This window comes from Bombyx mandarina, chromosome 24 (genome assembly GCF_030267445.1).
Source record: "Bombyx mandarina strain Sakado chromosome 24, ASM3026744v2".
Taxonomy (NCBI): domain Eukaryota; kingdom Metazoa; phylum Arthropoda; class Insecta; order Lepidoptera; family Bombycidae; genus Bombyx; species Bombyx mandarina.
The window spans coordinates 9,067,199-9,189,094 of NC_143230.1; the positions used below are offsets into that span (position 1 = coordinate 9,067,199).

The window sequence follows — 121,896 nt, forward strand, 5'->3', positions numbered from 1 at the left end:
AGAGGGATGACATTCCGTCCCCATATAAAAACGGTACGCGACCGCGCCGCGTTTATACTAGGACGACTCTATCCAATGCTTTGTAGTCGAAGCAAACTGTCCCTCCGCAATAAGGTAACTCTCTACAAAACTTGTATACGCCCCGTCATGTCGTATGCAAGCGTAGTGTTCGCTCACTCAGCCCGCACCCACTTGAAATCCCTTCAGGTTATTCAATCACGATTTTGCAGGATAGCCGTCGGAGCGCCATGGTTCCTTAGGAATGTGGATCTCCACGATGACCTGGAGCTCGACTCATTTAGTAAGTATCTACAGTCGGCATCGCTGCGCCATTTTGAGAAGGCGGCACGACATGAGAACCCTCTCATCGTAGCCGCTGGAAATTACATACCCGACCCAGTAGACCGAATGGTAAACCGTCGACGTCGCCCAAAGCACGTCATTACGGATCCTCCTGATCCATTAACGGTGCTTTTAGACACCACAAGCACCGGTCACCGTCCTCGTCGAACCCGTCGCTTGCGACGAAGGGCTCGACGAGCGAACTAACCCAAAGACACAGCCCACTGAGTTTCTCGCCGGATCTTCTCAGTGGGTCGCGTTCCGATCCGGTGGTAGATTCTGCGAAGCACTGCTCTTGCTAGGGTCAGTGTTAGCAACTCTCCGGTTGAGCCCCGCGAGCTCACCTACTAACGTTAGGGTGAAGCTGAAATAGCCTCTCAAGGCTATCAGCATAGGTTTAAAAAAAAAAAAAAAAAAAAAATAGGCATTCTCTAATAGTCTACCTTAGGGGAGTGCAGAGATGAAGCTTGGTAGGTGTAGTCTGAAGGTGATATTACCTAAATATATGTGTATATGTAACATACATAATATTTATAGATACAAATACTCGTACTTAAATAAATACATATACATAAATATATATATATACATATAAATATATACATATACATATCATAAATATATACATATAAAATATATGAGTCGTCTATTATCAAAGGTGGCAATCTGTGCATTTGGACCAAAAAATGTTATTGATATGTCAATACAGATTGATTTGAATATAATCGTCTCCTTCAAAGAATACGGTTCAAAACCTGCATTAAATAAAGGTTAATAGTTAACCTGTTATTTATCTAATATGTCGTTCCGAAGAGTTTTGTGACTGCCAATGGAATTCAAAGTCAATAATTCGTTTTCCTGATTTACCAATAATTGTCCAAAAGTCAGATTGCCAGCTTTGATAATAGTCGACTAATATATAAACAAATATTATCCTTTTCTTCATCTCCTTTTTACCGTCGCACCTCCCGCCATCGGAGCAGAGTTCATCCATATTATCTGGAACCGCTGCGTTAATCGACAGTGCGTTTCCAGAGATATTTTCTGCCAAATACCATCCGGCTTTGGAATGAGCTCCCCTCCACGGTGTTTCCCGAGCGCTATGACATGTCCTTTTTCAAACGAGGCTTGCGGAGAGTATTAAGCGGTAGGCAGCGGCTTGGCTCTGCCCCTGGCATTGCTGACGTCCATGAGCGACGGTGACCACATACCGTCAGGTGGGCCGGGGGTCATGGGTTCGATTTTCACTTCGGGCGAACATTGGGTGATGAATAAGTTTTTTTTTTTATTGCCCTTGTAGGCAGACGAGCATACGGCCCACCTGATGGTGAGTGGTTACCGTCGCCCATGGACTTCAGCAATGCCAGGGGCAGAGCCAAGCCGCTGCCTACCAATATTATATAGTAGATATGTTTATTCTTTGTCTGGGTGTTTGTTATCTTTATATCGAGGGGTGAAAGGTTATTCGGTTTAAGTGACATTTCGCTTAATAGATACGCAACATTTATATTTATAACTAGCAGCTTGAAGGGTGGGGCAGCCGTTGTAACTATACTGAGACCTTAGAACTGATATCTCAAGGTGGGTGGCGCATTTACGTTGTAAATGTCTATGGGCTCCAGTAACCACTTAACACCAGGCGGGCTGTGAGCTCGTCCACCCATCTAAGAAATAAAGAAAAAAAAAAAAATTTGAAAAACTTTCAGATTTTTTTCTAAGATAAGCTTAAGTTACTCCTTATATCATCAGCTACTTGTCAGTGAAAATCTCGTCAAAATCGGTCCAGCCGTTCCAGAGATTAGCCGGAACAAACAGACAGCAACGCATCGAAGTCTTGTCTTTAAAATTATATCTATATGTACAACTGGCGACCCGCCCTCGCTTCGCTTCGGAAACATTAAATTATATTATTATTGACAGCTGAGTCCCGCGATGTTCGCGGGTGACGCCGCGGGGCGAAGCTAGTCTAAAAAAAGCAGCCTAAGTTACTTCTTATACCATCAGCTACCTATCTGTGAAAGTCTCGTCAAAATCGGTCCAGCCGTTCCAGAGATTAGCCGGAACAAACAGACAGACAGACAAAAATTGTTAAAAATGTTGTTTTGGTGTATGTACCGTATGCCAATGCCAAGGGCAGAGCCAAGCCTGCCTACCGTTGTGAAAGATTTTTGCGCCATTTTTTAAGTGAAACTTTGTTACCGGTGTGTAGTATTGTAGTTTTCTTCATTTTCAAATATTTTTTCTTGAGGCACACGCAGTTGCTCTTAAAGCATCAACGGATGGCGTGGATCGAGGAAAGAATTGGGAAAATCAAGTTAAGATAATTACTACTGGCTTTTGCAAGCAAGGTTGGTAATGTTTACGTTGCAATGCCTATATTTGGTCACAGCTCAACACCAGTCCGGTCCTGAGTTCGCCAATCATTTAAAGCAGTGGCTCTCAACTATAGGGCCGCAAAATTTTTGCGTGCCGCCATAGTTAAAAATTGTCCTCATTATTGAGTCGCATTCCCCAAGTCTGAGGGTCGTGACCATCCCTCCCATTATTTTTCTCTGGATGATGTTTCGCCATCTTGGTATCCTTGCCGTGGTATCCAGAGTGGTACGGATTTTATCGAGCCATTGGATTATTTATTAAATGAAGCATGGGATTAAAGATTGTATAAAGTAATTTTTATTTTTTATTTTTTTATTGCTTAGTTGAATGGACGAGCTCACAGCCCACCTGATGTTAAGTGGTTACTGGAGCCCATAGACATCTACAACGTAAATGTGCCACCCACCTCGAGATATAAGTTCCAAGGTCTCAGTACAGTTACAACGGCTACCCCACCCTTCGAACCGAAACGCATTACTGCTTCACGGCGGAAATAGGCGGGGCGGTGGTACCTACCCGTGCGATACAATGAAGACTCTAGTGTAGATGACAGGTCAAGAAGTGATCGCCCTCGGTCTGTTAGGACTCCAGCAGCGATAAAAGCTGTGAAGGCGCGAATTCAAAGAAATCCCAAACGTAAGCAGAAACTGTTGGCCCTTCAGATGGGGTTAAGCAGAACCACGGTGAAAAGGGTGTTAAATGAAGACTAAGGGCTTCGGGCATATCGAAGAAAAACAGGACATCGTTTGAATGCTCGTCTAATGGACCTGAGACTGAAGAGATGCCGCGCTGTGTTGAAGCGGTACGCGGGAAAAAATATCGGGAAATTCATTTTTCAGATGAAAAAATTTTTACCGTAGAAGAGAGCTACAACAAACAAAATGATAAGGTGTACGCACACAGTAGTGAAGAAGCGAGCAACCGTATTCCGCTTGTCCAACGAGGTCATTTTCCATCCTCGCTCATGGTATGGTTGGGAGTTTCTTATTGGGGCTTAACAGAGGAACATTTTTGTGAGAAAGGTGTAAAAACGAATGCAGTTGTGTATCAAAATGCAGTCCTGACGAACCTTGTGGAACCTGTTTCTCATATCATGTTCAATAACAGGCACTGGGTATTCCAACAAGATTCGGCGCCAGCCCATAGAGCGAAGAGCACACAAGACTGGCTGGCGGCGCGTGAAATCGACTTCATCCGGCACGAAGACTGGCCCTCCTCCAGTCCAGATTTGAATCCGTTAGATTACAAGATATGGCAACACTTGGAGGAAAAGGCGTGCTCAAAGCCTCATCCCAATTTGGAGTCACTCAAGACATCCTTGATTAAGGCAGCCGCCGATATTGACATGGACCTCGTTCGTGCTGCGATAGACGACTGGCCGCGCAGATTGAAGGCCTGTATTCAAAATCACGGAGGTCATTTTGAATAAACTTTAGTGTCATAAGAATCTATGTTTTGTTAAGTTCATTTTGGTATATGAATGGTTACATAATGAATAAACTTGTTTCAATTATTTTACATTAAACGTGTGACAGAATTTATGACCTGACTAGGTATATTAGTATAGATGATCAGTATGACAATGACATTAAGGATTTGCTTTTTAATTTGAATACTCACCCGTCACTTCCAACATAAGTCTCTTTTGCGGTAATGCCGTTATAATGGACCCGATTCTCGATTTCACCGTCGACTAAGTAATCAGTCATCACGAAATTAACAATTTCTTTATTTAAATGCCGCCTCAAATATTTTATATCACTTAGTTTATTCTTTACTGTCTCGTTCACGTTAGGCTGTATGTGGTTGTGCTTGTGCCTAAGATGGCTCGGCTCGGACACGTCAATGTCGCTGTCATCGTGACAGTTGGTCGTGCCGAGCAAGAACAGAATGAGCAAAGGGGTCCGAAACATTCTGCCCCAAGATATGAGTTTAGCTAAGTTGGATTTTTTCTTCGCCTTCGGTGTTTTGAGCTCCATATCGTTCCTGCAACAAAAGAAAGGTACGTGATCATTTTTTTTTTTAACAAATCTATTCCCGTTAGAGACTATAGTTTTGGTTTTCTAAGTTCTAAGGTCTCAGTATAGTTCCAACGGCTGCCCCACCTTTCGAACCGAAACGCATTACTGTTTTACGGCGGAAATAGGCATGACGGTGGTACTTACCCGTGCGGACTCATAAGAGGTCCTACCACCAGTATTACAAGCAATATCTCACAGTCGAACTCTACGTAGAGAATCTGAAGTTCACAGTTTTCGTAACCCACAGACACAGCCCACTGAGTTTCTCGCCGGATTTTCTCAGTGGGTCGCAACGTCTTCTGGTCAGAGCCCCGTGAGCTCACCTACTCGCTGTGGTTAGGCTGGCATAGCCCTTTAGTTTACCAGATTAGACGGGAAAACAATAAGAAACAGAGTTAAGTTAATTTGACCACAGACTTTAAACAATAACAAAAGTTTGACAATTGACAGTAAACAAAGAGTATATTTATATGTACGTGTTGTATCAAATACATGATAGTGTGTATGTTTTTTTGTTATTGATTTTATGTATTTTTTATGGATACTAAAAAAATATTAGCATTCTGCACTCCTTCTCTCTATTCTCTATAAGTTTGGGAAATTTCATACTCCTCCGTCTGGGGTCTCTAAAGGGGTACAAAGTTTTTGCTTCACGTATTAATTTAAAGATACTTATAAATATACTATATATATAATAATATGTTTATGTGTATGTGTGCATATATTTCAAACGATAGATACGCCGCGTGTAATTTGTGTCCTAAAATATTTCTTATCCACCTGATGGTTGTCTGGAAGAGATCGCTATTAGCGATAAGACCACCCATTCTACTTATTTTTTTGTATTCAATGTTTTGCATTTTTATTTCTTTTGGATAGAACCTCTCTCTTTCTCTCTCTAAATAAAAAAAATCTAACTTCGCAGTAAAAAATGGCGCCTAGAAAAACGCTGATTCGTCACTTAAAAAAGCTCGTATTACGAAAGCTAAAACGTAACGGCTCATGTACGTCTCGTATTTGAAGCGTAAACATCTTTAATCCTTCACAATAAGGGCTAAACTCCCGTAATGTTAACACAAGCGTTATGACAAGAATGATTTCTTTGTAATTCAAAACTGTAGGCGCATTGAAAAATGAGATACCAAAGGATTTAGAATGTTCTTGGTGTTTTGAGCCGATTTGGCTTGGACCTATAGCCCAGACTTGTTTACAAGCAATAGGCCGTACTTTGGGCCCACACGAGTAGGTACCACGTTCCTACCTATTTTGGAGTGTAGGGTATATGCTTCGAAAGGTCAGCCTATTGGTATTTCGAGATTTTTTTCCCCACCTAACTTGGTAACTAGGGTTATAAGAGCATAAAATAGTCATAAATTGACATTTGGACTATTTTTAAATATCAAAAGTGAAATTGATGATGAGTGTATGAAGTAAAAGTTAAGCTTTAGGTTATGGTGGTAAGACCTCTTGTGAGTCCGCACGGGAAGGTACAACCGCCCAGCCTATTTTTGCCGTGAAGCAGTAATGCGTTTCGGTTTGAAGGGTGGGGCAGGTGTTGTAACTATACTTGAGACCTTAGAACTTATATCTCAAGGTGGGTGGCGCATTTACGTCGTAGTTGTCTAAGGGCTCCAGTAACCACTTAACACCAGGTGGGCTGTGAGCTCGTCCACTCATCAAAGCCAAAAATAAAGAGAATATTTTATAATAAAGATTTTTTAATTGTCTATACCTAACGAGCTCTAAGTCTTATTTAATACAAAAGACATATTCAAAATAATCTCTATTAATAGTGGATCGGATTGATTGCAGGAGTGCATGGACGTCTGAATGTGAACGCCACTGCCCAGATTGAGAGGTGGCGTCGGAATTTAACTCACAGACACAGCCCATAGACATCTACAACGTAAATGCCGCCACCCACCTTGAAATACGACTACTAAGGTCTCAGTTTTTACAGTACAACGGCTGCTGCACCCTTCAAACCGAAACGCATTACTGCTTCACCTCAGAAATAGGCAGGGTGATGGTACCTACCCGCGCGGACTCACAAGAAGTCTTACCACTAGTATCTTTCTAATTGTGTGTTGATTCTCAATAGTGTAATTGGTGGTAGACCCGAAAATTCTAAATCAAAACCTCTTACCGAAATCGCTAATGGCATGACGCTAAAAAACAATTGAAACACAATGTCTGTTATATATACGGTGACCATTAATGCTCTTTTTGGGAGGACAACACTGTTTTATAAAATGCCTTAATTTTTTATTTATTGCTTAGATGGGAGGACGAGCTCACGGCCCACCTGATGTTAAGTGGTTACCGGAGCACATAGACATCTACAAGGTAAATGTCGCCACCCACCTTAAGATATGAGTTCTAAGGTCTCATTTGTTCTGTATTTGTATACTGTTATTTAATAAAATTTAAATTATACTAAAATTTTAATTTCTCAAATGTAATTCTATGGCTATTTGGTTTAAGCGACATTCCGCTTAATACGCGACATTTAACTTTGTGCCTAAATAAAGGTCCTGTTTATTTGCTATTAGCATCAACAATTCAATGTTTTTAATTGAACTTCAATTAAGTTTACTCAATGGAGCAGAAATGTCGTAACAAAAAAACCTTCTTCAACTATTTGCAGTCAAAATGTTTTTCCAAATTTTAAACTTTAAATATCTCTCGGGTAAAGCTGCAAAAATGTCGCTTAAGCCAATAAATATGATAGGCCATTTTGTTTTTATTTTTGGTCTTTACCCTGTAGTATTGATAAAAAATAAATTATGGTCACTGTAATGATAGCCGAATAAATACACCGACCTATTTAGGTGTACTACATTGTAATGTTGAAACAATTACATATTATGAATCATGACTCTTGTAATTTAAAATTCAGGGGTTCCCAAACTTATTTTGTCCTCAGCCCACTTTGAGAATAAATTATTTTTCAGCGCCCCCAATTATTTCACCTACTTAAAAACCACTATAGTGAGAGCTCAGTCGGTGTCTAAGAGTATTTCTAGATGAAATTACAAATCGCCTCTCAAGTCTCTACACAACGCCCCAATTTTTTTTCTGGGCCTTTTACCGCCCCCTTTAAGCCTGAAGCGCCCCAAGGGGGCGTTATCGCCCACTTTGGGAAAGGCTGATTTAAACAGATAGAAAATTTGCGACGTTGTCGCTAATTCTAATACACTTGAGGGCATTAATACACAACTTAATTCACAACTTAACATTCACAATTTAATTATTAAAATCACTTTTACGGTTTAGCTGCGTGTCTTTTTTAATTATAATATTACTATATTGAGGGGTGAAAAGCTATTAGGCTTAAGCGAGAGCGTTGTAACTATACTGAGACCTTAGAACTCATATCTCAAGGTGGGTGACGGCATTTACGTTGTAGATGTCTATGGGCTCCGGTAATCACGTAACATTAGGTGGGCCGTGAGCTCGTTCACCCATCAATGCAATACAGTTCTAAGGTCTCAGTATAGTTGCAACGGCTGCTCCGCCCTTCAAGCCGAAACTCATTACTGCTTCACGGCAGAAATAGGTAGGGTGATGGTACCTGCCCGTGCGGACTCATAATAGAGTCTATCATCATGAGTTCCGAACAACATTGGGGTCGTCGGTCTGGCAGTAATATCCACCACCCGCTCGATGGAAGGTCTTTTCTTTGTTGTCATTCCCACACTGGTGACCCCGGTTCTGATTCTTGACGTCTGTTGTCAAATTGAGAATTGATTAAATATTGTTTGTCTTTGTTAATATTTTTATACTGTAATATTGGCGAAATTTGTGATTATAGAACTATAAAATACAATCATAATAGTGTACAAACTTACAATTCCAATTAATTATAGTCGAATTTATAAGGTTGTACACTATTATGATTTTATTGTTAATGACTATTATACTTCTGTAATCACAGATTTCGCCAAGACTATGTACACCTTAGACAAATATTAATTAATAAAGACAAACAATATTTAATCTATTCTCAATTTGACCACAGACTATAAGTGATAAGAAAAGTTTGACAATAAAGAAATAGTGTGCATGTGAGTGTATGTCAAATACATGGTAGTGTGTGTAATGTTTTTTTTATTATTGATTTAACGTAATTTCAATGCATAATTGGCAAAAAAAATTAACATTTTTTTTTTATTTTTTATTGCCTTTGTAGGCAGACGGGCATACGGCCCAGCTGATGGTGAGTGGTTACCGTCGCCCATGGACTTCAGCAATGCCAGGAGCAGAGCCAAGCCGCTGCCTACTGCTTAATACTCTCCACAAGCCTCGTTTGAAGAAGGACATGTCATAGCGTTCGGGAAACACCGTGGAGGGGAGCTCATTCCATAGCCGGATGGTACGTGGCAAAAAAGACCTCTGGAAACGCACTGTGGATGACCGCAGTGGCTCCAGGTAGTATGGATGAACTCCACTCCGGTGGCGGGCAGTGCGATGGTAAAAACGAGACGTTGGTATCATCTCGAACAATTCCTCAGAGCACTCCCCATGGAACATGCGGTACAAAATACAGAGGGACCCGAAGTCCCTCCGCAGACCCAGAGGCTCCAAGCGATCCGTGAGAATGGGATTATCGACAATCCGAACGGCTCTCTTCTGTATGGAGTCAAATGGAAGAAGCTGGTATTTGGGAGCCCCGGCCCAGAGATGGGAGCAGTACTCCACGCGAGGCCGGACTTGTGCTTTATAGAGCAAAAGTCTTTGTCCAGGCGTGAAGTACCGCTTCGCTCTGTTGAGGACTCCCAGCATTTTGGACGCCAACTTGGCTTTGCCTTCCAAATGACTCCGAAATTGGACATCGCTCGAAATGTCGACCCCAAGTATCCCGATACTCCCGGAAGCTTGCAGGGATACTCCTTGGAATTGCGGCGCCATGACAAAGGGGTCCTTCTTCGCAGTGAACGCGCAAACTTGTGTCTTTAGCATTCATTCAACACTCCTTCATCCACAACATTCAGCACTCCTTCTATATATTCTCTATAAGTGTGGGAAATTTCATACTCCTCCGTCCGCGCAATTTTCGTAAAAAGGGGTACAAAGTTTTTGCTTCAGGTTTTAATACGAGGGCGGGATGATAAGTAACTAGCCTCTACTATTTAAAAAGTTAAAATTTATAAAATACTAGTGGACCCAGCGAACTTTGTTCCGCCACACGGTTTGTTTCAAACACATCAACCGGTCAACTTCAAAATTCTACTATAATTAACCATAGAATATATTATGTTTAGGTGTCAGTTGCGTTTTGTTATTCCATATCAGTTGCGTTTTGCTATGCCACGTTTTATGTCACGTCCCATGGGAACGTGATAAAAAGTATCCTATGTCCTTCTCCTGGTTCTAAGCTACCTCCTCACCAATTTTCAGCCAAATCAGTTCAGCCGTTCTTGAGTTATAAATAGTGTAACTAACACGACTTTCTTTTATATATATATATATAAATAATAGATAATAGATATATGTCATTTTTAAATTCGTATCTCTGGCCACCTGTGTTCTAAATTTGAACTTGGTGGCGTTTTAAAATTTTATTGATTTTTTGTCATTTGAAAATATATTTTCACAGACGGACAGAAATTTGCCACAAACGATGAAGTCATGGCTGCTGTAGAGGAGTATTTTGCAGGCCTCGAAAGATATAATTTTATGGAAGGCATTACAGCTTTAGAACGAAGATGGAATAAGTGCGTAGAGGTTCACGGAGACTATGTCGAAAAATAAAATTTATTTTATCACGAATAGTTAAGTGTTTTATTGTTAGGCTAGTTACTTATAATCCCGCCCTTGTATATATAGTAAAATTTTGGTAGCGAACAAACTTTTATGTCGGCACGTTTCACGCATTCCGCTAAGTACTGAAACTTTAAGGATTCTTCATCAAGCCACGCCTACAGACTCCGCCCAGCGCGAGCGGTAAGGTGCTGCCAATTTTTTTTTTTTCATAAAAAATACACTCTGTATATAGTTACAGCTAAGTGTAAAGTACAGTTTAAAGTATTATACAGAGTGATCAAAATTGGATTTTAATCGTTGAGCATAAATGAGTCACGGAAGCGTATTTTGAATCGGTTTTTTTTTTGCCCGGCATGGCAAAGGAGTTAGCGGCTCGTCATGCGTTAAGCGGTAACTAGTGAGTCTTGGCATAAAAGCTGCCACGATAAATAAATAAATAATAAATAAATATTTACTAACAATCACGCCATGTTGTAACTATACTTGAGACCTTAGAACTAATATCTCAAGGTGGGTGGCGCATTTACGTTGTAGATGTCTATGGGCTCCAGTAACCACTTAACACCAGGTGGTGGAAATTGGAACAAAAAAAAAACTAGTGAGGAGTCACTCTGCAGAGTGGGGAGAGGATATGCTGCGCCGACCAGGTAATGTAGGATTAGGGCAAGAAGATGTGTCATTACCTTATATGTATCTATGTATGTATGTATATATATGTGTGTGTATGTATGTATGTATGTATGTATGTATGTATGTATGTATGTACACTTTTTATAACTTAACATAAATTTCATTGCAGCCACCACTATCCACTCTGCACTACCTTTGGTTGACTGGTAGAGAAAGCCTTAGGCATTAAGTCCGCCAATGTAAATTTTTCTTCCTATTCGTACACACTTTACAGAGTGGTCGTGGTCATGCATCAGTCGGATCCTGCGATATCGATGCTCTCGCGATGCGACGCCATGTGGCACGATGTTTCGCAGAGTGAGAGCAAGCATTTACGTTGGAGTGAGTCACAGATTTTATGAGGTCGGTCCATCGTGTTGGAGATCGTCCGCGAGATCTTTTGCCCTCGACTTTCCCTTGCACCTGGTGTTAAATGGTTACTGGGGCCCATAGACATCTACAACGCAAATGCGCCACACACCTTGAGATATAAGTTCTAAAGTCTCAAGTATAGTTATAACGGCTGCCCCGACCTTCAAACCGAAACGCGTTATTGCTTCACAGCAGAAATAGGCGGGCTCGTGCTACGTATCCGCGCGGACTCACAAGAGGTCCTACCACCAGTAAAAAATGGCTTTAAATGGCTCTTCGGTAAAGCTGCAAAAAGGTCGCTTAAGCACAATAAATAGCCTTTCACGGTTCTACTAAAGCCATTTTTTTTTATTATAGTATTTATATCACATTTATTTCTTTCGATTTCAAAAATGAATCTTCAGTATTTCGTATTTCTCTGTACGATTTATTGATAGCTCTATCTTAACGCAAATCGCCCTTTCACGAAAAAAAAAACAATTACAGACAATCTAAACGACTTTTGGAAACACATTAGCTTAATTTATGTAAACGCATTTAATTTTATGAATGAATAAGTTTTACTTATTGGCAATGTGACTTGCTTGATGACTTCTATGAACGACAAATTTAAAATAAATCGCTCGTATTTATGAAGAAGAAAAAATATACCGAGAAACTATTTAGATATCTGGTACTTAGGTACTGAAAAAAAATTGCGAATATTTTTTTTATATATTAAAACACACAAAAAAAACAACCAACCTGAATTTTGAATTCTTCAAACACTATTCATATCCATATTTTTGTACGTAATCACGATCAAAACTCATTCACAGATATTCTAATAATTATTTTTCACAAAATTCAGACAAAGTTAAACACTGACGTGTAGTTTTAGCGGTTTCACGGCGCGCGTAAAATCCCCCACACGTCCACTAGAGCCGGCGATTCGGCTGATACTAAAACTGATTTTCGAAACTGTCAAGAATGACCACAGCTTCTCTGTGGCCGCACGAAGCGATTGTCGCCTTTATTTCAATTATAAATAAAGGTTAAAACTTCATAAAAAATGTACGGCTGTTACGATTTTCGCAATTAATGAGTAGACGGGATAATATCTCGCCAGGTGCATGAATGCGAGACATAGTAACGTGCAAAATTATTCTTCATAGACCAATGGTCGGACGATATATAAATAATTAAATATTAATTAAGTAAAAGTGCATTATTTCATCGTAACAATATTAAACTGAGTTTTTTTTCTGTTTTTCTCTCGTTAATGCATAATGGAGTGTGGCGGTAAGAAGCACCTTCTTGTATGGGAGACAAGTTAAGAAAGGTATTTACAGGTAGACCTTTTTTTTATTGCTTAGATGGGTGGACGAGCTCACAGCCCACTTGGTGTTAAGTGGTTACTGGAGCCCATAGACATCTACGACGTAAATGCGCCACCCACCTTGCGATATAAGTTCTAAGGTCTCAGTATAGTTACGACGGCTGTCCCACCCTTCAAACCGAAACGCATTACTGCTTCACAGCAGAAATAGGGGGGGTGGTGGTACCTACCCGTGCGGCTCACAAGAGGTCCTACAGCCAGTAAAAAACCACCATCTCCTCGCAACAAGAATTTATTCCGGATCATTCCACGCCATTTGCCTCTATCTGCCGCCGAGTGTAGAGCTTATTGAAGGGCTGGGCAGCCGTTGTAACTATACTGGGATTTTAGAACTTATATCTCAAGGTGGGTAGCGCATTTACGTTGTAGATGCCTATGGGCTCCAGTAACCACTTAGCACCAGGTGGGCTGTGAGCTCGTCCACCCATCTAAGTAATAAAAAAAAAGCATCGTGAACCGAGGTGTCAAGGATAGTGCGGATCTGGTCAGTCCAACGTGTCGGGCCTCTACCTCGTGGTCTTCTTCCGTTAACCTTGCCAGTCACCATTAGATTATCCAAGCCGCCGTTATCCTTTCTTTCAATGTGGTCAAAGTATTATTGGTGATAGGACCTTGTGTGAGTCCGCACGGGTACGTATCACCACCCCGCCTATTTCTGCCGTGAAGCAGTAATGCGTTTCGGTTTGTAGGGCGGGGCAGCCGTTGTAACTATACTTGAGACGTTCGAACTTATATCTCAAGGTGGGTGGCGCATTTACGTTGTAGATGTCTATGGGCTCCACTAAGCAATTAACACCAGGTGGACTGTGAGCTCGTCCACCCATCTAAGCAATAAATAAATAAAACTCAACGTAGGCATATAGTAGAACGCCTCGTCTTTATCTGGAGTTCTTGGAGGATTGACACGTTGGTGCGATCTGCTGTCCAGGGAATTCCTAGAATCTACCACCGGATCGGAATCGTGACCCATTGAAAAGATCCGGCGAGAAACTCAGTGGGCTGTGTTAGTTCGGATTTCGAATTCTTGAAGAGCTTAAAAGCACCGAATGATCGTTTTCAATTTTGCGGCCAAAAAAGTAACGATTTCATGAATTTAAACTTTCTCTAATTTTCCATTTTTTTTTTGTATTTAGGCATGTTCAGAATAAAAAATGCTTCATCACAATAAAGCTAATCACTCATTTAGTGATAACTAGAGGTCCCGCAGTAGTCGAAATTCGACTATAATTAATTGGAATTGTAAGTTTGTACACTATTATGATTGTATTTTCAAAGACTATACTTCTATAATCACAAATTTCGCCAAGAATACATTATAAAAAATATTAACAAAGACAAACAATATTTAATCTATTCTCAATTTGACAACAGACGTCAAGAACAAAAGTTTGACAATAAATAAATAGTATGCATGCGTGTGTACGTCAAATACATGGTAGTGTGTGTAATGTTTTCTTTATTGATTTAATGTATCTTTTATGCATTATTTAAAAAAAATTTTAGCATTGTGCACTTCTTCTCTATATTCTCTATAAGTGTGGAAAATTTTATACTCCTACGTCCGCCCAATTTTCGTAAAGAGGGATACAAAGTTTTTGCTTCACGTATTAATATATAGATGAGTGTTGAAATTCCTCTCAAGGCTATCAGCCTTGAGAGGCTATTTCAGCTTCGCCCTAACGTTTGTAGGTGAGCTCGCGGGGCTCAACCGGAGAGTTGCTAACACTGACCCTAGCAAGAGCAGTGCTTCGCAGAATCTACCACCGGATCGGAAACGCGACCCACTGAGAAGATCCGGCGAGAAACTTAGTGGGCTGTGGCTATGGGTTAGTTCGCTCGTCGAGCCCTTCGTCGCAAGCGACGGGTTCGACGAGGACGGTGACCGGTAAGAACCTCGCCATGCGAAGCGCCAAAAACTTCTAAGTAATACGTACTTAACACATTTGTGTTCACGAATGTAAGGGCCCAGTTCCTCCATTACACTATAAAGGACAAACCCGAAATCCATACAAACTTGGGCCTGGCGTTACAGTGCTAGAATTTGGGCATAAGTTACAATACCTAAGAAGGTTTCATGAGCCCAATTTTCAGGTCTCCCAGCAATGGCCAAATTGGTAAAATCAGACAATGTTTACATTTTAGGTTATGTTTATTGTTCGAGATATTTTAATAAAAACGATATTTTTGAGGCTATTTCCTACTAAAGATGAGTAATTTTTTACGAAACCTGTTGCAGCAACAGGTTGCTTTAAAATAAAAATGGAACCTGTTACGAGAAATTGCGCGTTAGGTTGTTTACGAAAACGAACGAAAGCCAAAAATTAAAAACAACGTAATGCGAAACGCGCTGCGCACGAAATGATTTTTTTAAGGGATTTTATGACCTGGTAACTAAGACCTTTAGGTCAGTCTTATTTTAATTTTAATGAAAACTTTTTATATGAAAAACTATATTTATATGATAACTTTTTTATATAAAATATAAATCATTACGTGCTCCCATATTATCTCATCACATTTCATTTCATTTTAGTTCATGCCTTTTTTATTTTTATTTTTTATTGCTTAGATACCCATCGACGAGCTCACAGCCCACCTGATGTTAAGTGGTTACTGGAGCTCATAGACATCTACGACGTAAATGCGCCACCCACCTTGAGATATAAGTTCTAAGGTCTCAGTATAGTTACAACGGCTGCCCCGCCCTTCAAACTGAAACGCATTACTCTTTACGGCAAAATCCAAAATATCTTCAGTTGGCAACATTAAAGATAACATAACACGATTTGATACATTTGTGTTTTTCTATGGCATAGTCACATTAATATAAAAATGCAAAACTACCCTTTCATGCTATATTTAATGTTGTCAGTTGTAGATATTTTGAATTGCCGCCATTGTAAGTAGTTGTGTCACGATTCGATGGCCATACTCTATTTACATTGATTAAAATACCTATAAAAACAGTCATTTATCCTAAAGCAAAAGAGTATTAATTATTTTTTACACTTGATTTCCACTAAATCGATCCTATTTTATGGATAATTCTAATCCGAACGTTTGTGGAGCTAGTTACGTATATTGAAATAAGTGTTGCAGATGTTTACAAAGATTGTTTAAAACAAAAAATTGAATTCATTTTATTTTCTACACTTGGCCATTGTCAATGAAGCTAAGATTTTAATAGGTTAATCAAGCTAAATAGACGAATTTTTTGGTACATATCCCATTCGTGTAACGCTTAGGCCCAAAATGGGGTTTCTCCTTTCAAGTATAAACACTTATAGGTATTTGATAAGCTGATTTTTATTTTGGCCGGTTATTCTCATTTTAACGTCCTATAGAATATCATGGTAACGTATTGAATATTATTTTCATCTTTCTCTTCAAAGCGACTAAATTATATTTTAATTAATATCTTACGACCATGGGATGGAATCCAGTATCTGGTACATTCAATAAGGAATCACTAAAACCACAAATAGTTAAGAGTGATGATACTTAATTAACGATAATTATTTTAATTCTGTTTGCTTTAGATTAACTGCGGTAGGTTGTGCAGTGAGTCCGCACGGGTAGGTACCACCGTCCAACCTATTTCTGCCGTGAAGCAGTAATGCGTTTCGGTTTGAAGGGTGGATTTAGGTTTTAACTTATTTTACTTTAGAACTTATATCTAGGTGGGTGGCGCATTTACGTTGTAGATGTCTATGGGCTCCAGTACACTCCTTGCTCCTTAACACCAAGTGGGCTGTGAGCTCGTTAGTCCGTCTAAGCAATAAATAAATAAAGTTTATAAATTTGGAAAAAATATTAAAAATATCAAGAGCAGGACAGTCAACGTAAAAAAATGAAATAAGTAAAATACGCGGTCATTAAAAGCGAACGCATTACTTCCCGGCCTATGTTACCAGTTAAAGTGAGCTTAATATATTATTAGCTTAGAATGCGGCGTGGTTGTTTAACGCAGAATACCGTCCAGACTTTTTGGTGTCGACTCGAGTCCGAGACGTAACGAGAATAGACTTTACGAATAGCGTACAGTGCCGGACGATAAATGCTGCCCGTCGTCTTTTAGAAGGAGACAAACGACTTCGTATACGGTTGTCTCTGTCGCACACTACCTATCTGACGTTTGTCAGTCGCTGTACATAAATAAATAAGCCTTTATTGCTGTCAGACCTTAACTTATTTAACTAAACATAAAATGATAACAATAGAGGTTAAGAAAACTATAAATTAACTTAATCTAAAATATATTGTTACGCCGGTAAGAGTAACGCCATCTATCGGTGAATAGTCGAACGAATATCAAAGGATCTAAGCATCTAAAACGCTCGAGAAGTACAACGCCATCTATTGTCAGATAGCGGAAACACAATACTCGACTTTTGTGGAATATTCTCGACTATACTAGGGATTTCGTCTCGACTATCAAAAACCGTTGCAAGGATGGCACGCAGTCAGTTAGTAATCGGAACTACTCGAAGCGAAACAGGGAACGGATCACCTGAAGCGAAGCGGAAGAAGCAAATTGAGACTGTTAAAGTATTTGTGAAGTGTTTTAAGTTATAAATACAGTTTTAAGTTGTACTTTGCTGGAACATTTATTTATCCCGAACCCAAGCGCTTAAGAATATTCGGCTTATCTCATCTCTAAACAGCTTGTGTTTCGACAAAGACATCCTCTAAGGATTTCCATTTGTTTCTGTCCTTTGCTGTACGTAATCATCCTTGCCCAGCTACCTCTACTTCGTCTGCTTTCTCTAGGGTACCATTCCGTTATTATTCTGGTCCATTACTTTTCTCTCAATATAATATGTTTTGTCCAGCGCCATCGTGATTAGTCTGATCTATTTCTCTTTCTTTTCTCTCGGCATATGTCCTGCCATTTAAATTTTCTGCATATTGATTAAATTTTACCAAAAGTCTTTCCATTGGTCTTTGTTAAATGTATGTTATCCCTTCTTCTTAGCTGTATATATGCGGTCCTAATTACCACTTCAAGCCCTTCCCGTATTAGGCGCGGTAACGCCTTCCCTGCGAACGCCAGCCAGCCTACACCCACGGTGAAACTCAAGTACCTAAGGGTCACACTCGATAGAGGGTTCACATTCTGTTCCCCATCAAGATATTCTGCAACATTGTCGCGTCATACTCGGTCGATTCTACCCCGTGATCTGCAAGCGAAGTAAATTGTTTTTTTTTTCTTGTTTTTTTTTATTGCTTAGATGGGTGGACGAGCTCACAACCCTCTGGTGTTAAGTAGTTACTGGAGCCCATAGACATTTACAACGCAAATGCGCCACCCACCTTGAGATATAAGTTCTAAGGTCTCAATATAGCTACAACGGCTGCCCCACCCTTCAAACCGAAACGCATTACTGCTTCACGGCAGAAATAGGCAGGGCGGTGGTACCTACCCGTGCGGACTCACAACAGGTCCTACCACCAGTAAATGTTCCCCATTCTGTTCCCCATCAAGATATTCCGCAAAATTGTCGCGTCACACTCGGTCGACTTTACCCCGTGATCTGCAAGCGAAGTAAATGGTCTTTGAGTTATAAAGTGACATTCTACAAAGCTTGCATATGTAGTTTTATGATTCAGGCAAGTTTAATGTTCGCTCACGCGGCCCGTACTCATATAAACAGTCTCCAGAGTAATACAATCCCGTTTCTGCAGCATAGCTGACGGAGATCCGTGGTATGTGAGGAATGTAGAACTTTATGACGATTTTTTTTTAATCCTACCTATGCTGATAGCCTTGAGAGGCTATTTCAGCTTCGCCCTAACGTTAGTAGGTGAGCTCGCGGGGCTCAACCGGAGAGTTGCTAACACTGACCCTAGCAAGAGCAGTGCTTCGCAGAATCTACCACCGGATCGGAAACGCGACCCACTGAGAAGATCCGGCGAGAAACTCAGTGGGCTGTGTCTATGGGTTAGTTCACTCGTCGAACCCTTCGTCGCAAGCGACGGGTTCGACGAGGACGGTGACCGGTGCTTGTGGTGCCTAAAAGCACCGTTAATGGATCAGGAGGATCCGTAATGACGTGCTTTGGGCGACGTCGACGGTTTACCATTCGGTCTACTGGGTCGGGTATGTAATTTCCAGCGGCTACGATGAGAGGGTTCTCATGTCGTGCCGCCTTCTCAAAATGGCGCAGCGATGCCGACTGTAGATACTTACTAAGGGAGTCGAGCTCCAGGTCGTCGTGGAGATCCACATTCCTAAGGAACCAAGGCGCTCCGACGGCTATCCTGCAGAATCGTGATTGAATAACCTGAAGGGATTTCAAGTTGGTGCGGGCTGCGTGAGCGAACACTACGCTTGCATACGTCATGACGGGGCGTATACAAGTTTTGTAGAGAGTTACCTTATTACGGAGGGACAGTTTGCTTCGACTACAAAGCATTGGATAGAGTCGTCCTAGAATAAACGCGGCGCGGTCGCGTACCGTTTTTATATGGGGACGGAATGTCATCCCTCTGTCGAGGGTGACGCCTAGATATTTGACCTTCGAGACCCACGGAATGGGCTGGCCAAAGAGAGTGATGGGACTAACGGCGGAGGTGTTTGCGCGCCTACTACGGAGTGGGATGCTCGAAGTGATGTTCGGAGGGCGACCCCTTTTGAAGAGCACCGCTGCGCTTTTCGTGGGGTTGATGTCTATTCGCCACTTCCGGAACCACTGTCCCAGGGTGGCTACTGCGATCTGGAGTCGCCGATGAAGCAGCGACATCTTCCTACACGAGTAGTAGATAGCCGTGTCATCGGCGAAGAGCGCTAGATGGGTCTCCGGAGACCGGGGTATATCATTGATATACAAACTAAATAATAACGGGGAGAGCGCGGAGCCTTGCGGGACTCCGGCGGTCAGTTGACGGGGACGAGAACGAGTTCCCTCTACTCGATATCGAAACGAACGGTTCGACAAGAAGTCTCGTATGATGAGCACGAGTCTGTCTGGCACTCCCATGTTGTACAGTTTATAAATTAAACCGTTGTGCCAGACTTTGTCGAACGCCTTCGCGATGTCGAAGAAGAGGGCGCCGGTCGGGATTTGTTTACGCCTATTTAGTCCTATCAGAATGTGCTCCGTGAGGCGGTGCACTTGTTGTACGCACGAGTGTTTTGAGCGGAATCCGAACTGTTCGTCAATGAGAATTTTGTTCGCGGTAACAAAATCCCAGAGGCGTTTCCTAAGGAGCCGTTCGTAAATTTTTCCTATCGTCGAGAGGAGACTAATCGGACGGTAACTAGAAGTTTCGTTTGTCGGTTTGCCCGGCTTATGTATACCGATAACGTCCGCTTCTTTCCACACCGCGGGAAAGATGCAGTGCGTCATAGCGGCATTTAAAATTGTAGCCAACATTGCTATCAGTTGGACTGGCAAAAATTTTAGCGCGCGGTTGTGGATGCCGTCGGAGCCGGGTGCCTTCCTAGGTTGTAGGTTGTGGATCGCGTCTCTAACTTCGTCAGTGGTAATGGGGGGTAACGCGTCCGAGGGCGGCAGGGAAGCTCTGCGCTCGACCTCCCTGACGACTAACTCGGTGTGTTCGGGGTCCGCGTGTTGAGTGCTGGTGGTGCACTGCTCTTGCAGTGCATCGGCCAGCAGCTCAGCCTTGTCACCGTCATCGAATGCCGGTGGTTGGCCTGAAGGGCGTACGAGGGGAGGCATAGTAGCGGTAGTTTCGGATTTGAGAGTCCTAGCTAGTCGCCAGTATGCTTGGTGGGAGGGCGCGAGTTGTTCTAAATAACTATGCCAATTATCGTTACGCGCGTCGCTTAAGCGGGAGTGGACTTCGCGTTGTAGACGACGCATCCGAATCCGGTTTGAATGCGTGGGAAGACGATCGTAGGCCCGGATTGCCGCGTTCCTAACTCTTAAGAGATTCCTAAGATCGGGGGACAGTCTGATGCGGTGGAAGCTGTCCTCCACATCGACTTCTTTAGAAGATCTAATAATCGCGGAAGATATGTGATCGGTAATGATGTTTATGGATTCGACGGTGTCCTCGGGGGATAGATTCGAATCCGGGCCGTAAGGGAGGATTGGCGGAGCGGTGTCGGCTAGGCACGTGCCCAGCTTATTCCAATCCACCATGGTCCTCGTAACAGTGACTGGGTTGTGGGGGCGACCGAGCTGCATAACGACAGGTCGGTGGTCTGAGTCGAGCTCTGACATTGCTTCGATGGAACGCAAGCGCAGAGTTACGTTCCTAAGCAATGCCAGGTCTATAGTGCTCGGACGGAGCGCGATGTTATACGGATAACATGTTGGAGTTGGGGGACCGACTATTTCAAAGGTGAGGTCGTCTATAAACGCGTCGAGACGCCTACCGTTAACGTTAGTATGATGGCAGTTCCACCTAGTGTGGTGGCAATTTAAATCGCCTGCCAGGATGACGGAGTCTCCCATGCCGAACAGTGACTCGATGTCACTGCTCAGAAGGGGCTTGTCCGGGGGGAGATAAACGGATGCGATGACGATCGGCTGGTGTCCCGTCAGCGAGATACGGCACACTGACGCCTCGATATGTGAGAGCGAGGGAGTATCGAGAGGGACAACGTGCAGGGCCCGCCTATAGTAAATGGCAGTCCCGCCTTTGGAGGCGGTGAGTCTGTCATTCCTAACCATGACGTAATTCGCGACTTTCGGGTCGCGACGCGAGGGCTTCAGACAGGTTTCCTGCACTAATAGAATATCTACAAGATTATCGCGGAGGAATTCGAAAATTTGATCGCGTTGCCGCGCGAGTCCGTTAGCATTGTAGAATGCTAACGTAAGGGAATACGGTTTTTCTCTACCTTTTTGCGCCATTGGTTACCGGTAAAGATTTTATAACGTACGCGACACGGACTCGTAAACGTCCATGTGATCGAAAGCGGCCGCGAGCCGCTGTTCGGGGGTTACCGACCTACGGATAGCGTCAGCGAACGATCGCAGACGGTCGAAGTTGACCGCGGTGACGAAGTCACGCACGAGCGCGAAGTCGTTGGCGGCAGAGGGTTGCGGGGGACGGAACGCGGGCGCGGGGCGAGGTGCGAGCAGGGGCTGGGGCGCGGGGCGTGTCACGAGCGGGGGCGGGGGTGCGGTTTCCGTTCCCGCCTTCGTATACGGCAGCGGTTTTTTCCACGCCGACACCGTGGGAACTGCAGCCGGCACGAAGGCGGGTTTCGGCACTGAAGGCGCCGCAGTCTTTGGGCCGACGGTTCGGGGGGCTGGGTGGGTCGGACGTTTTCGCGGAGCCCTAGGACATCCACGGTAGTTCGCGGGGTGCCCTTGCTTAAGGCATAGGACACAGCTTGGAGGTTCGGTCGCGGTTTCCCTAACACGCGAGCAATCTACTGTGGCGTGGTCGCCGAGGCACTTTACGCAGCGGGGGCGCGCGTGGCAATTACGAGCCGAGTGGCCGTAAAGCTGACATCGGTAGCACTGCCCGGGAGTGCCACGCTTATGGGGGGCTTCGATCGAGATCCCGGATAGGCCGCAAATTGTCGTGAGACATGCGATCTTCTTTTTGGCCTCCGGGGTGGGTTCTAACGCCATGAGTATCATATTATAGGGCTGTTTGCCCCGCCCGCTGTGCATCCGGTGCACACTAACTATCGGGAGGGCCTGAGCGGTCAGATCCTCCTTAACATAGTCTATGTCCAACTCCTTGGGGACTCCGCGTACTACTACGCGGAGCTCGCGGTCCTCCTGAAGAGCATAGGTGTGGAAACCTATGTTCTCCTTTCGGAGGTATGCTGAGAGGGCCCTATGGTCGCCCGGCGTTGCGACCTTAATCTGAATCCCATGCGCGACGTTACGCGCATGGGTGTAATTAATTTTATTTGCCTGAAGGGCCTGGGACACGCGATTCCACGCTGTCTTCTCTTGAAGTATCAGCGGGGGCGGGGCAGCTACTTTGGGAGCGGGCGCGGGCTTGGGACGCGGCGGCGGGGTTACGCGGCGAGCGGAGTCCGACTCCGGTGTCACGACTACCTGCGGGCGGGAGGCGGTCGCGGATTTAGTTTGCTTCGTCGTGGAGCTCCGGGACTCCACGGCGCGAGTACGCTTTTTTCCGCGCGTTACGGTTTGGAACCCATCCGAAGTTCCAGGCTGAGGGCTTGACGCGGATTCGAAATCCATCTCCGATTCGGTATCGGAGCCTGAACTCGAAACGATCGAGGTCGCGACGGATGAAGCGCGCGATGACGTAAACGACGCGGGCGCGGGGGTGGGGGTAGCGTTAGGCGCTACGTGAGCTGCATCGTGGGAACGTGCGCTCGAACTTGACGCGGCGGCGGGGGGCGCGCGGCGTGCCTCCGAGGCACGTTTGAGATACGCGGCGACGGACGCGGGGGGGGAGGGATTGCCACGGGCGGCCCTAAACTCTAGGTACTCGGCCCTAATTGACGGGTACCTATCCCGGAGGAACCCGACAATATCACTAACGTCTTCTTTCTCCATTCTTCGGTCTTCTTGCCCGGGGGGGGCGGCCCCGGGACTTTTGTTGAACTCGCCGAAAGGCGAGGCCCCGGATAGGATTTGTAACCCCCCTGTGCTGCAGGACAGCAAGGAGCAGGGGGGGGGAATGCCTATGCCGTGAAAACGGCAATCGGCGGGGAAAAGGAAAGGAACCCGCTCGGGCTGTATAGTGCTACAGCAGGCAGAATCGCGAGCGGGGGTCTAGTCTTGAAAAAGACTGTTGTTTTTGGGAAGGGTTAGGAAATCGCTAGCCTGTGAGTGCCACAGGAAGCTGAACGTAGCGATTGGTTTTGCCTTGAAAAAGGCAGTTGGTAAGGGTGGGTTCGCGGTTACAAAACTTTAGCGCACAAAAATGGACCTCGATACGCAGATCGCAAGCGACCAACGGATCGGCACGTCCGCACTACTGAATTGTACGCACGATGTATTCACGGTCACTACACTGTCGAGCACAACTGTGAGTTCAGAGACGCAGCTCGCAAGCGGGCCACGGATCGGAAAGCACGTCCGCGCACGACCGAGTCGTGAGCGAGAATGTTTATGACGATTTAGAACTACAATTGATAAGTACGCATTTGAAGACAGCGTCAAAATCCTTCTTCAGGCGTGACAATACCCAGCATATGACGCAGCAACCCACAGCCCAAAACATGTCATGACCGATCCTCCCGATCCACTCTCAGTCTTTTTAGACTCACCAAGAACCGGTCATCGTTCTCGTCGGACTCTTCGTCGCATTTGATGAGTGCGACGTAGCCCACAGAAACAACTCACAGAGTTCCTCGTTGGATCTCCTCAGTGGGTCGCGATTCCGATCCGGTGGTAGATACAGCGAAGCACTGCTCTTAGTAGGACAGATTTTAGGAAACCCCATGGAGTTCGCCCACCAGTTAAGGCAAAAACTGGCGGTTAAATAGGCCTAAAAAAGTTTTTAAATAATACCGGATTGTTAGTATTTTTAACCGACTTCAAAAAACGAGGAGATTCTCAATTCGATTGTATGTTTTTTTTTTATGTTTGGTACCTCATAACTTTTGACTGGGTGAATCGATTTTAATGATAATTTTTTTATTAGTCCAGCTCTGATAATGGTATCCACGAGAAAACCATATAAGTCTTAAATATGCATTAAGTACGTGCGCGACAAATATATGAATAACTCAATAACTCAATATCACACCAACCGATTTCGATGATTATTGTTTTTAGTGTATATTAATTTGTTTTGGAATATCTTTTTTTTTTCTATTTGAAGTCGGTTTTTGTTACAGCATGTCTATTTGCAATTATGTGCGATAAAAATACAGTCTATTAGGTCGATCTCTCTTCTTAGTCGAATACTTCATTGCTGAAGGTCGTGTCCTTGAAAGCCCTTCGTGGCTCTTTGTGTCCTCGGCTTCCATTTGCTTCGGTTTTCGGCTTATCTCAGGGCGTTCGCAACAGAGAGTCCAGTGAGCGCACTGATCCGACCAACGGTTTGGTGCCGGCCGGTGGGTCTTTTCCCTTCTACCTTGCCGATATGCAATACTTATTGCCGGGTACTGTACAGTCTGATATTTATAAAATTTTCAAATTTCCCACCGATGTAGATTAGGCGACCAAGGATAAAAATCTATCTATATATATAAAAATGAATTGCTGTTCGTTAGTCTCGCTAAAACTCGAGAACGGCTGGACCGATTTGGATAATTTTGATCTTGAATTATTTGTCGAAGCCCAGAGAAGGTTTAAAGGGTAGTTAGATATGAAAATTATCGGAATTAAATAAAGTTTAGGTCTTTTATTTATCGATTGAGGCACTACGAAGTTTGCCGGGTCAGCTAGTACTAATATATAAATCTACAGTGGTTTTTACGGAAGTTCCGTTATAACTACTGAACCATGCATCCGATTGACTTGAAACTTGGTATCCATCTAGAAAATACATGTACTTAATGGATAGGCTAATATTTATATGAGTGTTGGACTCCTTAATGATAATGACAATAAATAATAATGTTAATTTTAAATGCCCAGCGAAGCGGGCGAGTACGGCTAGCTATTAATAAAATCGATAGCTTTTGGCGGGAGCGCTAGGAATGCGCTTTCTTCAAGTTTCAACATGTGATAATGGTGGCTTATTAGTCGTTTAGCATCTATGAAGGTGGCCGCAAGAATCTGGTAAAGTTAAACGCACGTTAGTCGCTAGACGTGACTCTCTTGTTCCTCCAAAACCTCCGCTAAAGTTTCATCGAATTCCCATCGTCCTACTGGGAAGCTATCTGGCTTCATTTCATCATTCAGTTTCATAATAATGCGGTAGTATATTAAATAAATCAACTTCATTTAGTTATGTGGTGAATTCAATTAACGTTAACTATACAATGGCGGGTAGTGTGAACTTTTGTTGCCAAGCAGGTCGTTTTTCATGGTCGATAACGGAAATATTCTTCAGTATGCTTTCTTCGGGATTATTTAAAACGACTAGTGTTCCCGCAGTAGTCGAAATTCGACTATAATTAATTAAAATTATAAGTTTGGACATTATTATGGTTCTATTGTCAAAGACATATTTTTATAGTCACAGATTTCGCCAAGATTATAGACAAATACTCGTAATTATAAGATAAAGAATATTAACCTATTCTCAATTTGACTACAGACTTTAGTTTGACAATAATCAAAGAGAATTGTTGTGTGTGTCAAATACATGGTAGTGTGTGTAAAATTATCTTTATTGATTTAATGTATTTTTAGGCATAATTTTAAAAAAATATTTGCATTCTGGACTCTTTCTCTATATTCTCTATAAGTGTGGGAAATCTGATACTCCTCCGTCCGCGCAATTTTCATAAAAAAGGGATACAAAGTTTTTGCTTCACGTATTAATAAAATATGTAGATAAATCAACTTAATTTAGTTATGTGAATTCATTTAACGTTAACTATACAATGGCGGGTAGTGTGAGTTTTTTTTGTCGATTAGGTCGTTGTCCATGGTCGATTATGGAAATATTCTTCAGTATGCACTCTTCGGGAGTATATAAAACGATTTAATAAATAAACAAATCTAAATCAACACGCATCAATCGGATGGAAACAGATTACTATTGGAACGCCGTGAGGCCGGAGCGATGTCAGCACGTCCGTTCCGTTTGGTATTCAGAATAAAAGTGAGCGTTTTTTTCCTATTTCAGCTACGCGCGGACGGGTGGGTGAGCTCACGGGCTCAACCTGAGAGAATTTGTCAACAATAGCCGTAGCAAGTGCTTCGTTGACTCTATCGCCGGATCGCAATCACGACTTAACTGACATTGACATCTTATGTAATATTGAAATAACCGCTTTTTACCACACGGTACATACACCAAAATATTTTTTTTTACAATTTTTGTCTGTCTGTTTGTTCCGGCTAATCTCTGGAAGGGCTGGACCGATTTTGACGGGACTTTCACTGATAAGTAGCTGATGATATAAGGAGTAACTTAGGCTACTTTTTTTAGACTAGCTTCGCCCCGTAGCGTCACCCGCGGTACGACATTAACCGCGGGTAAGATCACGGGACTCATCTAGTTATGTGTAATATAATAATAGAATCATTTTCTGAGCTCGACACTGGCCACAATGGCATTGCAAGAAGCAGTTTGTCATATCGAAAAATAGAAAAATAAATTTATAGTTTCCAGAGTCTCGAAGCCCAGAGAAATGTACAGAATACACGCTTACGCAGAGATGATTTATTGAAACGTATTTACGAGACGCACTTACGAAAGAAAAAAAAAGTTTTGACATCTAATTTTACAAAATAGTTTAAATGCTATGATCAGATTGATATTCGGTTTTGTGTTCATCGTTCGCGATGTGCTAACGGACTTACAGTTTCCGGTATCAAGTAAGCAATGTAGCCTCCATCACGACAATCCTTCCAGCATTAAATAGAGAGAGAGAGAGAGAGAGAGAGAGAGAGAGTATTCTTTATTGTACACCAAAAAATGAAAAAAAAAATGCTATACATTAAATACAACAAACAACCATCAGGTGCACAAGAATCATTTGGAAACGAATTACGCGCCGTGTACCTGAAACACCTCATAGTAGGTAAGGTTACGCTGAAATAGCCTCTCAAGGCTATCAGCTTAGGTAGGATAAAAAAAAAAAAAAAATGTGTGCAATTCACACGTGATAGAGGTGAAACCTTCCAAAATTAAAATACAATTATCCTAAACGTCTTAAGTATATGTAAAATTTTGTCATTAGTAAATAATTGTAACGTAGCGCCCTCTGTGAATTGATATTTTAATTTCACGTATAATCCTAAATTAAAATTCACTACAAGAGCTTTCATACACACGTTAGTATTAAAAAATCTCACAGATGGCGCTGTATTAAATAGTATGTATATTTCTGTCTCATTCTTTGCTGGCTTCATCCTACACATTTTTGTATTTGTGTCTCTTACCTGTCGTTTTTTCCGTTGCATCCGGTTTGAAATCACAACGATTCTAAAGAAGTTTTCCCTTCAAAAGGCTAGTGTTAGCAACGTCCTCAGGTTAGAGCCCCGTGAGTTCACCTACTCGCTTGGTTAGGCTGGCGTAGCCCTCTAAGGCTAGGATAGGTAGGATGAAAAAAAAAAAACAATATCTGAAATTTAAAATATTTAGTTAAAGTCGTTTTTGACGTGACGACGTCTTAAAAATCGATAAACACCGGCTGCCCGCACGAAAAAGTGTCACGTTCCGCCTGAGCGTGCAAGCGAGAGCGCGAAACAAGCGATACAGAGACCGGCCCAAGCGTTGGCTTGTGACACATTTATCTCTCTTCTCGCGTGACGTCAGAGCTAGCCCTTCGAATAGTTCTGCTACTGACTTTAGCACTTAAAAATATCGTCCGTAAAATTAATCACTCAATTTTTGCTAGACTCGATCTACATATATTATTTTCTATTGTTTCAATTGAGCTAGGTACAAAATTGTGTGTTTTTCTTCCTCTGAACTGTCACTTAATTTTGTTTTCACTTCAAATACTGAACCCTGATTCGCCCACGGTTCGCACTTGCCCGTTTTTTTTTACATAGAACACTCTAGATTACGTCATTAATAAAACAATTGAAGCTATCAACTGTGATTTAATTTTTTTTTTTTTGAATCGAAGGCCATTCTAATAATGTTAATAGTTTTGTAATGAACTTCAATGGAAGCGATTTAGGACTGTCTCCAATCTTCTAGATGACAAAGTGGCGGGATTTTTTTAATTCAGACCTATTCGCTGGTAGCCTTTTTTTATGATTTAATGATTACTGGTGGCCCGGAGGCCTTTCCAGTTTCACCAGGACAGGTGGGCGAGCAAAGGCTCAGCCAGGAGGGGTGGGATTTGCTAACAGCTACCCGAGCGCCTCCGAAGGAGATCTAACAGCTCAAGAGTAGCTGCTTTGCGAATGAATCTACTACCGGATCGGAATCGCGACCCGCTGAGAAGATCCGGCGAGAAACTCAGCGAGCTGATTCATGGGTTAGGTATACTGGTAGCCTAAGAGGCTATTTCAACTACGCCCGTGAGAGAATTTGGTAACACTAGCCCTAGCAAGAGCAGTGCTTCGCTGAATCTACTACCGCATCGGAAACGCGACCCACTGAGAAGATTTGGCGAGGAGCTCAGTGGGCTGTGTCTGTGGGTTAAGTTGTACGTCGAACTCACGCGAACAGTGGTAGATTAATACGGTCAAAAACAATGATTATTATCGTCATCATTATAGTCGGTTTCTCTTGGCAGAGCAGTCGTGGTTATATGGAAACATACGCCACCCACCTTGAGATATAAGTTCTAAGATCTCAAGTATAGTTACAACGGCTGCCCCACCCTTCAAACCGAAACGCATTACTGCTTCACGGCAGGAATAGGCAGGGTGATGGTACCTACCCGCGTGGACTCACAAGAGGTCCTACCACCATTAATTACGCAAACTAAAATTTGCGGGTTAGACTTTAATTAAACGATGTTATTATTCCTTCACCGTGGAAGTCAATAGTGAACATTTGTTGAGTACCTATTTCATTAGAAAAATTGATACCCGCCTGGGATTCGAACACCGGTGCATCGCTCAACACGAATGCACCGGACGTCTTATCCTTTAGGCCACGACGACTTCAAAAGCCTTGACAGCTGTTCTTCACACTTCGCAAACTAAGGTTATAACGGTAGGCAGCGGCTTGACTGTGCCCCTGGCATTGCTGACGTTCATGAGCTACGGTAACCACTCACCATCAGGTGAGCCGTATGCTCGTCTGCCTATACGGCAATAAAAAAAAGACGCACGTACTCGTTATTTGAGGTTTTCATAAGGATTTTCACTTGATCAGTCCAGCACATGGGACTTCGTCCACGAGATCTTTTACCATTGACCTTACCCTGAATAACAAGTTTCTCGATAGATACCTAATAATATGTAATAAACATTTACTGTCGCTTCATAAAAACTAGCAAAAATCAACGTCAAGTTAAAGAAACAAACACAGCGCATGATGTCTTATTTGAGTATTAAAATGTGATTCATTGTTAGCTTGTGCTTTCTTTTGGCCACAAATGACGTCACACACAATGAAACACCAATCGTTTAATATATGCATATCAATCGCGTTCTCATATTAGTCATTCTTCGAACATTAATTCGTTCATAAGCGTTTGTACAATTTGTGCTTAAAAAATTCACTCTATTACCCCGCGGCCCAAATCTGACATTAACTGCAATAAATCAAGATGGAGGCGTTAAAAAAAAGCGCCAAAATAAAATTCCCGCCATCGGAGAGGTGTCAATGAAATAATTCGCATTCTCGTTATTAATACAACAATAACAGAAAAAAACAACAAAGCTGACAATTATTGTTCGTCCGTTGAAAGATGTTCATCTCCCCTCGAGGTATCAATGGCGTTCCACTTGACTGCGCGCGCCATTTTGTTGTCGTGACGTGTTTTTTCGTTTTTTTTTTCTTCTTTTTTCTTGTGACGACGGCTGCCCTCTTTTAACTGGCCGCGGCTTTAGGATTCGTTTTACGAATTTCGTATTCTTTTAAGTTGAAATAAATTTCATACTTATACGTAAATGGTATTTCGAGTACCTACTTAAATTGCCACAATGCCATTGCCATGACGATAACGTCGGTGGTACGTGTCAAGATGTCATCTAAAGTGATAATTAATTTAACGGGATATAAATACCGCTTAAGCACAAATTGCAGTGAATGAAAATGCTTGAGTAGGTGTTTGCCTCGGAATTGAAATAATATTTTCTCTGACGCTAAAAGACTTTTTAGCGGGAACGCATTAGTCCTTGAATTTCACAAGTTTGTTAATTCAGTGTTTCTTTAGGTTCAAACGCGTGATAATGATTGCTTATTTATGCATTTAGCGTTATTGCTTATTTATGCATTTGCGAAAGGACCCGAAACGGATTCGCCAGACATGGCTTTTGGATACTGCCATACATGGCTCTTGGATACCGCCATAATTCCCTTTTTTTCCCTACCTATGCTGATAGCCTTAAGAGGCTATTTTAGCTTCTCCTTGACGTGTAAGTGAGCTCACGGGGCTCAAACCGGGAGTGTTACGAACACTGGCCCTCGTTAGAGCAGTGCTTCGCAGAATCTACTACCGGATCGGAAACGCGACCCACTGAGAAGATCCGGCGAGAAACTCAGTGGGCTGTGTCTGTGGGTTAATTCAGCCGTCGAGCTCTTCGTCGCAAGCGACGGCGCCAAAATTCCCACTGAAGTTTCAATAAATTCCTGCCGATTTACTTGGTACGTTGTTCCATTTCATCACAACTCATCTACTTTTATTTCATTTAAATAGTTTATAAAATTTCGAATAAATCAAATTAATTAAATACTAAGGGTATTTTAATCGGTTTTCGTGAGACGTGGCCATACTTAATCAATGTTTATTCACACTTTGTTTTATCTTCATTAAATTACTTCAGATGTTTCGGATGGTTGATAGCGTGGGTCGACGCTTGTGCGTTGTGCTCGCTGACGATTTGATAAAAAAGCGCGAAATTAAATAAACCGTAAAAAGCTACTTTAATTGTGTATTTTTAACGGCTTCTATACTCAATCAACACGAACACTGAAGCGTCACGTCGATTACCTAACTTACACCGCCATCTGTTGAAAATTCACAGAACTAACAGATATTAACCCTTTGTCATTGTATTAAACAAATAATTAGCAATAAATAAAAATGAATTGCTATTCAGTCTCGCTACAACTCGAGAACGGCTGGACCGATTTAGCTAATTTTGGTCTTGGATTATTTGTTGAAGTCCAGAGAAGGTTTAAAAGGTAGATAAATATGAAAATGCTCCGAATGAAATAAAAATTACAATTTTGTTTTTCCTTTGATGTGTCCCCCGTTGGACGGATACCTTTTGTTTGTTTTAAGTTTATTTTATACAAAAGTTTAGGTATTTTATTTATCGATTGAGGCACTACGAAGTCTGCCGGTTCAGCTAGTTAGCAGTAAAAAAATGTCGTTGTAAATTGAGACAAAAACTCAATCCTGCCTCTCGAGTTGAATCGAACTGTCTGGAGTGTGCGAAATTTCATTACAATAATAAGTTCATTAGTTCAGAAAGTTATCGCGGACAAAAACACAACACAAAATTTATATTATTACTAGCTTTTGCCCGCGACTTCGTCCGCGTGGAATAGTTACTTTGGCATAACGCTAAATTTTACCCCCCACTTCATTTACAGTACTCAGGATTTGAACTTCATTACTGAACCGGTAGATGGCGTTGAAGAAGCTAGATTTTGAGATTTTTTAATTTTTCGTAAAAAAAATATATATTTTTTTCTTAATAAAAAGTATCCTTTGTTACTTCTAATACCTCCAATAATATGTGTACAAAGTTCCATGATGATCGGTTGAGCAGTTTTCGCGTGAAAGCGTAACAAACAAACTTACATTGACATTTATATATTAGTAGGGATGTACATATAAACATTTGTTTTTGACGTGAAATATCTATAGGCATAAGCGAGACAATTAAAACGGATTGCTGGAGTGGTAACGCATGCCATGGCGACACGTCGCCATGCGCAAGTGACTGTTTCTTAATATATTATTTTTAAATTATGCTACATGCATGAATTTCCTGTCGTAAACTATCCTTTTATGTATTTATAATTGCACAAAATAGTATCAATGTTTAACTTCTGCCAGCCTTCCCGCGATGGCTCATTTTTTTTTTAAATGTACAGAACCCTCCAAATATTTCCATTACTTAAGTATTTAAAGGGCACACATAGCAGACACCTTCGCACCTGGACGAGTTTGTGCGGCGAAATGACAAGCAGGAATCATTAGGGCGGTGAACAGGCTGATTAAAAAAAAATACGTTTTGTTATATGGCAATATTGTTGATTTATGAGCGCAGCACTAGGGTATCTGGAGCCCGCCCGGGCGGTAGCTTGGAAAAGGCAGTGGCTTCCGGCTTCAAGGTTAGACGAGCTCATATATGCAGAGTACTTTTTTTATTTATTGCTTAGGTGGGTGGACGAGCTCACAGCCCACCTGGTGCTAAGCCATCATACAACGCAAGGTATTTGACAGGCTCGCATATATACAAGCTCCAAACAAGAACATTCGGACCGTCGGTCTACCGAGCAAATATCACCCGCTCAGTGGAAGATCTTCCCTTGGTCTTATACCCTCTACATCCACCTCCATCTGATATACAGTGTGGTCCATACAGTTTGCCTAAAGGATGAGACGTCCGGTGCATTCGTGTTGAAGCGGCATCACCGGTGTTCGAATCCCGCAGGCGGGTACCAATTTTTCTAATGAAATACGTACTCAATAAATGTTCGCGATTGACTTCCACGGTGAAGGAATAACATCGTGTAATAAAAATCAAGCAAAATTATAATTAGCGTAATTACTTTTGTTAGGTGAATCCGCAAGGGTAGGTACCACCGCCCCGCCTATTTCTGCCGTGAAGCAGTAATGCGTTTCAGTTTGAAGGGCGGGGCAGCTGTTGTAACTATACTTGAGATCTTATATCTCAAGGTGGGTGGTGGCATTTACGTTGTAGATGTCTATGGGCTCCAGTAACCACTTGAAACCAGGTGGGCCGTGAGCTAGTCCAGCCATAAAGACATATAAAAAATAAATGGTTGCCTATAAAGTCGATTTACGGACGATAGTGTGACGTGATAACGTCAGTAGCAGAACCATTCTAACTGTTAGCTCTGGCGTCACGCGAGAAGAGAGATAAACGTGTCACAAGCCAACGCTTGGGCTGATCGTGCTTCTCTATCGCTTGTTCAGCGCTCTCGCTTGCACGCTCAGACGGAACGTGACACTTTTTCGTGCGTGCAGACGGTATGTTCGTGCGAAAACGCAAAAAATAAAGGTAACTTAATTAAATACAAAATTAAGAGAAACATCACGCTGTATCTCCGAGAAGCCGTATGTATTTACCTATACTCTCAAGTTAATAATGAGCCGAAAAATAGTTTGCTCAACCATTGAAACCCTCTTCTGTTTTAAGAATAATTTCAAGTTGACATTTTTACTTGTCAGTACTAATTCGAGGCCTGGTACTTCTGGAAACTAACCTTTGCCTTGGAGGTGACCCTCATATAGCACGGTATTTTACAAGACGTTTCCACTCTTAACACGAAAAGAATAAAAATCTCTAAAGCCATCTTATAACACGGTACTTCTACACCACGATAACCAGATTTTTGTTTAAAATTGCTTAGAAAATAAAAATAAACTAGTGGCCCCGCAGTAGTCGAAATTAATAGAAATTATAAGTTTAAACATTATTGTCTATTCTTACATTATTGTTCTATTGTCAAACACTATTATGATTCGATAATATAATCACAGTATTCGCCAAAACTGCACTATAGATCAATAATATTAAAGACAAACAATATTAATCTGTTTTCAATTACACAGACTTAAACAATAACAAAAGTTTCCCAATTGACAGACAGTAAACAAAGAGTACATTTTTATGTATGTATTGTGTCAAATACATGGTATTGTGTGTAATGTTTCCTCTATTGATTTAAAGTATCTTTTATGCATTATTTAAAAAATATTAGCATTGTGCACTCCTTCTCTATATTCTCTATAAGTGTAAGAAACATACTCCTCCGTCCGCGCAATTTTCGTAAAAAGGGGTACAAAGTTTTTGCTTCACGTATTAATATATAGATACAGGCATAGTTGAGATGTTTCATTCAGAAGAAATACTCGTCCTTTTTATACTGGCTTCTAGTCTCATATTATGAATTAATAAGCTAATCTAAAATAAATAAATTTAAGAACATGGTTTCACGGTGTAGGAGCGTATCTAGACGTTTTTTTCTTAATTTTTTTTCTACCTAAGGCCATTTCAGCGTAAGTCTAACAAGTAGGTGAGCTCACCGGGCTCAAACCGGAGTGTTGCTAACACTGGCTCTAGCGAGAGCAGTGATTCGCAGAATCTACCACCGGATCGGAAACGCGACCCACAGAGAAGATCCGGCGAGAAACTCAGTGGGCTGTGTCTGTGGGTTGATTCGCTCGTCGAGCCCTTCTTCGCAAGCGACGGGTTCGACGAGGACGGTGACCGATTAATTACTTCAGAGCGCCGCATAGAGCACCGGTGACCTACACGACAATGTCAGTCAATGTGTTAAATTACTAGGCTGCACTAAAAGTATCGGGAATGGAATATTTCCACTGTTCCTGTCATATTAAAACCTTTTTAATTGAAAACTCCTTGGTTTTAAAAATCGAATACCATTTATTTATTTAAAAATGTGTCAAATTTCGCGGAGAATACTTCGAAAAGCAATAAATACATTTTTAAATAGTAATGTTGTGTCACTTCGTTAATTCCCGAAATTATCAGTGCCGCCCTCGTATATTGTCTTTTTTAAATGTTTGTTACATTTTAACATTTATTTGTTTCACCCACAACATTCATTTCTTATTTCGTTGATTTTTTCCTGTCATGATCTCATCGCGCTGTGTGTTTTCCTTAAGTTAATTGTAAATGCATCCTTATTTATATTTAAATTTCGTAGAACATAATTAGTTCATATTTATATTCGTTTGTTTGATTAACTCAACCTTTTCTTGTATAAAAGCGTTTCTCAGAGATAGCTGATCAAAGATTTTAATTTTTGTTTATATTTTAATAATGTTTGTTTATTGCTTAGATTTGTGTATGGGCTCACAGCCCACCCGGTGTTAAGTGGTTACTGGAGCCCATAGACATATGCCACGTAAATGCCGCCACCTACCTTGAGACAGGAGTTCTAAGGTCTCAGTATAGTTACAACGGCTGCCGCACCCTTCAAACTGAAACGCATTACTGCTTCACGGAAGAAATAGGCAGGGTGGTGGTACCTAACCGCGCGGACTCAAGAGGTCCTACCACCATTCCTATTTACATTCTGAGGTCTGTTACACACTACTCTACAAAGCAGCTTTGCCCTAATCAGCTCGTTTACGAGCTCACTGTGTTTTTCCATTAGAGTCATCATTTTTAGCTTTCTTGTAAAATCAAATCGTATTGAAAACTAGTTAGAATCTGGAAGCCGTCGCGAGCATACATAAGTTTGAGAAGTCAACAATAGTGTTGTAAAATTGTGAAGTCTAATAAAAGACAGTTTAGTCGTGAAAAGTTTTTGTGTTTTTTTAAAAAGAAGTTTGAGAAAGGCCGTGTAACAGGTCCTACTATTATTTCTATTGACATATTGCGATTCTTTTTTAGAATATAATAATCAATGATGTGTTAACTTTTTTTAAATATTACAATCGCTCATCGCATAATACTAAGCTTTTTGTGCTTTTAAGCCCACAAAAGCTTAGGTCTCGTTTTGTTGGCATATGCAGCCAGACACATAGCTATAAAAAATCAATTTAACTGTTTAAAAAATGTATCTTTGTTTTCTTATCTACCTAATCATTGGTAGCCTAAGGGGCTATTCCAACTGTAAGGTTTGCTGTGTTTTCTTCAAGATATTTATATTTTTTTGGATTACAATAAGTACTAGATAATGTAATTGAAAACTGTACATTTTGTAATCACTCATTAAATTATCCAACACTCAAATCTATACTTCTATACTATATTATGAAGAGAAAAGATTTGTTTGTTTGTTAATATTGAATAGGCTCCGAAACTACTGAACCGATTGGAAAGTTCTTTCACTGTTTGAAAGCTAAACTATTTCTGAGTGACATAGGCTATAATCATTTTTGAAAAAAAAATAGGGATCCTTACTAAAACTCCAATAATGTAACTCAAGGTCTAAAAAAATTACCTAAAATATTCTTTACATCGCGCGCCCCGCGAAAACTATTGATGGTAGAATAAAATAATGTACTACGGCTTTGTAGAACACATTATTATTTACAAAATGTGTAGTGACAGCATATGTCTAACTATTTTAATTATGTCGCTATAAGTGTTCTTTTATTAATAAAAAAACAAAAAAAAATCGTCAAATATCGTTGAAATTTTTGTTAAAGATCCGAGCGGAGCCGGAGCGGGGCTCATGAGGTATGTTAGGGCAAGCGGGGAAATACCTGTCGCTGTAATGGTCGAACAATCTGTGAAAGAGCAACCTGGTCGGCGGTATCGCGTCGCGTTCCGACCCGGCAGGCTGGTTCTGACCTTGGGCGGAGATCGGATGTCGAGTAAGAGAGTGCCAACAAAGTCGTTTGGTGTGGTAAGGCCCTAAACACATCCTTGGACCCGCAGTCTACTCCCAACATCTACAGACCGTAATTAAAGTAAGGTCCTACAAAGTCCTCCTAGGCGCGGATACTTCGTGGGAGGTACGGCCACTTTCCAAAAAAAAATACTATTGAGAGTGGTACCTAACTGTAAAAACTATAAAGTGGAATCACCAATAAAAGAGTATGGAATTAAGGAAATGACTGCAGCCCTAGCAAAAGCAGTGCTTCGCTGAATCTTTGGAGGTATACGGCAAAGGGAAGCTATTCCACCGAGTGAATGACATTGTTCGGTAGACCAACAGTCCAAACGTTGTTTTTTTTTGCTCCCTACCTAATCTGATGGTCTAGAGTCTAGAGTGACTATGTCTGCGTCGCCGGGCTAATAGGTGAGCTCACGGGGCTCAAACCTGACGATGTTGCTAACACGAACCCTAGCTGGAGCCGTGCTTCGCAGAATCTACCACCGGATCGGAAACGCGACCCACTGAGAAGATCCGGCGAGAAACTCAGTGGGCAAAAATGCTGTTATTCGGAACTTGTATATGTGCAAGCTTATCTTGGAAATGGCGTAAGTGAGATTCAGACATCTGTCAAATATCTTGTGTTCTATGATGCCTATCCGCCACAGAATCTACCATCGGATTGAAATCGCGACCGAGAAGAAACAGTGAGAAAACATGACAATGTCTAGGGACTAATTCGCACGTGGAACTGTTGTCTTGTCGAATTGACTACTGAACCTCTTGTCAGACTATAATAAGCATTTTAAGCAATCGCATACTTTCGGCAAAACCGAACCGGTTGACAAAGGTCAGACTGCAGTAATTACCCTGCCGAGAATCGATCACTGCAAATCTAGGTTAGTTAAAGGGGTCATTTTGACATGACTTCAAGCAATTTTCTGAAATTCGGACGTTAAATCATAATAGTACCTAATAATTGGATTACCTGTAATGGAATGTACTATACCACGCACCTGTTATTATGCACTGGGGCTTGGGATAAATAAAACTTCCATTGAAGTATAAATTAAAACTCTATTTAACACTGTAACTATACTGAGACCTTAGAACTTATCTCAAGGTGGGTGGCGCATTTACGTTGTAGATGTGTATGGGCTCCAGTAACCACTTAACATCAGGTTAACGTCAGGGCTGTGAACTCGTCCATCCACCTATGCCTCAAAAAAAATAAAAACATAAAAAAACTTTCAGAGCACTTAACAGTTCGTCATTCGCTTCGCTTCAGGTGATCCCTTCGCTGTTTCGCTTCGACTAGTTCCGAGATCTCTGCAACGCTTTTTTAGTCCATACGACATCCCTAGAATAATCGAGAACATTCTTGACAAGTACAGTAATTTCGATATGTGTTTCCGCCAGTTGACAATAGATGGCGTTGTACTTCTCGAGCGTTCGTAAGTATTTTAATAGAAAAATTGGTACCCGCCTGCGGAATTCGAACATCGTTGCATCGCTAGATACGAATGCATCGGACGTCTTATCCTTTAGGCCACGACGACTTCGCCACTCTTTATCCCGGGAAAATGTAATGCGTTTTCTCTTTCCAACAACTTTATGGAGAAAGTTTTTTTCCTTACGACGCAGATGAAGCAACAGGCCGCGTCTAGATAGTATATTAAACGAAAGTATTATTATTGTTTGTACGGTTTTCAAGGCAAAACTTTGGGAAAGAATTTAGGGTACCTTACTATTCAAGACGAAAACCAACCTAGTACGGATTCTAGTCTTCTCGATTTTTTCATATGGCGCAGAGGCTTGGTCACTGAAAGGTTTTTTTTTATTTGAGATATAAGTTCTAAGATCTCAGTATAGTTACAACGGCTGCTCCACCCTTCAAACCGAAACGCATTATTGCTTCACGGCAGAAATAGGTAGGGTGATGGTACCTACCCGCGCGGACTCACAAGAGGTCCTACCACCATTATAGTATAAGTACTTCCGCGGGCCGGACTTTGCCCATCACTGGTCTACACAATAAATAAAATACCACACCGAATCGCCTGCCGCAATTGACATTTGCCACTTGACGCTAATTCATTCGTCAATCGAGATAACAATACAAAGATACATTATTTTAATTTAACATTGAGTTAATATCGAACAGAGAGATCATTAAGTTACATTTTTCCGAACAGTGAATTCTTTTTAGCAGAACCGCCGGAGGAATTTGTCTGGTGAGAACACGTTGAGAAACTGCTGAATTTTGTACTTGATCTAATGTTCCTAAACTATAACTAGCCCCTTTTTTTCTTCCCCTACCTTTACTTTGATAACCTAAGGGGCTATTTGCAGCTACTTTTTTGTTATTTTTCTTTCTACCTAAGCTGAAGGTTTTGAGAGACAATTTTAGCGTAGCCGTAACAAATAGGTGAGCTTATGGGGCTCAAACCTGACGACTTACCTAACCCTAGCAAGAGCAGTGCTTCGCAGAATCTACCACCGGATCGGAAACGCGACCCACTGAGAAGATCCGGCGAGAAACTCAATGGGTTGTGTCTGTGGGTTAATTTACTCGCCGAGCCCTCCATCGCAAGCGACGGGTTCGACGAGGACGGTAACCGGTGCTTGGGGTACCTAAAAGCACTGTTAGTGGATCCGGAGGATATGACGTGTTTTGAGCGACGTCAACGGTTTACCATTCGGTCCGCAGGATCGGGAATGTAGTTACCGGCGGCCACGATGTGAGGGTTCGCGTGACGTTCCAGCTAAGCTTTGGTTGATAGGTCAGTTCACTAGAGAATTAGCGTTTCAACCCGCGATAGTATATGTCGGCGTTACGCCCGGGTTTTCACACATAAAATCTATTACAATGAAAATATAATACAAATACATAAAACAATATAAGGTTACTTGTTTATTACAAAAAGCTACGTCTTAGTTTTTACACAATTGGCCATTTTGTGATGGTTATAGCAACTACAACTTCTTTTATACAAACAAATGTAATTACTGCGAAACAATTCACAAAATATAGCTTAATATTCACAATACATATTTTAGTGATTTTTACATGACTCTGACATTAATTTATTTTACATTAATTACTTTAAACTAATATAAATTAACATTGAAGTGGATGAGGAGAGCAGCAGACCGGGCTCAGTGGTGTAGATTGGGAGAGGCCTATGTCCAGCAGTGGACGACTGTGGGCTGTTGATGATGATGAAATTAACATTGTTATTATCCAGCCTAATAATAGTTGGCGCCAACATCATTGCATAACAATTACAATACTTAATTAAATTATTACCGTTAATTATAATATAAATTTATATTATTAATATTTATGCTTTATTCATATTTAATTATTCATAGTCATTTGTATTTTTAAACAATAATATAAACATATTCTGAACATTTTCTCAACAAAACAGTATCTGCTAATTATTAAATATGGTAGAATAACAGTTTCATCTTGCAATAATAAATAAACAATAACATAGAATAAAGTAAACTATATATTATTATGTTAATTATTGCCAATAGTGGCGTTTGCGCCCATATATACATTGTAAATGATTTATTAATTACAAGCGACCCGCCCTCACTTCGCTTCGGAAACTGTAATTTATTATTGATTTCTCTACTATTTAATGGATGTTATTATACATATAAACCTTCCTATTCAATCACTATATCTATTAAAAAAAACCGCATCAAAATCCGTTGCGTAGTTTTAAAGATTTAAGCATAATATATAGGGATATAGGGACAGAGAAAGCGACTTTGTTTTATACTATGTAGTGATAATCTTCTTCGGTTCAATTTTTTTTTTTTTTTTTTTATTGCTTAGCTGTGTGGACGAGCTCACAGCCCAGCCAGTCGCAGACAATGAATTAAAGTTTTACGGTTTGATATAAACGCCATTTACTGTTTTCGTGGTACTTATTGGATTAAGTTTTCGAATTAATATCGAAAATATTCAGAATTTAAGTTATTAACGCGATATTAAACATTTTTTTTTTATTGTTTTGATGACTTAGCAATTATTATTCTTTAAAAAAATTATTTGTTGTTTATTTGTGTCATGTACATTTTCAATTACGTCACACGCAAAGTTTTTTTTTTTTTAGATTATTGGACGTGATCACAGCCCACCTGGTGTGAAGTGGTTACTGGAGCCCATAGACATCTACGACGTAAATACGCCACCCACTTTGAGATATAAGTTCTAATTTCTCAAGTATAGTTACAACGGCTGCCCCATCCTTCAAACCGAAACGCATTACTACTTCACGGCAGAAATAGGCAGGGTCATGGTACATACCCGCGCGGACTCACAAGAGGTCCTACCACCTGTAAAAAGAGGTTATATTTCAAGCGAATATTGTCAAATTTGCGCGCCAATTTTGAACAGTTAGCGCGGTCGTTTCCTTCAATGGACGAGCGAAAGTCGAACGGTAGTGTGGCGAATAGCGGCACATACGTCGGTCTCACGCGATCATCTGTCAATGTGACGTCATGAGCTTAGTGATGCGACAGACTTAACAACGCATCGACTATCGATTTACGAAAACGAACCTTCGCCGCTCAAAATCAACTTTATTAAGAATCGATTAAAACGTTAACTGATAAGAATTATTGATTAATGATGTGAAACATTTATCGCCGCACGTAAATCCGATTTCCTCAGACCGGTTAGGTCGAAGGCACGCTAGCAAGTGGTGTGAACAATCTAAAAGAGATGATGCCAAAATGAATCATATTAAAATTTCCAACTCACAATATGTACTGCATCGCTTTAATAACTGCGACTATATTCATGTAACACAATAGAGATGACGCTGTTTTGAGACGCAATTAGCTGCTCGCAACCGGACACTTTTCGACGTGTTCCTCGAAAATATTAAAATAGTTAATGTTACCCGCGTACCATGTAACAAAAATGACAAAAAAAACTTCCTAAAACTTCTTAAGCACTCAAATAAGGTTTGTTACGGTTAAATACGATTTGTTTCGCTCTCGCATAAAACCAAGGCTCTTATGACAGTTAGCAATTAAATCACATCTAAAAATAAATTGCATTAGAACGCAAAGTTTTTGTATTAAGTGACGGGTTCGTTCGCGGAAACAGTAGTAGGTACGCAAACAAATCAATGGTAACACAAGAGTCCGTATTCACGTAGACAATGCTTTGCTCGGTGTGCCTAGTGAGAGTTTTTTAACGTTCTCTATAATGTAAAAGTTAACTAAAATTTGAGTGGAGTTGGAACGTTTGTCTGTCTACGTTTGCCACTAGGGGCGCTGTTGATAATGTAAAAGTTAACTGTTTGTATTTTTTTATTTTATTGATTGTGTGTGTTGACGAGTTCACAGCCCACCTGATGTTAAGTGGTTACTGGAGCCCATAGACATCTACAACGTAAATGCGCCACACACATTGATATGCAGTTAGAACAGCAGTTGCAGTCTAGTGGCAAACGTAGACAAACGTTCCAACTCCACTCAAATTTTAGTTAACTTTTACGCTATCGAGAACGTTAAAAAACTCGCACTAAGCGCACTGATTCAAAGCTATACATTTCAAAGCACGATCGTCTTTTGCTCAGAATTGGTGCGTCACTTCAGCCACTGGTCACCGTTCTCATCGGGCTTGACGAAAGGATCCGGGAGTAGTCTAACCTTGAGCGAAAAACGGAAGTTACGTGAATGTTTGCAAGGGAAGTCGTTTGGTGGATAGGGCTCTAAAACATTATTGGGCTCGCGGTCTTTTTTTATGCCCTTGTAGGCAGACGAGCACACGGCTCACCTGATGGTGAGTGGTTACCAGGGGCAGAGCCAAGCCACTGCCTACCGCTTAATACTCTCCACAAGCCTCGCTTTAAGAAGGACATGTCATAGCGCTCGTGAAACACCGTGGAGGGGAACTCATTCCATAGCCGGATGGTACGTGGCAAAAAAGACCTCTGGAAACGCACTGTGGATGACCGCAGTGGCAAATCTAATATCTGCGGATCATTAAGGGAAAATAGGAAAATAAAAACAAGACTTTGCGAGAAAAATGTAAGAATAATGCCATATTGCTATTTCAAAATATTGAAAAATTGATTCTTATTCGATTAAAAAAAACGTTTTTTATTAATATTTATAGCTGCTATTTATATTTACTTTACCATCGGTGTGCCTATAATGATAACTTAGTTTTTATAGTTTTTGTTCCCTAAATTGAACGGAGCTAAGCTGTTTCTTAGCTAATATTTATATCGATACGCTTCGAGCACTTCACTAGTGGCTCGAGGCGATGGGATCCAGTTCTTGCCGCGCCAAAACTAATGTATTATATTATCTGTGTTGTGCTTCATCGTTCAAGATAAAAGAAATGTCTTTAAATGTTGGCAAAGGAATTTTTGGCGGGAAAGCGAGGAGCGGAGTTGTTTGAATCTTAAATTTTTTTTTATTTAGTTTTCTAGGATCTTTACTGGTGGTAGGACCTCTTGTGAGTCCGCGCGGGTAGGTGCCACCGCCCTGCCTACTTCTGCCGTGAAGCAGTAATGCGTTTCGGTTTGAAGGGTGGGGCAGCCATTGTAACTATACTGAGATCTTAGAACTTATATCTCAAGGTGGGTGGCGCATTTACGTTGTAGATGTCCATGGTCTCCAGTAACTACTTAACACCAGGTGGGCTGTGAGCTCGTCCACCCATCTAAGCAATAAAAAAAAAAATAGGGTTCCGTCTTCATGGAAGACTGCCCACGTCCACCCTATCCCCAAGAAGGATGACCGGTCGGACCCATCGAGTTATAGGCCTTTCGCGATAACTTCCTTGCTTTCCAAGGTGATGGAGCGAATAATAAATATACAACTCCTGAAGTATCTGGAGGATCGCCAGCTGATCAGTGACCGACAGTACGGTTTCCGTCACGGTCGCTCAGCTGGCGATCTTCTTGTAAAACCTTACTCACAGGTGGGCTGAAGCCTTGGAGAGCAAGGGCGAGGCTCTTGCTGTGAGCCTTGATATCGCGAAGGCCTTCGACAGGGTCTGGCATAGGGCACTTCTATCGAAGTTACCATCTTACGGAATCCCCGAGGGTCTCTGCAAGTGGATCGCTAGCTTCTTGGATGGGCGGAGCATCACGGTCGTTGTAGACGGTGACTGCTCTGATACCATGACCATTAACGCTGGCGTTCCACAAGGTTCGATGCTCTCCCCCACGCTTTTCATCCTGTATATCAATGACATGCTGTCTATTGATGGCATGCATTGCTATGCGGATGACAGCACGGGGGATGTGCGATATATCGGCCATCAGAGTCTCTCGCGGAGCATGGTGCAAGAGAGACGATCAAAACTTGTGTCTGAAGTGGAGAACTCTCTGGGGCGAGTCTCCGAATGGGGTGAATTGAACTTGGTTCAATTCAATCCGATAAAGACACAAGTTTGCGCGTTCACTGCGAAGAAGGACCCCTTTGTCATGGCGCCGCAATTCCAAGGAGTATCCCTGCAACCTTCCGAGAGTATCGGGATACTTGGGGTCGACATTTCGAGCGATGTCCAGTTTCGGAGTCATTTGGAAGGCAAAGCCAAGTTGGCGTCCAAAATGCTGGGAGTCCTCAACAGAACCAAGCGGTATTTCACGCTTGGACAAAGACTTTTGCTCTATAAAGCACAAGTTCGGCCTCGCGTGGAGTACTGCTCCCATCTCTGGGCCGGGTCTGCGGAGGGACTTCGGTTCCCTCTGTATTTTGTACCGCATGTTCCATGGGGAGTGCTCTGAGGAATTGTTCGAGATGATACCAACGTCTCGTTTTTACCATCGCACCGCCCGCCACCGGAGTAGAGTTCATCCATACTACCTGGAGCCACTGCGGTCATCCACAGTGCGTTTCCAGAGATCTTTTTTGCCACGTACCATCCGGCTATGGAATGAGCTCCCCTCCACGGTGTTTCCCGAGCGCTATGACATGTCCTTCTTCAAACGAGGCTTGTGGAGAGTATTAAGCGGTAGGCAGCGGCTTGGCTCTGCCCTTGGCATTGCTGAAGTCCATGGGCGACAGTAACCACTCACCATCAGGTGGGCCGTGTGTTCGTCTGCCTACAAAGGCAATAAAAAAAAAAAATCTTCTGGTATGATAATGATGATTTGTTAATTGTTTAGAATCTATGAAAGTGTACAAATGTGTAAAAATGAAAGGAAACCGCTAGACGTGGCTTAAGAAAAATCAAAGTCTCAGTAAATAACCACAATTTTACTGAGGCTTTATTTCATCGTATCGTTACATTTTATTGTAGTCTCAAATAATCCAAATATCTCTTAAAGTTACATTTTTACGTTACAACTTTATCTCATTTCGCTCCATAATTTTTTTCATTTAACAGTATACATTATGTATTTCATGATTGATCATATTTATTAACCCGCAATTGATAGCAATGGCGTCTCAAGAAGCGATTAAAAACATTATGTGGACTTATTTTCCATTTAATCTAGAGGATTTGACATTATCATCTTGTCAGGCGATGAACACACACACGGCTTGAAGAATTCGAAGCATTTTTAAAAATGTAAAATGGCGTCAAGTGGGCGTGGCTTGATGACGTCATATCACGTAACTTTTCCCGACCGTATCGGTGGTAGCTTTTTTTTCTTCCTACCTATGCTGATAGCCTTCGAGGCTATTTCAGCTTCACCTTAACGTGTAGGTAAACTCACGGGGCTCAAACCGGGAGTGCTACTAACACTGACCCTAGCAAGAGCAGTGCTTCGCAGAATCTACCACCGGATCGGAAACGCGACCCACTGAGAAGATCCGGCGAGAAACTCAGTGGGCTGTGTCTATGGGTTCATTTACTCGTCGAGCCCTTCATCGCGAGCGACGGGCTTGGCGAGGACGGTGGTAGTTTAGAGCCTGATCAAACTACGCACGGACTGGTACGTGAGCTCACTTTTTTATTGCTTAGATGGGTGGAGCCCATAGACATCCACGACGTAAATGCGCCACCTACCTTGAGATATAAGTTCTAAGGTCTCAAGTATAGTTACAAGTATAGTTAGGTCTCAAGTATAGTCCCAGTAGGCAGACGAGCGTACGACCTAATGATGGTTACTGAAGCTAATGGATGTCAACAGTCCCAGGGCGCAGCCGGGTCGTTGTCTAAGTGCTCTGCGCAAATCTAGTTCGAATAAGGACACGTCATAGCGCGCGGGAGACATAGCGGAAGGGTGCTCATTCCAGAGATGGGGAGGCCAATTTCATAGATTCACTTATATTACTTATATTAGGTACTAGCGACCTGCCCTCGCTTCGCAAAGGAAACATTAAATTTTATTATTGATAGCCGAGTCCCGCGATGCATTCCGCGGGTGATGCCGCGGGGCGAAGTTAGTCTAAAAAAGTAGCCTAAGTTAATCCTTATATCATCAGCTACCTGTCAGTGAAAATCCCGTCAAAATCGGTCCAGCCGTTCCAGAGATTAGCCGGAACAAACAGACAGACAGACAGACAGACAGAAAGAAAGACAGACAGACAAAAATTATAAAAAATGCTATTTTGGTCTATGTACCGTATCTATATTCATAAAATATGCATTTATGCTATATTCATAAATTCATAAATGCATGTAGTAAAAAGCAGTTATTTCAATATTACAAACAGACACTCCAATTCTATTTATATGTATAGATAGATAGATAAGCAACTCAAGCACTCAACAAAAATGTTTACGGGCGTCGGCCACTAGATGGCTTCGCTTCGATTAGTTTCTCATTGCTCCTGTAGATTACAGTAACATATTAGCTATCTTTATATTTTATTTTTAATGAAGGATTTTGTAAATTTTCAGAAACCACAAATTGATAAATTGATGTAATCAAATTATCTATAACAAAATTAAATAAAGACTTGTATGATTTATTATTTTTAATACGCTTTTATTAGCTTCAGACGCATGTATGTATGTATGTTTGTAACGGAATCTTTGAACATGATTTTGACCCCCTTCAAACGTCGGGTTAACTTGAAATTTGGCTTTTTTTTTTTTCTTTTTTTCGGGTAGAGGGCCGAATCTACAACGAGGTCCCCGCGCAAAAGGGGCGCGCGGGGTATGTGAGACTCTACGATCTGCATGGTGTTGTGAGCAGACCGCAGGCCCAAGGATTTTAGGGCCCACCCACTAAACGACTCCCCTGCACTCTTACACCCGACGTCCGATCCCCTCCGAGGTCAGAACCCAGATGAGGTAGGGGGGCTACCGCCCCGGTCGCAGACGGGACCCACAGCACCCAATCTGCGTGCTGTGGGTCTCGTCTGCGGAGGAGATGCTGGACTCCTACCGGGCGCGTCCGTAGGTGGCGGATAACGGGATCCTCTGGGCGACATTCCCAGAGGTATCGTCCGATCTTTTTCGTTGCAAGGATTTTTAGGTTTAGGTCCTAGGCTTAGGATTAGGTTTAGATGTAGGTTAAGGTCCTAGGTTTAGGATTAGGTTAAGGTTTAGGTTTAGGTTTAGGTTTAGGATTAGGATAGTTTAGTTAGGCTTTGCAACGAAAGAGATCGGATGACGCGGACCAAATCAGCACTAGGAGGAGCGGAAGGCCTGCGCCCTCCACACTCTTCACCAAGTGAAGAGTGCTTCTTCTGGAGAGCGCATTTTCCGATGGCACTGGTTCGCCAGCGTGCCGTGAGCGGTGGCACCCTGTGCCCCGTTGTCGAGGAGTGAGCCGGAGTTGCATTTCTGCGACTGCTTGCCGCTGGTTGCCATGTCCCCGGCTTCGGCTACAGGGGAGAGCCCCTCAGATATGAGGGGTACCGGTTCACCGGCGTGGCTCCGTGGTTGCTCGTATCGAGCGTCGGGCGGTTGTCTACTGAGTTGCCCTGTGCACTCGGTAGACTGCCGGCAACCCGTAATCCCCACTATGTGGGGGACGGTGGCCGCTGCCGCAAGGCACGGGGCCGCGAGGACGCAAACCTCTATAAAAAATACCCCAATCCCAAGCTCTGATGCCCGGTGAGGGGATGAATGGCTGGAGGGAGTCCAGTCCCAAGGGCATCACCCGATCCCAGGGGACCTCACCCCTGGTTAAATAATAAAGGAAAAATATGAAATGGACAGTTGTCAAGAGATAGTACCCCAGGAGGGTACCTCCCGCTTGGCGGGAGGAGAATCCCTCCGTGCCTCTGAGAAATCGGAGGCACGCTGCCCCTCGTATTCTGGGGGGGGCAACAACTGCCACGAAGTAGAGGGCGGTAGCACGAGCCGCGAAAGGGAGAGAGTCCTATTCGTGCACCCCGAACGCTGCGACAGTGCGCTCTCACTGCGCTCGGCGCGAAGCTCTGCAAGGGGCTGCGCTTCGAGCGGTCGAGAGTCGCCACTGTTTGCCCGGGATAGTACCGGACGATTTGTGAGCCGGAACAAGGCTGATCCGAGGACTCGGAGGAAGCGGAAGACGGTCAAACGACCTGTGACTCCCGCTCTCTCCGACTCCTCGGAGATTGAGCTCGCGCCTGCCAAATTTTTGGCAGTCGAGGATGGGCCGGCGGATGCTACAGGATCATCTGCCAAAGAACGCGGTCGACAAGATCTTACGGTGACCTACGGAGAACCGACTGTCACCACCTCGGTGCGGACCGGAGCCTTCTGCCGTAAAGAAGCTGGTCTGGTGAGAGAAGGCGAGGTCGAGCGACTAACCCGCTCCCTCACAGAAGTGGGCACAATGGACCCGCGGAAGGCGGTTGAAATTTCGCTGGAAATTGTTTCCATGGTGGCGGCCAAATCAGGCTCCCTGAAGGGCACGTACGTGCGGGCCCTGAAGTGCGTGGCTGCCGCCGTGGAGAAGCTATTGGACGAGTTTCTACGACGCACTAGCACGCAGGAAGTAACCTGTCTGCGGTCGCAACTGGAGCGACTGTTGGCAGAAAACTCAGAGCTTCGAGCGGAGGGCGTGCGGGTGCGGGAAGAGATGGCCGAAATGCGTGCATCCCTTGACGGTTTCTTGGGACAGCAGGGTAGATTAGCCTCTCCGTCGCCCCCGTCCCCATCAAATGAAAGAGCGGAAAATGAGAAGGACAAGGAAATAGAGGAACTGAAGAAACGAATAGCAATCCTCGAGGCCCGCGCCTCCAAGGTTGAACGCGCAAGGCCTCCGCTGGCGCACGAGCGCCAGGCACCTGCGCTGTCACCGTGCGACGCCTTAGCTGCACTGTCACTCCAATTCTATTTATATGTATAGATAGATAGATAAGCAACTCAAGCACTCAACAAAAATGTTTACGGGCGTCGGCCACTAGATGGCTTCGCTTCGATTAGTTTCTCATTGCTCCTGTAGATGACAGTAACATATTAGCTATCTTTATATTTTATTTTTAATGAAGGATTTTGTAAATTTTCAGAAACCACAAATTGATAAATTGATGTAATCAAATTATCTATAACAAAATTAAATAAAGACTTGTATGATTTATTATTTTTAATACGCTTTTATTAGCTTCAGACGCATGTATGTATGTATGTTTGTAACGGAATCTTTGAACATGATTTTGACCCCCTTCAAACGTCGGATTAACTTGAAATTTGGCTTTTTTTTTTTCTTTTTTTCGGGTAGAGGGCCGAATCTCCAACGAGGTCCCCGCGCAAAAGGGGCGCGCGGGGTATGTGAGACTCTACGATCTGCATGGTGTTGTGAGCAGACCGCAGGCCCAAGGATTTTAGGGCCCACCCACTAAACGACTCCCCTGCACTCTTACACCCGACGTCCGATCCCCTCCGAGGTCAGAACCCAGATGAGGTAGGGGGGCTACCGCCCCGGTCGCAGACGGGACCCACAGCACCCAATCTGCGTGCTGTGGGTCTCGTCTGCGGAGGAGATGCTGGACTCCTACCGGGCGCGTCCGTAGGTGGCGGATAACGGGATCCTCTGGGCGACATTCCCAGAGGTATCGTCCGATCTTTTTCGTTGCAAGGATTTTTAGGTTTAGGTCCTAGGCTTAGGATTAGGTTTAGATGTAGGTTAAGGTCCTAGGTTTAGGATTAGGTTAAGGTTTAGGTTTAGGTTTAGGTTTAGGATTAGGATAGTTTAGTTAGGCTTTGCAACGAAAGAGATCGGATGACGCGGACCAAATCAGCACTAGGAGGAGCGGAAGGCCTGCGCCCTCCACACTCTTCACCAAGTGAAGAGTGCTCCTTCTGGAGAGCGCATTTTCCGATGGCACTGGTTCGCCAGCGTGCCGTGAGCGGTGGCACCCTGTGCCCCGTTGTCGAGGAGTGAGCCGGAGTTGCATTTCTGCGACTGCTTGCCGCTGGTTGCCATGTCCCCGGCTTCGGCTACAGGGGAGAGCCCCTCAGATATGAGGGGTACCGGTTCACCGGCGTGGCTCCGTGGTTGCTCGTATCGAGCGTCGGGCGGTTGTCTACTGAGTTGCCCTGTGCACTCGGTAGACTGCCGGCAACCCGTAATCCCCACTATGTGGGGGACGGTGGCCGCTGCCGCAAGGCACGGGGCCGCGAGGACGCAAACCTCTATAAAAAATACCCCAATCCCAAGCTCTGATGCCCGGTGAGGGGATGAATGGCTGGAGGGAGTCCAGTCCCAAGGGCATCACCCGATCCCAGGGGACCTCACCCCTGGTTAAATAATAAAGGAAAAATATGAAATGGACAGTTGTCAAGAGATAGTACCCCAGGAGGGTACCTCCCGCTTGGCGGGAGGAGAATCCCTCCGTGCCTCTGAGAAATCGGAGGCACGCTGCCCCTCGTATTCTGGGGGGGGCAACAACTGCCACGAAGTAGAGGGCGGTAGCACGAGCCGCGAAAGGGAGAGAGTCCTATTCGTGCACCCCGAACGCTGCGACAGTGCGCTCTCACTGCGCTCGGCGCGAAGCTCTGCAAGGGGCTGCGCTTCGAGCGGTCGAGAGTCGCCACTGTTTGCCCGGGATAGTACCGGACGATTTGTGAGCCGGAACAAGGCTGATCCGAGGACTCGGAGGAAGCGGAAGACGGTCAAACGACCTGTGACTCCCGCTCTCTCCGACTCCTCGGAGATTGAGCTCGCGCCTGCCAAATTTTTGGCAGTCGAGGATGGGCCGGCGGATGCTACAGGATCATCTGCCAAAGAACGCGGTCGACAAGATCTTACGGTGACCTACGGAGAACCGACTGTCACCACCTCGGTGCGGACCGGAGCCTTCTGCCGTAAAGAAGCTGGTCTGGTGAGAGAAGGCGAGGTCGAGCGACTAACCCGCTCCCTCACAGAAGTGGGCACAATGGACCCGCGGAAGGCGGTTGAAATTTCGCTGGAAATTGTTTCCATGGTGGCGGCCAAATCAGGCTCCCTGAAGGGCACGTACGTGCGGGCCCTGAAGTGCGTGGCTGCCGCCGTGGAGAAGCTATTGGACGAGTTTCTACGACGCACTAGCACGCAGGAAGTAACCTGTCTGCGGTCGCAACTGGAGCGACTGTTGGCAGAAAACTCAGAGCTTCGAGCGGAGGGCGTGCGGGTGCGGGAAGAGATGGCCGAAATGCGTGCATCCCTTGACGGTTTCTTGGGACAGCAGGGTAGATTAGCCTCTCCGTCGCCCCCGTCCCCATCAAATGAAAGAGCGGAAAATGAGAAGGACAAGGAAATAGAGGAACTGAAGAAACGAATAGCAATCCTCGAGGCCCGCGCCTCCAAGGTTGAACGCGCAAGGCCTCCGCTGGCGCACGAGCGCCAGGCACCTGCGCTGTCACCGTGCGACGCCTTAGCTGCACTGTCACGCACAAGGGCTGCAGGTGCCAGGGTGGGTGCGGCACCTTCGGCACGCGCGTCCACCAAAGTGGCCGCGTCAAACAAGCCCGTTGGACGGCGAATGGCGGTCCAGCCCGTGAGGCCTCAGGCTGATGCTTCTGCCCCGCTCCAGCCTGCGAAGGCGGGGCCTGGCAGAAGCCGCAAGAATACAAAGGGGTGTGTGAATGCCGCCCAGCCGGCGCAACGCCCACAGCCCCGTCCACTACCTCCAGCCCCGTCCAACATGGAAGCAGCCTGGACGACGGTAGTGAAACGCGGTCGAAGGAGGGCGCTAGACGTTCCTAACCCCCGTCCCGTCCCGACGGTCAACGCTCCCCAGGTAATGGGTCGAGCAGTGACTGAGGGAAAGAGAAAGGGAGGGCGCAAGGCAAGGAAACCGCGCGCCCCGCGGTCGGCGGCTGTCGTATTGGAGCTGCTGCTGGCTGCCAAGGAAAAGGGTCTCACCTATGGGGATGGTGATGGATCGCGTTAGTGTCGACATGGATGCCATGGGCGTGGAGGGTGGCCTCCGAGTCCGGCACACCGCCAATGGAGCCCGGTTGCTGGAGTGTCCTGGTGCCAACACCAGCGCGGTCGCGGACAGGGTAGCAGCCCGGCTCCGCGAAATCCTGCCGGACCCAGAAGTGGTGCGTATAGACAGGCCCGTCAAGATGGCGGAAGTCAAAGTGACGGGCCTGGATGAATGCGCCACTAAGGAGGAAGTGGCCGCCGCCATTGCATCGCAGGGCAATTGCGCCCTGACGCAGGTGAAGGTAGGAGAGCTGCGAAGCTCTTACTCTGGAGCCTTCACTGTGTGGGCGCGTTGCCCTATGCAGGCAGCCACACTCCTGGCTACGCCTCCACAAGGTCGGCCCGCCGACTCACCAGGGAGGCTAGGCGTAGGCTGGGTGATAGCCCACGTGCAGCTACAGAAGGCCCGCCCCTGGCGATGCCTCCGGTGTTTCGGCACCGGGCACGGCCTCGCCAGGTGCCCGTCGGCTGTGGACCGCAGCGGTCTTTGTTTCCGCTGCGGCCAGCCCGGTCACAAGGCGGGCTCCTGCACAGCCGCCGCACCGCACTGCGTGCTATGCGACGCGGCGAAGCGGCGGGCCGATCATCGGGCCGGGGGCCCGTCCTGTCTTTCCGCACCCTCCTCCACAAAGAGGAGGCGTGGCGGAAAAAAGAAGGAAAATATAGAGGAAGGGCCGGCTGCCTGTGATACAGCCGGCCGGTCAGTTCCCGCCGCGGCCGTCGGGCCGCAAGGCGGGACGGAAGACGAGGGAGCGATGGACGTGACGCCTCAATAATGGATCACGTCCATCGCTTCCTTCAAGCGAACGTGAACCACTCCGCCAGGGCGCAGGATCTCCTCGTCCACACCATGGCGGAGTGGTTCATCGACATCGCGATCGTTGCGGAGCCATACTTCGTACCTCCCGACCGGGAGGATTCCTGGGCCGGAGATGTTGATGGTTCCGTGGCGATCGTGATGCGACAGTCTGCGGCGTTACCCCCCCCTTGGAATGGTGGCCAGGGGATCCGGGTACGTCGTCGTTAGGGTCAACGAAACCGTCGTGATCGGGGTGTACTTCTCTCCGAACAGGAGTCTCCCTGAGTTCGAGCGGTTCCTGGGCGGGCTCGAGGCGTTGGTTCATCGCTTCGAGTCTCGCCCGGTGATACTGGCGGGGGACCTCAACGCTAAATGTACGGCGTGGGGTTCTCCCCGCACGGACTCGCGCGGCGAGTTCCTGTCGGAGTGGGCTTTCGCGACCGGCCTCTGTCTTCTGAACAGAGGTTCGGTCGCGACCTGCGTGCGGTGGAACGGGGAATCACACGTGGACGTGTCGTTCGCGTCTCCGTCCGCCGCACGCCGTGTCCGTGGCTGGCGTGTTCTCGAGGGGGCGGAGACGCTCTCGGACCATCGGTTCGTCCGATTTGAGCTCTCCGTTTCCACCTTGTTGAACGCGCCGGACGAAGACGCCCGCGGTGAGGAGGAGCTCCCGCGTAGTGCTCTCCGATCATTCCCGCGATGGGCACTGAAGCGCCTGAACAAGGTGCTTGCGGTGGAGGCGGCCACAGTGGCCGCGTGGGCGCCGATGCCCGCGCGTCTAGTGGACGTGGAGTTGGAGGCCGAATGGTTCCGGGGTACGATGCGTCGCGTCTGCGATGCTGCGATGCCCCGGGTCAGCGGTCGCGCTCCGCGTGGCGGTGCGTATTGGTGGACGCCCGAGATCGCGCTCCTCCGAGAGGAGTGCGTGCGGGCGCGCCGCCGAAGCGCCCGCCACCGCCGTCGCCGCCTTCGCGATGCGGACTTCGCGGAGGTGGCGACCCGCCTGCATGCCGACTGCCGTCAGAAGCAGGAGGCACTGCGGCGGGCCATCGGCGAGGCCAAGTCTCAGAGCTTGAAGACGCTCCTGGAGACGCTTGACCAAGATCCTTGGGGGCGCCCGTACCAAACGGTCCGCAAGAAATTGCGGCCGTGGGCGCTCCCGGTGACGGAACGTCTCCAGCCTCAGCAGCTGCGGGAGATTGTCTCCGGGCTGTTCCCGCAGATGGAGAGGGGCTTCGAACCCCCTTCCATGGGCGCGCCACCACGCAGTAGCGTGAGCGGTGATGCCCCTGCTGAGGTGGTCCCTCCGAGCATCTCGGAGGAGGAGATTCGTGCGGCCGTGTCGAGGATGCGGAGGAAGGACGCGGCCCCCGGCCCTGACGGTGTTCACGGCCGGGTCTGGGATTTGGCCTTCGGTGCCCTTGGGGACCGACTCGTGCGGCTCTATGAAGCCTGCCTCGAGTCGGGACGGTTTCCGAAGCAGTGGAAGACGGGCAGACTTGTTCTGCTAAGGAAGGAGGGACGCCCCGCGGACTCACCTGCGGGATATCGTCCCATCGTGCTGCTGGACGAGGCGGGAAAATTGCTCGAGCGGGTGGTGGCCGCCCGCATCGTCCAGCATCTGACGGGGGTGGGTCCCGATCTGTCAGCGGAGCAGTTCGGATTCAGGGAGGGCCGCTCGACCATCGACGCGGTGATGCGCGTGCGTGCCCTCTCTGATGAGGCTGTCGGCCAGGGCGGGGTTGCACTGGCGGTGTCCCTTGACATCGCCAACGCGTTCAACACCTTGCCCTGGTCGGTGATCGCAGGGGCGCTGGAGTATCACGGCGTCCTTGCGTATCTCCGTCGGCTGATCGGGTCCTACCTCGAGGACAGGTCGGTCGTGTGCACCGGGCACGGTGGGGCGGTGCTCCGCTTCCCCGTCCAGCGCGGTGTTCCACAGGGGTCGGTCCTTGGCCCTCTCTTGTGGAACATCGGCTACGACTGGGTCCTGCGTAGCGCCCTAAGTGCTCCTCTTCCGGGTCTGAGCGTAGTTTGTTACGCGGACGACACTTTGGTCGTGGCCCGGGGGAGGGACTTGCGAGAGTCTGCCCGTCTTTCCTGCGCGGGGGTGGCCTTCGTCATCGGCAGGATCCGAAGGCTGGGTCTGGAGGTGGCGCTCGATAAATCCCAGGCCCTGTTGTTTCACGGGGCCCGGAGAGCGCCGCCTCAAGGGGCCCACCTTGTGATCGGAGGCGTTCGCGTCGAGATCGAGGCGACCGGATTACGGTACCTCGGTCTCGTACTGGACGGTCGTTGGAGCTTCCGCACTCACTTTGAGAGATTAGGTCCCCGATTGATGGCGGCCGCCGGCTCGCTGAGTCGGCTGTTGCCGAACGTCGGGGGGCCTGACGTGGTGGTGCGCCGCCTCTACACGGGGGTGGTGCGGTCGATGGCACTGTACGGGGCTCCCGTGTGGTGCCACGCCCTGACCCGCGACAACGTTGCAGCGTTGCGACGTCCGCAGCGCGCGATTGCGGTCAGGGCGGTTCGTGGATACCGCACCGTCTCGTTCGAGGCGGCGTGCATGCTAGTTGGGACGCCTCCCTGGGACCTGGAAGCGGAGGCGCTCGCTGCGGATTACGCGTGGCGATGCGATCTCCGCTCCAGGGGGGAGCCGCGTCCTGGCGCGGTGGAAGTTCGAGCGCGGAAGCTTCAATCTCGGCGTGCCGTGCTCGAGGCGTGGTCTCGCCGCCTGGCGGACCCCGCCTACGGGCGACGGACCGTCGAGGCGATCCGCCCGGTCCTCTCGGACTGGGTGAATCGCGACCGAGGACGTCTCACCTTCCGAGCGACGCAGGTGCTCACGGGACACGGCTGTTTCGGTCGCTACCTGCACCTCGTCGCCCGGAGGGAGCCGATGCCGAAGTGCCACCACTGCAGTGGCTGCAACGAGGACACGGCGGAGCACACGCTCGCGTACTGCCCCGCTTTCGCGGAGCAGCGCCGCGTCCTCGTTGCAAAAATAGGACCGGACTTGTCGCTTCCGACCGTCGTGGCTACGATGCTCGGCAGCGACGAGTCCTGGCAGGCGATGCTCGACTTCTGCGAGTCCACCATCTCGCAGAAGGAGGCGGCGGAACGGGAGAGGGAGAGCTCTTCTTCCCTCTCGGCGCCGTGCCGCCGCCGTCGGGCCGGGGGTCGGAGGAGGGCGTTTGTCCAGCTCCAGCCCCTATGAGGAGGCAGTCTCCTCCCGGTGATGGTCACGGGGCGACCTAAGGGGGCTGAGGCTGCGCCGCACGCTACCGTCACTCTAGCGCGCTGGCACCAGGAGGACGGGACGGCGCGTCGGCGGCTGCGGACTGCGATGCGGTCCGCATTTTCGTCGTCGCTGTCGTCGCCGAACATACTGTTGAAGAGCAACCCGGTCGGCGGTGTATCGCGTTCCGACCCGGCAGGCTGGTCTGGGCGGCCTGGTAGGGCCGCCCAGACGGTGCCGCTGGTGTCCCGGAATACCCCGCTGGACCAGAACCAGTCTGCCGGGTCGGGACGCGATACACCGTCGACCGGTCGCTCTATTCACTCCACGGCAGCGCGCTAGAGTGCTGGTAGCGCGCCGCGCGGCCTCACCCCCTCAGGTCGCCCCTTGACCTTCACCGGAGGGAGGCCGCTACCTACAGGGGCCGGGACGTACGGGCGTATTCCCGCCTCCGGCCCCCGGCTCGACGGCGACGGATCGGTGCGGAAAGGGAAGAGCTCTCCCTCTCTCGCTCCGCCGTCTCCTTCTGCGAGATGGTGGTCGAGCATCGCCTTCCAGGACGCGTCGCTGCCGAGCATCGTAGCCACGACGCGCGACAGCGAGAGGTCCTCACCTATGACCGCGACGAGGGCGGCGCGTTGCTCGTCGAATCCAGAGCAACGCGCCAATGTATGTTCCGCTGTGTCTTCCTCGTCGCGGTCCGCGCAGTGGTGGCACTGCGCTGTCGGTTCCCTTCCGGCTATCTTAAAGAGGTACCAGCCAAAACACCCATGGCCGGTCAACATCAGCGTCAGCCGGAAGGTGAGGCATCCGCGGTCGCGGCCCACCCAGTCCGCGAGAACCGGGCGGACCGCCTCGACGGTACGGAGGCCGGCCGACGGGTCCGCCAAGCGGCGAGACCACGCCTCCAGCACGGACCGCTCGAACTACTCCTTCGCCGGGGCGCCCTTCCCCCCTAGAGCGAAGGTCGCTACGCCACCGGTAATCGGCAGCGAGCGCCTCCGCCTCCAGGTCCCAGGGTGGCGCCCCGGCGAGCAAGCACGCCGCTTCGAAGGAGACGGTGCGGTATCCTCGGATCGCCCTGACCGCGATCGCGCGCTGCGGACGTCGCAGCGCGGCGACGTTCGCGCGGGTCAGGGCGTGGCACCATACGGGAGCACCGGATAGTGCGATCGACCGCACCACCCCCATGTAGAGGCGGCGCGTCACCTGATCGGGACCCCCGACATTTGGAAGGAGCCGGCTTCGCGATTAGGGACTTGTTTCTACTGGAATAGTAAACAGTCGTGTCGTCGGCGAATAAAGCTAACTGGGTCGGCGGCGACCGGGGAATATCGTTGACGAATAAGCTAAATAGGAGGGGTGAGAGGACAGAGCCTTGCGGGACTCCAGTTGTGAGAGGTCGGGGGGAGGAGCGGGTTCCCTCAACTCGATATCGAAAAGAGCGGTTCGACAAGAAGTCCCGTATGATGAGCACGAGACTATCCGGCACGCCCATGCTGAATAGTTTGAAAATCAAACCATTGTGCCAGACTTTGTCGAACGCTTTTGCGACGTCGAAGAAGAGAGCTCCCGTGTATAACGGTTTTGGTCGATTAAGCCCCACAAGAATGTGCTCCGTGAGGCGGTGCACCTGTTGAACGCATGAGTGATTTGTACGGAATCCGAATTGTTCATCGATGAGAATGCCCTCGGATGAGACGAAGTCTCTGAGGCGTTTGTAGAGCAGACGCTCATACAGTTTGCCTAGAGACATGAGGAGGCTAATCGGGCGGTAGCTCGTCGGATGATTTTTTGGTATACCGGGTTTATGTATGCCGATAACGTCCGCTTCTTTCCACACCGCGCGAAAGATACAGTTCGCCATAGCGGCATTGAAAATAGATGCCAACACCACGATGAGTTGGACGGGTCGAAGTTTAATAACGCGGTTGGATATACCGTCGGAACCGGGAGCCTTGCGAGGACGTAGGTCTTTGATCAAGTCTTTAACTTCCATCGGGGTGACGGGTGGTAATGCATCCGAGGGTGGCAAGGAGGCTCTGCGTTCTACCTCACTGTCTACTAATTCTACATGAACAGGGTCCACGGATTGAGTGCTGGGCGTGCACTGGGTTTGCAATGTATCGGCCAGCAGCTCTGCTTTTTCGTCATCATCGAATATGACATCTATTAATTTGGAATCCGTTCCAAGTACTTTAAATTAATTACTAAGACAACAGAGTTTACCTCTTGCAGTAAATATGATTTATTTGGACACAGCCCATCAACAAATAATATTTCTTTGAAAACAACTGTGATCAACCTGGTGCATCAGAACTTACAAGGTTTGATGGGTAAAGAACTTGAAATTGATTTGTTCCTAGATTATAATAAAGTCAATGTTCTATGTGTTACTGAACATTGGCTTAAAAAATATGAATTAAATTGTAATTTTAAAAATCACCAGGTTGTAAGTTCCTTCTGCAGAGAGAATGCTATACGAGGTGGCTCACTGATCATTGTTAATAAAGATTATAAATGTAAGGAACGTAGAGACATTGTGAGCCTCTCTGTGGAACGGATTATTGAAATGGCATGTGTAGAGCTTGAGCGATTCATTGTTGTAAGTGTGTACAGGCCCCCGAATTCGTTATATGATTTTTTTGAAAATATAATGGAACGTGTTCTATTAAAGCTTTCTGTTTCTAATAAACATGTTTTTATTTGTGGTGATTTTAATATAAATTTATTAGAAAATACAAATGCCACTATTAGACTCAGAACATTGTTAAAATCATATAACTTTAGCAATCTATTTTCAGAGCCCACAAGAATAACTAGCACATCGGCAACCTGTATAGATAATATTTTCACAAATGTAAAACCTTTACATAAATGCATTATTAATCATTTAAGTTCAGACCACAGTGGACAATTCTTATCTTTTAAAATTAAATTTGTTTCAGATGTTAATAGTACAAGAAAGCTACCGTTTGTTCCTATTAATATTAGACGTTTGGAGAAGCTTAGAGGTAAAGTTTTGGCAAAAATTCCGAATGTTTGTTATAGTGAAGATCCTAATGTTCATTACATGGATTTATTTAATGTTATTAGTTCTGAATTTAGTGCCATCTTTACTTCTAAAACTCTGATCTTACATAATAAAAGATCATTCAATGAATGGGCGACTGTTGGAATTCACAAAAGTAGGCAGAGATTATACGATCTCTATCATGAAAAATCATATAATCATAATAAGTCATTTCATGAGTATGTCTCTAAATATTCCAAGTTGTTTAAAAAAGTATGTACATTGGCCAAGTCATTGCACTTAGGCAATCTTATAAAAAATGCACCTGACAAAATTAAAATGACTTGGAATATCATTAATAGGGTGACTGGGAATGTCAGAAACAGCAATGCTGAATTAACTTTAAAAATCAATAATCGAATAATAACTTCTCATCAAGAAGTGGCCAGTGCCTTTGAGCACTACTTTGCTGATATCCCAGCTTCTACCACAAAATCTTTAATTTCATCTCCTACCGTCGCCGAATCATTACTGCAAAATCATGTTGATAAATGCAGTGTTAACTTTAAGTTCACAAATATTGATATAAAGGACATAATTGATAATTTCAAGCTCATTAATATTAAGAAAACTGGTGATTTATGGGGAATTTCAATTAATGTTATAAAATCCATTATTGATATAATTGCACCTTACCTTGCTACAATATTTAATGACTGTATTGATGGTGGTGTGTTTCCTGATCTAATGAAATATAGTAAAATAATACCGTTATTTAAATCTGGTAGTACTTTTGACCCCTCTAACTTTAGGCCCATTTCAGTACTACCTACATTGAGTAAAATTTTTGAAAAAATTATTCTGGAACAACTTTTGAACCACTTCAATTCCAATAACCTGCTTCATAACAAACAATATGGATTCACTAGAGGTCGGTCAACTATTGATGCAGGTGTAGATCTCATTAAAAATATTTTTCAGGCTTGGGAAGAGTCGCATAATGCCCTTGGGGTTTTCTGCGACTTATCTAAAGCTTTTGATTGTGTTGAGCATAATACATTGTTGAGGAAATTACACCATTATGGTATTAGGGGCGTTTCATTAGAACTTATTAAATCTTATTTATCCGGAAGAATCCAAAAGGTAGACGTTAAAGGAACGAGATCTTCCGGTGTCTTACTTAATATGGGTGTTCCTCAGGGTTCCATATTGGGTCCCTTCCTATTTCTTGTATATATCAATGATTTACCTAAGTTTATTGAAACCCGTCACGAGGTCGTATTATTCGCTGATGATACATCATTATTGTTTAAAATTAAACGACATTTGGAAGATTATGACGATGTGAATGATGCTATCTCGCGCGTGGTACATTGGTTAAGTGTTAATAATCTGTTATTAAATAACAAAAAAACAAAATGTATAAAATTTACCACACCTAATGTTAGACAAGTGGACACTAATATTACTGTAAGTGGAGAGACACTGGAGCTTGTGGATTCGACAGTTTTTCTTGGTATAACAGTTGATTCTAAGCTGCAGTGGGGTCCTCACATATGCAAGTTAGCGAGTAGGCTTAGTTCTGCAGCGTTTGCGGTAAAAAAAATACGAATGTATATTAATGAAGATACGGCACGCTTGGTTTATTTTAGTTATTTTCATAGTGTTATGTCCTATGGCATTTTGCTATGGGGCAATGCTGCCGATGTCGAAACGATTTTCATCCTGCAGAAGAGGGCTATTCGTGCTATTTATAATATGCACCCGAGGGAATCCTTGAGGGACAAGTTTAAGGAAATCAAAATTCTAACTTTAGCGTCCCAATACATTTTTGAAAATTTATTGTACGTGCGTAAAAACATTGAAGAATTCCCCAGAGTCTGCGATTTGCACAATGTGAACACTAGGAACAAACATAGGCTTGCGTTGCCGGCGGCTCGAATTAAGAAAATAAGCAACTCTTTTAGGGGGCTGGGTGTACAGCTTTTCAACAAGATCCCACTAAACGTTCAACTACTACCTGTTCATAGATTTAAGAAAACTGTTAAGGAACGTTTGTGCAACGAGACATATTATAAAGTTAAGGATTATTTACTAGATGGCACTACGTGGGAATGAGGCGCTCGCTCCTGGCCTTTTCATTTTTCATTATTATTATTATTTTTTAAGACTTGTTTTTTCTTTTATTATGAATATTTCTATTTATTAAAAAAAAAAGAAATTATTTGAGAAAAAACAAAAAGAAAAAAAAGCCCGCTGAGTTTGTTTGCTGGTTCTTCTCAGGACTGTGGCTTTTTTTGGAAACGGTGGTAGAATTAACATTGTTATTTGTATTTTGACATTCAACAAGTGTGTCATACTGACATCTAAGTTGAAATAAATGATTTTGAATTTGAATTTTGAATTTTGAATCGAACACCGCGAGTCGGCCTGAGGGGCCTACGAGGGGGGGCATAGTTACTACCGTATCCGATTTGAGAGTACGAGTTAAGCGGTAGTAAGACCTCTGGGAGGGCGCGAGTCCTTCCAAGAAATCAGACCACCTGGCATCTCGGACTTCGGCGATGCGAGACTTTACGTCGCGTTGTAGGGCATGCATTCGAATACGATTTTCCGCGGTAGGATACCTATATATTTCTATCGGTTATCGTGTGTCGTAGAAACAATTAATATTACTTTTGACGGCTTATTCTTGTGTTGTTTTTATTCCGACGTTTCTTTACTGTTTCCGTGGTAGCGTCGGCGAAATGTAAGCCGTAAAATTTATTTTTCGTGTGAGCGCGAGCCGTCGATAGATCGAGCCTGTATTAATGCATGTAAATGCGGAGCATTGGAATACCGACTAATTATATAGGTATTAGGTAACGACTTAATATAAAGGTCGTGTCTTATCGCGCGCGCGTATAACATTTTTAATAACGTACATAACGTTTTTGACACTAATTACATTTTTAATCAATCATTTTAAACGATTACTAGCTTTTGCCCGCGACTTCGTCCGCGTGGAATAGTTACTTTGGCATAACACTAAATTTTACCCGCCTCTTCATTTACATAGTAAGTGAATATATTGTTGAATAATAGAGAATGTTAAGGAGCTATTTCAGGTAACAAAATCACGCTTTTTAACCGAATTTAGAAGAGAAACTTCTACCATAATTTTTACCTTTTTTTTATGGCATATATGGGTGGACGATCTCAGAGGCCACCTGATGTTAAGCGGTTACTGGAGCCCATAGAAATTCTTTTTTTTTGGACGATCTCAGAGCCCACCTGATGTTAAGTGGTTACTGGAGCCCATAGAAATCTACAACGTAAATGCGCCATCCATCTTGAGACATAAGTTCTAAGGTCTCAAGGTAGTTACAACGGCTGCCCCACCCTTCAAACCGAAACGCATTACTGCTTCACGGCAGAAATAGGCGGAGTGGTGGTACCTACCCGTGCGGAGTCACACGAGGTCCTACCACCAGTAATTACGCAAATTATAATTTTGCGGATTTGACTTTTATTACACGACGATTATTATTATTATTATTTTTGCGCATCGAACATGGTTATTGCCTATCTATCATTTATGTACAAAGCAGTTTTTTTTTTATGATTGAAGGATTACTTGTGGTCCGGAGGCCTTCCCAGTTTCACCAGGACAGGTGGGCGAGCAAAGGCTCAGCCAGAAGGGGTGGGATTTGCTAACAAATGCCCGAGCGCCTCCGAAGGAGACCTAACAGCTCAAGAGCAGCTGCTTCGCGAATGAATCTACTACCGGATCGGAACCGCGACCCGCTGAGAAGATCCGACGAGAAACTCAGCGAGATGATTCATGGGTTAGGTTGCTCGTACGGTTGGTAGTACGGTTACCGGGATCCCTAAGCCTGCTAAAGCTAAAGCTGAAGGCGTCTAGTGCAAAGGTTATTGGATCTGATGGATCCATAAGGACGTGTCTAAGGCGTCGACGGTGACTGGCTCCTGCGTGATCAGGATTCGGGGAGTAGTCAGCGGCGGTAACGATAAGGCGATTATCATGACGTATAGCCTTATCGAAGTACCGTTCCGACGCTGACTTCATGTATTTCCGGATTGATTCGAGGCCCAGGTCGTCGTGTAAGTCAACGTTCCTCACGAACCACGGAACTCCGGCGGCTAACCTACAAAAGCGGGATTGTAGAGATTGGAGGGTGTCTACGTGTGTGCGGGCCGCGTGAGCGAACACCACAGTCGCGTTTGTCATGACGGGCCTTATGCAAGTTTTGTAAAGTGTCACCTTGTTCCGAAGGGACATTTTACTCCGTTTACAGATCTTGGGGTAGAGTCTACCGAGAATAAGCACGGCACGGTCGCGGACTGATTTTATATGCGGGCGGAATGTCATCGATGCGTCCAGGGTAACGCCCAGGTACTTGACCTTCCTGGCCCAGGGTATGGGTTGTCTAAAGAGAGTAATCGGGGGTGTGAGATTCCTCTCCCCTCTGAAATAGCACCGCAGTACTTTTCGCTGGGTTGATGTCTATGCGCCATTTTCGGAACCACTGTCCTAGGGCTACGGCTGCGCTCTGAAGCTTCTTCGCGATTAGGGACTTGTTTCTACTCGAATAGTAAACAGTCGTGTCGTCGGCGAATAAAGCTAACTGGGTCGGCGTCGACCGGGGAATGTCGTTGACGAATAAGCTAAATAGGAGGGGCGAGAGGACAGAGCCTTGCGGGACTCCAGCCGTGAGAGGTCGCGGGGAGGAGCGGGTTCCCTCAACTCGATATCGAAAAGAGCGGTTCGATAAGAAGTATGATGAGCACGAGACTATCCGGCACGCCCATGTTGAATAGTTTGAAAATCAAACCGTTGTACCAGACTTTGTCGACCGCTTTTGCGACGTCGAAGAAGAGAGCTCCCGTGTATAACGGTTTTGGTCGATTAAGCCCCACAAGAATGTGCTCCGTGAGGCGGTGCACCTGTTGAACGCATGAGTGATTTGTACGGAATCCGAATTGTTCATCGATGAGAATGCCCTTGGATGAGACGAAGTCTCTGAGGCGTTTGTAAAGCAGACGCTCATACCACTATCAAAACCTATCTTGAAGTGATTCGGGTGTTTTAATTTTGTAATGAATAACGTATTTGTTTGGATAGGGGCTAATATAATCTTTATAAAAACACCTTCACAAATAATGCTTTATTTTAGAAAAATTTTGGTGAGCGTGACCTGAGATTAGCGCGTTCAAACAAACAAACTCTTCTGCTTCATAATATTGGTAAGTATAGATATAAAATAAATAAATAAATAATAAATATAAGTATAGATTAAAGTGTATTTTTTTAAGTGAAAGTTGTTTATATGGTACTTGCTTTTTCAAAAATTGTCTACCAATTTTTGAAAAATACGTACAATAAGCTCAATTCTAAAAGGGTTAAGAAGACTAAGATACTTTTCATTGTTTCCATTGAACCACACAATTATGTTATGTCCATGTAAAAACAATCAGTCAATATTTTTAATTTATATATAAAAATATTTATAGCGAGATTCTAATCTATGTTGTAAGCTGTGAATTATAATCTCACGTTACTGACCAACTATGAAATGGGTCATTATTCGATGTGTCGCGAAATAGTTAGGGGCCATTCAGTATGATCGAAGTTTAACTATTTATTGAAGGGTTTTTTTTAGCACGGTCGTGATTTTAATCTTTTTTTTATTGCCCTTGTTGACGAGCATACGGCCCACCTGATGGTGAATGGATACCGTCGCCCATGGACGTCAGCAATGTCAGGGGCAAAGCCAAGCCGCTACCTACAAATTTGTATAATCTCCTCCTCCTTCAGTCGATCGCTCATTGCTGAGCAGCATGCTGCGTCCGCCTGTGAACGTTTCTTGTGCCTTGTAGCCACTTAAGTCGGTCAGTGGCACAGTGAATTGCGTGCTGTAGTCTCGTGTCCAGATTCCATACCCGATCCTGTGGACCGAATGGTAAACAGTCGACGTCGCCCTAAGCACGTCATTACGGATCCTCCCGATCCATCAACGGTGCTTTTAGTGCCACAAGCACCGGTCACCGTCCACGCTGAACCCGTCGCTTGCGACGAAGGGCTCGACGAGTAAATTAACCCATAGACACAGCCTGCCGAGTTTCTCGTCGGATTTTCTCAGTGGGTTGCGTTTCCGATCCGGTGGTAGATTCTGCGAAGCACTGCTCTTGCTAGGGTCAGTGTTAGCAACACTTCTGGTTTGAGCTCACTTACACGTCAGGGAGAAGCTGATATAGCCTCTCAAGGCTATCAGCATAGGTAAAAAAAAAAGTCCAGATTCTCGGACACTTGGTCACTCAATATTTTTTTGGCTTCGACCTCTGGATCGTCTTCCATCCACTTTACCCATCACTATGAGTCTCTCCAGGTTGAAAAAGAGTTTTCTTGTTTATATGACCAAAATACTGGAGCACTCTATAGTCTACATCTGCCTATAATCTCGACAAAACTTAGAGCCACTGGTGGTAGAGCGTCCTGTGATCCCGCACGGGCAGGTACCGTCATTCTGCCTAGATCGGCGACTTTTCGCTTAGAGCGCGCAATTTTTCTTTGTAATTGATGATGCGTTATATTTGGTATTAGGATCAACAGATATTTTCAATCGAACCTCAATTATGTTTACTATATTCAAGAAGCTGATGAAGGTTTATTGGTTATGACATTCTTTCTAAATTTTAAACTTTAAATGGCTCTCCTGTAAAGTTGCAAAAATTTCGCTTGAATCAAATTGCCGTTCACCCTTCGATATATATTATTATAGAATATTGTCAGACACAATAAAGTACAAACAGTAGTCAAAGGGGTTCCTACACGACCCTGGAGAGCGCGGTTTACTTGTTACCTGACTCACAGATTAAGAAAATTGCTACATTCGATAACAAAATCAAATCATTTATCAATATTGCCCAAATATCGCTGTCAACTGTCAATTTCATATTACGGATTTACAAATTTAGGGTGCACGGAAGAGTCACCGCCTGAGGTATGTGAGCGGCAGGGCGGGAGAGGTAGACTAACGTCAAGCTAACTCAGTCTGCCGTCGACCACCGCGGCGGTTGCACGATACAGTAGTTCTTGCCAGTTTGTTCCAAACATACACGAGATAAAATATCCTAAGATGGGTCCACCTATTTATTACACGACCAGTGTAAGATGTACTTTACAATGTGCACAATTTTTTTTTCTCAGACCGTAATGAGAATTGTAGCTGAAGGAAATTCGAATCGGAAAAACCAACATTTACTTCTCCACGAAAACCTAAAGAAATAAAGAAGAGAATCCACATTGATGAATTCGACTTCATCAGTTTTTGTTGATAAAAAATCAAAATAGATAAATAAATATATTTTTTTATAACGTACTATAACAGTGATAGCGTTTTTTTTATTTTCTTATTAAGAAATGTTAATTTGCTCATAAAATTGTTTTGTATCGTAAATTATAAAATATAATAAACATGCATTTGAATATGCATTTATTGTTTAATCAAGAAATAGAAAAAAAACAATATTACAATTACGTACCCATTACATTAATTCTAAAATGTTATTCTGAGATTTATCTGCACTTAAATATAATATCGTGTGCGTCTTGTCAATCACGCCCTGCCCCGTCTCACCCCGCCACATACCTCAGGAGGTGACTAGCGCTTCCGCGCGCACTATAATAAGCAGCTCGCGGATCATCATCACTCCGGTCATTCTCAGTAAGCCGAAACGATAATTCGTCTGCGACACGAATAATAAAATAGTGATTCACCCTTGAAATTGATTGAATCAAAATGAATCACCACGGATAACTCACTTCGCTACCAAATCACTCGATGCCTTTCGTCAGAGTGGCACGCATGCAGCGTATGTTTTACGCGTTTTCTAATTCAAAATATCAAATAACGACACGTGTTAAAGTAATTGTAAAGACAATTTTTAGGTCGCCACTAATAAAAATTTGCAGGTAAGTTCGAGTTTTGCAATAAACGTTGAGGATAATAATGCAAAAGTTTTTCGGGGTAGAGTAGTCGCCCTCGGCATCGCCAAAGTCTGTCTTCGCCCGATGATGCATTCCTATCTTGAGGACAGGTCGATCATTTGCATGGGTCGCGATGTGGCGGTGTAACGCTTCCACCGAGCGGTGTAATCACTCTACACAAATGCACAAATGTTGGAAAATGAAAAAAGTCCACTGAAAAAATCTTAGTAAATGACCACCATTTTACTGAGATTTATGTTTCATCCCATATCATCTCATTTCATATCATTTCACGGTGACACGGACTACGATGGGTTCACCAAACAACGAGACCACGCTTCCAGGCCAGACCAGCGAGGTTAGAACCTCCACGCTAGAACCACTTCTTCGCCACGGTGCCATTTCCCCCTAGAGCGGAGATCGCAGATCGCTATGCCACCCGGAATCCACAGCGCCAGCGAGTACGCAAGCCAGCTCGAAGAAGACGGTGCGGTATCCAAGGATCGCCTTGACCGCGATCGAATGCTGCGGACATCGCAACGCCACGACGTTGTCGCGGGTCAGGGCGTGCACCACACGGGAGCCCCGTACAGTGCCATCGACCGCACCACCCCCGTGTAGAGGCGGCGCATCACCATATCGGGACCACCGACGTTCGGCGGCCGAACAGCCGACTCAGTGAGCCGGCGGCCGCCATCATTCGGGGACCCAATCTTTCGAAGTGAACCCGGAAGCTCCAACGACCGTCTCGATCTTGACGCAAGCGCCTCTGATCACGAGGTGGACCCCCTGAGGCGGCGCCACCTCCAGACCCAGTCTTCGGATCCTACCGATGACGAAGGCCACCCCGCGAACTCGCTGCTGGATGCATTAACCCAGCCAAGCTCACTTAATTTTTCCTGAGTGGCTAAAGATGTGTGAGGTCTAACGTTATCATGATGAAAAACCACACCCCTTCTGTTGATTAATTCCGGCCGCTGTCTCTCAACTTCTTGCTTTAATCTCATCAGTTGTTCGCAGTAGAGTTCAAAATCGATGGGCCTGCTTGGTGGTAACAGCTCATAATGAATAATGCCCTTCCAATCCCACCACAAACACAGCATCACCTTGTTCCGAATTAACCCGGGTTTCGCCACAGTCTGTGAAGCCTGACCGGCCTTTGACCACGACCTTTTTCGCACGTTCTTGTCGTACGTAATCTACTTTTCATCACCAGTTATCAGCTTCTTCAAAAATGCTTCGGTTTCATTACGTCGTAATAAAGAATCCGGTTCATGAAGTTTTTTCCAGTGAGCTCATGAGGTACCCAAATATCGAGCTTTTTTATGTACCCAGTTTTTTTCAAATGCGCCAAAACTGTTTTGTGGTCAATTCTCAGTTCTTCAGCTACGTCGTAACTACTGATATGCCTCTTCATTAGATTCACTCATCTTGACAGTGCGAAAAATAAATAAAAATCACACATTTTCCTAAATTGAATTTGGAATTATCTTCTTTAAAATTTAAACTTTTAATGATACCAAAACCAGCCATACACAAATAGTATAGTCAAAGAGATTTTATTACATGTTCATACATACTATAATGCGAACAGGCTTTTCCCCAACCTATTATTTACTCTGTGACTTATGACCACAGAGAACATAAATATTACAGACAAACATGATGTGTCTCGGACTGCTGTTCTTCTTGGTGTGCGTGGTGACGTCAGCGCGCGCGTACCACGTGCTCTGTGTGTTCCCAGTACCTTCACGCAGCCACAACTCCCTCGGCAAAGGGGTAGTCGATGCCTTGCTTGGAGCTGGCCACGAGGTTTGGTTTTTTAATTTGTTTTTTTTTTTTGCATAGGTGGATGGACGATGGACGAGCACGACTAGGTGGTTACTGGAGCCCACAGTAATCTACGACGTAAATGCCGCCACCTACCTTGAGATATGAGTTTTAAGGTCTCAGAATAGTCCAAGGGCCGCCCCACCCTTCAAACCGAAACGCACTACTGCTTCACGGCAGAAATAGGCAGGGCGGAATGATTTAAAAAACAGTTCCATAAAATGTCATCAACATTACACTCCAATTCAATACAGCACACTTACCTCTTTTTTTTTCCTTCCTAAGCTGATGGTTTAGAGAGACCATATCAGCGTAACCTTAACTAGTAGGAAAGTTCACGGGGCTCAAACCTTACGATGTTCCTAACACGAACCCTAGCAAGAGCCGTGCTTCGCAGAATCTACCACCAGATCGGAAATGCGACCCACTGAGAAGATCCGGCGAGAAAATCAGTGGGCTGTGTCTGTGTGTTAATTTACTCGACGAGCCCTTCGTCGCAAGCGACGGGTGCGACGAGAACGATGTCCGGTCCTTGAGGTACCTAAAAGCACCGTTACTGTATCGGGAGGATCCGAAATGACGTGTTTTGGGCGACGTCAACCGTTTACCATTTGGTCGGCAGGATCGGCTATGTAGTTTCCGGCGGCCACGATGAGAGGATTCTTATGTCTTGCCGCTTTATCGAAGTTGTGCATTGACGCTGACTGTAGATACTTACTGATGTACTCTAGGTCCAGGTCCACGTCCAGGTATTAACGCGCCTAGTCGGGAGTGTGATGCTCAAAGTGGTATTTGGAGGGCGAACCCTTTTGAAGAGCACCGCTGTGCTTTTCGTGGGGTTGATATCGAAGCACCACTTCCGGAACCACTGTCCCATAGTGGTTGCTGCGGTCTGGAGTCGCCGATGCAATAACCACTTCTTCCTACACGAGTAGTAGATAGCCGTGTCATCAGCAAAGAGCGATATACAAACTAAACAGTAACGGGGAGAGAGGCTTGCGGGACTCCGGCTGTCACTTGACGGGGGCGAGAGCGCATTTCCCTCAACTCGATATCGGAACGAGCGGTTCGACGAGTAGTCTCGTATGATGAGCACGAGTCTGTCTGGCACTCCCGTGCTATACAGTTTGTATATCAAACCGTTGTGCCAGACTTTGTCGAACGCCTTCGCTATATCAAAGAAGAGGGCTCCTGTCGGGATGGGTCCGCCTATTCAGTCCTATTAAGATGTGCCCCGTGAGGCGCTGCACTTGATGGACGCACGAGTGCTTGGCGCGGAACCCAAACTGCTCCTCTTAACGTACTTGCGTCGTGCTTAGCTTAAGATGGTGGTCAATATTGCTATTAGTTGGACTGGTAACATTTTTAAAGCGCGAATGCGGATGCCGTCGGAGCTTTCCATGACCGAAGGCTCTCGATCGCCTCCTTGACCTCGGAAGTAGTAATAAGTAAGTAGTAATGGAGGGTAACGCGTCCGAGGGCGGTAGCGAAGCTCTGCGCTCGACCTCCCTGTCGACTAACTCGGTGTGTTCGAGGTCCGCGAATTGAGTGCTGGTGGTGCACTGCTCTTGCAGTGCATCGGCCAGCAGCTCTGCCAAGTCATCGTCTTCGTAAGCCGGTGGTTGGCCTGAAGGGCGTACTAGGGGCGGCATAGTGACGATAGTTTCGGACTTGAGGGTCCTAGCTAGTCGCCAGTATGCTTGGTGAGTGGGCGCGAGTTCTTCTAAGTAACTATCGCATTTTTTATTTCGGGCGTCCTTTAGGCGGGATTTGACTTCTGGCTGTAGACGACGCATCCGAATACGGTTTGATTGCCTCGGATATCGATTGTAGGCCCGGATTTCTGCGTTCCTGACTCTTCAGAGATCCCTAAGCTCGGGAAAGAGTCTGATGTGGTGGTACCAGTCTTCCACATCGACTTCTTTGGAAGATCTTATGACCGCGGAAGAAACTTTGGTCAGGATGTTTATGGTTTCGACGGTGTCCTCGGAGGATAGAGTTGAATCCGAGCCGCAGGGGAGGATTGGTGGAGCGGCATCAGCTAAGCACGTGCCCAGCTTCTTCCAATCCACCATGATCCTCGTGACTGGAGTTGGTCAGACTCCATTCCAGACAGACGAGACTGGGTTGAGCAGGCGACCGAGCTGCATGACGACAGGTCGGTGGTCCGAGTCGAGTTCTGACAATACCTCGATGGAACGTAAGCGCAGAGTTACGTTCCTAAGCAGTGCCAGATCTATTGTAATATTACAATGTTTAATTGCTAACGGTTGGTAGTACCGAAATCGACGAACCTATTCAAATAGAACTCCTTACATTTATATTAACCTGGTACTTTAAAATATATTTTGAACATCTTACATAATTTTGTTTAGACCAGCAGAAATCCAATCACACACATGAATCGTACGTAATGAACACAGATAATACATTATTGATGTATTATCTGTGTTTTTATTAATGTTACAGAAAAAAAGAACCTAGAAAGAGGAAGAAAAAAATTCAACGATATTTTCTATTTCAGGTGACATGGGCGACTCCGTTCCCTCCTAAAGAACCAACTAAAGGCCTGAAAATAATCGATGTGAGCGCCACAATATCTTTAGGTCAAAGTAAGTCAAATTCGAATGGTGTGTCTCAGTGGCGACCAAAAAAAAACTCAAGATGGCTTCTTGAGACACATCATTCATGTTGTCGCGGCGTCAAAATCCTCAAAAACCAAGATCTCCCCAGAACGAATGCCTTCCGTTTCAGTGATAGACATGCACCAAGTAAGAAACGATATTCCTGGTATTATGAAGATCAAGACCTTCGCTACCAATATCACGAGGCTGTCCCTCTCGATACCAGCGCTGCAGCAGGCGGTCATCAGCGGGAAATATGACGCGGTCGTCACAGAGTCCTTCTTCAACGATGCTGAGGCGGGGTTAGTTTGCAAAGGCCAATTCAAGAAGTGGGCTTATTGAAGCTACTCGCGCGCCCTCTGCCGTCCTCCGATAGTATCACGACGGATATTTTCCCGGAAGCAACGAGAGCGACTATTCGGGCGATAAAAATCAGCGAATTCTGTCACAATAATCATTCCCGCTCACGACTCGGTCGTATGCAGACGTGTTTTACGATCCGTCGTTCGCTCGCGATCTGCGACTCGGAATTCACAGTTTGTGCCCGACAGTTTTGTGACCGTGAATACCAACTGCCTTTTTCAAAGCAAACCAAATCGTGTGCTTGCTGTGGCACTCAGCCTAGCGATTTTCCCATCCCTCTCTTAAACCCGCACTGATTGTCATTTTCACGGAATAGGCACTCCCCCTCCCTGCTATCACTGCTGGCTAGTACATTACAACCTAACGTGCTATCGACAGCTCGACTATCCCGAGACTAACGTATCATCATTGCATTATAATTACCGCTAAAACATACATATAATTGTTAGTTGCTATGGGGAAATTTGTGGTCCATATATACCCGACACTCCCGGCCGAATTCGTGGCCTATAGGGCCGCTTGCAGCAATCCCTCCCCCCCTGCGTCCCTCGCCACGTCCTTTAAAGCCTCGCAGGCATGTCCCGCGCTCCTCGCCGTCGTAATAAGTTCGAGCACACGTTCCCACGTAGCGACTCATGAAGCGCCTAACGCACCCCCAACCCCGCGCACGCGTCGATTGCGTCATTCGAGCGCCGCAGCGGTCGACAGGCCTCCCAGCCTGCCGGCTTTGCTGCATGGTTGCTCGTTCTGTGGGAGAAATTGTCCGAGTTGATCTCCGGAGTAATCCGTGAGATCGCCTCGGGAGCCAGTCCCTTCGGGGCGCTCCTGTCGGGGTTCTACCGAATGATTGCGCAGTTCAATGGCTAGCCAGGAGCTGCGCATCATTTATTGGAACCCCGGCGGGGTAAAACCCCGCAAGAACGATCTCTTGGTTTTGCCCGGGAGTACAACCCTGAGGTTGTGCTCCTGGGCGAGACCAAGCTACGTCCTCGGGATGTGTTCAGGATTCCAAACTACTTCATGTACCGACGTGATGAGGTGAGTCCTGCCGGGCTGTCGTTCAGGGGCACTGCGGCACTCGTCAGGCGAGACGTGGTGCATGATCAGTTGGACTTGCTGGCCTTCACATCGACAAGGTCAATCGGTGTGAGGATCCACACCTCGGGGGGAGATATGCGGGTTTATGCCGCGTATAGACCCCCGGGGCCTGATTTCCACCCCGGGGACATAAGACGGGTCCTGAATTGCGACAGCCGCCCAGCTCTGCTGGTCGGGGACCTCAACGCGAAGCACGTCGCGTGGGGCTCCCGACTCAACTCAGCAGTGGGCAGGCGGCTGTTAGAAGATGCCGATAGGGGCGACTACTCTGTGGTCGGCCCCGACGAACCCACGCACATTCCGACCGCCGCGCAACTACAGCCCGACGTGCTGGATGTGTGCGTTCATAAGGGGCTACGGTGCCCCTTAACTATTGAGGCACTGTACGACCTGGGTACCCCCCATCTCCCTATCCTGGTCACACTGGGAATGGGGCTTACCCGGGTTGCGACCTCGCCCTTACGACCGAAGGTCGACTGGGAGCTCTTTAAGAGACGCCTAGTCGACCTTCCCGTAATTCAGGACCCCAACACCCCTGAGGGGGTCGACGACGCGGCAGTCCGCCTTGTCGACTCCATCAGGGGAGCGATCGACCAGGCAATCTTGTGCCCAGCGGCGGGCCCAGAGGTATACTCCCGGCCCATCTGAAAGCGATTATTCGCCGGAAGAGGGGCCTGAGGAGGCTCTGGGCGAGAACTCGTTGTCCCAGGATCAAGCGCGAGCTTAATGAGCTGGAAGCGGAATTGGCGGCGAAGATTAGCTCCTACCGGGGCTATGCGTGGGAGGAACGGATCGAGGAGGCCCGTGAGGACTCCTCGTCCGTGTCCCTCCACCGACTTTGCCGCCAGCTCTCAAATCGGCCTGCCCCGACTTGTCCACTCGTGGACGAGAGGGGCAACCGATGCTTCTCGGCTCAGGCCCGCGCTGATGTCCTGGCCGTAATGCTGGAGCGGCAGTTCGTTTCAAATGACTCTGCACCCTCAGAGGCCGCATTCCACCAATCGGTGGAAGAGAGCGTAGCAAGCCTACTCTCCTCCCCGGTGCCACCGTTGGGAGATGGTGATTTCATCACTCCCAGTGAATTGCGCCTCTCCATCAAGCGGATGAAGAGGCGCAAGGCGCCGGGTGAGGACGGTATTCCCTCCCTCGCATTTTTCCACTTCCCTGAAACGGTCGTGTCATTCATGACACGGCTGTTCAATTCTATTTTGTCCACAGGACACTTCCCGGGAATTTGGAAATTGGGCAAGGTTATTGCCCTGCCCAAACCCGGCAAGGATAGGAGAAATCCCTCCAGTTATCGTCCGATCACTCTGCTGTCGCATATGGGCAAGTTGTTCGAGCGGCTGCTGCTGAGAAGGGTGTCGCCGCACATCCTTCTCAGACCCGAGCAATTCGGGTTTCGCAGCGGTCACTCGACAACGCTGCAATTGGTCCGCGTTATGCACCACTTGGCGGATCGGTCCAACGCGCGCCAGTACGCGGCCGCAATCTTTCTCGATATCGAGAAGGCCTTCGACCGTGTCTGGCATACGGGACTGATCTACAAGCTGTTGCAGAACACGGACCTCCAGCACGCCTATGTGCGACTGCTGGGGTCGTACCTGGAGGGAAGATCCTTCCTTGTCGCAGTCGAGGGCGCAAAGTCGTCGGTGCGCCCAGTCACGGCCGGAGTTTCCCAGGGAAGCGTCCTGGCACCAGTCCTCTACGCTCTCTACACCAACGACATTCCCACGCTTGAGGGCAACCTCCAAGTGTGGGAAGCCGACGTGAAGTTGGCGCTGTTTGCCGACGACAGCGCCTACTTCGCGTCCTCAAATTTCCCCTCTGCGGCCATTTCGAGGATGCAGAGGCTGTTGGACCTACTGCCCCAGTGGCTGGACCGATGGAGGGTCGCGGTCAACGTGGGGAAGACCGCGGCTATTCTCTTCGGTCCGGTCCGCACAAGAGTCGTCCCAGGATAGCTCAGTCTTCGTGGAGTCAATGTCGAGTTTAGGCCCAGTGTCCGATACATGGGAGTCAATATCGACCGGAGTTTGAGGATGACCGCCCACGCCAAGTCGGCGTTGGCGGCCGCCCGCTACGCGAGGTTTCTCCTCCGGCCGGTGTTGGCCTCCAGGTTGCCGACCAGGACTAGACTCGGCAAATACAAGACGTATGTTCGTTCCCGTATCAGGTACGCAGCTGCGGCTTGGTATCACCTCATCCCGCAGATCATGCGGGTGAAGTTACAGGCCCAGCAGAATCTGGCTCTTCGCACGATAGTCGGAGCAGGGCGTTACGTCAGTAATGCCGTAATCGCCCGGGATCTGGATGTGGAGTCGCTCGAGAAGTTCATCCGGAGGCTAGCTCGTAATCTTTACGAGCGGGCTGACGGTGGACCCCACGAGCATCTCCACAACTTAGCTCCCTTGCACGCAAGACGACCTTTTTTTTTTTTTTTTTTTATTGCTTAGCTGTGTGGACGAGCTCACAGCCCACCTGATGTTAAGTGGTTACTGGAGCCCATAGACATCTACAACGTAAATGCGCCACACACCTTGAGATATAGTTCTAAGGTCTCAGTATAGTCACAACGGCTACCCCACCCTTCAAACCGAAACGAATTATTGCTTCACGGCAGAAATAGGCGGGGCGGTGGTACCTACCCGTGCGGATTCACAAGAGGTCCTACCACCAGTAATTACGCAAATTATAATTTTGCGGGTTTCATTTTTATTACACGATGTAATTCCTTCACCGTGGAAGTCAATCGTGAACATTTGTTGAGTACGTATTTCATTAGAAAAATTGGTACCCGCCTGCGGAATTCGAACACCGGTGCATCGCTTCAACACGAATGCACCGGACGTCTTATCCGTTAGGCCACGACGACCACAGATGATGGTCGGGCGCTACCAAGGGAGCTACTGGAACCCCTGGCTATGGTAAGATAGTCGGCTTAATCGGAGTGATATGGGAGTGCTCATAATGAGTGCCTCCATGGGACTGAGCTGTCCACACTCTTCATTTCCCCCCACACTGTTGGGGTGCCCCCCTATGGGGACCCATTTCTACCGCCCGTTTGGGTGGACCACTCCCCCCTTTTTTTTTTTTCCGGGTAGAGGGCCGAACCTCCTACGAGGTCCCCGCGCAAAAGGGGCGCGCGGGGTATGTGAGACTCAACGATCTGCATGGTGTTGTGAGCAGACCGCCGGCCCAAGGATTTTAGGACCCACCCACTAAACGACTCCCCTGCACTCTTACACCCGACGTCCGATCCCCTCCGAGGTCAGAACCCGGATGAGGTAGGGGGGGCTACCGCGGTCAACACTACAACCAGACGGCGCGGCTCACCCCAAGGACGCCCAGCCGACGGAGCCTTCGAGGCGAATCGAAGTCTCTGAAACGTCGGCCGTCTCGGTACGGCAGCCCGTCGGGCCGCCCAGACGGTGCCGCTGGTGTCCCGGAATACCCCGCTGGACCAGAACCAGCCTGCCGGGTCGGGACGCGATACACCGTCGACCGGTCGCTCTATTCAATCCACGGCAACGCGCTAGAGTGCTGGTAGCGCGCCGCGCGGCCTCACCCCCTCAGGTCGCCCCTTGACCTTCACCGGGGGGAGGCCGCTACCTACAGGGGCCGGGACGTACGGGCGTATTCCCGCCTCCGGCCCCCGGCTCGACGGCGACGGATCGGTGCGGAAAGGGAAGAGCTCTCCCTCTCTCGCTCCGCCGCCTCCTTCTGCGAGATGGTGGACTCGCAGAAGTCGAGCATCGCCTTCCAGGACGCGTCGCTGCCGAGCATCGTAGCCACGACGCGCGGCAGCGAGAGGTCCTCTCCTATGACCGCGACGAGGGTGGCGCGTTGCTCGTCGAATCCAGAGCAACGCGCCAATGTATGTTCCGCTGTGTCTTCCTCGTCGCGGTCCGCGCAGTGGTGGCACTGCGCCGTCGGTTCCCTTCCGGCTATCTTATGCAAGTACCGGCCAAAACAACCGTGGCCGGTAAGCATTTGCGTCAGCCGGAAGGTGAGGCATCCGCGGTCGCGGCCCACCCAGTCCGCGAGAACCGGGCGGACCGCCTCGACGGTACGGAGGCCGGCCGACGGGTCCGCCAAGCGGCGAGACCACGCCTCCAGCACGGACCGCCGAGAGTGGAGCCTCCGCGCTCGAACTACTCCTTCGCCGGGGCGCCCTTCCCCCCTAGAGCGGAGGTCGCTACGCCACCGGTAATCGGCAGCGAGTGCCTCCGCCTCCAGGTCCCAGGGTGGCGCCCCGGCGAGCAAGCACGCCGCCTCGAAGGAGACGGTGCGGTATCCTCGGATCGCCCTGACCGCGATCGCGCGCTGCGGACGTCGCTGCGGACGACGCGCTGCGGTCAGGGCGTGGCACCATACGGGAGCCCCGTACAGTGCCATCGACCGCACCACCCCCATGTATAGGCGGCGCGCCGCCTCATCGGGACCCCCGACGTTAGGAAGAAGCCGGCTTAAAGAGCCGGCCGTCGCGATCAGCCGAGGGCCCAATTTCTTAAAGTGAGCGCGGAAGCTCCAACGACCATCCAGTTCGAGGCCGAGGTACCTGAGACCGGTCACCCCGACCCCGATGTGAACGCCTCCGATCACGAGATGGGCATCCGCAGGCGGCGCCCGTCCCGGCCCGTGAAATAAGAGGGCCTGGGTTTTTTCGAGCGCCACCTCGAGCCCCAACCGTCGGATCCTTGCGACGACGCTTGCCACACCTGCGCAAGCCAGACGGGCAGACTCCCGGTAGTCCCTTCCCGGGGCTACGACCAGCGTGTCGTCAGCATAGCAGACGACACTTAGCCCGGGGAGGGAACCCCATAGGGCGCCCCGCAGGACCCAGTCGTAGCCGATGTTCCATAGCAAGGGGCCCAGGACAGACCCCTGCGGAACACCGCGCTCGACGGGGAAGCGGTAGACCGCCCCACCGTGTCCGACGCATACGATCGACCTGTCCTCGAGATAGGAGCCGATCAGCCGGCGGAGGTACGTGGGGACGCCGTGATACTCCAGCGCCCCCGCGATCACCGACCAGGGCAGGGTGTTGAATGCGTTCCTTATGTCCAAGGACACCGCCATTGCCACCCCGCCCCGGGTGACGGCCTCATCAGAGAGGGCACGCACGCGCAAAATCGCGTCGATCGTTGAGCGGCCCTCTCTGAAGCCGTACTGCTCCGTCGAAAGATCGGGACCCGTCTCGGTCAGGTGCCGGACGATGCGGGCCGCGACGATCCTCTCGAGCATCTTGCCCGCCTCGTCCAGCAACACGATGGGGCGATAGCCCGCGGGTGAGTCCGCGGGGCGCCCGTCCTTCCGCAGAAGGACCAGTCTGCCCGTCTTCCATTTCGACGGGAACCGTCCCGACTCGAGGCACGCTTCGAAAAGCCCCCCGAGCCGGTCCCCTAGGGCCTCGAAGGCCAAGCTCCAGACCCGGCCGTGAACGCCGTCAGGGCCGGGGGCCGCGTCCTTCGCCCTCATTCTGGACACGGCCGCATGGATCTCCGCCCCCGTGATAGGGGGAGGGGGCTCCTCGGCAGCGGGAACGCTGGGGCGACGCGGAGGCGTGCCCCACGTGGCGTCCATCTGGGGGGGCTCAAAGTCCCCCCCCCGCTGCCGGTGGGAAGAGTGCCGCAACAATTTCCCGCAGCTGCCGAGGCTGGAGCCGCTCGGTCACCGGGAGCGCCCACGGTTGCAGTTTCCTGCGAACCATCTTGTATGGGCGCCCCCAGGGATCTTCGTCGAGCGACTCCAGGAGAGTCTTCATGCTCTGCTTCTTGGCCTCGCCGATGGCCAGCTGCAACGCCGTCTGCTTTTGACGACAGTCAGCATGCAGCTGGGCCGCCGTCTCCGCGAACGTAGCGTCGCGACGACGGCGGCGGCGGTGGCGTGCGCTCCGGCGGCGCGCCCTCACGCACTCCTCGCGGAGTCTTGCGATCTCGGGCGACCACCAGAACGCACCCCCACGTGGTGCTCGGGGGCCGACCCGGGGCATGGCGGCATCACAAATGTTTGCCATGGTGCCCCGGAACCAGTCGACCTCCGCATCCACGTCCGCGAGCCGCGCGGGTTTTGGCGCCCACGCAGCAACAGCGACCGCCTCCATTCGCAACTCCTTATCCGTCCGTTTCAAGGCCCACCTGGGGAACGAACAGGGCGCACCTTGCGGGAGCTCCTCCTCACCGCGGGCGCCCGCGGCTGACGCCGAAGACGGCGACGACAACGACGACAAGGAGGAGGCGGAGAGCTCGAATCGAACGTATCTGTGGTCCGAGAGCGTCTCCGCCCTCTCGAGTACGCGCCAGCCGCGGGTTCGGCATGCGACGGACGGGGACGCGAACGTCACGTCCACATGAGACTGCCCGTTCCACCGCACGCAAGTCGCGACCGAACCTCTGTTTATGAGAAAGAGGCCGGTCGCGATCGCCCACTCCGAAAGGGCCTCGCCTCGCGCATCCGTGCGGGGGGAACCCCAAGCCGTGCACTTGGCATTGAAGTCCCCCGCGACGATGACAGGGCGGGACAGCCCAGAAACCGCTCGAATTCGGCGAGGCTCCTGTTCGGAGAAAAGTACGCCCCGATCACGACGGTCCCGTCGATCCTAGCCGCGACGTACCCGGGTCCCCTGGCCACCATATCCAAGGGGGGTAACGCCGCGGACTGTCTTAGTACGATGGCCACGGAGCCGTCGACGTCCCCCATCCAGCAATCCTGGTCGGTGGGGACGAAGTACGGCTCCGCGGCGACAGCGACGTCGATTGACCACTCCGCCATGGTGTGGACGAGGAGATCCTGTGCCCTGGCGGAGTGGTTCAAATTACTTTGAAGGAAGCGATGGACGCAACCCATTACGGGGCTACGTCCATCGCTCCCTCGTCTGTCCCGCCCTGCGGCTCGACAACAGCCGCGGCGGGAACTGACTCGCCGGCTGCCCTTATTGCAGCCGGCTCTCTCCTCTTTTTATTTATCTTTCCGCCCCTCCTCGTTTTGGTAGAGGAGGGGGCGGATTTACACGCCGGGCCCCCGGCCCGGTGGTCGGCCTTCCTTTTAGCCGCGTCGCACAAGACGCAGTGCGGCGCGGCTGTGGTGCAGGAGGCTGCCTTGTGCCCCGGTTGACCGCAGCGGAAACACAGGTCGCTGCGGTCCACAGTCGAGGGGCACTTGGCGAGGCCGTGGCCGGTGCCGAAGCACCGAAGGCAACGCCACGGCCTGCTCTCCTGCAGTTGCACGTGGGCCACTACCCAGCCCACGCGCAGCCATCCTGGGCTGTCCGAAGGCCGACCCTGTGGAGGGGTGGCCAGGAGGTTCGCCGTTGCGATGGGGCAACGTGCCCACGTCGTCCGGGTTCCGGAGTACGTCGCCCGGAGCTCCCCGACTTTGACGTCGGCGAGGGCGCAGTTGCCCTGCGACGCGATGGCCGCAGCGACCTCCTCCTTTGTGGCGCACTCGTCGAGGCCCGTGATTTTCACTTCTCCCATCTTCACGGGCCGCGCAATGCGCACCACCTCGGGGTCCGGCAGGATCTCCCTCAGCCGGGCCGCCAATTTTTCGGCCGCGGCGTTAGTGTTTGGGCCGGGGCACTCTATGAGACGGGCCCCGTTGGTCGTCTGCCGGACCTTGATGCCCCCCTCCACGCCGAGGGCAGAGGGCGGGGCTGGAGAGTCGGTGCCGGTTTGGCGGCGTTGACGCCCCCCTTCTTTTTGTTCCGGCTCCTGCCGGGCCCCACCTTCGCAGGCTGGGACGGGGCAGGAGCGGCCTTCTGGGTCTTGGGCTGGCCGGTGATAGGTGCCCTTGAGGGGGCGGGTTTTGGTGCCCCCGTATCCTTTGCCGATGATCCGGGTTTGGCCGGAGCAGCAGCTGAAGCGGCCGAACGTGCCGCTGGTGTCGCATCCTTTTTGGGACCACCATATGTTTTTGCGACCATTTTCTTTCGGGGTGCCGGTGTGGGGGCAGCGCCTTTCGCCTCGTGAGCGAGGGGCGGTCTCGCACGCTCCACCTTGGAGCTGCGTGCCTCCGAGATTAAGAGGCGCCGCCTCAGCTCTTCGGCCTCGCTTTCATCTTCCACTTCGGGCGGAGGGGGAACGGGGGCCGAGCTGCGCTGCTTCTCTACCAGGTCGTTGACCACCGTGCGCAGCTCTGCCATATCGACCTTGATTTGGCCGTTTTCAGCTCGCAGGTGGCCGTTCTCTTCGCTAACCTGCGCAAAGCGGGCGTGCATCAGGTCCAGCTCCCGCCGCAGGTCCGCGTTCTCCTTATCCGTCGTGCGCTCCACCACCTCCACCAATATCTCCTCCATCGAGGCGGCTGAGGATTTGAGGGCCCGTAGGTAATCACCCTTTAAGCCCGCGCTCGACTTCGTCGCCACCGCGGACACAAGTTTTTGGATAATGTTCAATCTACGGAGGGGGTCATAGGGACCCACCTCCGTCAGGGAGCGCTCCAGACGCTCGACCTCTCCTACCTCTGTCCCGTTCTTTGCCTTGCGGCAGGCGGCCCTAGACTGCGCCGAGGAGGCAGCGTCCAGTCCGCGGGAAGAAATGTCACAATTGGTGGCAGGCGGCGCCGCAGCAGCCGCCGGCCCTTCCGCCATCGCCATATATTTGGCGCTGGCGGGCTCACCCTCCGAGGAGTCGGACGGAGCGGAGGACGCCGGCCGACGAGCCGACTTCCGCTTCCGCCGAGTCCGCTGCCGAACGCAATCGGCAAACAGCGCTGGCGTCTCCCGCCCACTAGACGCATCGCCCCTTGCGGAGCTCCGCGCCGAGTACAGCGAGATCAGGCTCTCGCAGCGCTCAAGGCGCACGGTGGGGACTCTGTCCCTTACGCGACCCGTGCTGTCGCCCCCTTCCTCGTGGCAGTGTTTGCCCCCCCCAGAAACGGTGGGGCAGCGTGCGGCCGATCGCTCGACCGCACGGAGGGATTCTCCCCCCGCGGAGTGGGAGGTACCCTCCTGGGGTAGTACATTTTTAACAGTTGCCATTGTATCCATGTTTCCTTTTTGATTAACCAGGGGTCGGTCCCCTGGGGTCTGGTTGGTACCCTTGGGACTGGACTCCCTCCAGCCATTCATCCCATCGCCGGGCACCAGAGCTTAGGATTGGGGCATTTTTTAAAGAGGTTTACGTCCTCGCGGCCCCGTGCCTCGCGGCAGCGGCCCCCGTCCCCCACGCGGTGGGGATTACGGGTTGGCCGGCGGCCCGCCGAGTGCAACAAGCAACACGGCAGACCACCGCCCGACGCTCAAGAGAGCAACTACGACGAAGCCACGCCGGTATACCGGTACCCCCCACTGGAGGGCGTGCCCCTGTAGCCGAAGCCGGGGACATGGCGACCAGCGGCCGGAAGATGCGTAAGCAACGCCGGCTCACTTCTCCATCGAAAGGTAGGCCAAAAGTGGCCCACCATCACCCATGGGTTACGTCCGAAACAGGTCGGACGTCACCCGAAAAACAAAAAGGGGGAAGAAGGGGGAAGAGAGAGGGAGCCCGAGCGTCTCCAGGAGGAACACCCTTCAGCGAGTGAAGGGCGTGGAGAGCCCGCAACTCCCCCTGCTGGTTTTGGTCCGCGTCGTCCGATCCCTTTCGTTGCAAAGCCTAACTAGGCTACCCTACTCCTACACCTAACCTACCTACCTAACACCTAGGAATCCTTGCAACGAAAAAGACCGGACGATACCCCTGGGAGTGGGACTGTTCCCAGAGGATCCCGTTATCCGCCACCTACGGACGCGCCCGGTGGAAGTCCAGCAAAACTCCCCCACAGACGGAGCCCCCGGCCACGCAGAGTGCGCGCCGGGGGGCCCGCCTAGGTCCCTCGGGGGACCACTCCCCCCTAAGGGGAGTGATTTTACGTCGGTCCCTCCCCGCGACGGTCTTCCCCTTCTGGGGAGCCCCTAGCGGGTGAGCGCCAAACTAGTGCCGCGGCTCCCCCTCTGGTTTGTAGAGGTGGGGCCGGTGGCGGGCCCCACGGTGCTGACTGTTGTCCATGCTTTTGTACATATAGGGTAGTTAGTTTTAGTTTAGTTGTAGTTAGTTGTAGATAGTTATAAGGGAAAAAAAAACATTAGCATTAAGGAAGCAGAGGACAGCAGCCGGCGCCGGGGAGACTCCTCCGCGGGCATCACCCCACCCAGGAGAAACAAGCCCATCGTTATTATATTTATGTATTTATATTTTGTCGATGTAGTGCAGCCGTGCGCGCTGCGAACAGCGTACCTCTCCCCAGTTCTTCCTGCATTATTTCACCCCTGCCCTTTGTGGCAGGGAGTTTCAGCCCGGGCAGTGGGGTTTGCCCCGAGGCCCGTTACGTGCCCCCGTCAGGGGGTACGACGACCCCTCTTGTCTTGTCTTGCGTCATTGCGTCATAGAGCGCCTAACTAGTGCCGCGGCTCCCCATCTGGTTTGTAGAGGTGGGGCCGCGGCATGGGGCCGGTGGCGGGCCGCACGGTGCTGACTGTTGTCCCTGTAATTGTGTATAGTAGTTGTAGTTAGTTTGTAGTTATACATAAGGGAAAAAAATAGAATAGTATTAGCATAAGGAAGCAGAGGACAGCAGCCTGCGCCGGGGTGATTCCTCCGCGGGCATCGAGCAGTCACTAGACCAGCCCCTTATATATATGTATTTATATTTTGTCGATGCTATGCAGCCGTACACGCTGCGAACAGCCCTCCCCATTTCACCGTCCTGCACCCACATCACTCCTGCCCTGTGTGGCAGGGAGCTTCGTTCCGGGCAGTGGGGTTTGCCCCGAGGCCCGTTCCGTGCCCCCGCAAGGGGGTACGACGACCCTCTTAGCTTAGCTTATTGCGTCATTCTCGTCCGTCGCGACCTCGATTGTCTCGAGCTTAGGCTCCGATATCGAATCGGAGATGGACTTCGAGTCCGCTTCTAGTGCTCAACCAGGAACCTCGGATGGGTTCCAAACAGTAACGTCTCCGAAGCTCGCGCCCGTGCCTAAAGCCGTTGTCCCGCCCCCGCTGATACTCCAGGAGAAGTCAGCCTGGAATCGCGTGTCCCAGGCACAAACCGTCGGCCCAAGGACTTCAGTGCCTTCAGTGCCGAAACCAGCCTTCGTACCGGCTGCGGTTCCCACCGTCTCGGCGTGGAAAAAACCGCTGCCGCTTACGAAGGCGGGAACACAAACCGCACCCAATCCCTCTAGCGACACGCCCTCCGCCCCAGCCCCTGCTAGCGCCTCGCCCCGCGCCCGCGCACCGCCCCCCGTAACCCTTAGTCGTCAACGACTTTCGCGCTCGTGCGCGACTTCGTCACCGCGGTTAACTTTGACCGTCTGCGATCGTTCGCAGACGCTATTCGTAGGTCGGTAATTCCCCAACAGCGGCTCGCGGCCGCGTTCGATCACATGGACGTCTATGAGTCCGTATCCCGCACGCTTTAAATCTTTAGCGGTAATCAATGGCGCGAAACAGTAGAGAAAAACCTTATTCCCTTAAGTCATAAAGGTGTACAAATAAGTTTCCGCCATTTTGAGAAAGATGGTGTGGCACGAGGCTTACGTTCGAATTCACAGATGATAATCGGCTTGAAAATTAAGTTGATCATTTAAGAGTAACTTAACCCTATCATATTATTAACTCCGTATTAGCATCTTTTTTTTTTCCAAAAATGTTAAAATTTGAACCAAATAAGCGTCATTTGCGGGAACTTTTAATTTACTTTTTTAATTTATAAAAATCTGCAGCTGAGGCGCATCGGTTGCTCGTAAAAGCATATAATGAGTTAAGGCTACGCTGAAATAGCCTTTCGAGGCTATCAGCTTAGGTAGGAGAAAAAACCACAATAACTATAGAGTAATCCCCCCCTATAGCACGGTAGTTTGGTTCCGCTTTGTAGGAAACGCGCTGTAGGAGTATTCTCGTGTATCCCGTTCGTGAGACCCCATATAGCGCGTTATTATGACACAATGCTTTTACTATACAAAATCTAGGAACACAAATTTAATAAATTATTATTTTAGTTTCATTTTATAACAACACAATTGACACAATGCGTAGAGGTACGCGCAATTAATTATGAGCTGTACAAATCATTATAAATGTTACAACACAGAAATATAAACGTGTGATATTCCCGCGTTATATGAGGGAATAGCCGTGTTATACGAGAGACTGAAATCGTGTAATATGAAAATGCGTTATAGGAATACCTACCGTGTTATAAGGGATACTACGTATTGCTATGCGTTGGGGTTCGGCATAAATAAAAATTCTACCTAAGTACAAATTACAACTGCATTAACACTTAGAACACTTAACGAGCACTTTAAAGTTTTCAATTCACCTCTTCCGCTTCGCTTCAGGTGATCCGTTCGCTGTTTCGCTTCGAGTAGTTCCGATTACTGACTGACTCCGTGCCATCTCTGCAACGCTTTTATAGCCGATACGACATCCCTAGATTTATCGAGTACATTCTGGGCTAGTCGAGTAGCTTCGATGTGTGTTTCCGCTATCTGACAATAGATGGCGTTGTACGTCTCGATTTTTTTACTAGTAGCTTCGACATTCGTTTCTACTATTCGGCGATAGATGGTATTACTCTCGCCGGCGTAACAGTATAATTTAAAAACTAAACCGAAGTAAAAATTGATTTTGTCTATTTTTTGTGTACCCTATCGATACCGGTCGGGATATTAGAGCGAAGTTACAAAATGATTGTGACGTCATCAATCCTTGACGCGCGTGCGAATTGTCAAGTAGATCGGGCGTCTTGAAGACAAACGTAACGAGCTAAGAAAAGCGGGATAAAAGTTGACCTTTTCATAGCTATGGGGCAGTACTTCAAGTGCCCTGGATCATGTTGTCCGGCGCCTCCGTTATGCCCCCGTTGGAAGCCATCGTCGATGAGGTGCGGTCGGTCACCACCATACCGCTGCTGTTCAACAACGCTCCAACCCCCATGGGCTTCTGGGACAGGCTGAAGAATGTCTTCATCTACAGTGCCATGGCGATATCTAATTGGTAAGTATCGGTACAGGAAAATTCATACAGTAAACAGTTCTAAAAGAAAAGAAAAAAACACATCACAGAACTTTCTTAGTTTAAATGTTAAGTATGGCAATTGACTTCTTGTGTGTACCTTTTTTTTTTTTTTTTTTTTTTTTTTTTTTTTTTTTCGGGTAGAGGGCCGAACCTCCTACGAGGTCCCCGCGCAAATGGGGCGCGCGGGGTATGTGAGACTCAACGATCTGCATGGTGTTGTGAGCAGACCGCGGGCCCAAGGATTTTAGAGCCCACCCACTAAACGACTCCCCTGCACTCTTACACCCGACGTCCGATCCCCTCCGAGGTCAGAACCCGGATGAGGTAGGGGGGCTACCGCGGTCAACACTACAACCAGACGGCGCGGCTCACCCCAAGGACGCCCAGCCGACGGAGCCTTCGAGGCGAATCGAAGGCTCTGAAACGTCGGCCGTCTCGGTACGGCAGCCCGTCGGGCCGCCCAGACGGTGCCGCTGGTGTCCCGGAATACCCCGCTGGACCAGAACCAGCCTGCCGGGTCGGGACGCGATACACCGTCGACCGGTCGCTCTATTCACTCCACGGCAGCGCGCTAGAGTGCTGGTAGCGCGCCGCGCGGCCTCACCCCCTCAGGTCGCCCCTTGACCTTCACCGGGGGGAGGCCGCCACCTACAGGGGCCGGGACGTACGGGCGTATTCCCGCCTCCGGCCCCCGGCTCGACGGCGACGGATCGGTGCGGAAAGGGAAGAGCTCTCCCTCTCTCGCTCCGCCGCCTCCTTCTGCGATATGGTGGACTCGCAGAAGTCGAGCATCGCCTTCCAGGACGCGTCGCTGCCGAGCATCGTAGCCACGACGCGCGGCAGCGAGAGGTCCTCACCTATGACCGCGACGAGGGCGGCGCGTTGCTCGTCGAATCCAGAGCAACGCGCCAATGTATGTTCCGCTGTGTCTTCCTCGTCGCGGTCCGCGCAGTGGTGGCACTGCGCCGTCGGTTCCCTTCCGGCTATTTTGAAAAGGTACCGGCCAAAACAACCATGGCCGGTCAACATTTGCGTCAGCCGGAAGGTGAGGCATCCGCGGTCGCGGCCCACCCAGTCCGCGAGAACCGGGCGGACCGCCTCGACGGTACGGAGGCCGGCCGACGGGTCCGCCAAGCGGCGAGACCACGCCTCCAGCACGGACCGCCGAGATTGGAGCCTCCGCGCTCGAACTACACCTTCGCCGGGGCGCCCTTCCCCCCTAGAGCGGAGGTCGCTACGCCACCTGTAATCGGCAGCGAGCGCCTCCGCCTCCAGGTCCCAGGGTGGCGCCCCGGCGAGCAAGCACGCCGCCTCGAAGGAGACGGTGCGGTATCCTCGGATCGCCCTGACCGCGATCGCACGCTGCGGACGTCGCAGAGCCGCGACGTTCTTGCGGGTCAGGGCGCGGCACCATACGGGAGCCCCGTATAGTGCCATCGACCGCACCACCCCCATGTAGAGGCGGCGCGCCACCTGATCGGGACCCCCGACGTTTGGAAGCAGCCGGCTCAGAGAGCCGGCCGTCGCCATCAGTCGAGGGCCCAACTTCTCAAAGTGAGCGCGGAAGTTCCACCGACTATCCAGTTCGAGGCCGAGGTACCGAAGACCGGTCACCCCAACCCCGACGCGGACGCCTCCGATCACGAGGTGGGCACCCACAGGCGGCGCTCGTCCCGGCCCGTGAAAAAGCAGGGCCTGGGTTTTATCGAGCGCCACCTCGAGTCCCAACCGTCGGATCCTAGTGACGACGTGTGCCACGCCTGCGCACGCCAGACGGGCAGACTCCCGGTAGTCCCTCCCCGGAGCCACGACCAACGTGTCGTCGGCGTAACATATTACGCTCAGCCCGGGGAGGGGACCCCGAATGACGCCCCGCAGGACCCAGTCGTAGCCGATGTTCCACAGCAGGGGGCCCAGGACAGACCCCTGCGGAACACCGCGCTCGACGGGGAAGCGGTACATCGTCCCACCGTGTCCGATGCACTGGATCGACCTGCCCTCGAGGTAGGAGCCGATCAGTCGGCGGAGGTATGCGGGGACGCCGTGATACTCCAGCGCCCCCGCGATCACCGACCAGGGCAGGGTGTTGAAGGCGTTCCTTACATCTAAGGATAGCGCCATCGCCACCCCGCCCCGGGATACGGCTTCGTCGGAGAGGGCCCGCACGCGCAGAATTGCGTCGATAGTCGAGCGGCCCTCTCTGAAGCCGTATTGCTCCGCCGAAAGATCGGGACCCGTCTCGGTCAGGTGCCGGACGATGCGGGCGGCGACGATTCTCTCGAGCATCTTGCCCGCTTCGTCCAGCAACACGATGGGGCGATAGCCCGCGGGTGAGTCCGCGGGGCGCCCGTCCTTCCGCAGAAGGACCAGTCTGCCCGTCTTCCATTTCGACGGGAACCGTCCCGACTCGAGGCACGCTTCGAAAAGCCCCCCGAGCCGGTCCCCTAGGGCCTCGAAGGCCAAGCTCCAGACCCGGCCGTGAACGCCGTCAGGGCCGGGGGCCGTGTCCTTCGCTCTCATTTTGGACACGGCCGCATGGATCTCCGCCCCCGTGATAGGGGGAGGGGGCTCCTCGGCAGCGGGAACGCTGGGGCGACGTGGAGGTGTGCCCCACGTGGCGTCCATCTGGGGGGGCTCAAAGTCCCCCCCCGCTGCCGGCGGGAAAAGCGCGGAAACTATCTCCCGCAGCTGCCGAGGCTGGAGCCGCTCGGTCACCGGGAGCGCCCACGGCTGCAGTTTCCTGCGAACCATCTTGTATGGGCGCCCCCAGGGATCTTCGTCGAGCGACTCCAGGAGAGTCTTCATGCTCTGCTTCTTGGCCTCGCCGATGGCCAGCTGCAGCGCCGTCTGCTTTTGACGACAGTCAGCGTGCAGCTGGGCCGCCGTCTCCGCGAACGCAGCGTCGCGACGACGGCGGCGGCGGTGGCGTGCGCTCCGGCGGCGCGCCCTCACGCACTCCTCACGGAGTCTCGCGATCTCGGGCGACCACCAGAACGCACCCCCACGTGGTGCTCGGGGGCCGACCCGGGGCATGGCGGCATCACAAATGTTTGCCATGGTGCCCCGGAACCAGTCGACCTCCGCATCCACGTCCGCGAGCCGCGCGGGTTTTGGCGCCCACGCAGCAACAGCGGCCGCCTCCATCAGCAACTCCTTGTTCATCCGTTTCAAGGCCCACCTGGGGAACGAACGGGGCGCACCTTGCGGGAGCTCCTCCTCGCCGCGGGCGCCCGCGGCTGACGACGACGACAAGGAGGAGGCGGAGAGCTCGAATCGGACGTATCTGTGGTCCGAGAGCGTCTCCGCCCCCTCGAGTACGCGCCAGCCGCGGGTTCGGCATGCGACGGACGGGGACGCGAACGTCACGTCCACATGAGACTGCCCGTTCCACCGCACGCAAGTCGCGACCGAACCTCTGTTTATGAGAAAGAGGCTGGTCGCGATCGCCCACTCCGAAAGGGCCTCGCCTCGCGCATCCGTGCGGGGGGAACCCCAAGCCGTGCACTTGGCATTGAAGTCCCCCGCGACGATGACGGGGCGGGACCCGAGGCGGTGTAAAAGCGCCTCCAGCCCGCCCAGAAACCGTTCGAATTCGGCGAGGCTCCTGTTCGGAGAAAAGTACGCCCCGATCACGACGGTCCCGTCGATCCTAGCCGCAACGTACCCGGGTCCCCTGGCCACCATATCCAAGGGGGGTAACGCCGCGGACTGTCGTAATATAATGGCCACGGAGCCGTCGACGTCCCCGATCCAGCAGTCCTGGTCAGTGGGGACGAAATACGGCTCCGCGGCGACAGCAACATCGATTGACCACTCCGCCATGGTGTGGACGAGGAGATCCTGTGCCCTGGCGGAGTGGTTCAAATTACATTGGAGGAAGCGATGGACGCAACCCATTACGGGGCTACGTCCATCGCTCCCTCGTCTGTCCCGCCCTGCGGCTCTTCTGGTGCCGCGGCGGGAACTGACTCACCGGCTGCCCTTTTTGCAGCCGGCTTCTTTTTCTTTCCGCCCCTCCTCGTTTTTGTAAAGGAGGGGGCGGACTTGCACGCCGGGCCCCCGGCCCGGTGGTCGGCCTTCCTTTTAGCCGCGTCGCACAAGACACAGTGCGGCGCGGCTGCGGTGCAGGAGGCTGCCTTGTGCCCCGGTTGGCCGCAGCGGAAGCACAGGTCGCTGCGGTCCACTGTCGAGGGGCACTTGGCGAGGCCGTGGCCGGTGCCGAAGCACCGAAGACAACGCCACGGCCTGCTCTCCTGCAGTTGCACGTGGGCCACTACCCAGCCCACGCGCAGCCATCCTGGGCTGTCCGAAGGCCGACCCTGTGGAGGGGTGGCCAGGAGGTTCGCCGTTGCTACCGGGCAACGCGCCCACGTCGTCCGGGTTCCGGAGTACGTCACCCGGAGCTCCCCGACTTTGACGTCGGCGAGGGCGCAGTTGCCCTGCGACGCGATGGCCGCGGCGACCTCCTCTTTCGTGGCGCACTCGTCGAGGCCCGTAATCTTCACCTCCGCCATCTTTACGGGCCGCGCGATGCGCACCACCTCGGGGTCCGGCAAGATTTCCCGCAAACGGACCGCCAGTTTTTCTGCCGCGGCGCTGGAATTCGCGCCGGGACATTCCACCAGGCGGGCCCCGTTGGCCGTCTGCCGAACCTTAAGGCCACCCTCCACGCCGAGGGCGTCCACATTTACGCCGCCGCGCGCCTGAGTCATCACGTCGTGGTACGTGATGCCCCGTTCTTTGGCGGCCGGCAGCAGCTCAACGACTACTGCAGCCGACCGCGGGGCGCGCGGCCTCCTTCGTCCAGTTCGGCCCCTAGGCTCCGCTCGACCCTCTTGACGGGGAGCGGCGGCCGTAGGGGCGGGCTTGGGGCGCGGCACGACAGGCGCCGCAACCTTTGGGCCCGCGCCGCACCACCGTCGTCCAGGCCTCGTCCATGTTGGCCGGGGCTGGGGGCAGTGGGCGGGGCTGGGGGGTCGGTGCCGGTTTGGCGGCGTTGGTCCGCCCCTTCTTTTTGTTTCGGCTCCTGCCAGGCCCCGCCTTCGCAGGCTTGGACGGGGCAGGAGCGGACACCGGTTTTGATGCAGGGGCCGTGGGTGCCGGCGCCCCTACAGCCGCGGGTTTAGGTGCAGCCGCAGCGGGAGCTCGCGCGGGTGTAGCCTTCTTCTTCCCGCTGTATGCTTTTACAGCGGGCTGCACACTCCTGCGGGGTGCCGGCACAGGCGTACTTCCGTTAGCCTCGTGAGCGAGGGGGGGTCTCGCGCGCTCCACTTTGGAGCTGCGCGCCTCCTGTATGAGGAGCTGCCGCCTCAACTCGTCCACCTCACTGAGGCCTTCCGCTTCGGGCGGAGGAGGGGCAGTGGCCGAGCTGCGTTGCCGCTCGATGAGGTCGGCAACCATGGTCCTCAACTCGGCCATGTCCACTCGCAGCTGCCCATTCTCCGCCCGAAGTTTGCCATTCTCGTTCGAGAGTTGCTCGAGGCGGGCGTGCTGCAGGGCCACTTCCTGCCGCAAGCCCGCCGTCTCCGTCGTTGTGGTGCGGTCTACCACTTCCCTCAGACGTTCTTCTAGGGTGGCCGCTCCGGATTTTAAGGCCCGCACGCAGTCACCCTTGAGTCCACCGCCGGATGTTGCCACGACTGCGGAAACTAATTTTCCGACCACCTCGAAAGCTCGGAGGGGGTCAGAGGGACCCACCTCCGTTAGGGAGCGCTCTAGGCGCTGAACCACTCCAATCTCAAATTTTTCCCGGGCCTCACGGCAGGCGGCCCTGGACTGCGCCGAGGAGGCAGCAGCGTCCAGTCCGCAAGAGGAACTTTTTTCGAAGCCGGTGGCGGGCGACGCCGCAGCAGTCGCCGGCCCTTCCGCCAACGCCATATATTTGGCGCTGGCAGGCTCACCCTCGGACGAGTCAGACGGAGCAGAGGATGCCGGCTGTCGGGCCGACTTCCGCTTCCGCCGAGTCCGCTGTCGCGTGTCGGTGAACAGCGCCGGTGTCTCCCGCCCACTGGACGCGTCGCCCCTCGCGGAGCTCCGCGCCGAGTAGAGCGAGATAAGGCTCTCGCAGCGCTCGAGGCGCACGGTGGGGACCCTGTCCCTTACGCGACCCGTGCTGTCGCCCCCTTCTGCGTGACAGTGTGTGCCCCCCCCAGAAACGGTGGGGCAGCGTGCGGCCGATCGCTCGACCGCACGGAGGGATTCTCCCCCCGCGGAGCGGGAGGTACCCTCCTGGGGTATTACTTTTCTCACAGATGTCATTGTTTCATTTTTCCTTTTTTATTAACCAGGGGTCGGTCCCCTGGGGTCTGGTTGGTACCCTTGGGACTGGACTCCCTCCAGCCATTCATCCCATCGCCGGGCACCAGAGCTTAGGATTGGGGCATTTTTTAAAGAGGTTTACGTCCTCGCGGCCCCGTGCCTCGCGGCAGCGGCCCCCGTCCCCCACGCGGTGAGGATTACGGGTTGGCCGGCGGCCCGCCGAGTGCAACGAGCAACACGACAGACCACCGCCCGACGCTCAAAAGAGCAACAACGACGAAGCCACGCCGGTATACCGGTACCCCCCTCTGGAGGGCGTGCCCCTGTAGCCGAAGCCGGGGACATGGCGACCAGCGGCCGGAAGATGCGTAAGCAACGCCGGCTCACTTCTCCATCGAAAGGCAGGCCAAAAGTGGCCCACCATCACCCATGGGTTACGTCCGAAACGGGTCGGACGTGACCCGAAGAAAAACAAAAAAGGGAAGAAGGGGGAAAAGAGAGGGAGCCCGAGCGTCTCCAGGAGGAACACCCTTCAGCGAGTGAAGGGCGTGGAGAGCCCGCAACTCCCCCTGCTGGTTTTGGTCCGCGTCATCCGATCTCTTTCGTTGCAAAGCCTAACTAGGCTACCCTACACCTACACCTAACCTACCTCCCTAACACCTAAGAATCCTTGCAACGAAAAAGATCGGACGATACCCCTGGGAGTGGGACTGTTCCCAGAGGATCCCGTTATCCGCCACCTACGGACGCGCCCGGTGGAAGTCCAGCAAAACTCCCCCACAGACGGAGCCCCCGGCCACGCAGAGTGCGCGCCGGGGGGCCCGCCCAGGTCCCTCGGGTTCTTGTGTGTACCTGACATCTTAAATTATTTTTTTATTGGTTAGATGTGGGGACGAGCTCATGGCCCCCCTGGTGTTAAATGCTGAGCCCATGGACATCAACAATGTAAATGCCGCCACCCATCTTAAGACTTGATTTCCAAGTGTCAGTTCTATGGCACAACGATTGCCCCACCGTTCAAAACGAAACGCATTACTGCTTTGCGATAGAAGTATACAGGGTGATAGTACCTGCAAATAAAACTGCAAGCATGCATATGTAAGTGCCCTACAGGCTAGAGCGTCCCAAGGCAGTGGCGCTCTATGAGTCCCTTTTCGCGCCGCTGGCCGCCGCCCGGGGGCTAGCGCTGCCCCCTTCCGAGGAAGCCTTGTACAACGTGTCGGTGGTGCTTGTGAACTCTCACCCGGCGCTCGCTCCGCCCATGAGCTTGCCCCCGAACATCGTGGAGATCGGGGGCTACCACATCAATCCAGAAACACCCCCCTTGCAGAAGGTAAGCCCCTACTTTGAAAACGCGAATTCTGATGGCTCTCAAATGCGACACTCGTGATGCAGTTTATAGGCATCACAAACGGCCATCAAGTCGGAATGCATGTCTACCTCGCGGCTGAAATCAGCAGGATTATGGTGACTATGTTTTACTAATTTGTATGCAAATAAAAAGCATATGCATAGTAAACTCCAGATTGCGTTCACAAATTTAGGACAGTGGTTCCGGAAGTGGTGCATTGACATCGACCCTATGAAAAAAAGAGCCGCGATTTTCCAAGGGAGTCGGCTTCCCGACACTACAGCTAGTATCTCGCGTGGGAATTCCATTCCCGCCATTAAAATCTTTGACCAGCCCACACCATGGGATTCGAAGGCTAAGTACTTAGGGGTCACTCTCGACAGAGGGATGACATTCGGGCCCCACATTAAGTCAGTGCGCGTCTGAGTCGCGTTCCTACTCAGTCGACTCTACGCTATGATCTGTAATCGAAGTAAATCGTCGTTGCGACAGGAAAACCGTCTTATCCTTGCCTAGGGACCCTATTATAACCTGTGGTTACAGCGGTCGTATTATCCTAAAGGTTGTGTCGTACAACGTCTCCTATATTATCAGGACCTGCAGCACATCCTGGACTCGTCGCCGCAGGGCGTGGTCTACTTCAGCATGGGCTCGATTCTCAAGTCGTCCAAACTGTCCGAACGAACTAGGCGAGAGATATTGGAAGTGTTCGGGTCGTTGTCGCAGACGGTGCTGTGGAAATTCGAGGAGGAGCTCAAGGATCTACCGAAGAACGTTATCGTTCGACCCTGGATGCCACAGTCCAGTATCCTGGGTAAGACCGGAACTACCCGATTTTATACATTAAAAAAAAAATTAACTCTAGATACCATTTTATTAGGCAGCCACCGAATGAAACACACTACTAATTTCGATCCCCATTTAGCTTTCTCTACTGATATAGTCATTTCTGTGATAAATAACCTTTATATGATACATGACCTTAAGATATATGACCTGTATGGACAGCAGCTAGTTCCTATTTCAACAAAAACAAAAACAAAACACAGAATTACAAAATTAGGGTTTTCTTTATTGCGCAATCTACCTGGTGTTTAGTGGTTTGCGGAGTCCATGGACATCACAATGTAAATCGCCCATCAAGAAACTTGAGCTATAAGTCCCAATTATTAAGACGGAGAATTCTTCCAAACAATTCATTTTATTGAATTTCAAGTGTACAACAATAACAACAAAAAGGTCTAACACGTTCGGCAGCTCAAGCCGAAATCTATTGGGCGTAATAGCGACTCGTATTTACAGTAGAAATCTGTGGGTAGTTTGTTTTTTTTTTTCTCCCTACCTATGCTGATAGCCTTGAGAGGCTATTTCAGCTTCGCCCTAACGTTAGTAGGTGAGCTCGCGGGGCTCAACCGGAGAGTTGCTAACACTGACCCTAGCAAGAGCAGTGCTTCGCAGAATCTACCACCGGATCGGAAACGCGACCCACTGAGAAGATCCGGCGAGAAACTCAGTGGGCTGTGTCTATGGGTTAGTTCGCTCGTCGAGCCCTTCGTCGCAAGCGACGGGTTCGACGAGGACGGTGACCGGTGCTTGTGGTGCCTAAAAGCACCGTTAATGGATCAGGAGGATCCGTAATGACGTGCTTTGGGCGACGTCGACGGTTTACCATTCGGTCTACTGGGTCGGGTATGTAATTTCCAGCGGCTACGATGAGAGGGTTCTCATGTCGTGCCGCCTTCTCAAAATGGCGCAGCGATGCCGACTGCAGATACTTACTAACTGAATCGAGCTCCAGGTCATCGTGGAGATCCACGTTCCTAAGGAACCAAGGCGCTCCGACGGCTATCCTGCAGAATCGGGATTGAATAACCTGAAGGGATTTCATGTGGGTGCGGGCTGCGTGAGCGAACACTACGCTTGCATACGTCATGACGGGGCGTATACAAGTTTTGTAGAGAGTTACCTTATTGCGGAGGGACAGTTTGCTTCGACTACAAAGCATTGGATAGAGTCGTCCTAGGATAAACGCGGCGCGGTCGCGTACCGTTTTTATGTGGGGACGGAATGTCATCCCTCTGTCGAGGGTGACGCCTAGATATTTGACCTTCGAGACCCACGGTATGGGCTGGCCAAAGAGAGTGATGGGACTAACGGCGGAGGTGTTTGCGCGCCTACTACGGAGTGGGATGCTCGAAGTGATGTTCGGAGGGCGACCCCTTTTGAAGAGCACCGCTGCGCTTTTCGTGGGGTTGATGTCTATTCGCCACTTCCGGAACCACTGTCCCATGGTGGCTACTGCGATCTGGAGTCGCCGATGAAGCAGCGACATCTTCCTACACGAGTAGTAGATAGCCGTGTCATCGGCGAAGAGCGCTAGATGGGTCTCCGGAGACCGGGGTATATCATTGATATACAAACTAAATAATAACGGGGAGAGCGCGGAGCCTTGCGGGACTCCGGCAGTCAGTTGACGGGGACGAGAACGAGTTCCCTCTACTCGATATCGAAACGAACGGTTCGACAAGAAGTCTCGTATGATGAGCACGAGTCTGTCTGGCACTCCCATGTTGTACAGTTTGTAAATTAAACCGTTGTGCCAGACTTTGTCGAACGCCTTCGCGATGTCGAAGAAGAGAGCGCCGGTCGGGATTTGTTTACGCCTATTTAGTCCTATCAGAATGTGCTCCGTGAGGCGGTGCACTTGTTGTACGCACGAGTGTTTAGAGCGGAATCCGAATTGTTCGTCTATGAGAATTTTGTTCGCGGTAACAAAATCCCAGAGGCGTTTCCTAAGGAGCCGTTCGTAAATTTTTCCTATCGTCGAGAGGAGACTAATCGGACGGTAACTAGTAGTTTCGTTTGTCGGTTTGCCCGGCTTATGTATACCGATAACGTCCGCTTCTTTCCACACCGCGGGAAAGATGCAGTGCGTCATAGCGGCATTTAAAATTGTAGCCAACATTGCTATCAGTTGGACTGGCAAGAGTTTTAGCGCGCGGTTGTGGATGCCGTCGGAGCCGGGTGCCTTCCTAGGTTGGAGGTTGTGGATCGCGTCTCTAACTTCGTCAGTGGTAATGGGGGGTAACGCGTCCGAGGGCGGCAGGGAAGCTCTGCGCTCGACCTCCCTGTCGACTAACTCGGTGTGTTCGGGGTCCGCGTGTTGAGTGCTGGTGGTGCACTGCTCTTGCAGTGCATCGGCCAGCAGCTCAGCCTTGTCATCGTCATCGAATGCCGGTGGTTGGCCTGAAGGGCGTAAGAGGGGAGGCATAGTAGCGGTAGTTTCGGATTTGAGAGTCCTAGCTAGTCGCCAGTATGCTTGGTGGGAGGGCGCGAGTTGTTCTAAATAACTATGCCAATTATCGTTACGCGCGTCGCTTAAGCGGGAGTGGACTTCGCGTTGTAGACGACGCATCTGAATCCGGTTTGCATGCGTGGGAAGACGATCGTAGGCCCGGATTGCCGCGTTCCTAACTCTTAAGAGATTCCTAAGATCGGGGGACAGTCTGATGCGGTGGAAGCTGTCCTCCACATCGACTTCTTTTGAAGATCTAATGATCGCGGAAGAGATGTGATCGGAAATGATGTTTATGGATTCGACGGTGTCCTCGGGGATGGATTCGAATCCGGGCCGTAAGGGAGGATTGGCGGAGCGGCGTCGGCTAGGCACGTGCCCAGCTTATTCCAATCCACCATGGTCCTCGTAACAGTGACTGGGTTGTGAGGGCGACCGAGCTGCATAACGACAGGTCGGTGGTCTGAGTCGAGCTCTGACATTGCTTCGATGGAACGCAAGCGCAGAGTTACGTTCCTAAGCAATGCCAGGTCTATAGTGCTCGGACGGAGCGCGATGTTATACGGATAACATGTTGGAGTTGGGGGACCGACTATTTCAAAGGTGAGGTCGTCTATAAACGCGTCGAGACGCCTACCGTTAACGTTTGTACGATGGCAGTTCCACCTAGTGTGGTGGCAATTTAAATCGCCTGCCAGGATGACAGAGTCTCCCATGCCGAACAGTGACTCGATGTCACTGCTCAGAAGGGGCTTGTCCGGGGGGAGATAAACGGATGCAATGACGATCGGCTGGTGTCCCGTCAGCGAGATGCGGCACACTGACGCCTCGATATGTGAGAGCGAGGGAGTATCGAGAGGGACAACGTGCAGGGCCCGCCTATAGTAAATGGCAGTCCCGCCTTTGGAGGCGGTGAGTCTGTCATTCCTAACCATGACGTAATTCGCGACTTTCGGGTCGCGACGCGAGGGCTTCAGACAGGTTTCCTGCACTAATAGAATATCTACAAGATTATCGCGGAGGAATTCAAAAATTTGATCGCGTTGCCGCGCGAGTCCGTTAGCATTATAGAATGCTAACGTAAGGGAATACGGTTTTTCTCTACCTTTTTGCGCCATTGGTTACCGGTAAAGATTTTATAACGTACGCGACACGGACTCGTAGACGTCCATGTGATCGAAAGCGGCCGCGAGCCGCTGTTCGGGGGTTACCGACCTACGTATCGCGTCTGCGAACGATCGCAGACGGTCGAAGTTGACCGCGGTGACGAAGTCACGCACGAGCGCGAAGTCGTTGACGGCAGAGGGTTGCGGGGGACGGAACGCGGGCGCGGGGCGAGGTGCGAGCAGGGGCTGGGGCGCGGGGCGTGTCACGAGCGGGGGCGGGGGTGCGGTTTCCGTTCCCGCCTTCGTATACGGCAGCGGCTTTTTCCACGCCGAGACCGTGGGAACTGCAGCCGGCACGAAGGCGGGTTTCGGCACTGAAGGTGCCGAAGTCTTTGGGCCGACGGTTCGCGGAGCTGGGTGGGTTGGGCGTTTTCGCGGAGCCCTGGGACATCCACGGTAGTTCGCGGGGTGCCCTTGCTTAAGGCATAGGACACAGCTGGGAGGTTCGGTCGCGGTTTCCCTATCTCTAACGCAATCTAACGTAGCGTGATCGCCGAGGCATTTCACGCAGCGGGGGCGTGCGTGGCAATTACGCGCCGAGTGGCCATAGAGTTGGCACCTGTAGCACTGCCCGGAGTGCCACGCTTGTGGGGGGCTTCGATCGAGATCCCGGATAGGCCGCAAATTGTCGTGAGACATGCGATCTTCTTTTTGGCCTCCGGGGTGGGTTCTAACGCCACGAGTATCATATTATAGGGCTGTTTGCCCCGCCCGCTGTGCATCCGGTGCACACTAACTATCGGGAGGGCCTGAGCGGTCAGATCCTCCTTAATGTAGTCTATTTCTAGCTCCTTAGGGACTCCGCGTATTACTACGCGGAGCTCGCGGTCCTCCTGAAGAGCATAGGTGTGAAAACCTATGTTCTCCTTTCGGAGGTATGAAGAGAGGGCCCTATGGTCGCCCGCCGTTGCGACCTTTATCTGAATCCCATGCGCGACGTTACGCGCATGGGTGTAATTAATTTTGTTGGCCTGAAGGGCCTGGGACACGCGATTCCACGCTGTCTTCTCTTGAAGTATCAGCGGGGGCGGGGCAGCTACTTTAGGAGCGGGCGCGGGCTTGGGACGCGGCGGCGGGGTTACGCGGCGAGCGGAGTCCGACTCCGGTGTCACGACTACCTGCGGGCGGGAGGCGGTCGCGGATTTAGTTTGCTTCGTCGTGGAGCTCCGGGACTCCACGGCGCGAGAACGCTTTTTACCGCGCGTTACGGTTTGGAACCCATCCGAGGTTCCAGGCTGAGGGCTTGACGCGGATTCGAAATCCATCTCCGATTCGGTATCGGAGCCTGGACTCGAAATGATCGAGGTCGCGACGGACGAAGCGCGCGATGACGTAAACGACGCGGGCGCGGGGGTGGGGGTAGCGTTAGGCGCTATGTGAGCCGCATCGTCGGAACGTGCGCTCGAACTTGACGCGGCGGCGGGGGCGCGCGGCGTGCCTCCGAGGCACGGTTGAGAAACGCGGCGACGGACGCGGGGGGGGAGGGATTGCCACGAGAGGCCCTATAAGCTAAGTACTCGGCCCTAATTGACGGGTACCTATCCCGGAGGAACCCGACAATGTCACTAGCACTTTCACTGACACTTTCTTCATGCTGCATTTTCGGTCTTCTTGCCCGGGGGGGCGGCCCCGGGACTTTTGTTGAACTCGCCGAAAGGCGAGGCCCCGGATAGGATTTGTAACCCCCTGTGCTGCAGGACAGCAAGGAGCAGGGGGGGGGGAATGCCTATGCCGTGAAAACGGCAATCGGCGGGGAAAAGGAAAGGAACCCGCTCGGGCTGTATAGTGCTACAGCAGGCAGAATCGCGAGCGGGGGTCTAGTCTTGAAAAAGACTGTTGTTTTGGGAAAGGTTAGGAAATCGCTAGCCTGTGAGTGCCACAGGAAGCCTGATCGTAGCGATTGGTTTTGCCTTGAAAAAGGCAGTTGGTAAAGGGTGGGTTCGCGGTTACAACACTTTAGCGCACAAAAATGGACTCCGAGACGCAGATCGCAAGCAACCAACGGATCGGAACGTCCGCACTACCGAATTGTAAGCACGATGTATTCACGGTCACTACACTGTCGAGCACAACTGTGAGTTCAGAGACGCGGCTCGCAAGCGGGCCACGGATCGGAAAGCACGTCCGCGCACGACCGAGTCGTGAGCGAGAAATGGTAGTTTGTTCACGAAATTACCGTCTAAATATTTTTTTACAAGCCTCGGACTTTTATGGGTTAATTTTAACTAATCTTAGTTAAAAGTAAATAGAAAGGCTGCGTCGATGTACCTAGTCAGGTCATAAATTCTGTCACATGTTTAATGTAAAATAATTGAAACAAGTTTATTCATTATGTAACCATTCATATACCTAAAATGAACTTAACAAAACATAGATTCTATGACACTAAAGTTTATCCAAAATGACCTCCGTGATTTTGAATACAGGCCTTCAATCTGCGCGGCCAGTCGTCTATCGCAGCACGAACGAGGTCCATGTCAATATCAGCGGCTGCCTTAATCAAGGATGTCTTGAGTGACTCCAAATTGGGATGAGGCTTTGAGCACGCCTTTTCCTCCAAGTGTTGCCATATCTTGTAATCTAACGGATTCAAATCTGGACTGGAGGAGGGCCAGTCTTCGTGCCGGATGAAGTCGATTTCACGCGCCGCCAGCCAGTCTTGTGTGCTCTTCGCTCTATGAGCTGGCGCCGATCTTGTTGGAATACCCAGTGCCTGTTATTGAACATGGTATGAGAAACAGGTTCCACAAGATTCTTCAGGACTGTATTTTGATACATAACTGCATTCGTTTTTACACCTTTCTCACAAAAATGTACCTCTGTTAAGCCCCAATAAGAAACTCCCAACCATACCATGAGCGAGGATGGAAAATGACCTCGTTGGACACGCGGAATACGGTTGCTCCCTTCTTCACTACTGTGAGCGTACACCTTATCATTTTGTTTGTTGTAGCTCTCTTCTACGGTAAAAATTTTTTCATCCGAAAAAAGAATTTCCCGATATTTTTTTCCCGCGTACCGCTTCAACAAAGCGCGGCATCTCTTCAGTCTCAGGTCCATTAGACGAGCTTTCAAACGATGTCCTGTTTTTCTTCGATATGCCCGAAGTCCTAAGTCTTCATTTAACACCCTTTTCACCGTGGTTCTGCTTAACCCGATCTGAAGGGCCAACAGTTTCTGCTTACGTTTGGGATTTCTTTGAATTCGCGCCTTCACAGCTTTTATCACTGCTGGAGTCCTCTAACAGACCGAGGGCGACCATTTCTTGACCTGTCATCTATCTACACTAGAGTCTTCATTGTATCGTTTGATGGTACGATAAATACTTTTGGTTATATTCAAAATTTTCAGTATGTTAAAAATTTGAATTGGCGCGTAACCGCAACCCCGCCTCTTTCACCAACGAAATATTTATACATACACTAATTAATCAAGCATTACTCCGATTTTGGAGGTCGCCACCCACCATCAAACGACCGCTTCCCGTTCAGAGCCAGCTACAAGGGCGGGATGATATAAGTAACTAGCCTAACAATAAAACACTTAACTTTTCGTGATAAATTTTTTTTTTCGACTGTCTCCGTGAACCTCTATGCACTTATTCCATCTTCGTTCTAAAGCAGTAATGCCTTCTACAAAATGATATCTTTCGAGGCCTGCAAAATACTCCTCTACAGCGGCTAGGACTTCATCATTTGTGGCAAATTTCTGTACGCCCAAAAAAGTTTTGAGCTTAGGGAATAAGTCTGTCTGATGGCGCTAGATCAGGCGAATAAGGTGGGTGGGGCAGCAAATCATAGTTCAATTCGTTGATTTTTGCCATAGCTTTAACACATGTGTGAACTCTAGCGTTGTCTTGGCGGAAGATGATTTTTTTTCGCCAAACCTGGTCGTTTTTGCTGAATACACAGTTAAAAGTTATCTAGAAGATAAGCGTAGTATTCTCCATTAAGCGTTTGACCTTTAGAAAACGGCTTTATTACTCTGAAACGGTCCAGACATTCTTCTGAGTTTTGCACCCGAATCCATTTTTGATCGTGCGCAAGCAATCGCGGCACTCAACGGGCCGATGACTTTTTCATATTTAATTCCTCACTTAGAATATGATGTACCCGTTCTTTTGAGATACCTGTAGTGTCAGCTGTTTCAGATAACTTCAATCGTCGATCTGTTAAAACTATATCATGTTCTTTCACGACCATTTCCGGAGTCGTGACGCTTTTTGGACGTCCGGGGCGGGCTTCATCTTGGACACATGTACGACCGCGTTTAAACTCATCTACCCAGTTTTTACTGTGGCATAAGAAGGAGCACATTCACCCAAAACATTGTTTACTCGTCATAGATATCTTCCCCTTCATACCCTTCATATGAAGAAACTTTATCACCGCTCTTTGCTCAATTTTATCCATTTTGAAAACATACACATTTGACGAAACATATTTTCAAATGACAAAAAATCAATAAAATTTTCTTGCCACCAAATTCAAATTTAGAACACAGGTGGCCAGAGATACGAATTTAAAAATGACATATATGTCGTGGATAACGACTTTTAGTTGTCGTGGATAACGACTTTAAGTAATATTAAGACGGTGGTTTTGATTATTATTTTAAATGATGAAATGTTGTTTTGATAAATATCACAAATGAAGGGTAGACTCCGTAACGCCACAGTATAAAATGGCGGTACGTGGACAGAGTCGTGGCATTCCGTGTCAGATAGTCATTCCGGCCGTCTCAGTCAGTGAATCTCTGACAGTCAGTCAGTCAGTCAGTCAGTCGGTCTGTCGGTATGTGCTACGAAACTGTCGGTTTATCCTGTCATTGTGAAAGTTGTGTGTGTTGAGTTTCAATAATTATTATTCAAAAGGTTTTATCGACTTTTATAAACTGAGTTCAACCAAATACGAGTGATAACGGAAACTACCGCTTAGCCATCCCTTTTTTTTTTTTTTTTTTTCCTACCTATGCTGATAGCCTTGAGAGGCTATTTCAGCTTCACCCTAACGTTAGTAGGTGAGCTCGCGGGGCTCAACCGGAGAGTTGCTAACACTGACCCTAGCAAGAGCAGTGCTTCGCAGAATCTACCACGGATCGGAAACGCGACCCACTGAGAAGATCCGGCGAGAAACTCAGTGGGCTGTGTCTATGGGTTAGTTCGCTCGTCGAGCCCTTCGTCGCAAGCGACGGGTTCGACGAGGACGGTGACCGGTGCTTGTGGTGCCTAAAAGCACCGTTAATGGATCAGGAGGATCCGTAATGACGTGCTTTGGGCGACGTCGACGGTTTACCATTCGGTCTACTGGGTCGGGTATGTAATTTCCAGCGGCTACGATGAGAGGGTTCTCATGTCGTGCCGCCTTCTCAAAATGGCGCAGCGATGCCGACTGTAGATACTTACTAAAAGAGTCGAGCTCCAGGTCGTCGTGGAGATCCACATTCCTAAGGAACCAAGGCGCTCCGACGGCTATCCTGCAGAATCGTGATTGAATAACCTGAAGGGATTTCAAGTTGGTGCGGGCTGCGTGAGCGAACACTACGCTTGCATACGTCATGACGGGGCGTATACAAGTTTTGTAGAGAGTTACCTTATTGCGGAGGGACAGTTTGCTTCGACTACAAAGCATTGGATAGAGTCGTCCTAGAATAAACGCGGCGCGGTCGCGTACCGTTTTTATATGGGGACGGAATGTCATCCCTCTGTCGAGGGTGACGCCTAGATATTTGACCTTCGAGACCCACGGAATGGGCTGGCCAAAGAGAGTGATGGGACTAACGGCGGAGGTGTTTGCGCGCCTACTACGGAGTGGGATGCTCGAGTGATGTTCGGAGGGCGACCCCTTTTGAAGAGCACCGCTGCGCTTTTCGTGGGGTTGATGTCTATTCGCCACTTCCGGAACCACTGTCCCATGGTGGCTACTGCGATCTGGAGTCGCCGATGAAGCAGCGACATCTTCCTACACGAGTAGTAGATAGCCGTGTCATCGGCGAAGAGCGTTAGATGGGTCTCCGGAGACCGGGTATATCATTGATATACAAACTAAATAATAACGGGGAGAGCGCGGAGCCTTGCGGGACTCCGGCGGTCAGTTGACGGGACGAGAACGAGTTCCCTCTACTCGATATCGAAACGAACGATTCGACAAGAAGTCTCGTATGATGAGCACGAGTCTGTCTGGCACTCCCATGTTGTACAGTTTATAAATTAAACCGTTGTGCCAGACTTTGTCGAACGCCTTCGCGATGTCGAAGAAGAGGGCGCCGGTCGGGATTTGTTTACGCCTATTTAGTCCTATCAGAATGTGCTCCGTGAGGCGGTGCACTTGTTGTACGCACGAGTGTTTAGAGCGGAATCCGAACTGTTCGTCAATGAGAATTTTGTTCGCGGTAACAAAATCCCAGAGGCGTTTCCTAAGGAGCCGTTCGTAAATTTTTCCTATCGTCGAGAGGAGACTAATCGGACGGTAACTAGAAGTTTCGTTTGTCGGTTTGCCCGGCTTATGTATACCGATAACGTCCGCTTCTTTCCACACCGCGGGAAAGATGCAGTGCGTCATAGCGGCATTTAAAATTGTAGCCAACATTGCTATCAGTTGGACTGGCAAAATTTTAGCGCGCGGTTGTGGATGCCGTCGGAGCCGGGTGCCTTCCTAGGTTGGAGGTTGTGGATCGCGTCTCTAACTTCGTCAGTGGTAATGGGGGGTAACGCGTCCGAGGGCGGCAGGGAAGCTCTGCGCTCGACCTCCCTGTCGACTAACTCGGTGTGTTCGGGTCGCGTGTTGAGTGCTGGTGGTGCACTGCTCTTGCAGTGCATCGGCCAGCAGCTCAGCCTTGTCATCGTCATCGAATGCCGGTGGTTGGCCTGAAGGGCGTATGAGGGGAGGCATAGTAGCGGTAGTTTCGGATTTGAGAGTCCTAGCTAGTCGCCAGTATGCTTGGTGGGAGGGCGCGAGTTGTTCTAGATAACTATGCCAATTATCGTTACGCGCGTCGCTTAAGCGGGAGTAGACTTCGCGTTGTAGACGACGCATCCGAATCCGGTTTGAATGCGTGGGAAGACGATCGTAGGCCCGGATTGCCGCGTTCCTAACTCTTAAGATATTCCTAAGATCGGGGGACAGTCTGATGCGGTGGAAGCTGTCCTCCACATCGACTTCTTTTGAAGATCTAATGATCGCGGAAGAGATGTGATCGGTAATGATGTTTATGGATTCGACGGTGTCCTCGGGGGATGGATTCGAATCCGGGCCGCAAGGGAGGATTGGCGGAGCGGCGTCGGCTAGGCACGTGCCCAGCTTATTCCAATCCACCATGGTCCTCGTAACAGTGATTGGGTTGTGAGGGCGACCGAGCTGCATAACGACAGGTCGGTGGTCTGAGTCGAGCTCTGAAATTGCTTCGATGGAACGTAAGCGCAGAGTTACATTCCTAAGCAATGCCAGGTCTATAGTGCTCGGACGGAGCGCGATGTTATACGGATAGCATGTTGGAGTTGGGGGACCGACTATTTCAAAGGTGAGGTCGTCTATAAACGCGTCGAGACGCCTACCGTTGACGTTTGTACGATGGCAGTTCCACCTAGTGTGGTGGCAATTTAGATCGCCAGCCAGGATGACAGAGTCTCCCATGCCGAACAGTGACTCGATGTCACTGCTCAGAAGGGCTTGTCCGGGGGGAGATAAACGGATGCGATGACGATCGGCTGGTGTCCCGTCAGCGAGATACGGCACACTGACGCCTCGATATGTAAGGCGAGGGAGTATCGAGAGGGACAACGTGCAGGGCCCGTCTATAGTAAATGGCAGTCCCGCCTTTGGAGGCGGTGAGTCTGTCATTCCTAACCATGACGTAGTTCGCGACTTTCGGGTCGCGACGCGAGGGCTTCAGACAGGTTTCCTGCACTAATAGAATATCTACAAGATTATCGCGGAGGAATTCAAAAATTTGATCGCGTTGCCGCGCGAGTCCGTTAGCATTATAGAATGCTAACGTAAGGGAATACGGTTTTTCTCTACCTTTTTGCGCCATTGATTATCGGTAAAGATTTTATAACGTACGCGACACGGACTCGTAGACGTCCATGTGATCGAAAGCGGCCGCGAGCCGCTGTTCGGGGTTACCGACCTACGTATCGCGTCTGCGAACGATCGCAGACGGTCGAAGTTGACTGCGGTGACGAAGTCACGCACGAGCGCGAAGTCGTTGACGGCAGAGGGTTGCGGGGGACGGAACGCGGGCGCGGGGCGAGGTGCAAGCAGGGGCTGGGGCGCGGGGCGTGTCACGAGCGGGGGCGGGGGTGCGGTTTCCGTTCCCGCCTTCGTATACGGCAGCGGTTTTTTCCACGCCGACACCGTGGGAACTGCAGCCGGCACGAAGGCGGGTTTCGGCACTGAAGGCGCCGAAGTCTTTGGGCCGACGGTTCGGGGGGCTGGGTGGGTCGGACGTTTTCGCGGAGCCCTAGGACATCCACGGTAGTTCGCGGGGTGCCCCTTGCTTAAGGCATAGGACACAGCTTGGAGGTTCGGTCGCGGTTTCCCTAACACGCGAGCAATCTAGTGTGGCGTGGTCGCCGAGGCACTTTACGCAGCGGGGGCGCGCGTGGCAATTACGAGCCGAGTGGCCGTAAAGCTGGCATCTGTAGCACTGCCCGGGAGTGCCACGTCTATGGGGGCTTCAATTGAGATCCCGGATAGGCCGCAAATTGTCGTGAGACATGCGATCTTCTTTTTGGCCTCCGGGGTGGGTTCTAGCGCTACTAGAATCATGTTGTAGGGCTGTTTGCCCCGCCCACTGTGCATCCGGTGCACACTAACTAGCGGGAGGGACTGAGCGGTCAGATCCTCCTTAATGTACTCGATATCTAGCTCTTTTGGGACTCCGCGTATTACTACGCGGAGCTCGCGGTCCTCCTGAAGAGCATAGGTGTGAAACCTATGTTCTCCTTTCGGAGGTATGAAGAGAGGGCCCTATGGTCGCCCGGCGTTGCGACCTTTATCTGAATCCCATGCGCGACGTTACGCGCATGGGTATAATTAATTTTATTTGCCTGAAGGGCCTGGGAAACGCGGTTCACGCAGTTTTTTCCTGGAGAATCAGCGGGGGCGGGGCAGCTACTTTAGGAGCGGGCGCGGGTTTGGGACGCGGCGGTGGGGTTACACGGCGAGCGGAGTCCGACTCCGGTGTCACGACTACCTGCGGGCGGGAGGCGGTCGCGGATTTAGTCTGCTTCGTCGTGGAGCTCCGGGACTCCACGGCGCGAGTACGCTTTTTACCGCGCGTTACGGTTTGGAACCCATCCGAAGTTCCAGGCTGAGGGCTTGACGCGGATTCGAAATCCATCTCCGATTCGGTATCGGAGCCTGAACTCGAAACGATCGAGGTCGCGACGGACGAACGCGCGATGACGTAGTCGACGCGGGCGCGGGGGTGGGGGTAGCGTTAGGCGCTTCGTGAGTCGCTACGTCGGAACGTGCGCTCGAACTTGACGCGGCGGCGGGGGGCGCGCGGCGTGCCTCCGAGGCACGTTTGAAGTACGCGGCGACGGACGCGGGGGGGGAGGGATTGCCACGGGCGGCCCTAAACTCTAGGTACTCGGCCCTAATTGACGGGTACCTATCCCGGAGGAACCCGACAATATCACTAGCACAATCTTCTTCCATTTTTTGGTCTTCTTGCCCGGGGGGGGCGGCCCCGGGACTTTTGTTGAACTCGCCGAAAGGCGAGGCCCCGGATAGGATTTGTAACCCCCTGTGCTGCAGGACAGCAAGGAGCAGGGGGGGGGAATGCCTATGCCGTGAAACGGCAATCGGCGGGGAAAAGGAAAGGAACCCGCTCGGGCTGTATAGTGCTACAGCAGGCAGAATCGCGAGCGGGGGTCTAGTCTTGAAAATACTGTTGTTTTGGGAAGGGTTAGGAAATCGCTAGCCTGTGAGTGCCACAGGAAGCCTGAACGTAGCGATTGGTTTTGCCTTGAAAAAGGCAGTTGGTAAGGGTGGGTTCGCGGTTACAAAACTTTAGCGCACAAAAATGGACTCCGAGACGCAAATCGCAAGCGACCAACGGATCGGCACGTCCGCACTACCGAATTGTAAGCACGATGTATTCACGGTCACTACACTGTCGAGCACAACTGTGAGTTCAGAGACGCAGCTCGCAAGCGGGCCACGGATCGGAAGCACGTCCGCGCACGACCGAGTCGTGAGCGAGAATGAGCCATCCCTGGCGCCGCCTACGACATATATATTTTTTAAATTTTAACTTTTTAAATATCAAAGGCTAGTTACTTATCATCCCGCCCTCGTATCAATACCCTCCCTCTTTTCTCCGTAGCTCATCCGAACGTGAAGGTCTTCATCACGCACGGTGGCTTGCTCAGCATCCTCGAGACCGTGCATTACGGGGTACCGATCCTCGCTGTGCCGGTGTTCGGGGACCAACCCGCGAACGCCAACAGGGCTGTCCGTCACGGATTTGCGAAAAGCATACAGTACAAGCCTGATATGGCTAAGGACATGAAGGTGGCTCTAAATGAAATGCTGAGCAATGATAGGTGAGTACTTAATTTCTACAGACATCATCATCATCATCATCATCAGCCAACAGTCGTCCACAGCTGGACATAGGTCTCTCCCATTCCATACGACTGAGCCCAATCTTCGGTTCTCCTTTTACCAGTCACCGCTCAGAGATCTTCGCACCATCTAGTCAGGGGGCATTCCACTTTACGTTTTCCGCTATGTGGTCTCCACTAGAAATCCAGTCTACTCCAGTGATCGTCAGTTCTGGGCTTATATGGCCAGCTATCTGTCACTTCAGTTTGCTGGCTCTTTGAGCTATGTGGATAACTTTAGTTCTCTGTCAAATAACCTTGTGGCAGTAGCCATCACGGGACACAAGATATTTCACATATACCTGATTCTCGTTTACGAAATTTTCAAGCTAAGTTTGCATTTAAACAAGTTCGGAACAACAGTCGGACCGTCGGTCTACCGAGAAATATCACCCGTTCGGTGAAGATCTTCCCTCCATCGTTAAACCTCCCATAACCTCAATTCCTCGTCCGAGTATGGCTCTTTCCATAGCTCATTGAACGACGTTGAGCTGGCGGACCAGCCGCGCTGTGAATGTCCACATCTCGGCCCCGTAAGTCATAACCGGCAAGACACAGTGGGTTTAAAACCTTTAGTTTTCATGTACTGTGGGATCTGCGATGAAAAGACACAATAGTGCCACCATATACATACAACGTCGGCATGATAGGGTCTGTAATGCTTCTGCCGATTACAGGTGGCGTAGAGACCTCCGCTCTAGGCGGGAAGGGCGCCCTGGCGAAGGTATAGTTCGAGCGCGGAGGCTCCAATCTCGGCAGTCCGTGCTGGAGGCGTGGTCTCGCCGCTTGGCGGACCCGTCGGCCGGCATTCGTACCGTCGAGGTGGACCGCCCGGTTCTCGCGGACTGGGTGGGCCGCGAAAGGGAACCGACGGCGCAGTGCCACCACTGCGCGGACCGCGACGAGGATGACACAGCGGAACATACATTGGCGCGTTGCTCTGGATTCGACGAGCAACGCGCCGCCCTCGTCGCGGTCTTAGGAGAGGACCTCTCAATGCCGCGCGTCGTGGCTACGATGCTCGGCAGCGACGCGTCCTGGAAGGCGATGCTCGACTTCTGCGAGTCCACCATCTCGCAGAAGGAGGCGGCGGAGCGAGAGAGAGAGAGCTCTTCCCTTTCCGCACCGATCCGTCGCCGTCGAGCCGGGGGCCGGAGGTAGCCCCTGTAGGTAGCGGCCTCCCCCGGTGAAGGTCAAGGGGCGACCTGAGGGGCTAGAGGCCGCGCGGCGCGCTACCAGCACTCTAGCGCGCTGCCCTGGAGTAATAGAGCAACCGGTCGACGGTGTATCGCGTCCCGACCCGGCAGGCTGGTTCTGGTCCAGCGGGGTATTCCAGACACCAGCGGCACCGTCTGGGCGGCCTGACGGGCTTCCGTACCGAGACGGCCCTACCTCATTCGGGTTCTGGCCTCGGAGGGGATCGGACGTCGGGTGTAAAAGTGCAGGGGAGTCGTTTAATGGGTGGGCCCTAAAATCCTTGGGCCCGCGGTCTACTCACAACACCATGCAGACCGTTGAGTCTCACATACCCCGCGCGCCCCTTTTTTTTTTCGGGCCGGGGGGCCGATCCTCCTTCGAGGCCTCGCGCCTAGGGGGCGCGCGGGGTATGTGCGACTCAACGATCTGCAGGTGTTGAGAGCAGACCGCGGGCCCAAGGATTTTAGGGCCCACCCACTAAACGACTCCCCTGCACTCTTACACCCGACGTCCGATCTCCGTCTGGGGTCAGAACCCGGTCAGAGTAGGAGAGTTCCCGCGGTCAACACTACAACCAGACACGTGGCGCCACCCCGAGGACGCCCGACCGACGGGTCGTCGAGGCGATAGTCGACGACCAACGACGTCGGTCTCCGCGGTACGGCGGCCTTACCAGGCCGCCCGGGCGATGCCGCTAGCGTTTCGGGATACCCCGCTGGGCCAGAATCAGCCTGCCGGGTCGGAACGCGATACACCGCCGAACGGGTTTCTTTTCCACAGTATGTTCGGCGACGACAGCGACGACGAAAATGCGGACCGCATCGCAGTCCGCAGCCGCCGACGCGCCGTACCGTCCTCCTGGTGCCAGCGCGCTAGAGTGACGGTGGCGTGCGGCGCAGTCTCAACCCCCTTAGGTCGCCCCGTGACCATCACCGGGAGGAGGCTGCCTCCTCATAGGGGCCGGGGCTGGACATACGCCCCCCTCCGGCCCCCGGCTCGGCGGCGGTGGTACGGCGCCGAGAGGGAAGAAGAGCTCTCCCTCTCCTGTTCCTCCGCCTCCTTCTGCGAGATGGTGGACTCGCAGAAGTCGAGCATCGCCTGCCAGGACTCGTCGCTGCCGAGCATCGTAGCCACGACGATCGGAAGTGACAAGTCCGGTCCTATTTTTCCAATGAGGACGCGGCGCTGCTCCGCGAAAGCGGGGCAGTACACGAGCGTGTGCTCCGCCGTGTCCTCGTTGCAGCCACTGCAGTGGTGGCACTTTGGCGTCGGCTCCCTCCGGACGACGAGGTGCAGGTAGTGACCGAAACAGCCGTGTTCCGTGAGCTCCTGCGTCGCACGGAAGGTGAGACGTCCTCGGTCGCGATTCACCCAGTCCGAGAGGACCGGGCGGATCGCCTCGACGGTCCGTCGCCCGTAGGCGGGGTCCGCCAGGCGGCGAGACCACGCCTCGAGCACGGCACGCCGAGATTGAAGCTGCCGCGCTCGAACTTCCGCCTTGCCGGGACGCGGCTCCCCCCTGGAGCGGAGATCGCATCGCCACACGTAATCCGCAGCGAGCGCCTCCGCTTCCAGGTCCCCGGGAGGCGTCCCAGCAAGCACGCACGCCGCCTCGAACGAGACGGTGCGGTATCCACGAACCGCCCTGACCGCAATCGCGCGCTGCGGACGTCGCCACACCGCAACGTTGTCGCGGGTCAGGGCGTGTTGACGGGAGCCCCGTACAGTGCCATCGATCGCACCACCCCCGTGTAGAGGCGGCGCACCACCACGTCAGGCCCCCCGACGTTCGGCAACAGCCGACTCAGCGAGCCGGCAGCCGCCATCAGTCGGGGACCTAACCTTTCATAGTGAGCGCGGAAGCTCCAACGACCGTCCAGTACGAGACCGAGGTACCGCAACCCGGTCGCCTCGATCTCGACGCGAACGCCTCCGATCACGAGGTGGGCCCCCTGAGGCGGCGCTCTCCGGGCCCCGTGAAACAACATGTAAATAGTTGATCCTACCGAACTCCGACAGACGGCGCTTGCGTCCCGTATCAACACGTGATAACGCTACGACAATCATGTGAGGATTGCGACACATAAGTACATTCACAACGGACATTATGTTGATCATCATGAGACATTGAGGAACCGCTCGTCTTCGGCTATCCTCCAGAAAGGGGATTGGATGATTTATAGGTTGTTCATGTGAGTGCGGCCCGCGTGAGCGAACGCTACACTTGCATAAATAATGAGTTTCTGTCATTGATTTTAAGCAACTGCTCGCTCCTATATTCAGAACTCACGGCTCAGACCCTTATTGCATTGGTATTACGGCGTATCTTTCAATACAGAATTGTGGCGGCTTGAGATTTGCAGGTGAACTATTCGAAGATCCAAGTCACTAGGGTCAAAAAGTTCTAGAACAACGACCCCGTACTGGAGGAATACGTAGTGGAGTCTACTGAATTCAGGCGCCGGTCGTAGGAGCTCTTGGCTAGGGATTATGTTCAGCAGTGGACCTCTGTGGGCTGATAGATGGATGGATGGCAATACCTAAATTATCTAGTACTTTCTGGGCTGCAAAAAGGGTTTGGGGTCGAATTAGGGGTATTTATATAAATAAGTAAATAACTAGAAACAAATCACGCACGGTCATTCGGCCTTAAATTAAGATTCCCTGTGCGATGGGTACCAGAGACTTATATACATACTTATATACGTTTAAATATATACGTATATAGATCATAAACACCTCCAGACAAAGAACATAAAAACCTGCTCGTCAGACGAATGTAATCACGAATCTATTGCGTTTTTGTATTATCAGTTACTACACACGTGCGAGATATCTGTCGAAGGTCTTCGGCGATAAGGTGGTGCCGCCGGCCAAGCTGATATCGCATTACGTGAAGGTCGCCATCGAAACTAATGGTGAGTAATATTGTGACGTCATTTGTTGTCTCGATGAGACGTTTACCTTTTGCCTCAATTTTCGAGCTATGCCTAAAAAAAAGTCCTCAGCAAAATGACATTTAAAAGACTTTAGCGGGAACGCGAGGAGCGAAGTTGTGTGAATTGTTTCATTTTGTTTAATTACTGTGTGTCAGGTTTAAATGTGTAATAACGGTGGTTTATTAACTGTTACTATCTGTAAAAGTGCACAAATGTAGGGGAATGTAACTAACAATGCCACCGGTCGTAGCTTCTTGAGATCTTCGAAAAAGTTCACTGAAAAAGTCTCAGTAAATTACCACCATTTTACTGAGATTATATTTCAACCCGTATCATCTCGTTACATGCCAATTGATTAATCTATATCTATATATATATAAATGAATTGCTGTTCGTTAGTCTCGCTAAAACTCGAGAACGGCTGGGCCGATTTGGCTAATTTTGGTCTTGAATTATTTGTGGAAGTCCAGAGAAGGTTTAAAAGGTATATAAATATGAAAATGCTCGGAATTAAATAAAAATAACAAATTTTCCGGACGGATTCCTTTTGTTTGTTTCAAGTTTATTTTAAACTAGCGACCAGCCCTCGTTTCGCTTCGGAAACATTAAAACACACATGAGACACAAAAAAAAAAAAAAAGTAGCCTATGTTCATCAGGGACAATGTCGGCTTCTAATGGAAAAAGAATTTTTCAAATCGGTCCAGTAGTTTCGGAGCCTATTCGAAACAAACAAACAAACAAATCTTTCCTCTTTATAATATTATAGTATAGACAAAAGCTTAGGTCTTTTATTTATCAATTGAGGCACTACGAAGTCTGCCGGGTCAGCTAGTCTATATACCTAGTCAGGTCATAAATTCTGTCACATGTTTAATGTAAAATAATTGAAACAAGTTTATTCATTATGTAACCATTCATATACCAAAATGAACTTAACAAAACATAGATTCTTATGACACTAAAGTTTATTCAAAATGACCTCCGTGATTTTAAATACAGGCCTTCAATCTGCGCGGCCAGTCGTCTATCGCAGCACGAACGAGGTCCATGTCAATATCGGCGGCTGCCTTAACAAGGATGTCTTGAGTGACTCCAAATTGGGATGAGGCTTTGAGCACGTCTTTTCCTCCAAGTGTTGCCATATCTTGTAATCTAACGGATTCAAATCTGGACTGGAGGAGGGCCAGTCTTCGTGCCGGATGAAGTCGATTTCACGCGCCGCCAGCCAGTCTTGTGTGCTCTTCGCTCTATGAGCTGGCGCCGAATCTTGTTGGAATACCCAGAGCCTGTTATTGAACATGGTATAAGAAACAGGTTTCACAAGGTTCGTCAGGACTGTATTTTGATACACAACTGCATTCGTTTTTACACTTTTCTCACAAAAATGTACCTCTGTTAAGCCCCAATAAGAAACTCCCAACCATACCATGAGCGAGGATGGAAAATAACCTCGTTGGACACGCGGAATACGGTCGCTCGCTTCTTCACTACTGTGTGCGTACACCTTATCATTTTGTTTGTTGTAGCTCTCTTCTACGGTAAAAAATTTTTTATCCGAAAAAAGAATTTCCCGATATTTTTTTCCCGCGTACCGCTTCAACAAAGCGCGGCGTCTCTTCAGTCTCAGGTCCATTAGACGAGCATTCAAACGATGTCCTGTTTTTCTTCGATATGCCCGAAGCCCTAAGTCTTCATTTAACACCCTTTTCACCGTGGTTCTGCTTAACCCCATCTGAAGGGCCAACAGTTTCTGATTACGTTTGGGATTTCTTTGAATTCGCGCCTTCACAGCTTTTATCACTGCTGGAGTCCTAACAGACCGAGGGCGACCACTTCTTGACCTGTCATCTACACTAGAGTCTTCATTGTATCGTTTGATGGTACGATAAACGAATCTTTTGGTTATATTCAAATTTTTCAGTATGTTAAAAATTTGGATTGGCGGGTAACCGCAACGATGCAACGCAATAACTGCAACACGGTCTTCTCTAAGCGTCCACTCCATATTTAAAAAATGAGTAAAATTCTAAAAGTATACATTTTTATTTTCATGAACAATTCGAAATTCGAATTCAATAAAGTTTTTTGTGGCCAGCATTCTAAAAGAAAAGTTTCTACTGTGTGACAATACTTATGACCAGACTAGTTATATAAATGAATTGCTGTTCGTTAGTCTCGCTAAAATTCGAGAACGGCTGGGCCGATTTGGCTAGTTTTGGTCTTGAATTATTTGTGGAAGTCCAGAGAAGGTTTAAAAGGTATATAAATATGAAAATGCTCGGAATTAAATAAAAATAACAAATTTTCCGGACGGATTCCTTTTGTTTGTTTCAAGTTTATTTTAAACAAAAGCTTAGGTCTTTTATTTATCGATTGAGGCACTACGAAGTCTGCCGGGTCAGCTAGTCTATATATATAAAAATGAAGGTTTGAAAGGTAGCTAAATATGAAAATGCTCGGAATTAAATAAAAATAACAATTTTGTTTTTCCTTTGATGTGTCCCCTGTCGGAAGGATTCTTTTTTTTGTTTTAAGTTTATTTTATACAATAGTTTAGGTCTTTTATTTACCGATTGAGGTACTACGAAGTCTGCCGGGTCAGCTAGTATTTCATATTAATCAATTGGCATGATTCATTTCATATTAATTTATGACATTTCATATTAATCAATCAATTAATTGATTAATCTTTCATATTAATCAACTTCATTTTAATTCTCTAATAACAAAATGATAAAATTATATTTTTAGACGCCTTAAGAGAATCAGAGAGAGAAGAGAAAGAGAATTATATTTTTATTGCTTAGGTGGTTGGATGAGCTCACAGCCCACCTGGTATTAAGTAGTTACTGAAGCCCATAGACATCTACAACGTAAGTCCCGCCACACACCTTGAGATATGTGTTCTAAGGTCTCTCAGTACAGTTACAACGGCTGCCCCACCCTTCAAACCGAACCGCATTACTGCTTCACGGCTGAAATAGGCTGGGTGGTGGTAACTACCCCTGCGGACTCACAAGAGGTCCTACCGCCAGGGGTCAACGGCCTCTTGCATCAAATCGCAAACCTAGCTCCGTTTGCTAAGAGCATGGAATCTTGATTAATATATGTTACAGGAGCCTACCATCTGCGCTCTAAGAGCCTGCTGTATTCGTGGTACCAGCGTTGGCTCGTGGACATCATAGCGGCACTGCTGCCGGTGTGCCTCGCGGTGTACGTAGTGGCCAAGAGGATCTTGTGTTACCTCTGGACCTCCGTAAACGGCGGTGATAACAGGATTAAAGTCAAGAAAAACTAATCTGTAGTTTATTTTGTAAATAAATTATTTTTTTGTATTGCTTTTTTTGTGTGACGGTTGACCCTTATTTTTTTAGGGTTTCTTTCTATTACGAGTCATTGTTGGCATCGGCAGGCTTTGCTACTGTGTGTTAATGTGTGTTAATGTGTGTGTACAAAGTTGCGATCAGTGATTAATTAAAAATCGTTTGTCCGCAAAGTCGGCTCACTGACGTTAGTTGAACGTGACAACGTCATAAGAAAATACTCAGAAATAAACAAGTTTAAGGAAATCAAAATTCTAACTTTAGCGTCCCAATACATTTTTGAAAATTTATTGTACGTGCGTGTAAAAACATTGAAGAATTCCCCAGAGTCTGCGATTTGCACAATGTGAACACTAGGAACAAACATAGGCTTGCGTTGCAGGCGGCTCGAATTAAGAAAATAAGCAACTCTTTTAGGGGGCTGGGTGTACAACTTTTCAACAAGATCCCACTAAACGTTCAATTACTACCTGTTTTTCGAACTTGTTTGTGGGACCCTCTGGAGTATTCGTACCCAGTGCTCCAGCTGGACAACACAAAACTGGCGCCTCAACGTGGTAAGGAAAATCTAGCGGAGAGTCGACGAATCGTATCGGTTTTGCAAATAAAATTGTGAACTCATGATCATGGTGAGCACTCGAAGTGATAACCGTGCTAGCCGAAATCGCAGGGATGATGATGCAACGGACCCGTCGTACCGCGCGTCCGCCGCCCAAGAAAATGGCGCCGGTGACGCCTCGCGCATAATCTACGAGTCCTTTCGAGAAGCATCTACGAGCGCGTCTCCCGCCTGCGAAATCGGCGCTGCTGACGCCTCGCGCTCCAATCACCACAACCGATCCGGCGACAGCCACGTGGCCCCGCCGAAGCCACCTTCTCCAGCTAGCACGTGTCAACAATAGTAAAGGCACTACAGCGGAGCCAAACAGAGGTTTTGAAATCATTATTTGAAACGATACGGCACAATACATCAACACCAGTGCCCGCATCACATGCACACGCGAACTTCGCCCGATGTACCGCGCGCTTTAGTGGGACTGCAAGTGAGTCGCTTGATGCCTTCCTGGATGCGGCCGAGGCCTATCGCGACTGCTCCGACATCTCGGATGAGAACGCCGTCCGGGGATTGTCGATGCTGTTGTGCGGCGACGCCGCCGTCTGGTGGCTGGGTGTGAAGTACTCCATATCTTCGTGGTGCGATGCCGTCTCAGCCCTACGAGACGCTTTCGGTGATCGCAGACCTCCACACCGTATATACGCTCAACTATTCAAACGAGGTCAACAAAACAATGAAAGAACGGACCGTTTCATCGCTGCGACGCGCGCTCTTCTCGCGAAGCTACCTGCCGGCGACCTAAGCGAGAAAGTCCAGCTGGACATGATCTACGGACTCCTCAGCCGCCGCGTACGGGAGAGACTTCGCCGCGACGAAGTAAGTTCATTCGACGTGCTCCTGCAAAGAGCGCGCCAAATTGAAGACGCGACGGACGAACTTCGCTACGAGCACGATGCCTCAAGACCGACGGGAGAATTAGCAAGAAAACCATACGAGTCGACGACCGGCACCGGACGCACCCGCCCTCCGCCAGCAGTAGCAGCGCGCACGGCCGCGTGCGCTCCGAGCGGCGCCGCCGCCGGCCACGAGCCCGCGGCGCAGCCGCCGCTTGCTCCCGCAACGCCGTGTATTGGACTCCGTCGAAAGGAAGCGACGCCCGAAATGTTCGTATTGCCATTTCTTCGGTCACGAGAAGAACCAGTGTCGTAAGTTAGATTCAAAACAAGGTGATCAATTTCATACTAACTTATTTAAAAATAAAACTCACTCAAAATCTAGTGAAAGTGAAATTAAAAGTGATCAGTCATTTTATTGTGTCGATTCAAAAGTGTGTTTTAAATTTGAAAACGACAAATCAGTAAAAGACCGTATTCATAGTTCTAATTTAGTTCATGAAACTTGTATACCTATTTTGCTAAATAGTGATGCATGCACTGATACCTACATACCTGCCTACCTACACAGTATAAACAGCGGCGAATTCCACAAAATTATAATTTTGCTGCCCATAATTCAAATCGGTCGCGGTTTAAGGTTACTGATAACAGTGATAATGCCGATCGAGCTCGTATTGATCGCCCAGGTTCTTCTCGAGAAAAGAACCACAATATCACTGCATGCAACACGAAATACATAACATGTAATCGATCGAGTGACGATCGCAAAAATAATAATAGTCCGAGCGAAAACATTACTCATGTTAACCCTTCAGCCGCCACAACTGAAAATGTTAACTCTTTGGTTGCCGAACCTAAAAAAGATAATTTTTATTTCAACAATAATAAAAATTTGGATATGTTTTCTGGCGTCGACGGACATCTTTGCCGCAATGCCAATACAAACGGGCAATGTCAAACATTAACCTGCGCGGTCGCAGAGGATTCAAATTTTGTTCATCAAAGATGTCCGGGCGACAGTAAGATTTGTATACCATTATTTGAAAATTATTGTGATAAAAACGGGATAAACCCGAATTTTCCGAAATATGGGAATAAGCGTGATGTAATGGGATTTGATTGTTTTTATGGTTGCGGCGGAGATGACGATCTTAAGGGACCCCCTATTGGTCGTGACGTACGGCCGATTTTTAACATGAATATACTGGGTTTTGACGGCACCGCTTTAATAGACACAGCTGCAAAACACTGCATCGCGGGTCATACGCTATACGCTCTCCTCCAGCAGAACAACCATCCTCTCCGCGTTTCCTCTCAACGAGTCAGACTTGCCGACGGTGTGGTGCGCATTATGGACGTTTTTACCACCACACTCGATGTACGCCTAGAGACGACAATTATTTCCACTCCATTCCTCATATTTCCTGAATCCACCAATAATGAAACGTTATTAGGAATAGATTTTATTACCGCAGCTGGAGTAGTAATCGACTTCAAAGAAGAGGTTTGGTTCTTCAGTGATGATGCGATGGTAAAATATAATCTGTGTTTCGAACCTAAGTCGCGCAAAAGTTTCCTGCGCCGCTGCAGACATCCTTAGGGATGACGAAGGTATTCACCTTACGCCAGCTGAGCGGCAAGCGCTCGCGGACGTACTGGACAGGCACGCACACATCTTCAGAGCAGGGGGAGGTCCAACACCGTTTGCTGAGCATCGCATCGAAACAGGTGAGCATACACCAATATCAGTACTCCCATACTGTTTAAATCCTTCGAAGAAACCGTCTGATATTATATTACGAATTTAAAAATTCTGTTGGATAATTGACAACTTCATCTTCATTAGTAATGGAATCAACTGATTTGTAATTCTTCAATTCGCCAGCTATTTTCTCTTGAATCTGAAAATTCATTTCATTCACATCAACATTTTTTGCTGCCAATATAACACGTTCGCTTAACCAAACGAGATTTACGTAATTTTGAGCAATGTTTGGGAAAACCATCTCCATGAGTTCTGTCTTTGATTCACAAAAGTTACAAAAATTGGTAGGGAATGTAATGTATCCAGATGATGTATCAACAGCAATAATACCATTACCAATATCGAGCAGTTGTTTGGAAAACACTTCTCCAGACTGGTCTTCCTGCAATTCGACTCTCATGTTTATACTCAATTTAAGTGTTTTAATGTATTTCCATAAAATGGACGACTTCAAACATGCATTCAGCTCATCAGCAGGCATTGAGCGTGGAACAACTGGCAATATTTGTCGAAAATCACCTGCCAATAGCATCATTGCACCACCAAGTTGAGAGTAGTAGATCCAAGTCTGCAGTTCGCTGTAGCACGTAGGTGGGCAGGATCGACCGGTGAAACACTACCCTCTCACAGAAAATCAGCGTGAAGTGGGGGCCTCCTAGAGGCCACCGCGTTTCGACTGGTGAGTGAGAGTCCCGGCGCCCTTATCCCTCGACCTCGGGGCCCAAATATCAACTGTCACTTTCATTATACTACACGTATCGCAACAGATTTTCTAGGGACTGTTGCGTTGCGTGTAGGAATGAGTATCAGTTGGCCCCTTCCTGTCTTTTTATTCCCTGTCCCACAATTCCTCACCCTCTGTGACCTTTCTCCTTCCCTTTCCTTCCTCACCCCTTTTGCTATTTTTGATTTTTGTGATGGCGACGAGTGATACAAATAAAATACCCCAGGAGGGTACCAGTCTCTTAGAGACTGGAGAATCCCTCTCTGAGCGAGAGCGAGAGATGCTATCCTCTCGCTCTGGCTCAGGCTGCCCATCGTATTCTGGGGGGCACATCAAGCGTCGTTTATCACAGCTGCTGGGTGCAAACTGAGCCCAATAAGGAAGAAGTCCCCCTCCACTTTAGCAGTGGATTTTTCTAACATCAGGGGACTTCACTCGAACTTAAATGCCGTCCACCACCATCTAGAGACGGAAAGGCCAGGTTTGCTTTTCCTGACGGAGACGCAGATTTCCTCCCCAACTGACACTTCATATCTAAAGTACCCGGCCTATAGCCTGGAGCACTTTTTTGTGCCACGCGCCGGCGTGTGTGTGTACGTCAGGGAGGGAATTTGTTACCGTAGGCTCAGCAGTCTTGAAGGCAGAGACCTGTCGACCCTTTGGGTGCGCGTCGATTGTGAAGATCACATTCGCGTCTACGCGTGCCTTTACAGGTCTCATAGCGGAAATTCGGAAATTGACCGGCTTTTCGAGCACCTGCAGGTGTCCACTGACAGAATACTCGAGCAGATTCCTACCGCAGAAATTGTGGTTTTGGGCGACTTTAATGCCCACCACTCTGACTGGCTTGGGTCAACACGTACTGACCATGCGGGAAGGTCTGCTCACGATTTTGCCATTGCCAATGGTCTGACGCAGATGGTACCTTCTCCCACACGTGTGCCGGATGTGGAAGACCATTCGCCTTCCTTATTGGACCTTCTGCTGACCTCTCGCCCCGAACCCATTCGGGTATGGGTCGATGCTCCTCTCGGGTCATCGGACCATTGCCTAGTTCGGAGCGTGGTGCCTCTCACCGTCTCGTCACAACCACTTCCATCTGGTAGACGACGTGTTTGGCACTACAGGTCGGCAGACTGGAACGGGATGCGCTCTTTCTTTGCATCCTACCCATGGGGGCAGATTTGCTTCAAGTCAGAGGATCCTAGCACCTGCGCTGACTCGGTTGCCGGCGTCGTGCTGCAGGGCATGGAATTGTTTGTTCCTAGCTCAGCGGTGCCCGTCGGTGGCAAAAAAAAAAAAAAAAAAAAAAAAAAAAAAAAAAAAAAAAAAAAAAAAAAAAAAAAAAAAAAAAAGGTCTCGGCCCTGGTTTGGTGGGTCCTGCCGTGACGCACATCGTCGCAAGCGGGAATGCTACCAGGCTTGGGCTAGGGCAAAGGCCGCTAAGGATGTAAACTCTGACTCACTCAAGAAGAAGTACAACTCT

At 49.1% G+C, this 121,896-nt stretch overlaps 6 protein-coding genes across 8 annotated transcripts in view; 2 read left to right on the top strand and 4 right to left on the bottom strand.

Annotated features, from left to right (window-relative positions):
- Positions 1–12,489, bottom strand: part of LOC114241653 (uncharacterized) — a 101,869-nt gene extending 89,380 nt beyond the window's left edge. For all 3 annotated transcript variants that reach the window (XM_089737844.1, XM_089737845.1, XM_089737843.1), the window contains exons 1-2: positions 12,291–12,489; positions 4,339–4,704 (exon numbers count right to left, since the gene is read on the bottom strand). In XM_089737844.1, the coding sequence (XP_089593970.1) occupies positions 4,339–4,697 (359 nt within the window). In that variant the 5' untranslated portion in view covers positions 4,698–4,704; positions 12,291–12,489. The remainder of the gene's footprint in view (positions 1–4,338; positions 4,705–12,290) is intronic.
- Positions 12,490–67,076: 54,587 nt separating this feature from the next.
- UGT41A3 (UDP-glycosyltransferase UGT41A3) lies at positions 67,077–116,481 on the top strand. Its single transcript, XM_089738234.1, has 10 exons — positions 67,077–67,398; positions 69,070–69,225; positions 71,768–71,855; positions 71,998–72,169; positions 86,111–86,305; positions 93,698–93,917; positions 94,530–94,749; positions 108,729–108,948; positions 113,020–113,123; positions 116,263–116,481. The coding sequence occupies exons 2-10, from the start codon at positions 69,076–69,078 to the stop codon at positions 116,442–116,444; spliced, it is 1,551 nt and encodes a 516-aa protein (XP_089594360.1). The 5' UTR covers positions 67,077–67,398; positions 69,070–69,075; the 3' UTR covers positions 116,445–116,481.
- LOC149500042 (uncharacterized) lies at positions 80,158–80,806 on the bottom strand. Its single transcript, XM_089738253.1, has one exon. The coding sequence runs from the start codon at positions 80,804–80,806 to the stop codon at positions 80,177–80,179; it is 630 nt and encodes a 209-aa protein (XP_089594379.1). The 3' UTR covers positions 80,158–80,176.
- Positions 80,911–82,014, bottom strand: LOC149500043 (uncharacterized). The gene has a single exon (XM_089738254.1). The coding sequence runs from the start codon at positions 81,922–81,924 to the stop codon at positions 80,911–80,913; it is 1,014 nt and encodes a 337-aa protein (XP_089594380.1). The 5' UTR covers positions 81,925–82,014.
- On the bottom strand, positions 89,893–91,038 carry LOC149500044 (uncharacterized). The gene has a single exon (XM_089738255.1). The coding sequence runs from the start codon at positions 91,036–91,038 to the stop codon at positions 90,223–90,225; it is 816 nt and encodes a 271-aa protein (XP_089594381.1). The 3' UTR covers positions 89,893–90,222.
- Positions 116,482–117,601: 1,120 nt separating the features above from the next.
- LOC149500045 (activity-regulated cytoskeleton associated protein 2-like) lies at positions 117,602–120,709 on the top strand. The gene has a single exon (XM_089738235.1). The coding sequence runs from the start codon at positions 117,602–117,604 to the stop codon at positions 118,232–118,234; it is 633 nt and encodes a 210-aa protein (XP_089594361.1). The 3' UTR covers positions 118,235–120,709.
- The last annotated feature ends 1,187 nt before the right edge of the window (positions 120,710–121,896 follow it).

What these genes read in the sequence shown, in the direction of transcription:
- UGT41A3 (XM_089738234.1), top strand. Translation starts at nt 69,076, where the DNA reads ATGATGTGTCTCGGACTGCTGTTCTTCTTGGTGTGCGTGGTGACGTCA. An exon ending in TTCAACGATGCTGAGGCGGG is followed by an intron (nt 72,170 to 86,110) that starts GTTAGTTTGCAA and finishes ACCTTTTCATAG; the next exon opens with CTATGGGGCAGTACTTCAAG. An exon ending in GCCACAGTCCAGTATCCTGG is followed by an intron (nt 94,750 to 108,728) that starts GTAAGACCGGAA and finishes TTTTCTCCGTAG; the next exon opens with CTCATCCGAACGTGAAGGTC.
- LOC149500042 (XM_089738253.1), bottom strand. Translation starts at nt 80,806, where the DNA reads ATGGGAGAAGTGAAAATCACGGGCCTCGACGAGTGCGCCACAAAGGAG.
- LOC149500043 (XM_089738254.1), bottom strand. Translation starts at nt 81,924, where the DNA reads ATGGCGATGGCGGAAGGGCCGGCGGCTGCTGCGGCGCCGCCTGCCACC.
- LOC149500044 (XM_089738255.1), bottom strand. Translation starts at nt 91,038, where the DNA reads ATGACTCAGGCGCGCGGCGGCGTAAATGTGGACGCCCTCGGCGTGGAG.
- LOC149500045 (XM_089738235.1), top strand. Translation starts at nt 117,602, where the DNA reads ATGCTGTTGTGCGGCGACGCCGCCGTCTGGTGGCTGGGTGTGAAGTAC.